General features: G+C 40.3%; 1 protein-coding gene and 1 long non-coding RNA gene across 2 annotated transcripts; one reads left to right on the forward strand and one right to left on the reverse strand.

Moving 5' to 3' along the window:
* The first annotated feature begins 47,429 nt into the window (after positions 1-47,429).
* Positions 47,430-48,487, forward strand: LOC139702434 (uncharacterized). The gene is made up of 3 exons (XR_011705047.1): positions 47,430-47,464; positions 47,777-47,896; positions 48,389-48,487. It is a non-coding gene; the product is annotated as an uncharacterized lncRNA (long non-coding RNA).
* A 1,332-nt stretch (positions 48,488-49,819) lies between these two features.
* Abca8 (ATP binding cassette subfamily A member 8) lies at positions 49,820-108,748 on the reverse strand. The gene is given in 39 exon segments (XM_071604038.1): positions 49,820-51,006; positions 51,134-51,189; positions 52,482-52,561; positions 56,544-56,684; positions 56,892-57,011; positions 57,784-57,878; positions 57,952-58,027; positions 58,449-58,609; positions 60,510-60,601; positions 61,243-61,360; positions 61,999-62,119; positions 63,430-63,521; positions 63,975-64,040; positions 64,787-64,906; positions 66,784-66,897; positions 67,090-67,263; positions 71,880-71,987; positions 74,461-74,598; positions 75,352-75,485; positions 76,583-76,749; positions 77,958-78,156; positions 83,032-83,151; positions 84,653-84,792; positions 87,948-88,035; positions 89,375-89,516; positions 89,918-90,037; positions 90,408-90,583; positions 91,380-91,490; positions 92,172-92,230; positions 93,154-93,322; positions 94,221-94,368; positions 95,484-95,669; positions 95,985-96,126; positions 97,664-97,890; positions 98,519-98,622; positions 102,817-102,981; positions 103,602-103,806; positions 104,860-104,961; positions 108,677-108,748. Coding segments are annotated over 39 exon segments (4,893 nt in total). The 5' UTR covers positions 108,695-108,748; the 3' UTR covers positions 49,820-50,907.
* Positions 108,749-127,772: the final 19,024 nt, after the last annotated feature.

Below are 127,772 nucleotides of genomic sequence, written 5' to 3' on the forward strand. Positions count from 1 at the left end.
TAGAAACCCATCTGTCTGCAAACCTCGGCCTGGTGACAGTGCGTTCCTGAGTCTTTCCTGGTAGCCTCTGGCGCACAGGTGAGGCTGCTGTCTTAGTTGTTCTGCTGCCACAACGGCTTCCCCTAAGGCTGCGTCCTGAGCACTTGTTATTTCACTTCGTAGGGCTGTACTTCAAGCGTTGGGCAATTTCCCAAAGAGATAACACACCTCACCTTACTGAATTCTACAACCAGCCGACCTGACCTTGCACAGATGGGCAGATGAGGAAGTCAGGGCTCAGAAAGACCAAGTGACTTGTCTTAGGGAACCCTGTTGGTAGGACGGGGTGGTGGCAGGGACTTCTGTGGATCATGCCTCTAACCCAGAGCTCACACCTTGAGCTACGCTATGACGTCTCCTGAAGTGTGTGTGGGTGGCCTGTAGGATCCCACCTGACCGTTGCCATCTGAACCTGGCCAGATGCGTCTGCCATCTGGGGCACTGGGATCTCTCCTCTGCTCATCACCCCCACAGTCTGAGCTCTATTTTTTTCCCCACCCAACATCCCTTCAAATATTTAAGGGCTATCATCATGTCCTGACCCGATTTCCATTTTTTTTTTAATTAGCCTAAACTGACCCAGTTTTCTAACTGCCCCTGAAAGACAGGGCTCTCAAGCAGCAGTCATATGACCCCCTGCAGGTCACTGACCCTCTTTGGGATTCTGTGTCCTTATGTGCAGGCCTGGTTGTCTCTGTGGTCACCTGCCAAGACTTGCAGTCACTCTTGGACATCTGCCTGGCCCATTAATCTCCATGAGGTCAGGGCGGCTCCGTTCACTAGGGACTCCCTGGAGCCCTGACGAGTTCCCGGCATGCTGCAGCTGTTTCATTAATAAAATAACAAATCACCTTCTCTTCTTCCTACACAGGATCATGGTGAGAAACAAACAAAGCATAGAAGGCCAAAGTACTCATGGTGTTAAAAAAATCATGCTGCTATCATGACCAAGATACCCAATTGCATATATATATATGTATGTATATTTAAAGGTCATACTGTTGATTTGCTGATTTTCATGGAGTGTAAAACTCCCAGCCATCCATTTATTAATTTGTCAGTTATTTATTCATTTATTATTAATTAATAGTCCACTATGGGCTCAGAGGGTGTGTTTTAGTTTAAAGTACTTCTTACGAGTCCAGCAAATTCTTTTCCTCTGCTCTAGTTGGGCTCTCTCCCTCGTTCCTAATTCTGGCGTGTTACCCATGGTTGTGTCTGCAATGTCCCGTGCTTCGAGCACTCTCACCCCCACTCTCACCCCGTTGCTTTACTACACAGCACGCAATCCCTCAGGGGGGTGCCTTTCATTGGTTAGACACATGATCCATGTGTTTGTCTTTTTGCTTGTTTTCTAGATAAATCATGTGGGTGGAATAGGCGACAGAGCCAGTTTCAAATATGGGAAGGGGTTGGCGTATTTTAATCTGCCTCTGCTGGTGGAAGAAGCAGAAGAAAGCGTGGTGTCATGTGACTGAATTGCCCCAGGAAAACACGTTACTGTGGTTTAAAGCAATCGGTCCCCAGCTTGTGCCTCTGAGGCTAAAAGGAATCTGAAAACTCAAGGCCTTCAGAGAAACTGATGCTGGGGACGATGTGCATTTTTCTTTTCTACTAGAAATCTTTTGAAGTCGGTGAAGTGCCCTTTTGGTCTGTAATGATTTCTACCATCGTATTCTATCAAACTTTACCTGATTAGATTCTCCACAAAAGCCTGATGGAGCTCCTCTGGGAAATAAATTACAGGGGAAAAAACAAAAAAACAAACCAAACCAAACCAAGTCAAAACAAATGAACAAAAACCTCCAAACAAAACACTCACCACCTTCACCACCACCAGTGCAGCTTTGCTTAACCCATTGTTTTCCAACTGTACTTATTTTAGAATGTCTTAATCACTGAACCCTTGGACTGCGCTGGGAAAGGCAGGCGTGGGAGGAGTTCAGACAGTTCCTGCTAGAAGCCAAGGGATCCCACTCAGACCTAAGTGGTCTCTCTCTCTAGGCAGCTGTCTTCCTCCTTTCACATAAGCTGGTACAGAAGTCTCCAGGCTGAAAAGAAGACTGTCTTTCCTGTAACTTGAGTTTGAGATGAAAACATTAGATGAGACCTCAGAAACGGACAATGACCTGTGCCAGGATTCTGGTGCTTCAGTCATCCAAATCGTGTTTCCTGGAGTCCTTGCCCAGCCCAGCGGTTCCACCCGTCAAGGGTGGCTCACGTGGTGGGGGCAGCTGCCTCCTTGCTGAAGGAGGCCTTTGTTCCAGACCACACATTTGGCTACGGTTGCTCTCCAGAGAGTGAGGCTGGGGCTGTGGCCACCCAAACTGCAAGCTCTAGGGATCCTGGTGACATTTTTAACTAATGCACCCGGCTCAGAATCATGCCAGAGAAGAAGTGGAATTCCCATTGCAGACTGCGCCATCTTGGAGAGCTCTCGGTTGTCCTGCACTGCTGCTCCAGGCAGGGGCTTGGGGCCCTTCTGTCTATCTTAGAGGAAGAAGAGGTTGCTGGAGCAGTGTGTGATTTTGAAGACTGACCGCTCAGGGGAGTCGCTCTGTTTCCCAGGTTTTAATCCCTTCTGCTCTGTGGTGGTTCTAGGTCCACAGACTCCCTCCCTTCTAGGATCAGAGCCTGATTCTGCACAGCAGCTGAAAGCAAAGGAGAACTCCTACTTCTTGAGCATTTGCACCCCTTGGGCCCTGGGTCACCGTGCTCCTGAACCATGGCTGGGGGAGCTATGCCAGCACCCCGTGGGGCTCAGCACAACCGCACCCTGGCTGCTTTTCCTAGTGGAGAGGTGGTCCCACGGGATTTTAATACTTAGTCCCTCCATAATGGCCTAGAGGGCAGCCTGGGCCAGTTCTCTCTGATTCATGATGATCAATAGCAATCACGATCTATCTCTTTTTTTTTTAAAGAGAGAGAGAGAGAGAGAGAGAGGGAGAATTTTAATATTTATTTTTTAGTTATCGGCAGATACAACATCTTTGTTTTGTATGTGGTGCTGAGGATCGAACCCGGGCCGCATGCATGCCAGGCGAGCGCGCTACCACTTGAGCCACATCCCCAGCCCACGATCTATCTCTTATCCTTGAGGTTGGGGACATGAAGTTGGACCCATGGCATAGACTCAGGGTCTCATGAGATAGTGAAGCAGAAAGATTTGGTACATAGATTCTGCACCAAAGTCAGTCTGGGCTCACACTGACTTTAGTTCTGTTCTTACCTCTCCTGGTCAGTACTTGGTGACCTCTGGTAAATTACCTTAAGTTTCCTCATCATGAAAAAAAAAACAATGAGCGCGTCAGAGGTGCTGGGTAGAATAGGGCAACAGTGAAGATTAAACTTAAGATGGGGTTACACCCATTATAAGTTGAAAATATCCTAAGTCACAAGTGCACCAGATACTACCCTACCCAGTGTCAGATGGTTAGCCGGGCATACCTTAAACCTGCTCAGAACCCTTAGGTTAATCCACAGGTTGAGCAGAATCATCGAATGCAAGCTTTTTTTTGGTAGTGAAGTGTTAAATATCTCATGCCATTTACCGACCACTAGGCTGAAAGTGAAGAACAGGTGGCTGTATGGATCACACTCGCTGCATGGTGGAGTTGGCAAGATCACGTCACACATAGTCCCTGCTGTAAAATAAGTTCTCAACAAATAAAAACCAAGGAGAAGAGGTGCTAGAGAGCTTGTCTTTCACCACCTCAAACTTCCATGTCGGGAGTTTCCATGACTCCCAGGAGTCAGACTTCTTGCCAAGAAGGTCCACCAGAGCAGGGCTTCTCCACAGTGCCATTATTGATTCTCTGAGCTGGATGATTTCTTTGTGCTGGCTAGCCACCCCCCCCCCCCCTCAGGCATTGCTGTTCCCTATAAGCCAGATGTCAGCAGTACCACCCTCTGTGCTCTCCAGATGTGACAATCAAAAATACCTCCAGACATTACCAAGTGATCGCTGGGAACAGCCCTTCCCAGTTGGGAACCAGTGTATTAGACCAGAAAATGACTGCTGAAACACACACAGCTTTGAACATATTATGGTATATCCTGCTGACCAGTTGCTTCTAGATCAATGATACAGTTTTTTTCTTTCATTTTTTGTTTGTCCCTTAAACTGCCATAATACTGAAAAACACATCAACATAAGAACTGTGTTGTTAAGAGAGAGAAATAGCTATATAATAATAATAAGATATATATTGAATAAGGATTTGTAGCATCTGTGATATTGTGAATTAAACCTATTGTTATAAAATTGATGCAGTCAGTCACTCATGGAATATTATCTGTTTTTAGCATTTTTGTTGTTTATGCTGAAATCTTGAATGCAATTTATTTTGGGGTAAGGGTGCGAGGTATGTATTAGCCTTATTTCTTTTCCAGATGGAGGAACTTTGTCTCAATACCATTTGTTGAACAAATCTATGTTTTCCTGGCAGATGTCAAATGGCATCATTTCCTAGTAAAATTTTTCCTAGTTCCCTGGTCTGTTTTTGCACTTTCTGGTTCATTCCATTGATATCTATTTATGGACCATTTCAGTTGGTGACCCCTGATTTGAAGTTTTATGGAACACTTACTCTTCTCTCTGTGTGTGGTTTTGTTTTGTTGCAATTTAAAAACTGAGATGTAATTCTGATAAATAAAATTTGCCATTTGAAAGTGCACAATTTGGTGGGATTTTTTTTTTTTTTGTATATTCATCTTGACATACAATCATCGCTAGTAACTAATTCCAAGAACATTTCCTAGGTAATTGCCTGAGAGTGGAATTGTTGGAACACGTGCTTCTGGGTCACATTTTGAGTAACCACCGGGCCATTTTCCACAGTACTGAACATTTGGACCAGGAATGTACTGGGGTTCCAATAGGTTCCCATCCTTACCGCACTTGTTTTCTGGCTGGCTTTTGGTTGTTGTAGTTGCTGCTGATCTTTTAATTGTAGCCACCCTGTGAGTTGGAAGGAGTATCTCAGTTTGGTTTTGATCTGTGTTGCCCTAATGTCTAATAATGTTGAATATCTTTTCATGCTTATTGGGCGTGTGTTTATCTTGTTTGGAGCAGAGCCCAATAAAATCTTCTGTTTAAAGATTGGGTTATTTATCTTTTTATGTTGAGTTGCAAACTTAAAAAATAAAAAAAGTTCTATCCTGGAGGCTAGACCTTGTCACCTCTGTTTGATGTACAAATATTTTCTCACATGCTGTGGGTTATCTTTTCTTACCCTTGATAGTGTTCTTTGATACCTATAATTTTTAATTTTGATCAAGTTAGTCGTATCAGTTTTTCCTTGTGTGTGCTCTCATATCTAAGACACTATTGCCCAATCCAAAGCCCTTGTGATTTACACTATGTTCCCTTGTAAGAGTTTTATAGTTTTAGCTCTTCAGTGTAGGTTTTGGATCCCATCTGGACTCACTTTTGTATAGGGGTGAGGTAAGGGTCCAATTTAATTCTTTTTACATTTAAAATGTACTTTTGTGTTGGGCCAAGGATTAGCCAAGTCTTGGCAATTATGCAGTTTACAAATCAGGAGCCTTGTTTACTTCATTCCAAGATCATGCCACGGGTGGCTGGAGCCATGGCCCACATTCTCCCTCTAACCAAAGCAAAGGGGACCTTAAACGACCTTGACCGCCTTTCTGTACAGACTTCCAAATCTTTCCATTATGCACCAGGGCAAGGCCTGCTGGCCAGGGGAGTCCTATCTTTCGGGAAGATGGAGATTTTGTCTGTAATCATGGTGGGGTCATGGAATTTGGCTCTCACAGACCTTTCAACATGGAGTCAAGGGACTGTGGGTGGATGATGTAATGACAAGGTCAGCTCATGGCCCACTTTCAGAGAGGATGTCCGGCTTTCCTTTGGGAAGTATCTTTCATTTTTTCCCCAGTGCCAGAGGCACTTAAAAATATGAGATATACCAGATCCAGAAAAATGTTAACCATTCTGCCCTTTTCACAATGGGGCTGTGGGTTTTAAATTAAGTGGCATCAAGAATTTTTATTATTACTCGCCAGCAGAGAAGTTCTATTTCCTATTTCTCCTCTTGTTGAAAAGTCAGGCTTTGGGGAGTTTGGGTGGGGTGTCGACTTTTAGAACCATCGTTCCATTCTTAGGTTTAATTGACATTAATTGTCCAAACATTTAATTATGATTGGTACTTGTTGCAAACCTGTTCTCTCTCTCCCTGACACACACACACACACACACACACACACACACACACACACACACAAATGTCACTAGAGAGTAATTACAAGCATGAGGTCCTCTTTCCCCTGGGATTCAACCAGAAATGTCTTGCACAGAAAGATCGTTCGAATTGGTTAAAGATCATTTGTTCCCGTGTTGCTCATGAAATAACTGTGAATCGTCCTGGCTCACACCGAGAGTCTGGCAGGGACTGTGCCACCCCTCAGGACGACAGGAGCTCGGTTTTGTGAGATGCGTGTGATGAAGACGACCTGTTTGCCACCAACTGCCACTCTGGAGGTAAGCTCCCCAGAGAAGAGGCCACTTGTTCCCGTGGCATGAACAAAGTGAGGCCGCATTTGTGTGGCTTCGTGTGCCAGCTTTTAGCAGCACTGAGGGACTTTGGCATGCCATGGTGGCCCAGTACCCAATGCCTTTGTTCTCTGACCATTCTGTGACTACAACGACTTTAAATCCTGGGAAGAAAGGGCACAGGAGAATGAGGAGCCAGTGATTTTTTTCTTTTTTGGTCCTCATATAAACCAAAGGAAGTTTCTGTCACTCTGAGAACCTGTCCCTTTGGCTCTGAGACTTCTTTCCATTCTATTGACCCTGCTCCTTTAATTTATTCATTGCAAACAGTTTAATGACAATAAACCTCTGAGTGGAATTGATTCTGATTGCAGCTTTGAATTCCCAGTCAAAAACACAGATTTACGGCTTCCATAAGCTTGTGCTGTGGAGTAACCCTTCATGATCCTCACTCAAGGGAGGTGAAGATGCGTGTCCTGGCATGTGAAGGCAGGAGCTGGCCCTGCCACCTGAAGTTTACAGCCCTGGGGACAACACTCTTTCTTCTCCAACTGAGGACAGCATGGTGACAGTGTGGCTTGAGAGATGCATTTTTACCCTTGCAACTGAGTCCAGCACATTATTTTGGAAGTGAAATTCTTATTTATACAGTGTAAGCAACGGCCAGCCGACCCTGTGGCTCAGACGGAAGGAACCTTCATTGTACCCACCCTCATCTCTTTGCCCTGGTAATATTTGCAGTACCATAATCTCCCAGCCTGTTGGGAAAACTGAGCCCACGATGTATCTCTGCTCATTATCTTAGATCTTTAATCCTGACTACCATTAATTTTTGGCGCATGAAATGGAGGTACTCATAATCTTCATGAGTCTTTTTTTTTCTTTCAATATTCCTTTGCTAGAATTCATTGCTATAAAGCCACATGAGCTAGGTTTGATGTTTATAATCTGTCAACCTTATTACATAAGGCTTGGCATGCTTGCCTTCCTTTTCAAAATTCCATTTTCCTCTGTTTAACTCAAATGAATTTATTAAATTAAATACATCTAATAGTACCTGGAAATAGAAAAAAATATATTTGAGACAAATGACAAGCAGTCACATCTATGACTGTGTCAGTCATAATGCAATTTTCATAGCAGAAGTTTAAGTATCCATGGATTGCCATGAATTATTCTGCGGGTTTCGGGGGATGATGATGTGATGGTGGTGACGTTTTTGCTGATGCTTATTGAATGATGATCAGGAGCCAAATAGATCCTAACAGAAGGCTTTTTGTTCCTTATCTGATTGAACCACTGTGAACAATTATAAGAACTAGAACTCTTCTCAGCCATATAGTACACACGAGGAAACTAAGGCTGGAGAGATTTGGGAACCTGTTCCAAATTGCTCAGGGAGTGAATCACTGGACCAAGCAACTTGATATCAGGAACTGTTTTCTTAATCTAATTCTTATGTATTTACCAGACTGCACAGCTTATAAAATGCTCTTGAGTCTTTTATCTTATGATACATCTTGCAAAGGATGATATTTGGCATTTTGTAAACAAACATTGGTGGCTAGAGACCACAGAAGCATTTACTGTCCAAACAATCACAGACAGGAAGGATTCCAATAAGCCATCAACATCCCCTAGAGGAGGTTCATCTGTGAGAGACTGTGGGTGAGGCTAGAAGCCCACTCTCCCTGAAACACATTGGTAAAGTATGTCAAGGTCCAGGCCAACAGTCTGTGGCTGCCTGAGCCTGGGTGTCAGGAAGTCAAAGCTATATGGAAGCTGCAGAATGTGAAAGTCATATTGATTCTTTAGCAATGTTTGTAGGATCTAATGCCATCCCACGACATTTGCATGTGAGGGACTTGGTGGTGAGAACGAGTCAAGCTTTGGCTCGCTGCTTAGAAGGAGGTCTAGGTATTTAGGAAGGACGCTGGTGCCGTTCTCAAGGTGTTCATCCATTTGGGGGTAATACACGTGAGCAAGTGGGGAAGATGCTGCCCTAGCCCTGAAGATGGAGGTTTGCAACCTCTCCTGCCCATCTCCAATGTGACAGTCAAGTGGTCCTGTTTCCTAGTCCACACTCTTTTTGGTATTCTTATCTCAACCAAACCAGGATGAGTAGCTTTAATGCACAGGCTGTGCTGGGTGGTGGTTCTTTTTTCTGCCCCCCCTTCCTTCCTTCTTTTTTTCATTTATGCTTTTTTAATGTCAAAGTAGAAAGATCCCAGACTTTGGAGTCAGATAGCCTTCTCTTCGTATCAGCCTCAGACATTTAGGAACTATCTACCTTGCATTTTCAAGTCTGTTTTCTTATTTGCAAACCAGAATTTCTGGACCATCTCATCAAGCCACCAAAGAATGGAAGGACAGGGCAGTTGGTTTCTGTGGCACACGGAGTAACTTGATTGGTGATGTTCCTTATCTCTGCTTTTCCGAGAAAAAGGACTTTATTGATGAGGAACCTAAAGTAAATCATAAACCATTTCTTTCAAATGAAGACCATTTCACTAGATATTTACTGGGTGTCCACTGAGCATCAGATGCTGGAGTCTCAGAGATTCAGATAGTTGACTGAGACAGGCACCATCATGGAGCAGCTCAGATTGTCTCCCTGGTGTATATGAAGTGCATTGAGAACTCAGAGGATGGGACTGAATCCTGCTTGAGGGAGTAGGGATACTTCCCTCAGTGTGGATCATGGAGATTGAGCCAAATTTGGCAGGATAATGAGAAGAGGATAAAGAGAAGAGAGGAGAGGAGCCAGCCAGGGTATGTCACGTGCAGGGAACTGTTAGACATGAGCATTATTGCCATGGGAAGGTTGGGAGGGTAAGATAGAAATATGAGAAACAGGAGATGGTACAACATTTTTTTTTATGACTCCATGCTCATCTACACCCCATGATTGTCTACATATAAGAGCACCTGCACAGAGCACAAGAGAACTTTGCCCCACTTTGAGGAGCCTTGGTGAGACCGCTTTGCCTGTAGAATATGTAGTTGAAGCTCTATCCAATAGTCACATGCTTACACCACCATAAAAACTGATCCACCTATAGCAAAATAATGATAAAAGATTATTATACGGTGCATAACAGTGAGTAGGCAGCACCCAGTTATGGATCTTCAGGCAGATGGAAGGATGCACAGGATAAAGAGAGGACTCATCAGAGAGAAACAATCAGAGGACATATGAAGCTAAATATTGGGTTTGGGACATACATATTTGTAGGCAATGGGACCTGGCATGAATATCAGAGTGCCCGATGGTGGGTGCAGTAGTGCCCAGTGAATCAGGTTTCATTACCTCAAGTTGCATGTCTAGTCTGTAAAGTAATGTTCCAGCATGGTAATCAGCCTTCTTGGTGGTACCATGTCAGCTGTGGAGACTTATCATAAGTAAACAGGTTAAGAGTAGACCCCCCAAAATTCTAAAGTCCAAGGAGTGGGATGGCAGTGTTTTTGAAAACCTACATATTATCCTTCATAATGGCTTATACTAATTTACTTTCCCACCAACATTCTGAGAATTCCCTTTTTTTTCTCACCCTTGCCACCATTTGTTATTTTTTATCTTTTGGATGACAGCCATTCTAACTGGCATGCAATGATATCTCATGTAGTTCTGATTTGCTCTCCCCTGATAGCCAATGATGTTGAGCAATTTTTCATAAATTTGTTGACCATTTGAATTTAGTTCATAATAACTTATTATATATTTCATGTATAACTAAGAGGAATATAAAGTCTCTCTATGAAACACAAAATCATGATAAGGATATGGAAATGTTAATCATCCTGATTTAATTAGCATACTTTGTATTCATGTATTGAATTATCCAATGCACCGCATAAATAAAATAATAAAAAGATCCCCAATTCCTGTCCCAATAAGTCCAAAGATACAGCAAAACTGGCTTTATCACTTAATCTTATAGCTTTTTTTTTTTTTGACGTTATATGGCTAAACCTAGTAATTTGGTTCTTCCTGACAAACTCATACGTGCAGAGAAATTGATTTCAGTTCATGATACCCTTTTTCTCTCCCATCCTCCCCATCCTGCCTTCCTCTTCCTCTATCTACTAGAATTCCTTTCACTTGTCTTTTAATTAGTATTTGATTGGTTCCTTATGTAATCTTATCCCCCTGCCTTTCCTTTATTTTATTTCGGGTTTGACATATGAGAGGACATTTACCTTTGAGTTTCTAAGTTTGGCTAATTTCATAATATTCTCCATTTCCATCCATTTGCCAGTAAATACCATTATTTCATTCTTTTTAATGGCTGAGTAGAATGCCATTGCGCATATATATATATATATATATATATATATATATATATATTACAATTCCTTAATCCTTTCATCTGTTGATGGGCATCTGTAATCCTATGTTCTTGAGAAGAGAGGTAAGGACCTGTCATTGGCCACGTGGGAGTTCAGGATCTGTAGGGGAGTTTCCCCTTTCCCCTCCTCTCACTAACACCAAGAATGTTAGAGGGCTCCCTAGAGAATCTTCAGTAGGGATGGTGGGGTGGGTGGAGGTGCCTGCCAGAAGGCAGCAGCTGCATTTCATGACCTAGCTGAATTTCCACCTACACAGTGCATTTGCTGACCTGTTCCTGGGGTGAAGAGAATTAGGAAGGCCTGGCAGGGCTAGAAGAGGCATGGGAAGGGGGCATCTCCACGTCCATCATTCTGTGTGGAAGATGTACCATGTTCCTGTAGGTTGTGTGGCAGGCCATCAAGGAAGGTAACTGGGCTTGCCCCTTCTTGACTCTGCAAAGGAAATGTCCTCAGGATGAGGGGTCACTGCCAGCAAAGGGCTGTGGGATGGACCACTAGTAGCAGAAACTGGCCTGGAAGATATATCTCCTATGGGGACTGGGAGAGGGCTCTACGGAAATTCATATAGGTTTCAAAGTGAGTCAGCCTTTGAAAACCTGCCTCTCAGACAGTAATGAGGGCAACTCAATCTTGTTAAAGAGATTTTTCCACAGTCAACTGAGTGAATTCTATAGCAGCAGAGACTCACCCATCCATCTCAGTCCAGCCCTCCCCACGGAGTTAGGCTTTTAGTTGTAGGTGGAGAAAGCATTGTATAGTCCACCTCACTTTGAGCAGCAAAATCCTACTTCAATTCTGTGTTTGGGTTGAGGATTTGAAAACTTGTAAGAGGAAAGGACAAATTAACAGAGAGTTTGTATTCAAATGTGGAAAAAATTAACAAGGGGTGAGAGACTTGAAATGGGACTGTTGTGTCAGACCCAGGGCACCTCCGTACGGTACAGACAGGGTCACTGTGGGCTGAGACAGAAAGGACCTATGATAGTTTCCTTGGGACATTTTCAGTTTTAAAACCAAGTCCTTTGTCCTGGGAACCGCCTCATTTTTAGACAACTCTGGAGATCTTCTCACCTACTCTGCCAGCTGTCCTAGAATGATCCCTGTCAGAGATGGCTTATCAGTCCAAATCTGACTGATCAACAGCTCAAAATGAGCCAGAGACATCAACTTCTGCCATGTTCACAGGTGGGCCACTAGATGTCCCACTGAAAAGTGAGTAATTAAGAGAGCAGAGAACACAAGCTTTGGCTATTTCTCACTAAAGTCTAAATGAGAATAAACAGCTGTGGGAAGTTGGCAGCCAGTACCAAACATGGCATCCACAGAAAATTCCAGGAGTAGAATTGACCAAAATACTAAATTCCAAGTTCAACTGAGACATCCTGGTAACCAGATAAAAAGACAGTGGACTCCTTTTCAGTTGCTGTGACATTTCTTGAACAGGTTCTCATATCATAAAGCATTTCATTTTTTTATTCTTGGTGAGTATTTCTGAGATTCAAATGAAACACTGAACAATACCAAATGTTCTACAGAGAAATAAGGAAGCCAATGGTTTCTGGCTTCTTTTCTTTCTTTCATTTCAAAACAAATATGTTAATATATTTTAATATCCTCCAAGCTTGTTGAGTAACATTAGGGAGTGGGAAGAAAGAAAATGATCATGGGGGAAAAAAACCCCAAAAAACCAAGGATCAGCACCTGCCATATAATCAGAGGCACAGGAAATGAAGAAGGAAAAAACAGTGGGCTTTATAAACAAAAAAATATTATTATATGTCTCTCATTCAGAGTTAGAAGGAGAAGGGGTGAAAAAGAGAACAAGGGAAAGAATAAGAGAAAAAGAGAATCTGAAACACCTAGTGGCTGATCTGGCTGAAATTTGAATATGTGGCAGTTGGGACAATCAGAACACAGACAGAAATAGGACTCAAGCAAGAAATGCTCTTCTCATATTCCATGTTGTTGAAAGAATCATAGTGACTGATTTGTGTTGTTTCCATGAACATGGTATACAGAAGGCTTTTGTTCTTAAATGGAATCCTTTAAAACATTTTTATTATAGTTAAGCATAACATTGGAGTTTATTTTGACATACAATTTCCCTTTTGTGTTCATTGATCACTGGACAATTTTATTCACATGGTAAATCTTGAAGGAAGACCAAAATTTTAGCCATACTCCTTACCATCTTCTTTCCTCTAATAAATCAGAGTTGATAAAGAGAAGCGGCAGGATAAACGTTACTTTTCCTGCATACCAATTCTCAGCCTAGAAGTACATTTTGTAACATGACCTTGGATAGTTTATACTCTTTTTGGTGACAGTTTGTTCTGTTTCATCTGTCTGTTTTTCTCAGATTTTATTGGATCTGGCCACACACACACAACCAGGATAAACCAAAGTTTCAAAGAACTGCTATACCATGGACCTAATCCCAATGGTAGTTAGACCATGCTTTCTGGTAAATCCACAGTTTGGAATCTTTACCATAATCCCCAAAACCATAATCATCAGGAGTTAACCTGAGGACCCCAGTAAGTGACCATGTTGCAGGAGGGCATCTTCACAAAATTTGGCTTCCCTACAGCTTTTTCTGAATGTCTATTGTTCTTTGCTACAGTGAGGCACCAATGCCAGTTTTCAAGGTGGAATTCATGGTCCACTTTCAGATTCCATGCCATCTGGAAAAACACTTAATTCTGGGGTTTATTCTGGAAGTAAAGCTTCATTGTGACTTCTCTCAGGGCTTCTGACAATCATATCTGGAGTGAAAAGAATATCAATATAGTATAATTAAACTTGAGAATAAGTGATTGGATTAAATGCTTATTTGTTTTTATCTGAAACTTAAAAAAAGGAAGGAAATTAGTAAATTCCACACTTTCACATTTTTTTTTATCCATTCATCTATTGAAGGGCATCTAGGTTGGTTCCACAGTCTTGCTATTGTGAATTGTGCTGCTATGAACATCGATGTAGCAGTATCCCTGTAGCATGCTCTTTTTAGGTCTTTAGGGAATAGACCAAGAAGGGGAATAGCTGGGTCAAATGGTGGCTCCATTCCCAGCTTTCCAAGAAATCTCCATACTGCTTTCCAAATTGGCTGCACCAATTTGCAGTCCCACCAGCAATGTACAAGTGTACCCTTTTCCCCACATCCTCGCCAGCACTTGTTGTTTGACTTCATAATGGCTGCCAATCTAACTGGAGTGAGATGGTATCTTAGGGTGGTTTTGATTTGCATTTCTCTGACTGCTAGAGATGGTGAGCATTTTTTCATGTACTTGTTGATTGATTGTATGTCCTCCTCTGAGAAGTGTCTGTTCAGGTCCTTGGCCCATTTGTTGATTGGGTTGTTTGTTCTCTTATTGTCTAATTTTTTGAGTTCTTTGTATACTCTGGATATTAGGGCTCTATCTGAAGTGTGAGGAGTAAAGATTTGTTCCCAGGATGTAGGCTCTCTATTTACCTCTCTTATTGTTTCTTTTGCTGAGAAAAAACTTTTTAGTTTGAGTAAGTCCCATTTGTTGATTCTAGTTATTAACTTTTGTGCTATGGGTGTCCTATTGAGGAATTTGGAGCCCGACCCCACAGTATGTAGATCGTAGCCAACTTTTTCTTCTATCAGACGGCGTGTCTCTGATTTGATATCAAGCTCCTTGATCCACTTTGAATTAACTTTTGTGCATGGCGAGAGAAAGGGATTCAGTTTCATTTTGTTGCATATGGATTTCCAGTTTTCCTAGCACCATTTGTTGAAGATGCTATCCTTCCTCCATTGCATGCTTTTAGCCCCTTTATCAAATATAAGGTAGTTGTAGTTTTGTGGATTGGTTTCTGTGTCCTCTATTCTGTACCATTGGTCCACCCGCCTGTTTTGGTACCAGTACCATGCTGTTTTTGTTACTATTGCTCTGTAGTATAGTTTGAAGTCTGGTATCGCTATACCGCCTGATTCACACTTCCTGCTTAGCATTGTTTTTGCTATTCTGGGTCTTTTATTTTCCCATATGAATTTCATGATTGCTTTCTCTATTTCTACAAGAAATGCCATTGGGATTTTGATTGGCATTGCATTAAACCTATAGAGAACTTTTGGTAATATCGCCATTTTGATGATGTTAGTTCTGCCTATCGATGAACAGGGTATATTTTTCCATCTTCTAAGATCTTCTTCTATTTCTCTCTTTAGGGTTCTGTAGTTTTCATTGTATAAGTCTTTCACCTCTTTTGTTAGGTTGATTCCCAAGTATTTTATTTTTTTTGAAGATATTGTGAATGGAGTGGTTGTCCTCATTTCCATTTCAGAGGATTTGTCGCTGATATACAGGAATGCCTTTGATTTATGCGTGTTGATTTTATATCCTGCCACTTTGCTGAATTCATTTATTAGCTCTAATAGTTTCTTTGTAGACCCTTTTGGGTCTGCTAGGTATATAATCATGTCACCTGCAAATAGTGATAATTTAAGTTCTTCTTTCCCTATTTTTATGCCTTTAATTTCTTTCGTCTGTCTAATTGCTCTGGCCAGTGTTTCGAGAACTATGTTGAACAGAAGTGGAGAGAGAGGGCATCCCTGTCTTGTTCCAGATTTTAGAGGGAATGCCTTCAATTTTTCTCCATTCAGAATGATGCTAGCCTGAGGCTTAGCATAAATTGCTTTTACAATATTGAGGTATGTTCCTGTTATCCCTAGTTTTTCTTGAGTTTTGAACATAAAGGGATGCTGTACTTTGTCGAATGCTTTTTCCGCCTCTATCGAGATGATCATATGGTTCTTATTTTTAAGTCTATTGATGTGGTGAATAATATTTATTGATTTCCGTATATTGAACCAGCCTTGCATCCCAGGGATGAATCCTACTTGATCATGGTGCACAATTTTTTTGATATGTTTTTGTATCCGATTCGCCAGAATTTTATTGAGGATTTTTCCATCTAGGTTCATTAGAGATATTGGTCTGTAGTTTTCTTTCTTTGAAGTGTCTTTGTCTGGTTTAGGTATCAGGGTGATGTTGGCCTCGTAGAATGAATTTGGAAGTTCTCCCTCTTTTTCTATTTCCTGAAGTAGCTTGAAAAATATTGGTATTAGTTCCTCTTTAAAGGTTTTGTAAAACTCTGCTGTATACCCATCCGGTCCTGGGCTTTTCTTAGTTGGTAGTCTTTTGATGGTTTCTTCTATTTCCTCAATTGATATTGGTCTGTTTAGGTTGTCTATATCCTCCTGACTCAATCTGGGCAGATCATATGACTTAAGAAATTTATCTATGCCTTCACTATCTTCTAATTTATTGGAGTATAAGGATTCAAAATAATTTTTGATTATCTTCTGTATTTCTGAAGTGTCTGTTGTGATATTGCCTTTTTCATCCCTTATGCTAGTAATTTGAGTTCTCTCTCTTCTTCTCTTCGCTAGCATGGCTAAGGGTCTGTCGATTTTGTTTATTTTTTCAAAGAACCAACTTTTAGTTTTGTCAATTTTTTCAATTGTTTCTTTTGTTTTGATTTCATTAATTTCAGCTCTGATTTTAATTATTTCTTGCCTTTTACTTCTTTTGCTGTTGTTTTGCTCTTCTTTTTCTAGGATTTTGAGATGAAGTATGAGATCATTTATTTGTTGGTTTTTTTTCTTTTTTTAAGGAATGAACTCCAAGCAATGAATTTTCCTCTTAGAACTGCTTTCAATGTGTCCCATAGATTCCGATATGTTGTGTGTGTGTTTTCATTTATCTCTAAGAATTTTTTAATTTCCTCCTTGATGTCTTCTATAACCCATTGATCATTCAGTAACCTATTGTTCATTCTCCAAGTGATGTATGCTTTTTCCTTCCTTCTTTTATCATTGATTTTCAGTTTCATTCCATTATGATCAGATAAGATGCATGGTATTATCTCTACTCCTTTATATTGTCTAAGAGTTTCCCTGTGACATAATATATGATCTATTTTTGAGAAGGATCCATGTGCTGCTGAGAAAAAAGTGTAACTGCTTGATGTTGGGTGGTATATTCTATATATGTCAATTAAGTCTAGGTTATTAATTGTGTTATTGAGTTCTATAGTTTCCTTATTCAACTTTTGTTTGGAAGATCTGTCCAGTGGCGAGAGAGGTGTGTTGAAGTCTCCCATGATTATTGTATGATGGTCTATTAGACTCTTGAACTTGAGAAGAGTTTGTTTGATGAACATAGCTGCACCATTGTTTGGGGCATATATATTTAAGATTGTTATGTCTTGTTGGTGTATGGTTCCCTTAAGCAGTATGTAGTGTCCCTCTTTATCCCTTTTGATTAACTTTGGCTTGAAATCTATTTTATTTGATATGAGTATGGACACTCCTGCTTGTTTCCGAAGTCCATATGAGTGATATGATTTTTCCCAACCTTTCACCTTCAGCCTATGTATGTCTTTTCCTATCAAATGCGTCTCCTGTAGGCAGCATATTGTTGGGTCTTGTTTTGTGATCCATTCTTCTAGCCTGTGTCTCTTAATTGGTGAGTTTAAGCCATTAACATTTAAGGTTATTCTTGAGATATGGGTTGTTCTTCCAGCCATATTTGTTTATTTCTGTTACTAAACATGGTTTGTTTTCCTCTTTGATTATTTTCGCCCCCTTTACTGTCCTACTTCCCACTGTTGGTTTTCATTGTTATTTTCCATTTCCTCTTCCTGTAATGTTTTGCCGAGGATTTTTGAAGAGATGGTTTTCTAGCTGCAAATTCTTTTAACTTTTGTTTATCGTGGAAGGTTTTAATTTCATCTTCCATCCTGAAGCTTAATTTCACTGGATACACAATTCTTGGTTGGAACCCATTTTCTTTCAGTGTTTCAAATATGTTATTCCAGGATCTTCTAGCTTTCAGAGTCTGTGTTGAAAGATCAGCTGTTATCCTGATTGGCTTACCCCTAAATGTAATCTGTTTCCTTTCTCTTGTAGGTTTTAAAATTCTCTCCTTATTCTGTATGTTGGACATCTTCATTATAATGTGTTTAGGTGTGGATCTCTTATGATTTTGCACATTCGGCGTCCTGTAGGCTTCTAGGATTTGGGATTCTGTCTCATTCTTCAAGTCTGGGAAGTTTTCTCATATTATTTCATTGAATAGATTGCTCATTCCTTTGGTTTGGCGTTCTGTAACCTTCCTGTATCCCAATGACTCTTAAGTTTGGTCTCTTAATGTTATCCCATATTTCTTGGATGTTCTGCTCATGGTTTCTTAACAGTCTTGCTGAGCTGTCTATGTTCTTTTCCAGTTGAAAAACTTTGTCTTCATTGTCTGATGTTCTATCTTCTAAGTGTTCTACTCTGCTGGTAGTATTCTCCATTGAGTTTTTAAGTTGGTTTATTGCTTCCTGCATTTCTAGGATTTCTGTTTGTTTGTTTTTTATAACCTCTATCTCCCTGTATAGTTGATCCTTTGCTTTCTGGATTTGTTTGTGTAATTCATTGTCAAAGTGATCTTTCATTGTCTGATTTTGCTGTCAAATGTCTTCCTTGATACTCCAGATCATCTGAAGCATGTATATCCTGAATTCTTTATCTGACATTCCGTCTGCTGCAGCTGTTACCTCTTCTAAAGTTGAGTTGACCTGCATTGCTTGTGGTCCTTTCTTTCCTTGTCTTTTCATACTGCTTGCGTTTCTTTCTGCTTGGTGAAACTGTTGTGTTTTTGAAATGTTTTTTTCCCCTATATATTTATATTGCTCTTGTATAGTTGAAAAGTCTCCCTTGCAGGGTCGGGCGGCGGTCTGCCTACCTTGCATGCGTGGGCGGCGGCTCTGCTCTCTCCTTACTCCAATTGGAGTGTCGTGACTACCACGCCGGCAGGTCACTGGGCCTGTTCCGGGCGCAGGCGGCGGCTCTGTTCTGCCCCTACTCCAATTGGGGTGACGAGTGTACCACGCCGGCAGGCCACTGGGCCTGATCCGCCGGTCGGTTGCAGGTCTGCCTACCCTGCAGGCGCAGACGGCGGCTCTGTTCTGCCCCCCCTCCAATTGGTGTGACTTGTCTACCACACCCGCAGACCGCTGAGCCTGTTCCGGGCGCGGGCGAAGGCTCTGTTCTGTTCCTACTCCAATTGGGGTGACGTGCCTACCACCCCTGCCGGCCGCTGGGTCTGTTCCACCGGTCGGTCGCAGGTCTGCCTACCTTGCGGGCACTGGCGGCGGCTCTGCTCTGCCCCTACTCCAAATGGGGTGACGTGTCTGTCGCACCGGCAGGCCACTGGGCCTGTCCCGCTGGTGGGTCGCAGGTCTGCCCACCTTTTGGGCACGGGTGGTGGCTCTGCTCTGCCCCTACTCCAATTGGGGTGTCGTGACTACTACGCCGGCAGGTCGCTGGGCCAGTTCCTGGCACGGGCGGCGACTCTGCTCTGCCCCTACTCCAATTGGGGTGACATGTGTACCACGCCGGCAGGCTCCTGGGCCTGATCTGCCGGTCTGTCGCAGGTCTGCCTACCTTGCAGGCGCAGGCGGCGGCTCTGCCCTGCCCCTCCTACCACGCCTGCGGACCGCTGGGCCTGATCTGTAGGTTGGTTGCAGATCTGCTCACCCTGCGGGCAAGGGTGGCGGTTTCGCTCCGCCCCCACTCCAATTGGGGTCACATGACCACCACACCGGCGGGGCCTGATCCGGGCACGGGCGAAGGCTCTGCTCTGCCCCTACTCCAGTTGGGGTGATGTGTGTACCATGCTGGCAGTCCGCTGGGCCTGACCCGCCAGTCTGTCGCAGGTCTGCTTACCTTGCAGGCACGGGCGGCGGCTCTGCCCTGCCCTTCCTACCACGCCCGTGTACCACTGGGTCGCGGGTCTGCCCACCTTGCGGGCGCGGGTGGCGGCTCCGCTCCGCCCCCTCTCCAATTGGGGTCCCGCGACCACCACGCCGGAGAGCCGCTGGGCCTGCTCTGGGCGCGGGCGGCGGCCCGGCTCCTCCCCTCTGGCTCGACGACAAATTGAGAGAGACTCGGGTGTCTATGCCTCACCCTCCCTACCAGGAGACCAAGTGTTTCTGTCGCCGCTGGTATTGATGAAGTTCTCTCCTCCGCCGCTTTCTGATGACATCAGATCTCTGCCATGTTGGTATCCTATGCGAATGGCAGCATTTCGTTCCCTTTGCTGGGTAACCAAAGCAACGGGTGATTCCAGACCGGTCCTCAGCAGGATCTGGACCGAGAAGCAGTTTTCGCGGGCTCCTTAGCCCTGGGCCAGGGCAGCTCCGGGAGCCGGAATTCAGCTGCTCTGTGCTCGGTGTATGCTCTGATAAGAGCAGGCTCCAAGAAGCACTCAGGCACTGAGCCTGAGTAATCTGTCTGCAAGCCGCAGGCGAATGACAGCCTGAAATTACCTGTTCTATGGCTGAATGAGCTGCGGTCAGTCGAGATGATTTATTCTTTAAAGGACAACATATATTCATGCCTCAGAGTTGCTTTCTCCTGAGTATTTCTTGAGTGCAATGAGTTGTTAAAAATCTTTGACTACAAAAAGAGTATAGAGATTCCTTTTGTTAAAATGAAACAAAACAACAGCAACAACAACAAAAAACTAACTACTAATGCAACAGTTCCCTGTTCTTTGCTTCCATGTCTCAGAATGACCACAAAGATGGAACTGAGGGCCCCCCTTGCAAGTTATCTGATTTGTACACGGGGTCCTAAAGTTGAAAGTCTGCAGTGCCTTGCTCAGAAATGAAGACCCCACTGATGTGCTTGGAAAAGTCTTGGAAGTAAATGCTCTTTGGTCTCTCTCTTTTTTTTTTTTTCTTAAAGTTTCAAGTAAAATGTGGCAAAAAGCAAAAATGTGAATGACCACTTGTTTTGGGGTAGAATACGGTCAGGGTCAAGAAGCCAGCTTGCCGGAACTGGATTGTTTGAATAAGAAGCTTCACAACTTTGCAAACAAGATCATCATCAACCCATGATGGAATTCACAGTGAATTATTTGAAGTCTTAGATATAGAAACTAACCCCTAGGAAACCAGTGCATGTGACAATGATGTGACCGACCAGCCCCAGGTGAGAGATCACTGCTTCTATCAGTGCCGCGGGACATTCCCTTAGCACTGGGAGCACTGTCCGTGAATCAGCCCTGTGTTCTTGCATAATCCACACTTCCACAGATGAAGAGCCTTATTCTGTATCATTATTTTATTATTTGTCTTCTTTTTGGGGGGGATATGCAAAGTGGCACTGAGTGTGGACGGGAGGGGGAGCGCTTGCCACTTTGAAATAACAAACACCATGCTTTTCCCTTTATATAACAGGGCTTTGTCTGTTTTTAAAAGCCAGCTCTTTTTACAGCTGCATGTAGCACCAGATGTTCTCTCTGTGAGGTTTGGGCATAGAAAGTCCTTCGTTTCCAGAACGCCTTGCCCCCCTCCCCCCTCCCTTCCGTATTATTTACACAGAACAACCCATTAATTATTCTTACCACCCTGCAACTTGGAAGTCTGCGTCAGTCCCTCAGGGTGGAAAAAGATAAACACAAGCAAGCTAGAAAGAAGATGGTAGAAAGAAGTTAAAAAACTGGCAACCCCCCAAATTGAACAGGCGACCAGAAAAGACCCTGGAAAACAGAGCAGAAGAAATATTGGCACTTTGTGAGGAAAAGTGGCTGAAAAGCAGCAAAACAGAACAAAACAATAAATGCTCCCCCGATCCCTAACTATTCATGTCTTTTGTTTTCCATTACGTAAAACATGAAGTTTAATGAGCTTCGTTTTTTTCCAACAAAACAACTCATTTTCAGCTTACAGATGCCGGCAGAAATCGGAAAGCAGACAGAGGGTCCCAGGTCTCAGCTCTGAGCCTTGGCAGTTTGGTCAAATCGAATTTTTTTGTAAGCCCATAAACACAAGTGGTTTTAATATATTTTAAAAAAATTTATTTGTTCCTTTTAGATATACATGACAGTAGAGTATATTTTGACATATTATACATACATGGAGTATAACTTATTCTAGTTATTGTAAAAAATATAAAAAAAATAGAATATACAACTGAAACCATATACGGTCCTTGAAGCTTAAATATTTATTAACTGACATTTCACAGAAAAGGTCTGTGACCAATGGAAGCCTTGGGAACAATTGGATTGCTATTCTATTCATTTATTTATTTTTCTTTAGTAAACTTTCACCCTGGATATTCCTCTTAGGTTTAGCTAATTTCTAGAGATAATGAAATAGAATCTTTTTAGGAATATAATTAAGTTGTGGACCCTAACTCCCATGACAAGTATTCTTACTTTTTAATTTTCCCTTATTCTTGGTAAACGGTGGCTACTCCAGTTCTATCTTTCACGAAGAACTTGGAAAGAAGGAAAACCAGGCCACTACCCCAGGAATCAACTTTGTAATCAACGTGTAGTGAGTGGGTCAGAGCAAGAATATGCAAAGGTAGTGTGCATGACAGGGGCGCTCCCAGACCTACTTCATTGGATTGTAACTAAAGGGATGTGTTGATGCCCGAAAGTCTCTTTTAAAAAAAGATTTTATCAGTACATGATAGTTACACATAATAGTTGGCTCATTTTTGATGAAGCCATAAACACACGGAATATAATTTGTTCCATTTCAGTCCCTAGTACTTTCTTTTACAAAAGCCTCCTCTCCTCCCTCCCCCCTTCTTCCTCTTCCACTTGACTTCCTTCTGTTTATTTATTGCTTTTTACGTTGGTGCTTCATAAGTATACAAAAAGGGTGGAATTCACTGTGGTATATTCATACACAGCCTGATCCTCTGTGACCAGTCATCTCCTAAGAAGAGGGGAAGACAGGGACAGACACACCAGGGCAGGCCCCGTGCGGAGATGGAGGCAGAGGTTGGAGTGTCACAGTTGCAAGTCCAAAGACATAATGGCTGCTGGGACCTCAGAAGCTGGGAAGGGCCAAGAAGGTTCTTTCCTGGAGCCTCGGAAGGAGCACGGCTCTGCTGACGCCTGGGTTTCAGACATCTGGCCTCCAGAACTGCGAGAGAGTGAGTTCCTGTTGCTGTAAACTCCTCGGTTTGGGTGTTTTGTTGGGGGCAGCCCTAGGAAACGAATATATTGGGCAGGTTATTCAAACCTTTGCAAAGAAGGAGCAATTTGGCTGGAATGCTTCTCTGAAAAGGTTGTTGCAAGATTTTTAATGAGTGGAGCCACGTAAAGATCATGACCTTTTAAACATTAAATGACTTCTTAATACTTTAGTGTGAGAATTAATGTGTCAGTTCACCTTCCTGGGCTGATTGGGACTAGAAAAAATGGATTTTAACAGAGGATTAGGGAAGGGGAATGTATGCGATTGTGCCCCCCGCCCCCGCCCCCTAATATTTCCCTGTGCATCTGATGAGGAAGGCCACATACTCACCAGTTTATACCCGCTGACTTATTTGATCTTCATTAACAACCTTCCAAAGAAAAAGTTCTGTGTTGAGATGTAAAGAAGGTACTTGGAGCCTCGATGCAAACCCAGTCTCTCTGCAGAGCCCTGGGAAGTAAGTGCTGTGCTACAAGACGGGGGTTCATGCTGCTCTGGGAGTCCCTGGAAGCCACAGAATATTCTGGAAGCACCGAGCACTTGGGCAAGTGCTGGGAGATGAGAAATGGTGCTTGGTACCTGTGAAGAGAACTTAAAGGGAATCTGGAAAGGAGCCCCAATGTGTAAAATCTGCTTGACTAGAGGAAATCACGGGAGCTGCTTTACAAGGGGTCCAGGAGCTTGGCTCTGCATTTGCAACCACTTGATGTGTGGATTAGGAGAAGGATGTACGTCAGGATAAGCTTCTTTCCTGAAAAGTTGTCAGTCATCATTACAAAATCGCCTTTTTCTCTTCTTTCTTATAGGAATTTTTTATTCTTCTAGTAAAGAATTCTTAATGGAACTGGAGATTCATCCATCAAACCTCCTTGATAGAATGTCTCTCTCCTTCTTAGCAATTTCAATCCAACAGTAAAATCAAGAATTTCTATGTGTGGAATCTCTGCAGGGCATTAAACAGAACATGAAGACTGACCAAAATGCTATTCTCAGGTTATTTCCAAACCTGTTCTTGGGGAGAAAAAGTGTGACCCAACCAAACAGAAACTATACATCAAAATTGAAGAAAAATCGAAGGTTTTTGTGTGTGTATTAACAGATAGCTTTTTAGGTTATAATTATGATTCTCATATACACACAAGCAAGCATTCATGAGGGAATTGGTAAGACGTTGTAACGAGTTAAAAGGAGAACTCCAGGTGACTTACATATACAGGCAGATGAGAAAGGCTGAAATCAAGTTACAGAAGGAGGTTAAAGGGAGGTGTCCATAGGACGCTCATTCTTTCCTTTCCTTGGATATGACAGAAATTCAGGTTCATTTCTATAGAAAGGAATCATTTGTGTTAGTATCACTTTTCTCTATTTACAGAGTTGCAATAAAGCTCTGAGATTATTAAAAACAGAGATAATTCAGGGGCCTGTGCTGAACAGAACACTCAGCCATCTGTTCTGTTTTCTCCCCACTTCAGATGATTTCATAATTTCCCCTAATACTTCATTGCACATACTTTTCCTACATTGGGTAGCTTTTCCAAACTTCCACTTTAGTTGTCAGAATAGGATGCATGGAATTTGTTGGATGTTGTCATTAGGGTCTTATCTACATTATTTTATAATTTCATTTGCACAAAAATCTTAAAAATCTGTCTTATTTGCCAAAAAATCTGTCTTATTTGCTTAAAAATCTGTCTTATTTGCCAAAAAATCTGTCTTGTTTGCTTAAAAATCTGTCTTATTTTTTCATAATATTTCTATGAGAAGGTATCATACCTTATAAAAGGATATGGTATGATAACTTATAAGGAGCATGTTCTTTTGCTAATTAGTGGAAAACTAATCTATAAAACCCCAAAACTCAGAATCCTATATTTGCATTCTACAATATCATATATATATATATATACACACACACATATATCTGTATCTATATATATATCTGTATCTATATATGCACATATGATTATTGATGCAGTATCAACCTCCACTTCTCCCATCAACAAGGGAAAATATCACCTTATGTATTTTCTTAAAATAAATGAATAGACAGTAGAAGCGGAGGCGACTACAACAAGAGGATCAGGTGTGTTGGTGTGTTACTCAGCATCCTGCCACTATTAAAAAAGCACTTGGAGGGGACTGTGGCTGTGGCTCAGTGGCAGAGCACTTGCCTCTCACACGTGAGGCAATGGGTTCGATCCTCAGCACCACATAAAAATAAATAAACAAAGACATTGTGTCCATGTATAACTAAAAAAATTTTTTAAAAAAAGCACCTGGGGCTCTGGCTCAGTGGTAGAGCACTTGCCTAGCATGTGGAAGGCACTGGGTTGGATCCTCAGCACCACATGAAAATGAATAAATAAAGTAAAGATATTGTGTCCTTTTACAACTAAAATATATCAAAAAACAAATTAACAAAAAGCACTTGAGATATGCAACTTGCAGAGAGAAAAGGTTCATTTTGGCTCACAGTTTGGAGGTGCCAGTCCAAGGTGGTTGGCTGTTCCTCTGGGCCTGTGGACAGGCAGTACAGCATGGTGGGAGCCCGTGGTGGAGCCGAATCACTCACACTGCAGACCAGGAGCACAGAGAGAGGGGAAAGGTCGGGGTCCCACAGCTCCAGGCAGGGCATGCCCCCAGTGACCTGTGGGCTTCACCTAATAACAACGTCACCCTAGGGATCAAACCTGTAACATGTGGGTCTTTGGAGGACATTCAGACATCCAGACTCTATAATCAGTTATTATGATAAGAAAAGTATTATGACCAGGCCTGGTGAATTATGTGACCCCTGTGATTGGGTAAGAGAGACCAGGAAGTCGCCTTCCAGCTGCGAAAACCCCTGGGGCTTTCTAATGACAGTACTCTGTGAAACTTCCCCTACATCTTCCAACTACATCTTCCACTATTGCCCTGCTCCCCTCAATCGTACAATTTATAACAACCTTATTTCCCCTGTCCATTAAATCCTCATCTCCCACTTCTCTCTCATTCTGCCCAGAAGGCAGGTCAGCAGAGGCCTCAGGGAAGGATGGTGATAGGCTAGCAGTTTTGCAAGTGTCGCCAGAGACAAAAGGAGTGAAAGATGGCTCACTTTGTTATTTTCTGTAACAGGTGTTGGCAAACCTGTCCCGTAAAGCGCCGGAAGGTGAATATGTCAGGCTCTGTGGCCACTTGGTGTCTGGTGCAATTATTTGGGCATTGTGTGAAAATGGCCGCGGACAATGTGAATAAGGGTGTCTGTGTCCTAATCAAACTTTACTTACAAAACAGGTGGAGGGTCAGTGGCCATACAGGCTGCCAACCTCGGATCTAGAATTTTGTGATTTATAATCTAGCTGCTCTGGGGTCTGTCATTGTCCTCCTGGATACGCAGCTAAACTACAGTCTCCAACCTCCTTTGTGATTAAGTGGGTTGTGGAATCGGGTTCTGACTAAGGGAATAATGGGAGAAGGGGAGGCACATAACTTCTGGGGGTCCCTAAAACATCCCTGAAGATCATCCGTAGTTTGTCTCTTACCCTGTTTCTAATATAATGTGGAGCACCTAAGGAACCATCAGAGGAGCCCCGATTCAGGTAGGAGCCTGTGATGTTAATCACTGCTGGGAGGCCACCAGAAGAACACCCCAAAAGACTGTGACATGAATGCGTCTCCAGCTTTCATTTCGTCAAGCCCCTGACTTCTGCAGGTCCCCCCTTTAGCAGCCTTCCTTCTCCAAAGAGTACTCAGTACGCGCTCGTGTCAACTGGTAATTCTGACTTGGCCACAATGTAGTAAAAAGACGTGGCCGAGTCGGCTTCAGTTTCAATCGCGAGGAGCAGCAGCTTAGGCTTAAAGGAACACATTCCTCTCCCTGCACAAGCAATCTGGGAACAGGAAATCCTTCCTTGGTTGTGGCTCCATGGCCAGAGCTGGAAGCCCTCTCCTGCCCTCTGCCGGCTCCGCCACCCTCGGTGATGGCGGTGCCACCAACATCACCATGCCACTCCTGGTGGGAAAGAGACAGAGTAAGAGGGACAGCACCAACTGGGTTTGGGGAATGTTTCACTGGTTGGCACCGAGTCACGTGCCCAGTCCTACCTGCAGGGGACTCTTTAGCTTTCTAGTTTCCATAGGAGAAAAGAGCCAGTGAGACATGAGTTGTTGTCGGCATGGCTTGAATTGATTTTATAATACAAAAATTGTTTGGCAACTAAGTGTTCCAGCTGGTAGTTATAAGTTTGCAGAAATTATCATTGAGCACCTTTCCCCATGGAGACTTTAAAAAATAACCAATTAATTATCAAGAATATAAGTAACTATAAATGTTGGCAAGAATGCGGGGAAAAGGTCCACCCATGCCTTGTTAGTGGGACTGCAAATTGGGGCAACCACTCTGGAAAGCACTATGGAGATTCCTCAGAAAACCTGGAATGGAACCGCCATTTGACCCAGCTATCCCACTCCTGGGCATATGTCCCAAAGACTTTAAATCAGCAGACTATAGTGATGTAGCCACATCCGTGTTTATAACAGCTCAATTTGTAATAGCTAAGCCATGGAACCAACCTAGGTGCCCTTCAACAGATGAATAGATAAAGAAAATGTGGTACATATGTACGATGGAATATTACTCAGCCATAAAGAAGAATGAAATTATGGCATTTGTCAGTAAATGGATGAACTGAAGACTGTCATTCTAAGTGAAATAAGGCAATCCCCCCCCCAAAAAAAAAATAAATGTCAAATGTTCTCTCTAATATGCAGATGCTAACACACAATAAGGGGGAGGGAGGGATGAATAGAAGTTCACTGGATTAGACAAAGGGAAATGAAGGGGAGGGAGCAGAGATGGGATTAGGAAAGACAGAAGAATGAATCAGACATAACTTTCCTGTGTTCATATGTGATACACGATCAGTGAAACTCCTCATCATGTACAACCACACAAATGAGAAGTCATACTCTGTGGACGTATAATATGTCAAAATACAGTACTGTCATGCACAACTAAAAAGAATAAATAAAAAATAAGCAATTATTTAATTTCTAGCAGAATAAACCAAGAAATGATGGCTTATAAAGAAAAAAATTATATAATATAAATTTAGTTATAAATAGTTAAGACTTAAGGCAGAAAAACACATTAGGACTATTGTGGCTGTAATTTTTGTCTGTTCCATTATTGTGTTTTACAAATATCACTAAATATGAAGATAAAAATTTTAAATATTTAACTTACAGTGTATTTTTTCTTACTGAAAAAAATACTGTTGAGATAATATATCTATGTCATTAATTACTTTTGGGGGGAAAGCAAAAAATATACTTTCAAATCAGTTTTCAGCTTTCATACATTTGTTTTAAGAAATAGATATTGAGGTCACTGTGCCATTTTCCATGGGAGTGATCCTGGTTCCCATTACTGAGTACATTTTAGGCATTGCTGTTCTGGTTCCCTGTGACATTGAATATTGAGTGTCCCCTGCAGGAATATGTGCCATCCCTAGGGTCAAATCTGAGTCATCACTGTGAGTCAGAGCAACTCTGCCAGAGTTGCTCAAGCCTCCACACATGACCCATCAGGGCAGGACGGCATCCCTGACGGAGAAAAGACAGTTTGCTTTTAGCCCAAGACCAGGTGCAAGCAAGAGTGGTTTGCATCACTTTGTTACAACATATAAATCCTGTTTGTTCTGCCAAAAAGACCCTTGGAGCACAGAGACCGCCAGGAGACTACCTCAGGCTGAAGGTCAAAGTTCCTCTGCAGACTGGTAAGGACATGTTGCTGCTATGGAGATGGCGGTGGCACAAATCTCGTAGATTTGGCCAATGCCTTTTGCTCATTTTCCCTGTGGAAAGATCAAGATCAATTTTATATTCGGGGACACAGCTTGAATATATTTTATCTTTCTTCTCCCGGGGTACCTTAACGTCTCAGTCCTCTGTCATTGGTGGATGGGACTTGGCCACGACATCAAGTCTTGCCACCGGTCATGGCCATAGGTGACTAGGATGGCGTCTTGATGCAAGGTCCCTCAAGCTAATGGAGCCATGAGCTGTGTCATCAAAGACTAAAACAGTTAAAGAAGGGACACCAGGAAGGACTAATCGCAAGTTGCTATCTTTGCCTCACCAGGACTGTTGGGACGTCCATACTTCATGCTCCCGAAAGGAAACACCCTGCAAAGCATGTTGGGAAATTCTGAGCTCAGAGAGTGTGGAGGACCAGGAAGTGGCCTGAACAGGCACCATCTGAGGAACCCCAATGTCAGTGCACCCAACCACTCCTTGTCCTTATTCCTGGGGAACACTTTTCCTTGGAGAGGTTTGTGGTTCTGAAATGGCACAGCCTCGACTCTGAACCCCTAGAAGACACAGTGGGCCAAGGTCTGTGGCCGAGGTCTACTTCTGGTGGTTGACATTATTGTGACCTTAGCTGGCCTCCATGCAAAGGGATCCTCACTGGGACTGGTAGCGTGCAGACCTGGGGGCTAACTTTTTATAGTTCCCTTCTCTCTAGAATTAAGTTCAGGCCACTATTGAAGCCTTGAACTTTGACCTCTATCTCCTAAATTCAACAAGACTGTTATTTTCTGCTTAAACTCATTCTCAGCTTTGGGAAGTATCAGAAATTTCCCTGAGGGAGAAAGCTGGGCAAAGAATGGAACTTTCTAGTGCGTGGCTGTTCTTTCAAGGGTGAGATCCCATCCAGTTTTTGTCTGATTTAAGTTATTTATTGTTGATCTCCTCTGACTTTGAACACCCACCCGGCCACCAATTTTTATAATCATTAGTGTCCATCTGATATATTTTTTTTTTGCATGACTGGTTCTCACTGATGAGGAATCACGTTGTACATTATCTTTGGAGGAATAAAGCAGGATTTGAAACTTTAGTATTATCAGTTACTTATTGATTCATATAAACAAGGGACATTGAAGTGTTTTGTGTTTGAATAAGGTTCCGATTTCAGGGTTGCTGCTACTTGGAAGAAGCATGAAAATCTGAAAGGCGCATGACTGGGGGACTTCTGGTTCTTTTGGCAGAAAAGAATGCTTTGGGGGCAGCAACCTGTCCCTAGCGTGGAGACTGAAAGTATTTGTAAGACAAAATGTTGACGCTTGAAAGCTGCAGGGATTCTACTTTTGCCAAACTCATTCTTTAGGAATACATTTCTAGACCGGGTCTGCCAAGAAGGGTCAGATTCTCGGAAGTCTGAGACATTTGATACCACCCAGGTGGACGGAAATGGAAAGAAATATCTCATTATTAGAACAAGGCCACTGAGTATTGAACTTCTAGAGCCATTCTGGAATTGGAAGGCCATGGATGTTTTTAAACTCAGACCTAAATATGGCACCCTTTGAAAATTTAGCTTGGAAAAATAGAAATGGGTTTTTCATGTCAATTCTGGAAATGTCAATCAGTGCTGGGAAAAGAGCAGCTTTTGTGAGAAATTTTGGATGACATCTTCATAACCGCTTCAAGCTTCAAGGGGGTTTTGTTGTTGTTGGTAAATCGCTTTTGGTTTTTGAAAAACTGGCAAAGGAATCTCCCAGATCTTTTCTGGGAAAGTTGGAGATTTTTTACCATGTTCTAAAGGAGTTGCAAACAAAGCCTGTTTGTTGACATAAAGCAAACAATCAATTCTGTGAAGAGAGAGCCTACAGAATGGGAGAAACTCTTTATTTACCCCATGCACCTCAGATAGAGTATTGATTTCCAGAATAGATCAAGAACTCAGTTATGTCCACTTTACCATGGGTTGTTGTGAAGACAGGATTTGCTGAGTCAGAGGGTGGGAGAAATGTATCTCTTCTTTCCCGCGTGTATCCAGCAATTTTCGGAGTCTCTGGTTATTGTCTATTTTAAACCATGTTCACTAAGATAACAAGGGAATTCAGTCTTCCATCATGAGACTTACAGCTCATGGTCCACACTGCACCAAGAGTGAGCCTCTCAAAACATATGCCAGCAGTCACATAGGGCTCAAACTCCTCTGCGGCTGCCAGTGCTGGGCAGGAGGCAGAGGGCTCGCAGAGGGCCTGGGAGATCCTTCTGTGTGGCCAACTTCCTTACCACAGAAAAGAACTGGCTGTGGCTTCTGGATGGAGTCCCTCTAACAGCACACAAAGAGCTGAGTGAGCCCTGCCAATACCACTGAGTGAACTGCAAAGCAAACTCTCCCCAGTCAAGCCTCCAGACGAGACTGCAGACCCTGAGCACAACTTCCTGTGAGACCACGGAGCCTTAGAGAATCCAGCTAAGTCATTCCAAAATACCTTACTCACAGCAGTTGTGAATCAGTAAATGCATGTTGGTTTAATACACTGATTTTAGAATGATTTATTAATGCAGTAGTAGATAACTAATAAAATAGACATTGAATGTTGAAGAAAGACATGCTGGGCATTAGTGTTACACTTGGTGCCCAATTGTCAGGAATTCACAATGGCATGTGGGACTTTGCTACTGCTGGTTGGGAGGAGCTCATGAGATATCGGAAGACCCTGAGAAGAAATGGTCATTGGACAGGATTCACAAAGAATGCACCAAAATATTTCCTTCTACTTTTTTGGTGTGATAGTATTGGGAGAGAAGGGTGAGTAGAGAGAGGTTTGAGAATGATATTGTAGTAATGAAGCAGGCAGAGCCCCACAGGCTTTTGTGGAAAATTCACTATTTGAGTAGGGTTTGCCTTATTGAAGTGTCTGGTTTCATATTTGGTCAGGCAACATAAAGCTAATGAAGCCTGTCTACATTCTGAGAACTGGGATGTTTAGTTTTCACTTCTCTGGACTATCCAGGGTATCCAACTATTAATGGGCTGTGTCCCATCTGTGGTAAAACTTCCAGGTGCTTAGAAAATCATGCAATTCAGGAATGTCAAGAATAGAAGAGGCTCATAAAGCTAGTGAATTTTTTTTAAAAAATTATTGAATAGTACAAACTAGATTACTTCAGTAAAATATGTTTTATACCAGTATTAGCTTCTGAAATGAACATTAAACATGACATTGTAACACTCCTTGGATTTGCCAGAGCCAAATTCCCAAGTAGTCGTAGCTTTTACCTGAACCCCAAATTCTTCCCTTCCCATGAACAAGGCCCACCCAAGGTTCAAATGAAAAGGAGCATATGTAAAGCATAGAGGGTTGAATTCCAAGGTATGAAGGTCGAGAGTAGAAAAAAGTAGTTTTTGTGATCGTTATGAACACCAGGGCTTCAAACTTTGAGAAAGAGAAATGAAGCATGGGGTGGGCGGAGGTTTTTTTCACAGGACCCATGGGAAACCATGGTCAGATTGAGAACGTGTTGCTTGGCTTTGAGGCACTTGTACAAATATTGCATACATTGTGTTGACTGCAAACGTCTCTATAACAAAACTGTCAAGGATGAGATAAAGTAAAAATTAATCATAAATACCAGTAAATTGAAAGAGAGTCTCTGTAAATTAAATCATGGTAAGATTTTCTATTAGGATCATGGGATGGGGTGGGATGGGGACTCTAGGAAATTCCCGTTCATGCTTCCTGAATGGGAATTTCAAGTTGCATTCATTCAGAAGCAGAATGATTTCCAACGGGAGCCACAGGATTTTAAAATATGGTTCTTTGGCCTTTGGATGTAAATACTATAAGTTTCATTATAACTAAAAAGGATTTTTAAAAGTTAGTCTGAACTGTAAGGTGGTAATATTGTATCCTGACTGTAAAAAGAAGTAGTCACACAATTACTTTGCCTTCCCTCAGCATTTCATTTATGTAAATTTGATAGATTGTCTAGCAAGCAGTTTACCTACAGCATAGGACACTGGGAAGAAAGATAAATATTGACATATTTTTGATGATCATGTATCTTATCAAAATGAAGGCATAATGCCAATTGTTGTTTAGGTCTTGGGTTAAAAAATAAATAAATACTTTCCAGTCTTAGAGAAGCTTAGGGTTAACTAGATGTCTCACAAGAAGTGGCTTGTTGGTGTCATTTTATATTAATTTTAATTTGTTGTGTGCATAAATATGTTTGAGTTAACTGTTCATCAGGTGTCCTCAGTCATTCAGAATTATGTTATTATAAAGTGTCAAATTTGATGAGCTCCTTAAAATACTATTATAGATAGTAACATCAATATTTTATAATAACATAATTCAGAATGACCAAGGACACCTGATGAAGTAGGAATTTATTTACTGATTGTAGATAGTAACACTAGAGACCAGCTAACTCAGACTGAATAGGTTTGGAACTGCTGAACCCTACTGCAGGTAGAAAGATCCACAGTTTCTCATGGTTTTTGTCCTTGACCTAGTCCTCAATTTCTTCCTGGCACGGGGTTCTTACAGCATTCCCCTGGAATTGGTAAAATCATAACCTGCAAGTGCTTCTCCATCTATGGTATCTATTACCTCTCATGTTAATCTACTTCATTTACACCTGGTCCTTTTGGACTGTCACCTCAGGTGGGAGACGGCTGCCTGGCCTCTTTGCTCCCCAGCGAGACCATTACTAATCAGGGGCCCTCGGCATCCACCTCTGTCAGGCTTTCCCTTCCTGGAGGCTGCCTTGGTGTGACCGTGGATTCACGACCCATCCTCGTGATAGACACGGGTGTTTGTCGCATCACCTTCTGCTCCGTTCTAACCCCGACATCCTCCTGGGTATCTTCTATCCTCCAGCACCCACACAGACGACCCAGTGAACATCATGGCTTCCCAGTTTCCCGACTGCCTCTCTTCTAATTTCCTTCTGCCACATGGAGGCAGCAGGGGGGAGGAAGAGATTTTAGGATGTGTTTTGTCCATCATTTCCTTGACTTTTTTTTTTTTTTCACCAAAGCTTTTGCTCCATCTATAATTTATATTGGGCAGAGGGCCTTTCTCCATTAGGAGAGCAGCCCAAGGATCCTTGGCCACCAATTCCTCTGGACCCTGTGTCTCCTCCTACATCATAAGCTCTAAGCTCAATGGACCCCTCTCTCTGCACACCTCTACTGCGCTCCTGACACCATTGCTCTTTCACCTTCTGGTGGGTCCCTGGGGCTTCTGCCACCCTCCTCTAGCATGTCTTTGGGATGTCCATTAGGTGGCAGTGAAATCTTGAGCCAGCTGAGCCCATTAAGTGATTTGAAACTATTCAGTCCAGGTGAGCAGTCATCGACACTGTCAGCCGGCACTGTCTCCGGGCTCATGGACTAGTGCACTCAGCCCCTCCCCATCATCTCCACTTTGTTTTGTGGGAAATTTGGGGCCATCAGCCTAGTCCAAGCAAACTTCAATTTGCCAAGCCTAATCCTTGTTTCCAGCCCTTATTTTCTGTTTGAAGCCCTTCTAATATTTTAACAGAGAAACATGTTTCATTAACTCTTGGGGGAAGAAGTGGGGGGGGGCCTCTTTTCTTGGGCTGAATCATAGACTCTTAGAAGCATTTCAGTCAATTTGATTCCAAATGTTTTTGTTCTCCATTCGTTTCTAATTTGTCCTTTGGCACTCTTGTTTTTTAACAATGCTCCAGAGAGTTTCCTTATTTTTATATTCTCATACTTCTGAATGATGGAGATGGACAGGATACTAAACATTGTCTCAATTTGTCATCTTACAACTGAAAAGGCACCTTCTCAATGGGTTCTGTGAGGTTAGGAATGTGTCACTGGGATCTTGCGGTTGGAAAATTGTGATCTGAGTTAAATAGTCCAAACTAAAGCCATTTTTTCCAGTCTTTCCACAGAGCTTCAGGCTAGACAGGCTCCCCAACCCCACTAGCTGTGCATGTATCATGGAAATAACAGGCATAACTGCTGCATGGGTTTTTGCTCACAGTGAAAGAACCTGCATTTTAAAAAGCCCTTAGCATAGGGCCTGGGGGGCTGTGAGTGCCACCTGAAAGGAGGTTTTAATGACCAATTTGAACACAGTCATGCAGTGGGGAAGTTGACGGAATCATGTTCTCTGCTGCTCTGAACAGTTTGAAGTCCCTATGTCCTAGAGTGCTTCCTGGTCTAGGGTTGGCTCCTGTGGATGGCTCCTGCATCTATACACCTGGGGCATCTTCATCAGATCAAAGCTTAAATTTCTTTTTTCTTCTTTTCTCTTCTCTGCTCCTCCCCTCCATACCCTGTTCTCTCTCTCTCTCTCCTTTTTCTTCTTCTTTCTCTCTCTCTCTTTTTTTTCTGGCTGCCATAATCTCAAGTTCACATTTTCCTTCTATTTAGTAGAATCAGTACAAATAAAATCTCTCATCAACCCTCAAATTTCCCATGCCCAGAGACATAGAACTAAGTGCCATTCATAAAAGGATCCATGTGTCTAGGATGAATGGAGCATACTGAAGGGCAGGCTGGGTCACCTAGAACTGGGACACAAGAGGTAGTCCTACATGCATCCCCTGAAGCGTTATTACAACAGGTGGTTTTTCTAAGGAAAATTGGAGTTTTGAGCAGTAGAAACAATAGGTCTCCACTACTCGCACACACTTATTTTGGGGTGGCCCCATGAAGTCGGGTGGAACACAGATCCCTTCTTTAGCAGCTTCGGGTGTCCTTACTATAAGAACGCGAGGCCAATCATGCATGTGGAAGCTGAGGTCAGATACGGTGGACAGGACCTTGCAGGCAGTGCCTGATGCAGCCGTCCTTCCTTTGGTTTATTCCAATCCTACAGTTTCCATTATTCCCTGTTCCCTGCTGACATTCTCCGAGGCTGTCTTTCATAACCCTTCCGATGGAAGATAATAGCAGCCAGTAAGTCTCCACACTTCAGTGTGAACTGATTCCTACATGAAGCAATGCAATGTCAACCAGCTGACTCGGCCATTCCCTGGTGCCAACATATCTCAAAGCAACATGTCGTACATGATAGATATGCAAAATTTTGTCAATTAAAAATAAATTTAAAGACTAGGGAGAAAAGAAACCCCACACAATTAATTTTGTGAACTGATCTACAATAGTGGTGTAGATTTGCCAGGTGTCCTTTTTTTTTTTTTTTTTTTTTTTTGAGATTTGATATATTTTGTAAAGAATTATTTTTCCTTAAAGCAAGATCACGACTTCAGTTGTTTTTGAGGTTACTGAGGACTTGGAAGAGCAAAACGATGTAACTGGCAGAGAAAATAATGCTTATCTTTGTGTTTGTTAGGGCGGAATTCATGCTTTACAAATTGCAACATCTGTTCAACATCTGTGAGTCCCAGGGAGCTCTGAAAGGATTTGAAATTAAACTATAAACAAGAGTGGCTCTGTCCCTTAGTTTATGACATTGAGAAAGCTTCAGTGAACGCTTGATGAGCCTCATCTTTAAAGGCAAAATGTCAATCTTGCTTATTGGCTGATGAAGTCATATGGAGTCTCTGCAGTAAAACTAAAATAATTTCAATATCAATTGATAGAAATAAGATCTAAGTAAGATTCGTGTAGTGAGAAAGACTAAAAAAAAAGTGTTTGGTAGTTTCTTAGACCTTTATAAGATTTGTGTATCTCTCCGAGGCCACGCTGTCCCTTGATGAAGCTTTTGCTGTTTAGAAGGTTTAATGAGCTAGATTTTGGACTCTGAGCCAATAGTTTATTCTGAGCTATTTCATCATTTTGATTTTCTCAGTATTCCCTCAAAATTTTAGAAGTGAATATAAAATATATTTTTAGGTGAAGAATTAAGATCTAATATCTTTAGAAAGTGATTTGATCCTTCATTCAAGTTGGGTCTCACAGAATCTCAGCCGTATCAGAAGAATGCTGCATCACAAGGGAGGAAAAGAGGCAGCCAGTAGCTATATTAGACCCAGCACCTACTATGTGCATCACAGTTATTTTACGTGCACACTAAAATTTTTAATTGTGGTAAAACATGTGACAGAAAAATTGAATGTTTAACAGTTTCCACATGCATAATTCAGTGTCAAACCGAGCAAATTCGCATTCTTGAGCACTCCATTTCCAGAATATTTTCCATCTTGCAGAACTGAAATTCTGTGGCCATTGAATCCTAAGTCCCCATTTCCCCTTCCCCCATCCTGAAGTGGAGGAGATCTGAAACCCAAGGCCATCGGACACTGGTTTCTTCCTAGCTTTTTCTTCTGGGTAAATCTCACAACCCTGCCAAGCCTTGGCTTCCTCTCGAATCCTGCTCACTTACGGGGTTGTTGTGAGACTCAAATAAAACATTGCAGGTAGGAGCTCTTGTGAATCGTAACATTCTTTTTTAAAAAATTTATTTTTTATTAGTGCATTATACTTATTCATAATACTGAGATGCATTGTTATACAGTCATATAACATGCACGTTACATAACTATACTATTCTTTACACTATAGAAGCAGAAAGCCAGATGTTGCTGGTGCAATGTTTGAAGTGGACCAAACAATGGGCCTGTTTAATACAGTCAAAATGTTTCACTGTCAGACAGATCCTAGTCTGCAAAGTGTCTGCTCTATTCTCTGCTGAAGCACAGATTCTAGGTAATGCTTAATTTTTTTATAGGAGAGTGAAGCAATGTGATTAGGGTTGGGATCTAAACCTGTCCCCCAAAGAGCTCATGTGTTTGGCAATACGGGAATGTCCAGAGGTGAAATTATTAGATCATGAGAGCTGTAATCTCATGATAGGTTAATCATTGGTGTGGAGTACTGGGTGGTAACAGTGGGCAGGTGGCGGGTAGCTGGAGGAAGGAAGTCACTGGGGTTGTGGCCTGGACTATATCTGTCCATGGCCCCTTCCTCTGTCTGTCTGCTTCCTGGATGCCATGAGCTGATAGCTTTCTTCGGCCATGATGTTCTTGCTCTCCTTGGGCCCAGAGCAATGGAGTTGGCTGGCCATGGACTGAACCTCTGAAATCGTGGACCCTAAATCAACTTTTCCTCCTCTAGGTTGTTCTTGTCAGGTATTTTGGTCATAGTGATGCAAAGATGACTAACACAAATGAATTCCATTTCCCCCTTCCCATCCTTTCCCATCTTATCTTTTCTGTGATGCTGGGAAAAAAACCCAGGCCCTCACCCATGCCAGGCAAAGTGCTCTATAATCAAGCGACATTCTAGTTCCCAAGTCCACATCTCAACTGTCTCCTTCTCACAAAAGGCAGTTTTTGTTTTTAAAGATAACTTTTTTTTTTAAAGATACCTAATATAAACTGTGACAACGACATGTTTGAATGAGACTTGAGCATGGACTAGAGGAGTTTCAGTGATGTCCCATCTCCCCTGACATCTGCAACGGTCTTGGGCAGGCTTGGGGTTGGACTCCTCATCCCTAAAGCTGCGGTTGTGCCACATGCTAAAGTGAGCCTCTAAATCACAGGGGCTAGGGGACAATGACTGACGCTGGAGCTGCACAAGTTTACAGAGTCAGTGATTGAAGATCACAACTGAATAATTCATGATTGGTGCATCAGGAAGAGCTCTCAGCTGTCAAGGGTGAGTGGCAGTAAACTCAGAGGATGTCGACACTGGGCATGTCCTTCCCTATGATGTGGAATGAAAAGTCACTGCAAATAATAGACATTTTTCCTTAAGGATGTTCCAGTGAACCCTGATCACAAGACCCAGGTGCCAGTTCAGACCTGATTATATTACCTCCTGCAGCATCTTTCAGCTTCACTTTCATATTCTCTGATAGTAGAATGTGTAGAACATATTTTCTCATTCTCAAAGCAAAACTTTCTTGAAGTTAATTTTGAAGAAAAGGTGAGATGATCATTTTGTTCAGCTGTGCTGCTTGGGACAGTGACATACACTTTGAATTTTCTTTTCCTTTTTTTTTTTTGGTGCTAGGTGTTGAACCCAGGGCCTTGTGCATGCAAGGCAAGCACTCTCCCGACTGAGCTACATCCACTTGCCAAACTGGCTAGAGATGTGGGTTTATTTCTCACTCTAGAAGCAAGGGGTTCAACTCCTCCAGTATCTCCAGCCGATGTTTGAGATTTTTCAATAGTAGGAAGTCAACAAATAAGAAATATCACAAATGCCTAATTTGTTGAGGATGACCACGACTCTAACTTCCCACCTTACAGAGAGGTGAACAAAATACTGATTCAAACAACATGAATTAAAACACATGCTAAGCCTCCTCTTTTCAAATTGAGTCAGCAATTTAAGGCTCAGTCCCAAGACGTGACGACTTTTCATTGCATATCGTTAGTCAGGTATCAGAGGCCTACTACCTCATTAATTTCTTGCAAGATGGACATAATATTTAACCATAATTAATTTTTGAATCCAATAAGTAAATTGGATTCAGAAACCATAGGCCCAGATCATCAAAACCAAAAGAACGAGTGTAACATTTGATCATGCTAATGTGATCACTCAGTACTCCAGAACCCCCATTACTCCAAGATAAATGGGAAGGCCAAATTCTTGATGAAGCTAATAACATACTTCACATGTTGGTGTGGACACAGATCAAAGGTTTAGTGGGAAATAAAAAGAAGAAGAAGAAGAGATTCAACATTTACCTCAGGAGGCTCAAAGTCAGTCCCATTTTGTTTAGGTTAATGTTCCTGCTTTCAGAACAATTATTAAAATTATTCCTTGCCAAATTACATAATGGTATGAATTACATTTATTATGGACTCTATGCCATTTTAATTCAAATCTACTTTTAATATCAAACTTGAGACAAGTACTAACCAAAGTGCCTGTACTGGATCAGGGCACCATGTTTGTAGGGAAGAGAGGGCTGAACAGGAAGAGTACAGAGGACTTTTAGGCCAGTGAAACTGCCCTTTATGGTACTGTTAATAAAAATTTGTCCTAACTCATGGGATGTACAACACCACATGATGTATCAGCATAAGTTTATCGTTGTAACAAAAGCACCCCCCACGTGGGGAACATGGGTCACGGAGGCGCTGTGCATGTGTGAGAGGGGAGGCTGTGTGAGAAATCTCTACCTTTCTACTCAGATCTGCAAACCTAAAACTGCATCATGTAGAGCACACTGCTCAGCTCTGAGTTACCCCGTGAGGTATAGAACAGACGTTTTCAGGCTTTGACTTTTGATACTCCATTTTTCTGAGAGCAGTAATCTGCCATAAGCGGCTCCATTCTGAGCTGAAGTGTTGAGGTGGAATGACTCCACACCTCGTTTACGCAAGCAAACAACCACCATCAGGCAGAAACTGATTAATAAATCCACTGTGCTAGGACAAGGGACCACCTGTGCACTAGCTGAAATAATTAGAAGCACATGGGTAGGAGCTGTAGCAAACTCATATTGGAAAAACCAGACCCGTGAGTTCATCAAACACACCAGACCACCAAATGAAGTAACCCCTCCACTCGAGACCCATAAAAGGAAGAACACCCTGACACAGCGCATCACGGCACCTTGATCCTGTCACCTGATCACTTGTCAGGAACCTTGCCCAGGAAAATCGCCACAGCAACAAACTTCTAAACCTGCCCTTGGGCTTTAGCAGAGTGTGGCTTCTCCTGCTTCTGATAACCACACAAGTCCTTCTCCAAGCTGACATCTCCAAGTTGACACTGTGAAACTGCTGTCCATCTGGATCTTGACCTAGAAGAAATGAAGATTGGAATTAAAAAACCCTGGGATTGCCCATCTATGACTACCAGGTGACCCACAAGTATTCAGTGAGTGGTACTGATGAAAGTGGTGTAATCTGGATTTATTTAATAATTCTGACGTGGTGGAGAGACCCAAATGTGTTTGGTCTATGTTAATGACATATTGCTGATGACATGCACTGAAAATTGAAGTCTATTAGAACAAAATAAAACAAAGAAAAACAACCATGACAACTCCCACTTTAGATCCTGCTCCACTGCTAGTTTAGAGGTCGTCCTCTACTGGGCCTCCTGAGCACAGTTCTGTCTCTTCTGTATATTCTGGTGGGCGCCATGTTTAAATATGTGCCCAGTGTATTGCTTGAGTCCTTTAGGCATGAAGAGTTCCAATAATGGGAAATTCACTGGGATTTGCACTCTTCTTAGAAGGCAGAGGTGGACATACCACAGATGTGGGGAACCACTGGGGATTGCAGAGCCAGAGGTGTTGGCAGACATAGATGGGTAACACACCAGATCAACAGGCCCAGGCAAGAAGCAATGGCACATAGACTGCCTCTTCAGAGAAGTCAGGGCTGGATCACTCCTGAGCAGCCCTTGATAAGTCCCAACTTAGCGAAAAGGACAGAGAATCAGGCTGGGGAAATAATAAATGACAAAGCTGAATGACTTCAGGGGGGAAGAATGTCCCACTAATGGAGCTTAAGCAACCCACTAATGTGGACCACAGATGTTGGGTAGTTTCTAATTGGTCCCAAGGAGGCAAAAGGCTTGCAGGCTGACATGCTCAGGATTAGCCTATTAGATACACAGCTGCAGAGTCAATACCCCCATCCCCCTTTGCCTCAATCTTGTCTGACTACCACTGTCCTCTTGAACACTCCATAACCCTGTGTGCGTGAGCACCTCTGGTTCAAGGAAGGTATTGAGGGGGGTCAGCTTTCCAAAAATAAAGTCCTGTTACTTGGCTCTCTCCCCTGGGCTGCCACCCTGCTGCATGTGGTGGGTGCCCTATCCCACTCCCACCTCTCCTGTGGTCTCCTCCAGTCTGCATCTGGGGGCAAGTTTCCCTTCTCCATGTGCTTGTGCTAAGTTTTTTTATTCCTTAGGAATGCCTCAAAGTTTCTGGTCTACCTATCATCTCCTTTTTTCTCCTTTCTTCAGACGTTTATTTTCCCATCTTGAACATAATCTTTGAGGACTTGGAGTGGGAGGGAAGGAGGTATTGTTCTTGAAACAGAAATCTCCCAATTAAGCCTGAGATCCAAGCTCCAAGCAACCTAAGCATCAGCATCTCTGTCTTGCTCCCTCCCCCCTCCTTCGGGACTCACCGCCTTCTCGAGTGCTTGACCATCACATAATTGGTCACTCTAGTGACACCCACTGGAGTCCTCATGCAGACTGTTCTCTTCCCTTCTGCATCAGACATTGTGAGCCACCCCAGACTCTTTGCACAGGATTAAGAATGCCATCCTCCGCATTGTGGCTTTCTCCCGATTGGCTCCATGGGAGAGGACCTAAGTTGGGGGGCAGGCCACACGTTTCTCATTTCCCCCCTTTAAATGGCCCCGGAGAAAGACTTCACTGAACAATTGGGATAAACAAGGGAGATAGTCCAAGGCTCCCTTGATCTCCTGAGTGTGTGTGAGAGGCCACCTTCAAGTGACCACAGATTTTCTACCTGCCGAAGTTTCAAGAACAGAAAGAGGATAGAACTCTCTTCATTTCAATTGCTTTTTCAAATGATAATTGATGTAGGACCCAAGTGGTTTGTTTTGCTCTCAGCATTTTTCAAAGATTTTTCGTAGTTCACATCTGAGTCTTTTTATCCTGATTTACAAAATTAGGCATATGTGGTCCTTAGTGACTTTAAGACTGAGTTTCCAGCAAGAATAAGTTAAAAACAAATAGCATTTTGAAGATTTTTCTTTTGTTCATCTCTAATACTGATTTGAATTTTTGGGATTCCCCTCTTCACATTAAATAACTTCACTTGGCAAAGTTTCTGAGATACAGAACATTCCTGTTGAAGGAAGTGTTTGAAGTTCACTTAAAAAAAATTATGGACATTGCAATCTTGGACTTGAAAAAAGAAGAGAGAAAAGTCCCAGAGTACAGCTTGCTAGAAACTTGGGATTGAAAAGAGTTTTTGGCGATTCTGGAGAGTCCCAACTCTGTACCACTGCTGTCAGTAAGGAGGTGGCCAGGTCCAGAGCAGGTGGCCATCAATTTTGTCAACATGTAGGAAGTTACTTGAAATTTTTGCACATGATTAGGAATTCAAAAGCCATTCCAAAAGCAACCAGCGAGGTGGGTTACAACTGTAATGAGGTGGACAGAGCCAGCCACTCACTGAGATCCCTCGGTTCTCATGTCAGGAGCTGTCAGTTCACCTGTGGAACCCACCATCAATAGAGTCCATCATAAAAAATAAAGGTATTAAAGGTACAAGCTTTCTGAGCTAAAGAGCGTGTGTCGAGGGATTTTGTTTTGGTCTAGCATGCTTTATTTGGGTATGAAGAAAAAGTCTTATGTGGCGTTGAAATATTTAAGATCTCTAGTAATTGATGAGTATCAAGAAGAGCAGGAGAATTCGGCAGTAGACACACACACACACACACACACACACAACACAAGGAGCAGTACAAAAATCCTGCCATGAATCTGATTCTCCCTGTTTGTCACTGGGAGCTTTTCTTCTGTCACAAACACTTCCTTAGCTGCGAATCTACCAGATGTTTCCTCCTGTGGGGTCACATCTTTGAAGGGTTGTGTTCCCCCGCTATGAGTCATCCTTCTGCATTCCCTGAAGTATTACTTGCTCAAAACAAGCCATTATTATTCTAATCCTCCTGCAACCTTTCTTCAATTAAGCAAGATTGGGCAATATATAAAGTTTGAAGCCTCCATGCAATGCAGAGTCAGGCTGTCCCCATGGAAGCCAAATGGACCAATCCTCCTTCTTGCCCTCACTGGCAACTGGGCACAGCAGCCCTAACCTGGAAGAGTCCAGATTGAGAGACTCCTGTTGAGTCTCAGACTGTGGGAGGGGAGGCCAGGGTCAGAGGATAGTAGAGACAATTTCCATAGTGGCAGTGTTGAGTGTTCTGTGTCAGTGGCAGCATTGAGAATTCAGTGCCAACGCTGCTGGGGTCAACAATCCTGCACTCGTGGGGCTGGCCCTGCAAACCTGATTGTCCCCGAGGTGTGGCATTAGCTGTATTATCCTGCCATCTAACTTTTTCTGGTTACTGACCATAGTCTGAGACTAGTTCTTTAGCTTTTCCAGATTTTCTGTGAACTCCTCAATATTTTTAAAGGAAACCCTTTAACAATGACCAGATTTGATTCCTGCTACTTCAATCCAGATGGTGAGGTTGTCTACAAAACAATTTCTTGTAGCTTTGGCTTGGGACTGAGACCCTTCTCAAGTTTCTGGTGGTGATACAAAAGTATGTATGTATGCATTATTCATGGGTTGTTATATAGATAGAGCTGGTTTATCTCCCCAGAAACCTGGCAGAGAGAAAAGGAGATCAAATACAGCACAATAAATGATCTTGATCCAGGTCCTTTTTCAACTCATTATTTGATTAAAGGTCATTCAGGAAGGCACAGAGGATGTGTGCCCATAGACCATTGCAGGTGGCCATCTCTGACTGGGAAGTCTTCTGGTTTAAACACTCCTGTACATTTCTCTTCTCCGTGGGCATGTTTCCACACCACAGTGAGTCCCAGTTTCCTCTAAGCAGAGTTAGATCTGTGTGTTGTCTTGTTCCATGAGTCTGTATTGGCATGTGTTTCATGGTGTGTGCCCAACACTTTCCTACCCATAGCTCCTGCTGCTTATGTAGCCATGTTTTAGAATAAGTGGTTCTGCTGTCCCTTGTCCCCAGGTGCCCTGAACCACACGAAAACCAAGGTTGTGATCTGACCCTTTCCCACTTTTCCCCTTGTTTTACTCTAGCTTCTGCATATGAGACAAAACTTATGACCCTTGACTTTCTGGGTCTGTCTTATTTCACTTAGCATGACGGTCTCCAGTTCCATCTCTTTATCAGCAAATGTCATAATTTAATTCTTCTTTATGGCTGAGTAAAACTCTATTGTGTACATATATCACACTTTCTTTGTTCATTCATCTGTTGATGAGTAACTGATCATTGAGGTTGTACTGGAGTGGAGAGAGCTTTTGGCAGTGGTCACTGGATAGGGCAGAGCAGACATAGATTAGCACTGTTTCCCTAGGGTCTCTCGAGCATCCTTTTACTTTGGAGGTCAGACAACAATCCAGGCAGAGAGGTTGCTACAGACACTGGGATCCTGGAAGGTCCCCGCTTGGCAGCCTGCACAGTGTGAATGGAGGAATACATTCAGGGTCCCTGCAGGGTTCCAGGCCTTTCTTGACTTTCACCTTTGCCTGTTAACTTGTGCACAGGCTGGTCAACAGTGAGGTTATTTTCTTGGCCTTTCTGTGGCTCGTCAACTTCTAGGACCTCTCCGGTTTCTGGCTGGTCTGCTTACTGCCTTGAGTAGAGTTCCCATCTCCAGTGTGGAGCTGCAGGTCTCTGCTGCCAGCCTAGGAACTCCCACTTCCCACATGGAACTCTCCCTGCAGCTTCTGCAGGCTGAGCACGGGGCAGGGCCGAAGCCTCAGGCAGGTGTCCCATGCTCCACGGCTTCAGCCAGATGCAGTGGCTCTTTGCTAAGAGGGACAACTTCTCATTTTGTATATATATATATATATATATATATATATATATATATATATTTTTTTTTTTTTTCTTTTTTAGTACCTTGAAATGATTGCTTTTGTCCAGTTTTCTATTTGCTCTCTATTAAAGGGACCTCATGCTGCTTTTTCTGGAAGTTGTCTTCCAATGCATCTGGGAAAACCAGACAAATGAATTTAAGTTCTTATATATGAGTGCTTATTGTTTTTACAAAAAAAAAAAAAAAAACCTTAGTTTTTCTTAGTAGTGTGTCACTATTGCACAGTTATTTTCTTGACTATCTACAAGGACTAGTAGTGTTCATTTCCCCTTTGTTTTGTGGAATGTTCCTGACTGATACATCTCTGTCTCCCCCAGAGGTTTTTTTTTTGTTTGTTTTTCTTTTAGCAGCTGTGGCATTTTAAAGTGTTTGTTTGTTGTGAAATCGTGCTGGCCAGATTAGGTTGATGCCTTTGAGATAATCTGCAGATGAAAAATTACACTGTGCTCTTTTAAAGTCAATTGTAGAAATGGAGTATTGCTTTCCATGTGCCTGGTTTCTTACCCATCCTTTCCCTCAGCTCATAGGTTTTCTAGGTATTTTGCGTTCTTTTGTTTTTATCCTAACAGTGTGGCTGCATTTTTCTAAATTCTAAGCTATCTTAACTCCATTTTTCAATATGATTGGGAATATATAAAAATTGAGAATTCCATATGCAACAGTTCTGTCATTTTCTTCTAAAATCCTTGCATATTTAAGTTAAAAAGCACATTTATTGTACGGGACAATTGAAAGTTATTGAATAACCTGCATTATGCTTTCTACAGCTGATACAAAAATCTCAAGGGAATAAATAGTTAAAAAGGACCAAATTAAAAACAAACAAACAAAAACCTTTAAACTTGTGTTTCTCAGTCTTTTAAAATTTAAGGTCCCTTTAAAATGCTCTGTGTGTTAATGTTAAAAATGTATTAAAAACCTTGCCTTGAGAATGCCTTAGTTCTTCTGTTTAATGTCTTTGAACCCCAGTGGAGGTAAAGGTTAGAGTTTCAATATCCACTAGAACACACTCTGCTTGTATTTTAATTTAAAATTGTAATTAGATGCTCTGAGGGAAAAGATAGCTAATATGACTTAGGAGCATCAAAATCCCAAATGCAACATGGATATGTTATGGAAGGGGGCTAAGAATCCATCTCCTTCCTTGCATAAGAGAACTGTCAGATGATTAATTCTATAGTCATTTGTTACCACAGCCCTGGTCAATTTGTCATCTGGAAACTTTAAGAGCATACAATTAGTTTGCCTGGTTTAACAGAAGTAAAAATAGAATAAGCATTATTATTGAAGTTCTGGTCTTCAGAAGTAACTTGTAGTGTGGTTTTGAGGGAAGAAATAAGGCTATCATAGTTCTACCTTGACTAGGGATATTTGTGCTAATTGCTAAGTAGTCTTCTTTATTTTTAAGGATGTATTTTGACATATTATATATACATGGAGTGCAACCCATTCCCATTAGGATCACATTCTTGTGGTTGCACATATGTGGAGTTGCATGGGTCACGTATTCATACATATGCCCAATTCATTCTATAGTCTTAAAGGATCCAATCACTTATCAGACGTTCTTTGCTTCCTTTTATCCAAACTTCTTACATTGTTGTCCTTCTGGAGCTCCAGCAAGTTTTCATTATGATACAAAATGGTGGCGGGTCCACCCCTTCCCTCTCTAGCAGGGCACCCCTTGGCTCCACCCCACTCCTCCCAGTGCTCACTTTTCCCTGTCTCTGAATTCTTCACCAATTCTCTTTTCCTGTCCTGTTGGGATTTCTTAAAGGAGCCAGGCTCTTGAACTTTTGGACCAACAACAACAACAACAATGAAATCTTCCTTCCTATTTTTGAATAGTGGATGTGCAGCATAGAATTTCAGAAGTTCGTGTCCACACAGACATAGCGTTCTCCCAGTGTTGTTTTTAAACATCTCAGCTATTCAAAAACTCTCTTGAGAAAAAGCAGAGGAAATAGCCCTCCACACAGGAATCCATAGAGTTTTCAACAAGCACGACTTGGATGTGTCCTTGCTTAGACAGCTGCAACTGAAGAGCTCAGCAGCTGTTGTTCACATTTTGCAAAAAGAATCCAGTCAAATCTGATACTGGATGGCCACTAGTCATGGATCTGGCTATTGTGCAAACATTGGCCAAGAGACCTTTGGTTCAGGGCACAGGTCTGAAAATAAGTAGCTCTGGGAACTTTTTGGTTTCCCCCTCTCTCTTCCTCTGGCCCAGTTCTCTAGGTTGAGACAATCATCTCATGGTGAGTTGGTCTTGCCCGTCTCCAAGTCAGAATGGGGACTGGATGAAGTGGTTTCCTGCCCTCTGTCACTCCACCTCTTTCCCACTCTGCCTTGCCCCTCTTGTTGGCCTCTGCAGCCACTTGCCATATCGTAACCCACCTTTTACAACTCAGGTTCAAGGAAACTTTCCCTTGAACTTTTCTCTGCTTTGAGCTTTATATTAACAACCAGGAAGAGTTAAGAGCCCAACGTCTGCTTTGCTCTCACTTCGGTCTTGTGAGATTGTGTTGGCAATGCGTTTACCATATTCTGTTTTCATTCTGTATGCACAGGAATTATCAAGAAGCTTTGGAGTCAGGCAAACTTAGATTCAAATTCCAGCTCTGCCAACTATGTGATCCTAGACGAAGTACTCGAACTCTTTATGACACAGATTCTGCACCTGTAAAGTGGTAATAATCATCTTTTTGATTTAAGAATGCCCATGAAAGATCCTTCACTAAAGAGTTCTCTTTCCTAGCCTTCTGTACAACATCATTCTTGAAACTCTAGCTTCTGGATAATGTCTTATTTTCACATTCTTGTGGCTGTGTCAATACTTGACACGTAAGGGGGTCATAGTATACATCTATTGAAAAAAATCATTAAGTCCCATCCATGGTACATCACATGGTCCATCTCTTGAGAAAAGTGAACTGCTCATGTCAACTTTGTTCTATCATCTGATTTGCTGAATTTTCTACTTGAAATTGAATTCTCCTGTTTTTTTTTTTTTTTTTTTTCTGGAGCTCGGAAACTTACAGATTCTAACTAGAAGGATCAGTCGCCATGGTTCAATTATCCATAGACCTTGGGTCACACAACATTCAGGTCATTTTTAGCCATGTAGCTTATTTTAAAGTAAGGACGGTTTCACTGTGTTTGTCTCTCACTTGCCCTTTCAGTTTTTCTGCACTGTATTGGATACTGACTTGACCATTTACTGAGCATCCGTCATGCCCTGGCAACTGAGACCACGAAGACAAACATGGTGCCTACCCTGAAAAGCGACAGTACAGTGGAGGAGACATTTTAGCCACCAATGATTACATTTTGAAAAATCAAATGAATAAATGACTGAAGCTTATGTCTATCATGATTTTGATATCACATAAAATATTATTGCCTTTTAATTTTTATTGACACCTAAAGATAGATACATGGCTCTCATTTTTAATAATTGTTTATAGGTCTTTCTAATGATATGGTAGGTGGGATTCAACCTTCTCAGTGCACCTGAGCCATTCTTTGTTCTTAACAAATTGAAGACAGTTGTACTAATCAAAACATACTGCATTTTTACTTGTTAGTCCTAAAAGGGTTGGGGAGGGGGACAAAGAATCTAGTGGTTCTCAAATATCACACGAATCAGAATTATATGGAAGGCTTGTTGAAGGCAGATGGCTGGGTTTTACCTCCAGAGTTACTAGCTCAAGAGGATTGAAATGAACCTCTAGAATTGGCATTTCCAGCAAGTTTTCCTATATGGTGATGACATTGGTACATAGATTACACTTGGAGAACCACTGCTTTGAGGAGAAGTGTAGAGAGTAGAAGGCATCATAAATTTTTCAGGTGAGTTCAAGAGCAATTTGAACCCACACATGGGGGAGGGGGAGGAAATAAATCACAGAGGAGTTTTTAATTCCCAGGGTCCCCTGAGTCACCCATCTTATCAAGAGACTTACTCCAAAATATATTGCTGCCTTAAGTACTTAATTAAGTACCTTTTCCAAGAATATTCTAACAAAGAAATGTATGGTTTATTCAAGAAAAAAAATGAATTATGACATAAATTTTTTCATACTCTTGATGAAAGCCCCATTGGTGTAAAAACCACGTCCTCTCTAGCATGGTAATATATGCAGAGTAAGCAATCCTCAGTACTAACAATGAATCACTCCATGGAGTGAGGTGGAATTGACTCCTAAACATGTCTCCAAAGAGGGATTCCAAGCTACATCTTTCTGTGTAACAGAAAATAAACCAGAGAGGTAAACTTAAGCCCCCAAAATAGAAATATGAAACCTCTCTGTTAATTGTCTGTTTTATACATGAATTGGGGGTAGTCACAGAGGGTAATTAGAATTGGTTTGTAATCAATATATTTGAAAGATGAGGGATAATAATGAGGCCAATAGCCAAAGCACTAGTCTAAGTTCCGGTATAGCAGAATACTCTAAAGTGATTACATCCAGTATCTACCCCGTTACCAGTTCATCATCAGCATTAGAAATTATTTTAATAGGATTTCAATGAAATTTGTAAATAGCAGACCACTGAGTCAAGAGAGAAAAATCACATGAAGTACACAAAATAATAAATACATTTCAAAATATATATATGATATTTATTTTTCATTTTAACCTACTTGATCACTTGCTCTGTTATTACATTTATCAGCTTTCTGAAATTGAATGACAAATATTCATGGAAGATCAATTATAATCCAGGTACCTCTGAGGCCTATTGCCACAGTCTGGCTGGGCACAAAATCATGAGCCACTCAAGTAGGAACAAACTTTATTTCCAAAACTCCCGTGAATGCCACGCATGTGGCCTTCTCCCGGGACACACTACACCAACAGGAAATCCCTCCTCCGGAATTCCCTCCTAAGGCACTTCCCCAATCCAGGAGAGCTCCAAAGTAGCAGGCCAGCAGACAGCAGGGGTCTAATCTCCAATTGAATGCACTTCTTAACATAATCATTATCATCTCAATGGCTTGCTGGCATCACCTTTCAACCAAAAATGCCATGTGTCATTCCTACTTGGCTATGGCTCTCAGCAGCCTATATGTGAAAATACCATGAAAATGGGACTTGGTTGGTTTACAGAAATAAAAAGTGCCATCTATTCCTAATGGCAGGTGTTTGGTTTGGCAGAGTGTGTCTGGGTCGTAGTGCTGCCAATGGGTGTATTAAGTACATTGATATCAGATACTATGATGAATGATGCTGTGTGACTTTAAGCCATAACAAACATACTGAAATCTACTTCAAAAAGTAAATTTTTATGATGATATCAGTTTTTTAAAGTGTCATAAATATTCAGAGAGTAAATATATGGAATACTTACTCTGAGTTAGAAAAGTGTGTTTTAAGATTTTTGACTCAAATATATGAAAGGAAGTCTGTTTATCATACTTAGAAACTTAGTTGTATAAAAGTAACCGTATTTATTTAGCATTCTACAGAAAAATGGAGCCAGAGCAGCCTTCGGGGGTGCAGAGGCTGGGGCAGGAGGCGGCTCAGACAGGCCATCCACCATGTCCCTGCAGCTAAGCTGGCCGCTCCTCTCTCTACACGAAGAGCCATCTCAGTGTTTATAATGTGGTTTCTATGAATATGACATTGATGCTACCAAAATAAATGTCTTTAAAAAGCAACCACAGGCTTCCACGGGAACACAGAGTACTCGTGGCCTAAGGTTCTTCCTGTGGGAGAAGCTTCCAGTTCACTGAAGGATCAAGTTCATCATCAAAAACATCCAGCTCCTGCTCCTTGGAGAGCTCCAGGAAAACCTGAAAGGGAGGGGCGAGCCCAGAGAGGCACCTGTCACTCTGCCTCCTGCGGCTCTGAGGAGGCAGAGCAGGCACATCTCACACACTCAGGTTCCACAGATGGTGCAAATCCCGGAATGGGACCCACCTGCTCCAGGGTGGACTGGGAGAGGCTGTACTCCTCCAGGTGGAAGCTCTGTTTGACTGTGGGAGGATGGACAAACATTAGCGGATCATGTATCTTTATATCCAGATGGTCTCGTAAGTCAACGTGTAGTACATATAATACGTTTTTTTTTTTTTTTGACAATTTCAATTTTTGGTGAAGATAATATTTATTCATGACTTAAACACATCATCCAGTTAAAAACAAACTGAGAAGTTTACTTATATTTTGGGGGAAATAATGGCTCTTGTTAGGCTTATAGGCTGTGCAGTTTTTGAAATCTGGATTTAAGGGAGCACATGAGGCTGATAAGGCTTTCTTCCCGGCATGGGAGCCGGTGTTTTTGCTCATCCAACACAGGAAGATGCGGAAAGAAGACACATTTTGAAAAAGGTCGCCTCTGATTATACAGAATATCTGAGGTTTCCTAGGGAGTGGCTGTGTACAGGGGGCTCTTTCTAAAAGCCACTGCAGCGACCTCTTAGTTAGATTGAAAACCCTTCTTGTTGACCAAAATAGATGGTGAAGGGCAGTTAGAGTTTGGATAGGAGCCCAGCAGAATGAAAATATGCTGGTTCAAGTTTGAGAGGTGTACTGGGATTGGTGCCAATCTAGGGAGTGCAGGAAATGACTACATGGCTTGGAAGGTTGGGTGCTCAGCTCAGAGAATGGAAAGAGGATTGTCAGCATGAATGCAGGCAGATGCTATCAACAGGAGTCACAGGGGATCGAATTCTCTTCCTTAGGGCAGGTGACAACTGTGTGAAGATATCACAGAGCAGTGACAATTAAAACAGTACAGAGTGGAGTTCTAACCAGCACCACTCCAGGTTGCAGAGTGCAAGGGCTAAAATGGCAAGGAGAACCTGACCCTCTAATAACACATGGGGTGTGGTCAGATGAAGTGCAATAGACCCAAGAAGATTGTTTCAGTGGCCAGACGGAGCCAGTTTCTTCATATACTGCCCAAGGCAATAAAACAATATGCCAACTGATAGAAAATTGAATTTTGAGTATATAGGCATGTTCCAATAGAAAGCATTTTCTTTAAATGTACAAATAATTAAGTTTGGACTTAGGTTGTGCCAGTATATATGCAAAACCACATGGAAAGAAAGCCCCTCAAAGCAAAGATAAAAATCACTTCCAACATTCTCTGCCACACACAGACTCAAAATGCCTATGATTCTGGTGCTCCTAAAATTCAATTTGAGATTTCAATTTTTAAATTTAATGCATTAGGTCACATTTCATTTTTCACAGGGATAGATTGTATGTAATTCAGAGATATCTTCTTTTCAGGGTCTTATTTCAAAGTCACGGTACTTACGCTTCTCTAATTTGAAGAAAGCCTGGGCTAAGGGTTGCACGTCCTCCACTGGTAACTTATAAACCATCAAAGAAGAGTACCTGAGAAGAGAGGAGAGACCACCCAAGGCGAGTGTCAACTACCTGTCAACATTGCTCTGGTCTTTCTACCTTTTATAAACATGGTTAAGAATGCTTAATGTTGAGACCCTGCCTTAAAATAAAACAAAACAAAAAGAATTTGGGAGGTAGCTCAGTGGTAAAGTATCTCTGGTTTCAATCCCTAGTGCCAAAAAAAAAAAAATGTTTAATGTCATATCAGATGGTATCAGGTTGAACAGCTGATCTTTAGAGTTTCTTCATCTTATTTAACTGAAAATTTATTTCTGTAACTAGCAGCTCCTCATTCCCCTACCAGCTCTGTCCCTGGAAACAACCCTTCTACTTTGGGATTTTATAAACTTGACTATTTTAGCTATCTCATAAGTGGAATCATGCAGTATTTGTCTTTATGTGACTGGCTTATTTCATTTAGCAGAAAGTCCTCAAGGTTCATCCATGTTGTTATATATTGCAGAATTTCCTTCTTTTTAAAAGTGGAATAGTATTCCATTGTAGGTATAAAATATAACAGTTTTTTTAAGAATCCGTTCATCTGTTAGTGGACATATATGTTGTTCTCATGTCTTAGCTATTCAAAAACAGTGCTGCTTCAGTGCAACCACTCTGGAAAAAGTATGGAGATTCCTCAGAAAACTTGGAATGGAACCACCATTTGACCCAGTTATCTCACTCCTCAGCATATCCCCAATGGACTTAAAGTTAGCATATTCGAGTGTAGGAGGCCATCTTCACACGTGATTCAAGTTATCTCCCTGGCTGGGCGAGAGGCACTTAGACACATCTGTGTCCAGAGCTTTCCCCACATTTCTGGGTTCCGAGGGCTTGTCCATGTGGAGGCGTGCCTGGCTACAACCCCTGAAGAACCAATCATCTCACCTGACCTTGGGACACTGCCCCCCCTTATTCTTCATTGGATGAGATTTTCCCCAGAATTTTTTGTTCCCCAATAGAAGTCCACTCCTTGGCGTGTTCTCTCTTTCTCACTGGCCTCTTCAGTAAATCTCCCTACTCTAATAGGTAGCTTGAGGCTGGGGGTACAGGAAACCATCCTGGAGCTGGTTTAAAGATAATTAGAGTCTGTCTCTTTAATTCAAACTCCCTTTTGGATTTCTCAGGAAGTCAAACCTTCACTTATGAAGCCTATGCTGGCCTCGGGCTAAATTAGAGTGATGCAGCCACATCAATATTGATAGCAGCTCAATTCACAATAGCTAAGCTATGGAACTAACCCAGGTGCTCTTCAATAGATGAATGGATAAAGAAAATGTGATATGTATATACAATGGAACATTTCTCAGCCATAAAGAAGAATGAAATTGTGGATTTTGCTGGTAAATGGATGGAACTGGATACTATCATGCTAAGTGAAATAAGCCAATCCCCCCAAATAAGCCATCTCTGATATGTGGATGCTAACATACAATCAGGAGGAGGGGAGAATAGAAGGTCTTAGATTAGACAAAGGGGAATGAAGGGAAGGGAGCAGAGATGGGATTAGGAAAGACAGAGAATGAATTGGACATAACTTTCCTATGTTCATATATGGATACACAACCAGTGAAACTCCACATCATGCACAACCACAAGAATGGGGAGTTGCACTCCATATATGTGTAATATGTCAAAATACATTCTACTGTCACATATAACTAAAAAGAATAAATAAACAAATTTAAAAATAAACAGCGCTACTTCAATGAACATGGGAGTTCAGATCTTTTTTTGAGATCTTGATTTTATTTTTTGTGTATATATACCTCAAAGTGAGATTGTTGGGTTATATGATTATGGTAGCTCTCTCTCTCTCTCTCTCTCTCTCTCTCTCTCTCCTTCCTTCCTTCTTTCTTTCCTCCCTCCTCCCCCACTTCCCCTCTCTCTCTCACTCCCCCTGCCTTTCTTTCTTTTTGGAAGAACCTCCATACTGTTTTTCATAGTGGCTGTTCCATTTTGCATTTGCACCAACAGTGTGCAAGTGTTCCAATTTTTCCACATCTTTGCCAATAGTTGCCTTTTTTTTTGTTTCAATAGTAAGTATTCCAACAGGTGTGAGGTGACCTCTCATTGTGATTTTGATTAGCATTTCCCAAATTATAAGTGACACTGAATGCTTTTTTCATATACATGTTGTGCGTCGTCTTTGGAGAAAGGTCCGTTTGAGTCATTAAAATCAGATTGTTATTATTTTGTTATTCCAGTATAGGACTTTCTTATAGATTTTGGATGCTAACCCCTTATCAATCAGATACATAGTTTGCAAATAGTCCTCCGCCCTGCGGGCTGCCTTTTCACGGTGGATTATTTCCTTGGATGTACAGGATCTTTTTAGTTCGTGGAAACCCCACTTGTTTATTTTTGCTTTCGTTGCCAACACTTCTGGTGTCCTATCCATGAACACATCCCCAAGACCAATATCACAGGGTTTTCACTTACATTTTTTTTCTAGGAATTTTATAGTTTTATGTCTTAGGCTTAAGTCTTTAATCCACTTTTAATTGATTTTCATGTATGGTGCAAAATGGGGTCCAATTCTATTCTTCTGCACGTGAATATCTAGTTTCCCCAAAACTATTTGATGAAGAGACTGTCCTTTTCCCACTGTGTATTTCTGGCCCCTTTGTTGAGGCCCAACTGACCATATTGGCATGGATCTCTTTCTGGGCTCTCTGTTCTCTCCCATTGGTCTGTACTTCTGTCTTTATATTCGTATCACAGTGTTTTGATTACTGTCGTTTGATATCTGGGTCTTTATTTCAGTAGAGTGTGCTTGGTGTGAATGAAAAGTCTAGGGTGAATCTCTAACCAGAAGTGGGGTGGTTCCCCAAGAGGAATAGCTGCAGGGAGGGAGAGTAAGGCAGATCTGTGTCCTTGGCGTCTTGCACGGAAGTGAGCATGTACGGAGCAGATGTTCTTCCAAGACTGTGCAGAATCTCCTCCCACCTAACTTTCTAAGCTGAACACCTGATCCTTGGCTTCCTCCTTAAATTACATTCTGAAACTGTCAACTCTTCAAGTTCCCCAACAAGGGTAAAATCTAGGTGTATCTTGCAGGACCTCCACACCTCTTCTCCCCCACCAGGCTCACACTGTCCTCCTACTGTACAGTAATATCATTGAGCTTCTGATTGGGAGATCAGGATTTCTGTAAATAATGCCAGCAATAGTAATTTTAAATACTCTATTTTTCAGATAAATGTTTGTCTCTCTAGCATTTGAAAATCTTATATTTAGATTTTATTTGGTAGGATAGCATTTCATATGGTTATAGGGTATCTATCCTCATCTTTTTGATTCATTCCCTGAACCTGTGTGATAGAGTTCCACGCAGTCACAGGCACACATTGAGTTATAGCATTACTTTTATATTTATACTCCACTGTAGAAACATATTTTTCTGCCTTGTCATTATGACTTACTCCTTTTCATTTTCCTTTTTCTCTCCTAACTCCTAGATAATTTCTCCTCTTCAGGAAATTTGAAGTGTGAAAAACGACCCTAAAGTTAATCCTTGACTTTGGCTATATTAATTTTCATCAGAATGGTACCATTATGCAAATCCATATAAAATTCAAAGTATTAATAGCTTTGAAACAAAACGATTAGATTGACATCCTGGTTGTGTCACTTATTAGCTTAGTCATGGCACCTAATCTGTCTCCCCATCAATTTTTTCCCTCTTTATACAGATAATAATTCATCTATGAAACACCAGACTCTCACAAAACTTTTGAAATTATCTCCTTTTCTTTGGAATAACAGTATCTACTTTGAAAATCTCTGCAAGGATTCAAGAAGATGACCAGAGACGTGGATAGTACCTGGCACACGTGGCCGAGGCTTTTACACCACCTCTCCCTTCTCTGACTTACTTCCTACAGTGTCCAGTGAATAATCTTTCTTTGACATTTCCTTTACAAATCGATGTAACTAACAGGGCAAAGAGGACATTTGGAACCATCTTTACCTTTCCTGCCGAGCAGCCTGGGGGAAAAGCCTCAGGATTTCTGCATGGAGGGCCTCCACCTGTGTGAGGGTCTTCACCTTCATCTCCAACAGGTAATCTTTGCCAAATTTGCTTTTTAGGTGTTGGATGGAGCCAATACACCTAGAGGTCAGAGGAGCATGAAGTCATAAGAGGAAGGAAGAAAAGGCGTATGGTGCAATGTTTAAGACCCTTGGTTTGCTGCTGGCCAATCCCAAGGTCCTCATGTTAAGCCTAGGTGCAGCCGCATAGTGATCTCTCCCAGTCCACAGGAAAAACCTCCAGACATGCACCTCGTGGGTCACCTGTGGCCTCATGACAGGCTCTCACCTCAGCCTTCCAGACACCATGATGGCCACGCGATCACACACTGCCTCTGCCTCCGCCATGTAATGGGTGGTCAAGATGGCGCCCCTCTCTGTGTTCCTAATGATGGCCTGGATTGCCTGCCTGTATTGTCAGGAGAGTATTTGTAATTTAGCAAATCTTTTTTTTATTAGTCATAAATAGATAGAAAAAAAAAAAAGAAATCTTCACTGGGCCTGAATGGGAATAGTTAGCACAAGAGATTAAGCAAGGGAGGACTCAAGAAGACAGGGAGGATGGGCAAGGGCGAGCCAGGTGAGAGCTGCTGAGCCGGAAGGTGCAGAAGGTGCGTTGGAGAGGGGCGTTTACAGAGAGCGTTGTTATGACAAGGCTGCATTGAGAGAGAAATGCTCAGGAAGAAAGGCTGCGTGGAGAACAGAAGGACACAATCATCAACAGTGTGGTCCCGACCTGGTGGGAAGAAAATACACGCACAGTAAATAGACACAACAAGATGAACAGTCCCAATGTAAGGAGGACTACTGTTCTCACACAAGTTCTGGGTACCACCACGGGAGTGGTACAGAAACGTCCATACTAACCTAAGCCAGGTACTGAGCCACGGTAGTACCCAGAGTGAGCTCCTTCAAGCCCTATTGATGCTTATTCTTCCTTCAATGAAAAATGATTGTGAAATGTTATCAGGGAAACTTTTTTTTGTCAAATATTGGTTTTACTAAGGAAATTGATATGTGTGTGTGTGTGTGTGTGTGTGTGCGTGTAGATAGATCTACAGATATAGATATAGATATTTACATTGAACAATTTAAGAGACAATTTGTAAAGGAGAAAAACAGTTCACACACTCCCTGCCAGGTGGTCTGTACCAGCCCCCATGGGGGGTAATGCTCCTCACCACATCTGCTGCTGCCCCTCTGGGTCCATTCCGGTGGATGGCTCATCCAGAAGTATCACTGACGGGCTCCCCAGGATGCTCAGCATGAAGCACAGCTGGAACGAGAGGGGCAGTCTGTCCTGCACCTGTCTGCAGGGCGCACAGAGCCACCTGAGCCCTGTCCCATACCTTTCTCTTTATTCCGGCTGACAAGGTCTTCACGGCAACCTTCAGCTGATCCTGCAGCTTGAACGCATCCACCAACCTGAAGGAACCCAGCAGAGCCTCAGTCTGCTCCCCAAGGCCAGCTGAGGGGAGGGGAAGCTGGGAGGGCCAGGGTGGGGAGCAGAGCTCAGAGGCCAAGTGGTGGGGGAGGGGAGTGCATATCACCCTCTGGTCGGATCCCCACCCACAAAGACAGTGCTTTTTTGAAAGATATCCAAATTATTGTTCCATCGTTTAAACTGCAGTCTTTTTGATAAAGTTTACTAATGAATTTTCTCTCCTTGTTTAATAAGAGAGAGAAAAAACAATGTTTATCAATCTGAGTAAACCAGTTTCCAGATGGGCATCCACCCAGCACGACCTGGGTGGGTGTTTACACCCCCGGTGCTGAGTTTCCCGTGGATGCTGTCACTCCAGTCTTCTCCCCTCCCTGACACAGAAGCTGCAGGCGCCTCGTGTACCGTGCAATGGCGAGCTCAGCATCACCTCTGCTCAGCCCCTTCACGGTGGCAAACACCTCCAGGTGCTCCCTCACGGTCAGGTTGGGCCACAGCACATTCTCCTGAGGACAGTACCCCAGGAACCCAGGGGCATCCCCTCCACTGCTCCCTTGGAGTAGCACCTGTGCATAAAGGGTCTGACTCAGAGCCTACATTCGGCGGTACTTCTCGGAGTCCCTCCAGCGCAGCCTTCTCTTCACCAACTTAGGTAGGCTGCAGGGCCACCTGGAGTTTGATGATCTGTGATCATGTGCATGGGAGAAAGCTTGTCAGGGTCAGTGCCTGTAAATCAACGTGTGCAGCCAGCGTTGTAATCCGAGTTGAACACCAAGGATCCCACAAGTGTGGTCGCCCTGCCATCGTGGTCCCCAGTGATGGCCAATGTTTTCAACACTGACTGAATAAGGCCCCTTAATTTAATGACCCACTCTTTAGCTTTGCTCATGGATGAAATGTCTCTCGGTGCCTCCTACATGATGAATGCTGTGCTGCCCACCAGGACAATGGACGGCGGGGTAATCAGTGCCATGTGGTTTGGAGTTTTCAGTCTATCGAGTGGATCAGGGAATGGAGAAATGAGTGGACAGAGCCAAGATGGGCCAGAAGGGGTGCTGGGGTGGACATTTATAAGCCTGGGTGGAGAAGAACAGGGGAAGGGATTTTGGTGTGGATGTTCAGGGAACCTGTCTGCTGAAGGGGTCATTTCAGCAGAAGAGAAGGTGCCAGTCACGGACGAGGCTGGGGCCAGGGGATCTGAAGCAGAGCAAAGGCTGAGAGCAAAGTCCCATGAAGGCATGAAGTTTTTCTTGGACCCGAGGCAGAGGCAGCAGTCTTGCAGCAGAGCGAGCAAGGGGAGAGGGACAGAGGTGTAGCAGAAGGACATGGCAGTCCACTCCTGCCACCACCCATAAGACAAGGGGGAGGTGACTTGCCAGTCCCAGAGCAAGGTTAGCAAGAGAATGACATGGCCGAGAACATCCCGCTGGTTGATCCCATTCAGCTCATTTCTGGACGTGCCAATGGCTGACTGTTTTTCAGACCTTACTTGGGTTTTAAAACATTTTGTCCCAATATAATCAAGGAGCAGTTATGTCTCCTTTTTTCGCATGCTTAATAAGAAATTAAATGTTGACTTAGGGTCCAGGTGGTGACTGAGGTGAAGGGCCGTCACTACAGAAGCAGGGAGTCCAGTTAGGGTTTGCTGACTCACCAACGTTTACTCAAAGGTCCCCTTGGTGAACACCTGCTCTCACTAGGCAGTGGCGGTGGCATCTGAGGCTGGCGAACACCTGTGCTCTCTCCTCTTAGTAGGCTACTTGTCAGTAGTACTCCTGGCTGTGCGTTCCCTCTGGGCTTGACCACCCACCCCTTTCCATGGAGCAATTCCACAGACCTCCTCCTTTATATTTGGTCCTGTGCTCCCCCTGGACATACTTTCTCAAAGGAGTTTTCAAGATTCTGCCAGAGAATCTCAGAGAAGAGTTTTATTTCTATCCCATGATGTCTCTCCCTTTGATAAACCTGAGCTTGCCTGGCCACTTCAGTAAATGAAATTGAAGTACCAGTCCACTTCTCATCCCTGTGGCTTATTTGTCACCATTCACTAAAAACATTCCAAGAAATAGTATATTTTCATTAAAAAAACATATTTCAGGAACAAAGTGCTTTGTGAAGGACAATGATGATAACCAATAAATATTTTTGGGGTTTCTTAAAGCAATTTAACTCAAGATCAAAATATTACATATTGGAAAGATGATGATGCTCATGGATTTTTGATTTCTGATCTGATGCAGAAAATTCTTACTGCCTTTGACATCATGGATAATTACTCCCTTTCAGGGCTTCAGTTTTGAGTGTAGCTCTGTGCCAATGTTTAAAATATTCTTCTATGTACTACATTCTACATATTGGTCTATCATGTAATGACTGAGTGGCATCTTGCTGTTTATAAAATTGTCACAGCTTACAAACTTATTCTGAGCACCACTCGATGACATATGTCCCATATAATTCACCTACCTGTCCAGCAGTTGATTTAGTGTCTCCAGTTATCACCTTAATGGATGTACTTTTACCAGCTCCGTTGTGTCCTAACAACCCTAAAACTTCACCTGGAAAAAAAAAATGGTGACAATGTGATTTAATTGTAATGGTAAAATTAAGAATAATAATCTAAAGTCTCACTATGTGACTAATATTTGCCGTGTGTTTTGTAGGTAGTATCTCATTTCAATGTTACAACCATCCTGAGAAATTATCATAATCTCTTCTTATGTATTTGGGGACAAAAACTCTCAAAAATGAGGTTATGTACCCAACGTCACATTGATGGGGAGTGGCAGAGCCACTCTTGGAAGCCAGGAGTGTCAGAGTCTGCCTCCTGTGATCCTAACCACTGTGAGACAATGACACAAATTGAGGCCATCGACCACCTCTTGGTTGAGATTACAGAAGATGCTGGAGCCTCCCCAGCCCGTTCTCTTGTGAAAAATAATGACCATGAGGAAGCCAACTGTGTTTATTCAAGAACAACATCCTGGCTCCAGTGGGTCCCTTGAACAGGCTCAACATAGACGTGACTGTGCCCCTAATCATGGGGCAAGCGAATTAATTTAACTTAGGAGTGAGACATGTGAAAAGAGCTGTCGAGGCCACCCTCCACGACCTGCAAGTGAATTCAGACATGGTGCCTAAGCACTTCTCCCCAGGAACCTCGGAGCTCTAAGGAGCCACCCCTGGGGAAGTGTCCAACCTTTCCTGACACAGAATGAGACATTCCTGGTGGCTACTTTGCTCTTCCTCTTAGAGAAGCAATGCTTCTTCTTTCCCGCGTACTCCTTGCGTAGACAGCTGGCGACAATGACTGGCTTCTGTGAAGGTCAAGTGAATCGTGTCAGACCTCTGTTCTCTCCACTAACAGCATCAGCTCTCTCCCCGTTGCTTTGACCCTCTGCCGCCCAGGCCTGGCATCAGAGATGTCTTTCTGCTAGTAGGGGATGTGCGTATTGGTCGTTCTCCTAGACTCGCACTTACTTTTGGAGAGGAGACAGTGTCATTTTCCTCTCCTACAAAAGTTGCTACTCCGGAGCACATTATTTCATACAGCCTGCCCGACGCCTTGGAGCAGGAGCAAAGGGAACTGGAAAAGCACTTGATTGTCTCAGCCTCAAAGGACAACACTGCGTGCCCTGGCTGGGATCTGACTCTGAATTTTGTACTGTGCACTTTCTCCAACAGGTAGGGACATGCATTGCTTCTTCGGGTTTCTGAAAGCCTCTCCTGGCTTTCCTCATTTCAATTGCACTTGGCTTCATATATACTCTAAGAAACACACAGAAGGCTAACTTGACTTTCCATCTGCCCATTAGATGGGAAAATGGCGACAACCTATTAAAGAAGCCATCCTCATGTAAGGCTGAAAGAAAATCAAGTGGTTTGAGAACTGGTGGATGCATACATCACCAAACGTACATATAATGTGATGAAAGAGCCACTTTACATGTTTTACCTCATTAAAGTCTGTGGAATTCAAGGCATCAGCCGTTCTCAGTCTTTCCATCTGAACATCTTCATCCTCCTCTTGGGGTTCTTCTGGATTTTGACACACATCACCACTTTTTGGAGAAATTCTAGAGTTGAACACATCCATTAACAATTGACTTCTGGCCTCCCTCCTGGTATTTAGAACACTGCATTCTTTCAAACTTATGCTTGAGGAGGCTGCACAGTTAACAAACCACCATCACCTCCCTTCGGTGCAGTAAGCTCTTTCTTACTCCTTTGTAAGCTCCCTGCTTCTGTTAACAGCAGGACTGCCCTGAGCAACCCTCTCATCTCAGGTAGCTTGCATTCTGCATACCTAGAGAAATAATATGTTTTTTCTATTTCAGAGGGGTAACTGAAGCCCATTAACTGACAAAGAATTTTTATATCATAGCTCCATGAAGCAATTTTTCTGAGAATTTTAGCTCAGACCCCAACACGTTGGTATTATGTTCTTATGGGGAAAATGAGCCAGATTCTTTGGAATCAGGACTGGTTCAGAAAATATAAAATAGATGCTTGGTCCATCATGAAGCCTGGCCATTTCTTTGGAATCCATGCATGTTTATTCTTTCTTGCCATCCTAAGTCTGGCCTGTCACATTCAGAACTCGCCTGTTTCTGGTCTCTTTCTCTTCCCTTGATTTCCCTGTTGGCAGTCACTCTCTGACTCTCTGTACTAGTGAAAGATGAGACCTAAATGGTACAGGAGACACAGAGGGTCACGGTAGCATCGCTGAATGGTTCACAGAAGTCACTGCCACTAAGTCCCATCTATACCTGAACCAGTCTGTGGTCCACCATCTGACTGCTCACTAACTCATGTCGTTGGCCTGTTGGCCACACTATTTCCTCTCCCTGGATGCATAGCATTCCTCCAACCACCAATCTATTCAGATCAATTGTTCCTTAAATGGAACCAGCCAGATTTACCTTTTTGCGGGTGCTCCACAGGACAGTGTTGGATAGAGCCTTCCACCCACCCTCAGTACTGGAGATTAAACCCAGGTGTGCTCTACCACTGAGCTATATCCATGGACCTTTTTATTTATTTGCTTTTAAATTTTGAGACAGTCACGGTCTTGCTAAATTACGCAAGCTGGCCTCAAACTGACAAGCCTGTGGCCTTGGCATCCCCAGTAGCTGGGATTCCCCATGTGGGCCCCCAGTCCCAGCCTGGAGATTTTTGTATCTAATATTTCAGGTCTGTTTCCTGCCCTAGATTGCAATCTTTGGATTAGGTATCTGAAGTCTCTTTATTTGTACTGGTACGTTGTTCCTACCCCATCCCAGCCTAGCACAAGGCATGTCTTTGTGAATGGATTACTTCACATACAAGAGAAATATCTTAAAACATTGATCAATGAAAGAAAAGAATCCATTTGATTTCTTCCAACCTAAAGAAGGGATCCTTTCCCATGGGTTTCTTTTCAAATTTCCATTCCAGACATCGGAGAATAAAAAGAAAAATGATAACATGAAGGAAGGGCTGGAAATAAAGAGAGAAAAGAACAATTAGAAACACAAAAAGATCATGGTTTAAGTATCAGCGATGAACTAGGAGTTAGTGGACTTTACACAAATGTATTTAGGGAAAGCATTACAAATTTCCAATAGCTAGTAGGTAAATCAGGATGCTATCATATTAATCTTCAATCTTATTTACAAAACCACCAGAAACAATTACAATTATGTGATATTGCTACATCATTTCAATCGAGGTGTTCTCAAAATTTAGAAGTACATTATCTTCTCAGTTCATCCTTGTAAAATAACTTTCCCAGATTTTATAAACATTAAATCTCCATAGACCACAGATATTGTATCTCTGCTTTAATTAAAAAACAAACAAACAAACGAACACTTCAGAATGTGTTTAAGAACTGAGATTGTTGTGTACAGTAAAAAGCACAATAATTACAAAGGAAGAGTGTGCTCTTACAATTAGGAAGACCAGAAATAGTTCTCCAGTATGTTGTTCATCATCGAAGACAGTAAACGTGAAAAGCTGCAAGAGGAAATAAAACCGTTAAAAAGGAAGTTTTTCATTGCATGCATCTTATCCTCATCAATTTGAATCACCCCCAAACAGCCCTGCTAGCATTTTCTCGGATTTTCCAAGGAGTGTCAGGCAAGTGTCCATCCCAAATGGCCTAGTGAGGCCTGACCTCCTTCCTCCTAGGGTCCCTGAGCTTTTGTTTGAAGCAATAGAATGTATCCATCCCTGATGGCCTGGTGAGGGAATCCGGGGGATCTGAGCCAGCCTCCCAGGACCGAGGCCACACTGTGCCTTTCTATGCCCACTGTTTCTCTCATAGCATCCCTTCCCTTCTGTTCCCTTCCCACTGAACCTCTTCACTCTTGCACCTTCCTCTCTCCTTTTTTTGTAGCAGCTGGCCAGAGGAAAAGGGACTGTATTCATATTGGATGCTTCTCTAGAATCCTGAAGGCTCAAGGGTTAGGGGCACTTGACTCACTTGCTTCTAAAGCTGAGCATGCCTGAGAGAATGACCGTGAAGGCTGCTCTCTTTCCAACACTCATCCCCTTCCTCCTGGCCTCTTAACCAGGGCCACATTTTCTATTACAGGTCAGTTGGAACACATTGTCCCATAAAGAGAAAATCACTGGAATCCACGAGGTGGAAAATTTTAAGCTTCCTGCATGATCTGCATGTTGCAGAACCCCAACACAGACTCAGCCTTCATAGCTGGTCATGTGTTTCTCACACTGGGTCAGACAGGGGCATTACTCACATGAAAATATAAGAACAGACAGCCAATCAGTGTGGCTTGTGGTACTAAAAAAGTGATGAAAAATAGTGGAACACTTTCAGAGTTTTCCAACACACATATAAGCACAGAGGATACAGTGACCTGGGGAAAACACAAATATGCTTGTTAATCTCTCTGAATCTCAATGTATGTTCCAAATCGAGGAGCAGCTCATCTTAAAGATATTGCATTCTGAATTTTAACTCCAACCTCATGACCCAAACTGAAATCAACACACATCTCCATTAACATTTTCTTGAGTGACATAAATAAATTCCTTGGGCCTAGAGCATCATGAATAAGATATGACTGGATAAACTTAGAACCCAATGCGCAGAATATTTTCATTACAGAAAAGCAATAAAAAGTTGGCATATAGTGCTTCTTTGGGATAAAACTCAGAACAGTCAATGAGCAATAAACATAGGGAAAAATTGAAATTGATATTTTTACAGGAACAACACCATCAACAATGGAAGGAGACTTCTGGCGACTCTCTCAGTTCGGAAAGGTAAGCATTCACCAACCCGGAGTGGCTTAGGCAAACGTGTAAAACACAAAATTCAGGGACAAGAGAAAGTCACAGGAACATCCCAAGCCCTGGATCTGTCTCCTCCAAAACCTTGCAAGGGCTTCTCAAACCTTTAGCGCTTCTGATTTCTTTGTCTCACAGATCATCATTTTTTGTGGCTGTGAGAATATTTTTCTTTTTCTTTGTGTTAAAGGCACCCATGGCTTCTCACAGCCTAGAGAATAAATTCCTGAGCACATTCTTTAAGGCTAGCCATGTGCAAATTGATACACCATGATGAGGACCCCCTGTCCTCCAACTTGATTCCATGCACAGCCTCACAGATGGTGAGCCATTCCTAGGACAAGCTTGGCTTCTCTCCTGCAGGCCTGCTCACCCATTATCCACTACAGGCATCTCTGTGCTTCCCTCTATGTGTTGAAATCTTGCTCTTCTTGAGGTTTCACTTTCTTATTTGGGGGGTGGGGAGGACTGAGAATTTGATCTCAGGGTCACTTAACCACTGAGCCACATCCCCAGACCTTTTTATTTATTTATTTATTTTATTTTGAGATGGCATCTTGCTAAGTTGCTTAGGGCCTCACTAAGTTGCTGAGGCTGGCCTCAAACTTGTGATCCTCCTGCCTCAGCCTCTTGAGCCACTGGGATTACAGAGGTGTGCTAACATGCCCAGCTAGGTTTCACTTTCTAAAGAAAATCTCTGCTTTCATTTTCATAGGTAACACCCTTCTCTGGTTTCTACAAGCATCTTATCACTCCATTGTGTAACAGACTTTTAAGATAGAATATAACTCTGCAGGCAATCTTTTCTTACCACCCAGTTTTAATAAGTGGCTATTTATTATCTGCCTTTCCTCTGAGAACTCTTTCAGGATGAAACTTATATATTTAATATCTCTTTTTTTCCCTATTATTAGTCTTCATTTGTGACACACTTTGGTGGAAGTCAGTAGGTACTTATTGAAGTAATAAGTTACTTTTTGTATCCTGAAGTCACAGAAAATTATATTACTCACATGTTACACAAAGTTTCCCTCCTAATTTAGACAAAAGAAGTGTGGTTTTGTGGAATTAATTTTTTCTTAGGCAGTTTGGAGAAAGTACATTCTAGTTTTAACTATGCTAGTAGTGGAATGTGTAATTGCTTAAGTTTGTGAAGGGCTTTGGATTTTCTTGTTTTGCAGTAAAACAAAGATGTAGATAGTCTCCAGACTTCCTTTTAGCTCAAAACTTATAATTCTAGAAACAATTTGGTCACCTTTAAAGAAAGACAAGAATGGAAATGGGATGGGGGAAAGATGCAGATTTTGAAAAGAATCCACATGTGAGGAAAATGTCAACTATTTTAGACTGCGATATTAATTTATTATTCTACTGAGGGTAAAATTTAAAATATTGATTCAAATCATAGGCTAAATATATAAGTGTTCACAAGAAACATACTTACAACATAGAAGCAAAATGACCAAATACCACTATTTTTTTTCCCCTTGCGAAAGGTGAATGAAATCACATATGTCAAGAAGATAAGGGATATGGCATACCCAACAGCACACAGGATCTGAAATCAACAGGAATGTGAAATCAAACACAAATGCAATCTCGGAGGACATTTCGTCTCCACAACATTGTTATGGCACAGGATTTGACAGTCACTGAATTTATGACAACATGCTACCAATAAAAGAGTTTGAATATTCAAATCCCCTAATTAAATAAAAATGCCATTTGCTTTATGGATATCGTCACTTACTTGAATGAAATAATTCACAAGCGTAAATACAGTCTCTTGGGAGTTCAAGACGTAATCCATTAAATACATAAAAAGGAAAAACAGGCAGTACAGCGGCCAGTCCACCAGCGCCTGCCCGAGCCAGTAGGCGGAAGGAAAGAGGCCCGAAATCCGCAGCAGCGACCTCACGCTGTTCTGGTTACGAGAGAGCAAAGACACAAGAGGACCTTTCAGCCTGAGTCTTCAGATAATGCGGGCCAAGTTAGAGACTGTTGAAACAAAACCCTTATTTGTGGTAGCTCTGGATCATGGCTCGTGCAGATTATTTGTGGACACGAATGTCCATCTGCTGCTTTAATGAAGGACACTAATAAGGAATACGACAAAGACCTCAGAATAACCGAGGCTAGAGGGCTGCGTGGACGATGGGTGACCTCGTGGCTCAGAGGGCAGGGGGAGGCGGAGTCCATCTGTCTCAGTCGCTTGCTTCCCACCAGGGACTCCTGTTCTGTCCCTCTGTGAAGTTCTGCATAGGTAATACTAGGTAGGATGCAGTATTAAACTACCACAGTTTTCAAACACCCCAGAAAACATTCATAATTAAATGTGACTTGATTAATTACATATACCATATAAGACATTCCCATGTAATATATAATAGTATTAGTATGTTAATTATACATTATACCTAGTAGTATATAATACATATATAATTATAACATATAATGTATACAGCAATATATAATTTCAATATAAATATATAATTACTGTGGACACTATTAATTATAAATTTTATAAAATTCATATATCATATATTGGGTGTAAGTTATGTAATTAATATTATTAAGCTATCACCATGTTAATTATCACATATTATTAGTATTGTTACATATCATGCATAATTAAATATATTTTAATTATACATTGTGTATAGTATGCATGCTATACACCATTAAATATAGTATTGTATTTTATATACTTTATATATTTCATATAGAAGTATATAATCACACAAGTCACATGTAATCATGGGTATATAATTGCTTTATGCTTTCATCTGAATAAAATAAGTGAGGGTGGTTCTGTCATAGTCCACATTCATATACTCACTACCCATCCAAATACGTATGTATATGTACATAAAAGAGAATCATAAATATAAATATGATTTGTATTTCTTGTTATTCTCTGAAAAAACACATTAAATTATGTATTTTCAAACTACATGACAATTGATGTGATTTTAGCACACTTATACATTGAACTATTCTAGTAATGTGGAATCATTTTTTTTCATTTTAAAAAACATCTAAATTCAGGTGTTGGTGGGCTCTGATTAGTTAGGTGATGCTCCTAACTAATTTGTAATGTGACCTGAAAATTCATATCAAAGTCTCCCAACATCACACAGGTCCATTCAGGTGGGAGAATGGATCAGGACTTGGTGATGACTAGATACACTGGGACGAGAGGAAGGAAGGATCAACTTGGGTTGCTGGGAGGGTGACAGAGCACCTGGTACTTCTGTTGAAGAACACAGAAAATAGGAAGGGGTGATGTGTTTAAGAAAATCCCAAATTCAGTTTTGCAAGCATGAAATTTGATACTTCTCTGATACTTACAAAGGAAATGCTGAGAGGGAATCTAGAGTCACATTGAAGGTCAAAATAGAGGTCAAATTAGAGATGGTTCATGGAGTCCAATCTGTGAGTGAGCAGCAGAGAGGGAGGATCCGAAACCCTAATGGTAGATGAGCTTAGCTGGGAGACAATAGCATTGATCATGAGAAGGATGCCCCAAGCTGAGAGCTGAGGATTTCCCAACTTATACAGAGGGGTAAAAACCTCCGAAGAAACAGAGAAATGACAGACAAGGTCTTAGGATAAAGACGGTGAAATTGTGGTACAGCCAAAGAAAGTTCGTTCTGGCGGTTTCCTTAGGAGAAGTCTTAAAGTCTGGACAATATTAACTCCAGAGTGACTGACTATCAGTGACTATCAGTATCTATCACATCTGGGAACAGCATCTCTTAGGATTCCTGCAGATTCTGCCCTTGAAAGGGAACAGTACGTGGGGCATGTTCTCTTTTCCTGGGCAACGGAACTAGTTTGGGAGAGGCAGGAAGTGAAGCAGAGGAAGGTGAGGAAACAGGGATACTTCTGCAAGGTCTCATGGATTTTATATAATAGAGTAACAAAAATGGAATGTTAAAATATATTCTATTGCAATCTGTGACTAAACTAATGAGCGTAGCCTGAGATGGTCATATAAACGTGCCACCCTATGACTGCCCTTCAAGACTTGACTACTGAATCAGAATCTTCATTTTAGCAGGATGCTCGGGTGATTTGTAGACACATAAACTATTCATTTGGGTGAATGAAAAACTGTGAATCAGAATTTACAAATTGTCAGCTCAACACTGGAGTTTAACTTTTTAAAGTCTGAGTTTTCCAACATGTCATTTCCTTCTACTTCAACATTGACTTTCCAGTTAACTTTTTTGAAGTATAGTTTTCAAACAAGAATAAGTACCCATAATAAATATGCAGCTGCATGAGGCTTGATGAATGCATATATTCATTCACCACAACCATCAAGGCCTGGAGCATTTCCACTATTCTCCCAAATTTCTTGTGCTCCTTTCAAAAGCCTTTACTACTGGTTACAAAAAGATCCCCAAACAAAGCAAAAAACAAACAAACAAAAAACCCACAAACATGCCTTTAGTCACTATAGGTTAGTTTTACCTAAGAATTTCACTTAAATGAAATCCTTTAGTATTTTTTCTTTTGCGTCTGTCTTCATTCTTGGTTCTGAGATTCCTCCACACCAATGGATTTATTATTTTCTATTCTTTTACATTGCTGAGTAATATTCTATCATATGGCCATACCAGAATTTACCAGTTCACATCTTGATGGAACAGTGGTGTTTTTTAAAGTTGTTGACTAGTATGAATAAAGCTTCTGTTCAAGTCAATGTGACTTTCTTTTTTTTTTTTTCTTTTTTCTTTTTTTCCAGTACTGGGAGATTGAACCCAGGAGCTCTTAGCCACTGAGCCACATCCTCCTAGCCCCTTTGATATTTTATTTTGAGACAGGATCTCACTAAGTTGCTGAGTCTGGCTTTGAACTTGTGATTCTGCTGCCTCAGTCTCCCATGCTGCTGGGATTACAGGTGTGCACCAACACACCTGGCTTTTATTTCTTGAATACTCAGGAGAAGAGTTGCGGAGTTGCAGCAGGAGGTGTATTTTTAACTTTACAAGAAACAGTCAAATTGCTTTGCAAAGTGATGGTCACCAGCTGTGCATGAGAGGTACTAGTTTCACCACTCCTCAAAAACTTGATTTCTCCAGTCATTTCAACAATATTCATGTTATGTAGAAGTATCTTGTTGGGGTAACTTTCTTATTACTCATGGTTTTAGCTATCATTTCATGGCAGTATTTTCCATCTGTCTGTCTTTGGTGAAGTATCTGTTTAAATATTTTGCCCATTTTTAAAATTGACTTATGTTCACTACTGAGGTATCAGTTCATTACGTATTTTTGATAAAATCTTTTGTCAGATACATAAGTAGTATGGACATTTTTCTATCAACCTGTGACTTGACTTTTTTTTTTTCTTTATTGGTGTTTATACAAGGAGAAGAAGCTACTTTTACTTTGATGAAGTTCAAGATTATCTCTTTTTTTCCCCTTTTATAGTCTATAGTACCTCTTTCTCATCTAAGAAATATTTGCCTACCCCAAGGTCTATGATTCATTGCAAATTAATTTTGTGTCTGGTGTGAGGTTTGTGCTAAGATCACTTTTTTTTTCCTCATAATGGTATCAAGCTGTCCCATCCCAATTTGCTAAAAAGTCTAGCCTTAACCCCGAGGGAGATAGGGACCGGCTTAAGCAGCCAGGACAAGAAGATGAGTAAGGAGGTCTGGGCCAGGGCCAGAAAAAAGGAACATGGAGAGGGTCTTCCAAGGAGGCCAACTTCCTGCTTGACAAAAGTGCGTGTGGACATAAGCGGGGGACCCAATCAGACAGACACTTCTATACTTGTGTCCCTAAGCATGGGATCCAATAGAAAAACTAAAACAGACACATAAACAGAGGGGGCACCAATGAATGACAGCGAGGGGCATGTGGACAGGGGAGGAGACAAGGAGGAAATTCCAGAGACCATGAAAAGAACAACCCAAATCTCCTCCACTGGACTCCTGGCTCAGGGGCCCCTTCTCCTTGAAGAAGTCTGTCTCTGTAGCTTTTGCAATAAACCTGCCGCTTGCTTGCTATCTCTGTGTCCTGTTCTTCAATTCTTTGCTGAACGGAGACAATAAACCCAACACCCCTAGAGGGTAACAGCCTCAGGTGAGCTTCTGGGCAGTTTTACTGAAATCAGCGGATGATATTATATGTGTGCATTTATTTTTGAAATGATTATTCCATTTCAGATACCTGTGAGATTATTCTTAATTAACACAACCTGTTCTTAATGACTGTAACTTTGTAATGAGACTTAAAAGTCAGAAGCTCAAATGTTCTAACTTTTGTTTTTTCTTTTCCAAAGTTATTTTGTCTATTCAAGGTTCTTTGTATATCTTTCGAAATTTTAGAATCATTCTCTATTATCCATTTATTTATATATACTTATATTTCCACTTATGAAACTTCCTATTATTTTAATTCAGTAGAATTTATGCCTGAATTGAATGCTCAATTATATATGCATAAGTATCTTCATGGAAAATCTTATATTACCATTATCTGCTAATTAAACAATTTAGTGGGAAATTTCATTACTCATTGTTACCTTGTAATCATCAATGCTGCTCATGGCAATGTAAGGAGGGCAGCTGGATGCCAAAACCAGCCAGAATAAGGTGTATCCCAGGATTTCAAATGGATTATCCCATATTCTCTGGAAAAGCAAAGAGCACAATGAACTGAAGTAGGGATTTCTAAGTTCATTTTCTGCAATAAAATTTCAAACATTAATCAATGTTAATGTTTTTATGGAATCCTGCTGCAGGTTCCTATTGAGATTCTCAGTCCTTTCATTATTATTATTATAGCTTTGAAGCTTCACTTTTAATCTTTTGACTTTATACTCAAATTTATAGGTAAGGAAATCAATTCAAAGAACATGCACACGTTAATCATATCCCACAGTTGGAAAGTAGTACCAGCAAACCTCTCCTTAACCCTCTCCTTACCTTAGCATTCTAAACTTTATTCTGATGCTAAGTAATAAGTGATAATTCAGAGTCAACACTTGGAATTTTCTAATAGGTCTTATTTAGAATGTGATAGCCTACCTAAATCAAATACCATATTTCTCAGCCAGTGAGAAGTCATCCCAGTTAACATCGAGAGACCAGATCAATCTTGGTTGAGGATTCACAAGTAGAGGTGAAGTACGAGAAAGGAGAATGAAAGCATGGGAGAAAATTTATTGCTGTTCCTGATCGTGACCCTCTTTAAGGATGGAATAATTGCGAATTGTCTTGGAAGTCAATGCAGGGGTAATAACCACATCCCGGTTATCTTCAGCTGGAGCCTCAGAATGACTCTTGCTAACCACAAAATCAATCATGACAGTGACATTTACTGTCATGCTCCTGGTGCACACAGAGTGTGGGCCCCTTCAGGCTTCAGTGTGAAACCATTGACTCTGGGTGGGACAGGGGCATGGCAGTCTGAAACTCCAGGTAGCTCCTACTTTGGGGACAACGAGAAGGTAAATTTGAACAACCAATAAAACGAGTTGCTGGAGATAGAGTTTAAAGTAAATCTGTGGGTTACATAAATACAAGATGAACTAGCCGGCTGGTATTAGACTCAGTCTAGTTAAAATAGGATTCCCCTAGAGAGGGAATTTACTAAATTAGGTATCCTGCTTTAAGAAAGTTGAGAAGACCTTCGCAGTTATTAATGGTTAAATGAACTGTTAGGTGCAGGACAGGCTGAGTAAGCTGTCTGCAGGGCATGCCAAACAAAGTTAGCTGCAGGATGACCTGGCCACTCAAACCCTCTGTCTGGTTCTTTATCAACTATTTGCTTCAAGTCCAAACGCCCAAGCCCCCGCTCAAGGCTGAACACTCAACCCCCTGCTCAAAGCCGAACACTTAACCCCCCTTGTGCCAACAAGGCAGCTTGCAGACCCAAAGACCTCATTAGATTTGGGCTATAAAAACTCCCTCCTGCCGGGCCCCTCTCTCTCTGGTTCTCTCTCTTGCTTTCTCTATCTCTCTCTTGCACGCGCTTCCTCTCTCTCTCTCTCTCTTTCTTTCTTTCCTCCTCTGTTGCACTGCTGCAATAAAGATCTCTTGGTCGCTCCGAGTGTTGCGGTCACTTTTCTTTCATGAACCATCACAGCACACATTCTAAGATTAATTAATGCTCAATGTGTGACTAAAACCTTTGGCTTTAATTATTAAATTCCTTAAGCACCCTTAATGAAAGACATCTTTATTTCCTGAGCATATAATGAGATGGTATGAGAAGGTGACACAAAATTTTTTGTTGAGCATATGAAAATAATGATGGATATGTGGTTCATTCTGTATAAAAATGTGTAAAGGATCAATGTCCATCTATATTATCATAGAACTCTAGAGTTGTGTGAGATGGAAACAATTTGAGGACCACTTGCATCCATTTGTGTCTTTAACAAATAAGTTATTTAGTGCTTATTATGTTCTACACCTTTTCCTAAGTACAAGATATTGATACACATGTGTTTAAGAAATACACGATCCCTGTATCTCCAAAGGGGTGAAATTATTTATGAAGTAAACAAATCATTATAAGCTATCATAGTTACTCTGTTTTCCCAACTTAATGGGCTGTGTGCATTCCAGTCTCCTGGGCCTTTGTTTAGAAACAGGAATTTTTTCATCCCGTATTTGGGAAAGCTCACCTAGTAGGTCTAAGGAAGGCCAAAAGAATGAATACTTTGGACAAGAACCTGGCCTACTTCTAACGTCAACAGTGTGCAATTCCAGGCTTAACTTTGTCCTGAATTTTCTTCTTTTGTAGCATTTCTTAAAGTTGTGAAAATGTCACCCTTCTTCCTTCCTGCCTGCCATCCTGTCTGCTTTCCTCTAGTACCTCCTCGTTTTTCTGGTTCATTAATTTTTTTTGCTAGTCACAGTGCCACACAATTTCACTTTTTTGTGGTTTCATCTTTTTCTTTGGAAAATGTCTTGTTAGTTCTACTTTGCATTTTAAAAACATTTGAAACTCTAAAAAAGTAGATTGAATTTTCCAGAGCTGCAGAAACAGCATGAATCCAAATGTTAATGTATACCAGTGTGGTTCACTCACCAAGAATTAGATGCCAGCTCTGAAAAGCACGATCTGGGAGGAGAGTCCGTAAGAGTTATACTCACCCTCAAAAATGTGCTCCACTCAGTTTGAATATGTGCTGATGGTGTAACCATTCCAAGTAGCCCGTTACTAACAACATCCATGAGAACTGGGAAGCAATTCAGTCTTTTGGTATTGCATGCTAATAAAAAGTCGTATTTCTAAAACACAGACAAGTTTACGAATTAGCAAAGATCTTTGTGGTTTTTTTTTTTTCCCCATAGAAGCCAAAATTTAATACTTTCATTTGAGATCACTTTTCAAAATTTTGGATTTTTTTTGTTGTTTGTTTGTTTCTGTTTTTTTTTTTTTTTTTTTCTCAGTGCTGGGATACAGCCCCGGGCTTCACACATGCTAGACAAACGCTCTACCACTCAGTCACATTTTCAGCCCCAAGATTATGTTTTTAATGTGGTGCCAAATAATTTTTTAAAATTCACAAACACTTTGTAAGCAAAAAATACTGTGGAAATAAAAACAAATACTAGTATAAAAGAAAACATGTATATAGTAAACAAACAAACAAACAAACCATGCATTTGATTTTCAGGACACTAGTGTCTTGCTTAGGGATAGAATCAGGTTTTGGGTGTTTATTGTTTAGAATGAATCAGAAGTTCCAGATATATGTATTAGAAAGCTCCTTGAGAGAAACTACAGATTCTTTCACATAAATGTACACTTGACAAGGGGTATTTTTACACTATGAATGTTGCTAATATACACAGTTTGTATTGGTAAATAGTGATAGATATATAAATTTATCATGTATTATACCAAGGAATGCAATTTGCCAAGTAAATGAAACAGTACTTGTTTTTCATTTTTGCTTTTTAAATTGGAGGCTGGAGTACATTCATATTATGTTATCTTCCCACACCTTTGGTAAAATTACTAAATGTAGACCAGCATACCTTTTCATTATGAAATACTATAATGGCTCCATTATAAGAAGAGTCATCTATACCATTTCTAGTTCCAGCTGCATCTACTTCCACAGCTATGCTCTGGTGCTCCACGGCATGGACAAACTCATCAATGCTCGCCCCTGAGATGTAATTTAACAGATATTTACAAACTTAAAAAAATTAATCTCAATTTGTGTAGTTATGTTACAATGTCTTTTAATGTCACTTACTATAACATGGACCGTGAGGATATTTTCCACCTGGTAACATGCCTGCTTCTGTGAATTAAGAATCTATGCATTTCTCAAGGAGTTCACTTTGTATGAGTATTTGCTTGTGCTTAGATAATGCACAAATCTTTAAAAATACCACATGGTTTTTGAAATTGTTTTTGTTTTCTCCTAGAATCTTGGAATGGAGGTTTTAGTGACAGATAATTCCTACTAACTAATTAACCATCAAATTTACTAAAGCTCACTTTACTACTGAGTAAGATAGATAGATTAATTAATTAATTAATTATTTGAAATCCAATAAGATTATTAATTGGATTTCAAAATGCCTCTTGATAACAGGAAAGCAACCTGTTGAATGGTGATTATATGAAAGACTCCACAGCCCTCTCCTGCAGAAGAATGACTAATAACTATAAAAATTACTAAAAAGAAAAACCCAACTAGTAAAAATCTCTGGAAACTGTCCCAAGGGTATATAGAAAATGAAGAAATATTTATTCAAGCAAATCTGCTAAAATTTGGTAAGAACTCTTTCTGAACAGGTCAGTAAGCACACGAAGAGATGTTCAACACCAGGAGCCTTAGCAAAACACCGATACAACCCACAGGGTATCGCTAGACACTCTGTGATGGGTGGAATAAAAAGACAGGAAACAATGAATGTCGGCAAGCCTATGCAGAAATTAGAACCCTGGTGTGAATATAAAGTTTTTCACTTTGAAAAATAGTTTGGACATCCTTAAAGTTACATCATCTTGTAACCCAACAATTGTATTCCTAGGATGATCCCCCCCCAAAATGAATACTTATGTTCACACAAAGAATGTACAGATTAACATTTTTAAAAGCAATATTTATATAACTAATTAATGGGGGAAATTATCCATCTGTGATGGGTGACTAATAAAATGTGGAGTCTCCCTCCTACAGAATATTATTTAACAATTTAAGACTAAAGTATTAATCCATGGATCCATACTACATTTGAAACACATCATTACCTGTGTTATTGATGATCAATAATCGAGTGAGAGGGTCCCGTGGCTGTTGTCCAGGAGCCAGGAAGTACAGATGAGGAGACAGTTCCAAAGTGTAACTATTTTGATGAACTTTCACCAAGATATACTCCAAAAAAAGAGGGGAAAATCCAACCACCAGAATCAACAACCTGTATGGGATAAAACTGCCAATGTGAATCAATGCACCATCATTTCCTAATTTTTAGAAGGGTCTGAGCAGATTGCAATGTACTGAGGTCAAGAAATTGAAAATTAAACACAGCTCTCTGCTCATTTCTTGAGTATTTTGTCCTTTTTCCTCCTAAATTGGAGGGGAGAAACTGTAGATTTATCCTTCCCTTCCCTTGCTCTGGCCTTTGGGCAGCCCATACCCCTCCGTGGGATGTGTCCTGTCCCTCATGCTCAGGTCCTGCCTGCCTCCCATGCTCCAGAGCGATGCTCTGCCCTCTACCAGCCATTCCTCAACACCTTGCCCATGACTTTCTTCATGTCCACTCCTCTTCTTATACTTGGGAGTGATGTGATTTCTTTAGTTTCCAGGCTCAAATCTTTAATTATATTTTAGTCTTTATTTTCCTACATTCTCCATTCAGATAAATCGAAATATCTTCTTATACGGCCATTATGTTTCTTCAAAACCTTTCCCCATCCTTAATTTATAATAACATTTTGTCTGAAGTCAGCAAAATGACGGGCATCTCTTTATACTTCACTCTCTCTAGACTGGTATGTAGTGTTTCCAGTTTAATAGGGAAGGTTTATTCTTAAATCTTGCTCAAATTCTCATTACTTATTTCTTTAGCAAATATTTACTGAGATTCAATTGTGTGGCAGGCTACCGACCTCCTTATTCCTAAAGCAAAATACAGTGTTCAGAGACACGGCATTGATTGACAGCCAAGGTACGATGGGTGTTAAGGTACAAAAGGAGATGATGTGAGTTTGGGAGCAGGGACCGTGTCTTCTGTGCACAGAGTCGGGAAGGAGAGTGAACTGCTTATACCGACTGGAGGGGAATCTTGACATCTAGGGAAGAATGAGTAGGATAACCACTAAGATAGATCCTGGGAAAGAGGACCACTTCCTAACACGTCTGCCACCTGTCATAGTGCAGAATTTGAGTGAGAAGAAATATTACAGGGAAGTTCACAGCATTCCAACTTTTCCTCTAGAATTGTCTCTGGACCTGTTAGTCCCCTAATAGAAAACCACTAGACCACTGACTAAATAAATATTATACTTTTTCTAGTTTTGTAGACACAGGAAATTAAAAAAAAAATTTCCCTCTTATTTTTACCCCTTAGTTATTTTCCACACATCAGCTAAAGGGAAAACTCTGCGGCACTCTGCTACTCACAGTGATAGAAGAGCTTTTCTTTCGTGCTTCAACTTTAGCAAACGAACCTTTGCAATTGCACAGATCTGTCAACCCCAGAGAGCCACGCCCCCTACTGTCTTTCTCATCTCCATAAGTGAGGAGAGAATTTGTTCCATCTCAACAAGTCTTTCTGTGTCCCCACCTCTTTCCCCTTGTGCTTCTCCTAGAATGTTGACACCTGCAAACCACAAAAGAAACAATTTATTAAATCCCACTTCAGATGTGTAATATTGAGCCTACGGCATGAGCTTGTTTGACGGTAATTCGAGTCTTTTCCTGTAGACATGGCCTTCCTGGCTGCTGCCTTGAGCTAGGGAAATATTTACAAGATTTGTTTTTTGAACAAAAAGAGGAGTGGAAAGAAGCTCCTAGATAATTCGAATATGCACTGTACATTAGAGAGATGAGATTAAAAATGCAAGGTCATTTTAGTGCCTCGTGTAATTTGCAAATTTAGTAAAGAAAGCAATCTTCTGTGTGTTCACTTAGAGAAGCAAGCTACAGATTGACATGCTACACACAGGGGGTGAACTATGAATGATAAGTTATCCACCTGGAGGTCAATTATAAATCGTCATTACTGGAGAGATTTAAAATGTGCACAGTGTTTGAGGCTGCACTCTTCTACCCTTTGCACATTCTCTGCTATCTCTAGGTCCCCAGGAGGCTGCCCACTGTACAATGCTAAAATAAACCCGACTCAAAGCCCCAGAAATGCACAGAAAAATTCACACTCTGACATAAAGATCTTGAACAAGATAGCGGTGAGAAGCACATTAAAAGAATCGTTTTAAATAATAGATATTTGTCATTTTTAATCCATTAGAAAGATGAGGGCATCATGAAAACTAAAAAGATTAACTTTCATTAAAAGAGAAGCTATTTCATTCATAGGGGAGAAGATTCCTATGTCTGCATTCATCCTTAGGGACAGGGCAGAAGGAGAGCCCACCAAAGGCATGGACAAAGGGCCAACAGCAGGATGAAACAAACCCTTATGGTCACATTTGGGCTACCGTACCCATCTAGAATCACGTGGTGCCAAAGTCACAAAATGAGTCCACGCTCTCTACCAATTCTTTCCCAAGGGGGCCCTTCACCAAGTGCATGCGAACAGTGCACCAGAGGTTGGGGCAGAAGGAAAAACAGAGAGGGCCACATGGAGGTGCCCAGGGTCTCCTGCAAGACATGAAGGCAAGTGGGGCTCTCTGTGTGAATTACAGCGTCCACCAATAGCCAGCCCACAGAAGGGGTAACTGAGGACACATGGGCCTCTGCTGGGTATAGCGCTGGCCACTTCAGTGACCATGCTGAAGTCTGCGTAGAGGATGGTAAGGTGGAGGGAGAGCTGGGGCAAAGTTTGATTTAAGTGGAGAGTAGGGCTCAGTACCCAGTGGTCAAATAAACCAATAAATTTTTAAAATGCAATAAAATAGGGTGGCAGGCACAAAGTCAAGGAAATTTCTGCTGCTGGAGGATTTGGTGGAGGGGGTGGTGCCGAGAACAGTCAGGACCCCTGTTCTGAAAAAGGGCAGATGCACTCTTGGAGCTTCGTAGCCTAACAGCCTTTAAAAAGAGGATGTGTGCTTTTCCCTACTTCCCTACCCTAACTTGGAGGTTGTCAGATTCCAAAAGCTTGGTATATGCCTTGCTCACTCACCCTTAAACATTTTCAGCTTCAAAAACCAGGTGCATCAGTAAAGCCAGTGATAAACAAACCAAAGGACAAAACCGTTGAGGAGACACCAAAGTAGGAAGTTCCCGGGCCCTGAACCTGTTATTTGCATGATTTGTCTTCTCTTAAAAGCTACAGGGACTCATCCTTACCACAGGCAAACGCAGCATCATTAGGAGAGAGGTGATTTTGACTCTAGGACAAGGAAAAACACCTTTAGAAGGCACCCAAAGGCAATTAATATGGCTAAACTCTAGCCCACCCCTGCAAGCAACCCTTTCCCATGAATAACACTCAGCTTCTCCCTTTGTCAAGAGCCAGCCCCACAATCCAGATTTCCACACTGCTCTCTGGCTCTGCCTCCTTTCTCCGAATTCCCAGCAAAAGCATCACCTGTGTGTTTGCATCCATGTGATTCGATTTCACTCTCACCCACACTAACTCAGAGATTCCTGTAGGTCTGAAGAGTTTAGCATTAATGCTGTAACTCAAGGTCATTCCGAAGGGAAAGATTTGATTTGACCTTCAAATCATGTGGAAGTGGGAAAGGAGGAAAAGCTGTCCAAAAGTACACATACTTGCCAAATACAGATCAGGTCAATCTAGTGATCTGTATCAGCATCCTGACAGAAAAAAGAGTCAACTCATTTTTCTGGGCATTGCTTTCTTCAGTCTTTACTGTTTTGTTGTGTTTATTATTATTTTTTTAATATGTCGATGATATAAGAAAAAATATAAGATATGAGAAGAAGCAGGAAATGTGACCGAGAGAGAAAAGAAGAATAGTCAAAATCATTACTGATGTGGGTCATCAGTGATTGTGGTCCAAATGTTGGGTTTAACACACATGGGTTTAAAAATATTTATGATTTATTCCAAGATCCACTGGAAAATATGAAGGATATCAGTGAGCCAATAAGTAAGTTCAGTAGAGAATCTGAAACTGTTAAAATATGAACAAATGGAAACATTCTGTTAAAAGATACAGTATCAGGAATAGAGAGTTTAATAGTTGGGCTTCAGAACAGTCTGAACAGAAGACAGCTGTGATTTTGAAGACAGGCAAACCTACATTGTCCAATTACTTTCCTTTTTATTTTTTAGACATTGTCCAATTTCTAACACAAAGAAAAACAAAGATTGGAAAACCTAACTGAGGAATCTAATGCCTGTGGGGCAGCACCAGATGTCTAAGATTTTTTTTTTTTTTTGCTCAGTATAAATTGCACCCACAGATCCAAAGAATTCAAAAGTCCCAAATAAGAACTGATAGAAGGTGCTGTTTAAGCTGATCATAAATTATACTAGATAAAATATCAGGCGGGAAGAGTTAGGAGCCCAATAGAGACATAACGTATGGGCAAATAAAAGAGAACATTAAAATCGGTTATATTCTCTCTCTCTCTCTCTCTCTCTCTCTCTCTCTCTCTCTCTCTCTCTCTCTGACTCATTTCTATCAATCAATCATCTGTCTGTAGCTCTTCAGATAAAGATACTGATTTACAGATATATAAGTGTATGTGACTTGGGTGAGAGTTTAATAATAATAACTGAGAAGCACATATAATTACAACGCATGATAGGAAATATCAAAAAGGAAAAGGGAGGAGATAAGTGTGTTCATTTAAAGGTAGTTGTATTTTGTGTGAACCAGTATAGCAATGCTGGAGTATAGTATACAAATAAATTTTTCTAGTGACCATGAAAAATAACACACCAAAAAAACCACAGCTAAAAAGGAAATAAGGAAGCAAGTTATTTACTACTAATAAAAAATCATGGCAGGAAGGAATAAAAAAGCAAAGACTAGAAGGGACCAATATGATAGATATAAACATAACCATAGCAATAATCACATTAAAAGAAATAAGAAATAAAAGAAAGATCAGGGATGTAGAAGAAGGGGATGGGGGGAGGGAGGAGGGACAGGATAAAGGTAAAACAGTGGAATGAATTTGACTTGACTTTCCAAGGTACATATGTGAGGATACTACAGTGAATCTCACATTATGTGTATCTACAAGACACTAATTTTATAAAAAGCATAAACAGGAAGATCAGTAAAATAGAGGAAAGGGAATAGGTGCAAGGGCTTTTTAAAGTGACCATGTATGACAACCTTGTCTCATCAAATTGAACACATCATTAAAGATGCAAACATTATAAAAGAGAGCCCAATAAAATTTTTAGAGTTGAAAATTGTACCAACTGAAAGTGAAAAATTTACCGGCAGAACTTAACATATTTCAGCAAATAGAACAATCGGTGAACATGACAGAAGTAAAATTGAGATTAGTCAGGGTAAGGAACATAAAGTAAAAGGAACAAAGAAAATGAAGAGTCCCAGAGAAATGTAGGATGTTACCAAGTCACCAATAAACAATGGCAGTGTCCGAAGGAAAGGAGAGGAAGGAAAGAAATGAGGCTAAAAACTTCCCCAATTGGATGAAAAACACTAATTTCCATATCCAAGTGTTTGGGTTTAGATGTGAGGAGTCCCCCAAAAGCTTACGTGTGAGACAATGCAAGGTTTGGAGGTGAAATGATTGTGTTATAGCCTTAACCTAATCAGTAGATTGATCCCTGATGGGATTCACTGAGTGGTGACTGGAGGCAGGTGAGGTGTGGCTGGAGGAAGAGGTTCACTGGGTGTGTGGAAGAGGTTCACTGGGTGTGTGGTTATAATGTATATATTTGTGTCTGGCAAGTGGAGGCCTCTCTCTCTCTGCTTTCTGGTTATTATGTGAACTGGTTCCCTCTGCCATACCTTGAGTCCTGAAGAATGGAGCCAGCCACTGATGCACTGAGACCTCTGAAACTGTGAGCCCCTAAATAAATCTTTCTCCTCTACAGTTGTTCTGGTTGGGTCTTTTAGTCACAAAAGCAAAAAAAAAAAAGCTGACTAAAACACCAAGATGCCCAACCTACCCCATGTAGGATAAATGTAAAGCTCTAAAGACATGAACAAGCTGTCCAAAGCTAGTCAGAAAAGAGAATATTGAAAGCAGCAAGAGAAAATGGCTCATCATAACAAGACATCCTCAATAAGTTTAAGAGCTGACTTCTCAGAAACCCTGGAGGGCAGCACACAGCAGAATGATGCAGAGTGTGCAGAAAGGAAGATAAGAAGGTTCTATCTGAAATTGATCTTGGGATGTGAGGAGGGCAATGACCCTTGGATGCAGGAAATCGAGCTATGCAATCAGTCAAGGCAATATTGACAGAGGACACAGCTCATCTTTGCATAAGCCTATCTGAGAAATGCGTTAGTCATGGAAACCAACGTTTCGCAATCACATCTTTGGAACAGGGTCTTCTCGAGCTATGAACTGCACTGCATGAGTATTTTCACACAAAATTTTCATGCATTTTATTTACCTGATTCATCGAGCGCTGATTTTCCTTCTAGCTTCAGGAACACTTCATTCAAAGTTGTCATGGAAACACCATAATTCTCAATTCCTAGGCCAGGATTGCTATCAACATCAGTGTAAAGTTCTAAAGAAAACAATCAGAGCAGTGAATCAAAACAGCAAAAGCCATGAGCAAACTAAGGACATCTTTCCAAATTAAATAAATAAATTATATGAAGTTATGCTTAAGATTTGTCTAAGATTTTTAAAATTAACATTTCATAATAAATAATCTTATTCTTCAATCCATGTATTTTCTATTTCACCCAAATATTACTCTCATGGTCAAATATTAGTTTATATTCATTTATGTTTCTATTATAACGTCATTCTAGATTTTTCTGATTTAGTTAATTATGAAATTTTGGACTTCTCAATGCTAAACTTTTTTACTTAAAGATTATTTTTTCCCCCAGATAACAGATACAAATGGGAAACATTCATGCTGTTACCAACAGAAGAGAAAGAACATATTTTTTGAGAATTAGGTAGATGGTTCAAAATCTTCTTCAGTTCTCAAAGCACCTGTCAAAGGACAGACGGAGGAACTAAGTCATTTTAAAATTAGTTTCTGTTTCTGAAAAATAATTCCCGAGTTCTAATAGAGAATGAAGAATCGACTTAGAATTTCTTGGGCTAGTAGGAAAGTATGATAGCAGAGATTCCCTCTAGCAATTTTTGTATCCGTTCCTTCTTTAGTTCATTTACCTAAAAATACTATGGCATCAATCATTGTTCATAAAACCAAGAGCAATGTCCCTGCCTGCATGGATTTGAATTATAGTGGGTAATTAAGCTTAAGCAAAAACACGATTCTAAGACTAGAGTGATTATAGAAGACCCGAGGCTTCATTCTGGAGAGTCCAGTGACAGAAGGATGTTAGAAGCGTCCAGTCTCAGCTGGAATATCTTACATGGAAAGGTAGAAAGGAAATTTGAACTGCTAACAAGTACCATGTGTTATTCTTCATTCTACCTAAAACTATTACAAACTTTCCCTATATTTTAATTACTCTTACAATACACTACAAACACTTTGCTGAATGCTTCTAAGGAATATTTATGTTATAAAATGTATATTTGAGTGACTTTATAGAATAATTATGTGTCTTTGTTAACCACACATATGGCAAGGCTAATTGATCCAGCCACTCAATGTCAGCCTTCATGGTCATGGAACAGAAGGATAAACAGAATTAGTAAACGTCTGTCCATTAGCCTGGAAAGCTCAAAGTTATCACAACGGCCTGGCCAAGAGAAATAGTTATATCATGGGGCTAATTAACATAGTTAAGCTAGAGGTTTCAACCATTTGTGTTCATGTACAGTTATGATTACTAGAATGTTCTGCTATATACCACCAGGGGAACAGAATTAAAAGAAGCTCTCTAAAAATGCACAAGCATTACTATCACAATATAATAATATTTCCCACTATAGGCAGTTGTTATTTGACTATTGATCTGATTACATTTAAATATCTGAACAACATCATAAGTTCTCAATGAGTGTTAGTTATAAAAGTTACCATTATTTTTATTATGGATATTATTTATATACTAATTTCATGTTTCTATAAACATTACCTGGAAAACTATGGGTTGTTTCTAAGGGTAGTGTATAGACAAGCTTTCCTTCACTTTCTGCTGATAATTTGGCATCAGGGATGTGCTGTTTAACAAGGGATGTTATCTTTTCCCGAGCACATAGTTCATTCAACTGCAAACTGGCGTTAAAAAAAAAAAAAAGGTATGTTTTTTGACATAGTCTCCAATAGCATGAAAATCAAGTCTAATCTCTATAGGACAAAGAAAACCAGCTAATATCTAATGCAAAAAAACGGGACATGAAAACATTAAATAAGAGGACAAAGATCCCAATCATATAAATGTAATGTGGGGAAGCAAAGATGAAGCTAAACAGAATTACTGGTCATATTACTGAGGGATGGTGCCCGGAGAAGATCAATAGTGATTCAGGTCCTTAAGTGGAGAATAACTACATGGTAGAAATACTAGGAATGCAACAAAGATCAGGAATAAGCAAGATGGATAATGTTGACAATTATGTCTAACCGAGGAAGTTTAAGTTAGCTAAATAGGATTATCATACTGGTTTGAAAGAACAAGAGACTTTTGATAGTCATAGATGCCAAACAGGTACTGTTATTGAGTTAATCATTCAATGCAAATTTCTTAGTATGTGATAAACATCACCCTACTAAGTGCTCAGGGTATAAGGTGAATAAGACAACATTAGCCAGCACTTATGAAATTATCTAGTCAGGGAGACAGGAAGAAAACAAACAGATAAGTAAACTAATTATCAATAGTAGTAAATGCTATGAAGGAAACTGGGTTATAGATAGAAACTAATTATGGATGAATGTGGGCTTGGGGAGCTGGGATCCCCAATTTTAGCTTTCTTTCTAGTGTCAACCCCAAAACTTTGAATAAGAACAAAATATCATTGAGAAGTCTAGCCATTCAAACACACCATACTATTTTCCCATTATAGGAAATAAAAATTGAACAATCAAGGTTAGTAAGTATATAGTAGATAACAATATGTCATGATTTTACTTTGAATCTTAGTTTTTGCCATTTGAAAAATCTAATTTAACCTATCTCAGCAGTTTCCTCATTAGTAAAATAGAATAATGATTTCTAACATTTAAGGTTGCTAAGAACTGAAAAATAGGGATGCTAACACTTAGCCCTTAAAAATGGTTGCTGTTTTATTGAGCTAAATGCTTCAGTCAGAATTATTCCATTTACTCATAAGGCATGCGTGAACTTATAAGAATATGTATTATTCCTAGAAGTAGTGAAACCCACTGAGGGAATCTGTCATGAAATAGAACAAGCTATAAACATTTCCTGGCCCCTTACAAGAACTTGAGCTGGGTGTTCTGGAGGACTTTGTAAGTGGTACACAGTGTCTTTCCTCAGGAGCTTATCCGTCGGAAGGCAGGCTTGGCAAACTTTTTCTGTAAATGGCTGGGTAGCAAATAGTTTAGACATTGCCTGAAAAGTCTAGTCATGTGTTTCAACTCTCTGTTGTGTCTCAGAAGCTCTGTAGGCAATATGTAAGAGAATTGCAAGCCTGGGCTCAATCAAAACTTCATTTACAAAAACAGGAAGGGGGCTGAATTTGGCTCACAAGGCCATAATTTGTTAACCTCAGGCTTTGAAGAAGAACATGAAGCAATTATGCAAATTACTGTCCAGAGGCCCATGGAAAGAGTCATGGGCAGGGAATCTTGACTAGCACCTTTATTTTGAGAGCATAGGTATGTCCTCAATATTACACAAGATTCTAAGCAACATCTCATTTATTTTTCTATAACCTTTACTTATAATCTGGGAGTTATTACTCCCAGTTTATAAGTGAGAAAACTGAGTTTCAAAAAGTCTAAATAACTTCTAAGAAAAAGTGCAAACTAAATGCTTCAGGGAATTAAAAACAAAATTGGGACATCACACAAAACAGGAAGATTATCAAAGTGTGCATGAGATATTATCCATTTAACTCTTTAGGACTTAAACAGGTGGAAATGGGTTCAACAGCTAGCCTCAAAAAAAAAAAAAGTGTAGATCATGGTAGGACATGCATAAGGAGCAATGACTATTTCACTTTAACTAAAGGGTATTGAATTGGGTCAGGGTACATGGTATGGGAGTCATGACAGACGGGTCACACCAGCATTATTTGGCTACATGGTTTGGATTCTGGTAGGTAAAATTTCTGAAGTTTGTTTGTTATGTTTTGTCATTTTATCTTTATTTTCTTTTTTAAGTATAAATGATATAAATCAGAACTAACCAATTAATTTAAAAATTAAAACATGGTCTTGGACACTAGATTTGAAGCTAAACATATTGAGAATCAATTCGTGGCTCTACCACACAACAACGTAGTGTTATGGTTTGAACGTGTCTCTCAAAGTTCACGGGCTGGAAATAATCCCAGTGCAATGGTGTTGAGATGTGGAAGCTTTGAGAGGTGATTAGGTCATGAGGCTCTCTCTTCATGAATGGATTCATGCCATTATCATAGAGGTGAGTTAGTTATTGTGGGAATGGATTCCTGATAAAATGATGAGTTTACCCCCTACCCTGCCCTGTGTGTGATCTCTTGCCCTTTCTCCTTTTACCATGGGATGATGCAGCGAGAAGACCCGTGCCAAGTGTGGTCCCTCAACCTTGGACTTCCCAGCCTCCAGAACTGTAGGAAATAAATGTTTATTCTTTATAAATTACCCAGTCTCAGGTACTTTGTTCTAGCAGCACAAAATAGTCAGTCTAAGACACATAGGGAGTATATAATTTTATCTGTAAAGTAAAAGTAATGATGATTCCCATCTCAAAAATAAAAGATTGAAATAAAATAATGTTAAGTATCATCCAAATAAATAACAGCTCTCACATGCTACTATTCAAAACACTAATAATTGAGAAGAATGGAAAGGAGAAGGTCAAGAAAAAGGAGGAAGCACCGAAGGAATTGGAAGCAAGTAGGAAATTATATTAACACCCTGGGTGAGAGATGATTAGGGTATGAAAGAATATATCAGTGAAAAAGTTCCCTTAATACATGTTTCCATAGACCATGCATTCTGAATATATTTCCTAACACACATTTATCTAAACTTCTGTTGCCATCTTATATTCTCAATCTCAGGCGTCTCCAAAGTCGTCAACTCTCACATATACATGATTTCTGTATCAATAGCTCAGTACCTGTTTGGCATCTATGACAGATATGTGCATGTGGGTGTGCAAGCACTTGGATATAATGAACACAGATCTTCTTGGCATGTTTGTTTCCATCTCCATCAAGCCTCTCTTTTACCAAAAGAACCTTCCCTGGGGGCCCTACCTTAGGTGATAACCAATCCCCCACTTTTTCTTCAGAAACAATGAAGAACCCGCACACTTCAGTTTCCCTTTGGAGAGAAACACTTTCCTATCTGAAAAGGAAGAATCAAAGAAGAGAGTTTGATAGGCAGTTTTTTTTAATTGATTTTATTTTTTAAATACACGACAGTGGAATGTATTACAATTCTTATTACGCATATGGAGCACAATTTTTCATATCTCTGTTTGTATATAAAGTATGTTCATACCAATTCATGTCTTCATAGATGTACTTTGGATAATGATGTCCATCACATTCCACCATCATTGCTAACCCCCTGCCCCCTCTCTTCCCCTCCCACCCCTCTGCCCTACCTAGAGTTTATCATCTCACTCCAGTCAAATGGCAGCTATTATGAAGACAAACAACAATAAGTGTTGGCGAGGATGTAGGGAGAAAGGTACACTCGTACATTGCTGGTGGGACTGCAAATTGGTGCAGTCAAAAGCAGTATGGAGATTCCTTGGAAAACTGGGAATGGAACCACCATTTGACCCAGCTATCCCTCTCCTTGGTCTATACCCAAAGGACTTAAAAACAGCATACTACAGGGACACAGCCACATTAATGTTTAAAGCAGCACAATTCACAATAGATAAACTGTGGAACCCCTAGATGCCCTTCAATAGATGAATAGATTAAAAAAATGTGGCATAAATACACAATGGAATATTACTCAGCAATAAAAGAGAATAAAATCATGGCATTTGCAGATAAATGGATGGAGTTGGAGAAGATAATGCTAAGTGAAGTTAGCCCATCCCCAAAAGACAAATACTGAATGTTTTCTCTGATATAAAGTGACTGACTCATAGTGGGGTAGGGAGGGGGAGCATGGAAGGAATAGATGAATTCCATTTGCTTTTTGAGAAAACACAGTATGATCTAACTCCAGTTAAGGAGTGTCTATAGTCTGCACAGAGACAGAGCTAGTAAGGACTCCATAAAGTCCTTACTTTATTTTAATCTAATTTATGTATTTTAGGTCATCTTTGCACCAACTCATCAGGGAGATTCAACTATGTGAATATACTGTCTATCATAGAGAATCATCACATAACACATTTTGATGGATCAAACATTAAAATTCTTTGGATATTTCAAGTTGATATGTCTCTATTCTGAGAGAATTAATCTCTTAGAATACTGACTCTACTTACTTCCCTGGAACAGCCCACTCCTACATCATCAAATAATACAAATTTTACAAGATACATAGAAATGGCTGGAGGCGAGAAGATTTGGGCCCAATTGCATCTCGTCCCCAGTGGTACAGATTACCATGGATGGCTAGATTGCCAGTATTAAATAGAGCTGTCCAGAATACCAATCCACATCTCTCAAATACCCTGAAGTCCTCATGAGGATATTCAATGAAAACCAGCAATTATCTGCCAGGAGGTCAGCCTCATCCATGAACTGAGTAGTAAAAAGTATCACACGGTCTCTTCTACGCCCTTTCAGGAGGTTCCAAATTCTGTGTCTTGAGAAGGGATCCATTCCAGCACTGGGTTCATCTAATAGGAAAACCTGCAGAGGAGGGAGGTATGAAGGAGAAGTGTGTGTGTGTATGTGAGTGTGTGTGTGTGTGTGTGTGTGTGTGTATGTGTGTTTCTCCTAAGGTGAAGTTTTTCCAGAAAACAATGTAAAGACCATATTATTTATATGCATTTATTTACTTACTTTTTTGCAGTACTGAGGGTCAAACCCAGAGCCTCGTGTATGCCAGGCAAGCACTCTACCACTGGGCTACATCCCCCATCCTTTATTTGTATTTAAAAGGTATTGTGATTAGGATTTTGTTCTTATTTTGAATATTTTATTACAAATATTTTATCAAACACGTCCTTTTTCAATTACAAGGTTTGAATTCTCATCAAAAGTTTCACTTTCTAAAACTTGAAAACACCCATAAATTTAGCTGAACTCACCTGAGGATCTCCTAAAATGGCAATCCCAAAGGTTAGTTTTCTTTTCTGTCCACCACTTAAGTTTTGAGCCAGGATATTCTGAATATTTTGTATTTCCAATTCCAGCAAAACTCTTTGTATCTAATCAAAAGACAACATTGTATGTCATATACCAAGATTCATTTCTTTTTTCAGCTGCTGTGTGATCTCAGTCAAGTTACTTTCTCTCTGAACCTCAGTTTCTACATGCATAAAATGGGAATAATAACAGCTTTATCTCATAGTGTTGTTCTAAGGAATAAATGAGTTCTACATTTACAGTAAAGGATATGCTCGGCACATTGTAAATTATCTAAATGTTCACTATTGCTTAAATTGGATTTTCCTCTTCAACATTTACCAACGACTTACACACAGATAATTAATAAAAGAGAAAAACAAAACTAAACTGAGCAAATAGGATTAGCAATCTCACTTTGACCAATACATGAGTTTTAATGTATTTATATACCTCTTGCTCCACTTCTTGTGGCAGAATCCCTCTTATTTTAGCAAATAGCCTGAGGTTTTCTTCCACAGTCAGGAAGTCAAACTTCACATTGGATTGTGGACAAATTCCAGTGATCTTGATGATGTTTTCTAGGTCATCCATTTCTGAAAGTTTATTATTGTAGATGGTGACAGAACCTGTTACAAAGATTCTACATTAATATCTGGATAATGAGTAAAACAGAGTATTTCTAAATAAAAAATCATAATCAATGCACTAATCAATAAACTATTTTATCTTCAAGCTTTATACAATTTAGGCATTATGAATTTTCATTTCAGTTGTAAATTGTAAAAGGAGTTCCCATCTGGGATTTTATTCCTAATGATGTAGTGCAGTCTCTTACCATTTATAATTAGGTTTGGCTAGATGCCCACTGGGGCCTTAGCAACAGTGATACAAATAGAGCTGATGAATAGCTACACACTGTGACTTGTCCTCTTTTGTTGCTGGGATCATGAAGAACATTGGGTAAAAATCCCAATCTAGCCTCTTGCAACATGAAAGTCCATGCCAAAACAGAGGTGCAGCTGTCCTATCTGAAGCCTCATATATGTGAGGGGGCACATGTTAAATTACCAAGTGTCAATCACTTGGTTCAGAACAGAGAAAAACCACTCTGTTAACCCACAGAGTCATGAAAAAAAAAATAAAAAATTTTTATTTTAAGCCATTCAGTTTGGGAGTATTTGTCATGCAGCAAAAGCTGACAGATACATATGGGAATGCCAAACTGATGACCATGAAAATAATCATCACAAAATACTTACATTCTATATGTAGTAATTAAACATCACAAACATTTATGGAATAATATTACAAATAGATTTCCATTTTTTCTTTGGTATCTGTGTTTATCATTAATAACCAGGAGGATTTTATATTATCAGCTTACTTCTTTGTCAACCTGACTTTGGAAAAAAGAACTCTCACCTTTGGTGGGAACAGACAACCCACTAAGAATATTTAACAGTGTTGATTTTCCAGCTCCACTGTGACCAAGGATTGCAGTGATTTGGCCTTCATAAATGTCCAATACCAGGTCTAGGAGGAATGGAAGGTAAGATAAGGAAGGAGGGAGAGGAAATGGGAGGAAGGAAGGAAAATAATAAAAATCACAAATAACATTCTGTTACAGAACCAATAAATTAATACTTGATTTCCTGGAATGATTGTATTTTCTAGTGTGAAAACATTGTAAGTTCAAAATAAAAATACCCTTAAAAACTAATTTTTATAAAATCCTTTCTAGAATTTTTTAAGTTATTTGATTAAAATGAATGAAACATGCCTTATACCCTTAAATTCATTGAAATTGCCTGGCATGGTAGGTGGATGTTAGTATTTATTGAATGGGAGAATAGATTAATAATAAAGTATCACATAGCTAAAACTCCCAAGTGGTAAGTAGGTAAGTGCCCCCCCCCCTTCAGAAAAGGAAAAAAAGTAGAGTATCTACCAATAGCTTTTGGATTATAGAAGAAAAATTGAGGGTGTAGGAAAAAATATCTGTAGGTTACATCACTATAGACTTTAAATACATGTAATTCTATAACACCCACTTTTTCTTAACTTTTATAAAGTAAAAGTGATGTGTTAGAGGGGAAAATTTATAATAGGGTTCAAATAACTTTTCAAATCTGAGATATTATCATTAACTGCTCAATAAAAGCAAAACAATGTGAATTTAAATCATGAAATTGACTTCAATATATATTTTTTTACCTTTCAAAGCTTCTATTTTATCAGGTTTTCCTTTATATTCTTTTGTAATATTTCTGATTCTGAAAAAAAAAGAAAGAAAAAAGAAAAGCTACTTCAAGGTGACAGTTCTCTCTGGTCTGTAATTCCAGTTTGGCTGCCAGAATCAGATGAAACTGATCTTTAGGATGGAGAGAGAGGTAGCAGTCACTCTCTTGCAGTCCTGGTTGTGGGACAGAATTCTTCAAGAATCCTGCAGAATACTGTGGTCCTGGCTGGACATTGGCATCACCTGATGAGTTTTAAAAATTTGTGCTTGGGTCTTACCAGTTGAGACTCTTTCCCTGGACTGGGCCATGGTCTAACATCAATTAATAGAGAACAGGGCCATCTCTGGACTGCAAAGTTAAGGAAGTCAGAGCAAGAGAGGACATGGGCACCCAACACTAAAAGGGTCAGCGTGAACTACTAGCACAGGTTGGTGATCTCTTTTCTTTTCTTTTTTTTTTCTGCTACAACAAAAGAAACTTTATTTAAAAATACTTCTTTTACAGACATGGGTGCTTGAAAAGCTCTTTAGTTAACTGTGTATGGAAATGAAAAAAAAATAATAAATAACTATGTAATTAGGTTTTCTCATTTCTATTTTGATTCCATTTTACTGTCAAAAAAATGAGAAGTATCATAAATGCAATGTGTATAAAGTGTGAATAAATGTTGCCAAAGAAAGTAGGGAGGCTAAGGATGGAGAAAGAAAGAAACGAACAAAAAGACCAAGAATCCAAGCAAGAGTTTTGTTGACATGTCTTCACTGGTGAAATCTAAGTTTTTATTTAATGTAGATGTCAACCCTGCAGGGGGCTAGTAAGGGAATTCTTTAAAATGAGAAGTGATGCAAGTGTTGTGGCATGGTCACTTCTCCAGAGCCCAGGGAGAACTCTGCTTGTCTCAGGACCAATTCTTAGCTCCCCAACCTTGGCCTGGACTCCATTCACATCCTTGTTACCTGATGGCTTCTTTCCCATGGAATTCTGGAGACACTGGTTCAAAAGAGTCATTAGATGAAGGACTGGAATCTATTTTATCTTCAAGGATCACATGATCAGCCTTTTGTTGTCATGACCAAAATGAGGACTTCAGGAAAAACAAGGGTGAATGTTGATGTCCAAATTCATCTGCATGACCCAGTGACAAATATAAGGTCAATAAGCAATTTTAGGGAAGAGTGACACTAACCTAGCCTGGCAATACAACCCCTTTGCTGCTAAGCCTTGTTGGTCAACACAAGGCAATACATTTTTTGTGTTTTTGTTTCTACTTTTGATGCTGGGTATTAAACCCAGGTAATCATTCATGCTAAAGAAAGTGCTCAACTATTAAGCTAGGCCTGAGTCCCAATGAGCATGTTTTAACATGTGCAACTACATAAGAAAAAAAAAATCACCAAGCTATCTCTATTATAATAGTTATTCCTATAGGAAGCAATGAAACTGAGATTAAAAAGTTTTCAGGAGGAATTTTAATAAACGTTCAATTAACCCTAATAAAGCCAGATATTAGAATCAAAATGCAAATGATTTGGGGCCTGTTGAATTCTGTGTCATTTTATTAACAAGCGAAGAAGACATTGGGAAATGCCTACTGGAAAAATAAAATGAATATTTTAAGAGAAGATAGAATGGGACTTAACAAAACAACACATTTGTGGGAAAGGGGAAGAATGGGGCAAAAAAATTATTCAGACTCAACAGTGGAACTTTAGAAAGCAACTTTATATTCCTGTTTTATCTCATTCCTAGACAATAACTTTCCTCTGAAGCAAATTTATAATTTGCTGGGGGTGCAGTTCATTAGCAAATGCTTGCCTAGTATACATGAGGCTCAGGTTCCATCTCTAGAGCTACAATTAAAAAAAAAAAAATCTACATTTGTGTGTTTCTGAACTGCCATGCTAACTAGCTATACAAAAGCAGCAAAGTGGTTTGTAACATATAAATCGTACATGTATTAAGAAATCTGTTCTAGGAAAGAATGTTACTCAAATGATGTTTGATTTTAATCATAACCACTCACTTGGAAACATTTTTTCAAAGTACATCATGAGTGCCAGATAGAGGAAAGTGTCAAAGGCCAACATGAAATGTGTTGCTATAATTAGATTGGAGCTGACTGGTGCATCAAGAAATGCATTAGAATTTACGTCATAATCCAAGTGTAAAAGCTGAAAATTAAAAAAAAAAAGATAAGTTACATTTGTGATACATTTTAAATAATTTAAATAACAAGAATAAGATGGCTACTTATTGTCTCCTCCTGGGAATAGAAATTTAAACAAGGAGATGGCCTACTTGATGGTTGTCAAATGTATCAGAAGGCATGGACAGTTGAGAAACTGTAATAGGTGTTAACAACTGTGGTGAGGAAAGTGTGTTCTAAATGAAATTGGAGCATTAGGAGGAGGTAGGGAAACATGGCAAATGATGGCACTAGAGCTAAATTTAGACTTTTACCAAATAAGACACAGTCAAAAGAAGGGTGAGTTCTGAACATGGCTGCATAACAAATAATTTTTATTCTGGAAAAAAATAGTAGTATGTTAAAAACAAACAAACAAACAACAACCCAGTAGGGTCTATGATATTCTAATGAAGAATTGCTTTATTATTAACCATTCTTTTCTTAAGCACTAAAACCAGATATTTCATGATTGGCATCACCATTTATTTGGAAGGAAGGCAACGTGAGTTCAATAAAATAAAAGAAAAAATTTTATGAAAAGAAACAGTTTGCTAGTTAGTTAATATGTTTTCAAGGTATTTTTAGCTTGATGGTGTATGTTGTCTTAAATTACTAAATCAAAATATGAACAGAAGCTGAAGCCACAGAAATAGAGAGCAGAAGATTGGTCACCAGAAGCCGGGGAGGGTCCAGGGGGGAGGGGATGGGGAGATGTGGATCCATGGGCACAAAGTGACCTTAGAGGGGAGGAAGCAGCTTTGGGGCCCTACTGTATGTAATGTGACTAGAGCTCACAACATGGTGTTCATAACATCAAATATGTATTTAATAGCCAAAGAAAATGCTTTATATGGTCTCCAAGGGATTTTGTATTGATCATTCACCCCCTGCCTTTGGTTTAGGCTTATTTTGCTGGGCTAAGTACTTTCAAAGCTTTTAAAAGTTCAGCTTTGCAAAATCAAAAAGTCTACAGGAGGGTTTTAAATTTCACCATGCTGAAGTATGAAAACTATTACAGATTCTTTTTTTTTTTTTTTTGATTACAGATTCTTCCAGAGAAGAAAGATGCTTTTCACCGATCATTAGATGGCTTCTTACCTGGGACATTCCAAGGGTGAAAGCAAACGGGCTAAGAAAACTGAAAATCCACTCCAAAGACACTGGGAGATATCTGTACAACGCTGTGAATCCAAGGCTCCCCCAGAAGACAGTAAGGAGGAACACCACTAGGCTAGTGAGGAAAGACTTCTTCACCAAGACGCTCATCAGGAAAGCCAGAGCAATCTAAACAAGAGAAGACCCGACTGGGTAAGGTCCCTCCAGGAATTATTAGTAGCATGATAACAGGAGGGATTTTACAAATAACATTTTAGTTCTATTATTAGTTTGCATGTAACGAGTGAAACTATTATTTTGCCAATTGTATTAATAATTGACATCACAAAGCATTACTAATCCAATTGTATCCACCTATAGATTTTTGCATGCAACTAGAGCAGGCAGAAAACAGATGTGTAGACAAAATAAGATAATCTGAAACCAACAGTTTGATTTTTAAGGCAAGAGATAGACAGGGAAAAATTTAATTCATCAACTCACCAGTGACAATCCATAAAGGAGAAAGAGGGTAAAAACTACCATGAAGTTGGTCAGAATAAAAAACTGGGTAGATTTTATAATAAGTGCCAAGAAAAGGGCCATAATGAAGATGAAGCCGGCATAGAGCAAACCCCAGGAGAGCCTGGTGCAAAAACAGAGCTTTGTTTTAGTACTGAGTGTTCAGTTGAAAAGAAGGACCCACCATGGATTGTACTGTAATTTTTCATTGTTCATTTGCCCACTCATTCATTCATACACCCATGCTGTTGTGCAGCAGGTATTTATTGCCTATTCTAGGATATGCTATTGCAAACTAGAACTTTTTAAACAGAATTCATAAGGGATTAAGAATATTCTTTTTCTGAAAAATAATTTCAGAAACACACATGCACACACATCATTATAAACAAAAAAAGAAATAATTAGGTTTCAAGTCTGATGAATTTGGGTTGTAACATTTCATTTTGGACTTTCTTACCCTGTGACTGTGGGAAAACTCTGTAACCAATTTTTCTCCCCTTTATTCCTCTGAAAATAGAAAACTATACTATGGTGAGAACTTGGTGAGGTGAGGTTATATGGGTCATCGTCTTAGTTCATGGTAGCACCTTTGTGAATCCCTGATATCTTTTTCTCTAGAGGCTTAAAGAGTGAGAAGCCTCATAAATTTCCTTGGAGATAAGAAATTACTCCTCATGTGAAATTCTGTCACTTCTCTTACCAAAAGCTCTTTTCACCTTTCTCTGCATGAATACATCAAGAAGTCTACATACTTGCCCTTAATTCCACTCATTTTCCAGTGAGATAGAGTGCTAAAATTCATACCATTTACTTTGTCTCAGAATAGTCCACTATGCTTTTCTTATCAATTTCTTTATCTTGTTTTACAGTCTTCTTTAGAGAGTATAATGAAATAAAGATACTTTAAAAAAAATTAAAAAATAGCTGCAAGACCAATACAATAATAGCTAGCACATAGAGCAATTATTATGTATTGGGCAGTGTTTAAAAAACTTAGCAAATAGTAAATCATCTGCTTCTCACCATAGCTGAATGCAGAAATGACATTTCTATGTTTTACTCATGTTATTGACAGAGAAGCCATTGAACAAAGATGTTAACAGTCTCAAATCCAAGTGTTTGGCTCTAGAATCTCCAGATTTCACTGCTCTACTATAATTTCCTCTAATATTAATTCAGTAAATAGGTCAATACTGATTTTCAGGATTTTAGCACAGAAGGAACTCTAACTCCTAATTGATTACAATATGCCCAACCCGCCCATCTCCCTCCCTTCACGGTTACTTTCGTCCTTCTCCATGCCCTGTCAATTAATTACTCTCGAGGTCTCACACAGAACCTTGTCCATTCTTGGAATTACTCAAGCTTTGACTTCTGCCCTTGCAGTCCCATTCTAGCTGGAATTCCACTTCCTCTGGCAAAGATGCTGACCTCTGTCTTTCCCATTCCATTATCACAACTGCCCAGCAAACTAAACCCGAGAGAATCACAGTCACATTCGGTCTTGTCCTGGCAAACATTATACCAAGGGTGACTTATTGCATTCGGAGGGTAAAGGGAAAAGTTAGAAAACCATTAGGTTTTAATAAAGATACACTGCAGACACCCACTTTTCCAGAGATTCTCCATTGAGAACACTGTGCTACAGCCCAGCTCACCAGAACGCTGAATCCTGCAGGCCCATCATGGTCATCAAGGCCTTCATCGTTTTCCTCTCCCTCGTGACATTGATGGATGCATAGTAAATGAATGGGGAAAAGGAGATGATGCAGAAGAAAATGAAAAAATCAGTTGCGATTCCTCCTTGACTAATAAAGGGCTGTATCTTCATGTATCTTCCGGTAACCGACATAAGTTCCTCCATGACTGAATGATTTGTTGTGGTCTGAAGAAAGATAATAATAAATAAAATTTCCACACCGAATGACGTGCTGGGGTTTCGTGTCTCTGTTTTTATCATCTCTTTTCCTAGAAATGTGCAATCCTTCTAGGATCTGATGCTGGCCTACATTTCCACATCCGTGTACTGCACTGGTCCACCTGGATTTTGGATTCCAGGCTTTCCAGAATTCTTAGCATTACTGTGTTTGACTATCTCCCCACCCAATGTCACTTCATGATTTCTTTGCAGTGCCTTTTCTGATCTTAGATTTGACAAACCCCTCACCTCAAGCTTCTAGTTTAACTGCCATTTTAATGAGACTCTTTCCACAGCTTTATAGGCTGGAAACTTGCTTGTTTGTTTAAAAGGACTTTTTGATATGCCCATGATCACCTACTTCTGTTCTATTGATGTCCTTATTATATCCCTGGTTTCCTGACAACATTTCTTCTCTGTATGCCTTATTTCCTAACGACATACAGCAAATTTAGTGGTCTTTGTTGTAAATATACAAATGAGTAAATGAAAGAACAGGGCTAGCCATTTATATTTCCTTCCATGAGACTTCTAGTACCTCTGGTATAATTAATTTGTATGGAAAATTAGTTTTCATTGAACATTTTGTACTCACTTCTATAATAGCAGCATTAATGGCAGCTTGAAGAGCCACAAAACCTTCCTTCCAGAATATTGAGATGTAACAGTCAACATCTTCATCTTCTTCAAAACAATGAGCTTTGTGATTAAAAAAGACAAGAAATCATCACTAGAATTATATCAATTCTGATCACAGGAAATGGGCTTTTCAGTGGCCCATAATTCAAATGGACTTATTTTGGCTCTAAAACATGAAAACATAGGTTATAGTAATGATTCTCCAAACGAGTCAGGCGGAGCTGTCTTGGGGAACGTTCTGCCTGTAGTCATCTTTCTCATACCACCTTTTGTGCTTCTCTGCCAGTCAAGAATTTTGTGGAACTCTTCTATTTCTGCATTGTGAAAACAATATCTTTTTGATATTAGTTTTAGTCAGCTTTTTCACCACTGTGACCAAAAGACCTCACAAGAATGAAGTTTGATGTTCATGGTTTCAGAGCTCTGACAGCTGACTCTGTAGCCTGGGGCCTCAGATGAGAAAGAACATGATGGCAGAAGGGCAGGGTGGAGGAAAGCAGCCTAGGACATGGTAATCAGGAAACAGAGAGAGTTCTACTCACCTCGGACAAAATGTATACCCCAAAGGCTGCCAGTGATCTACTTCCTCCAGCTACACCCTACCTGCCTACAAACACCATCAAGTTCATCCATTCAAGTGGAGCAATGCATTGATTAGGTTAAGGCTCTCATAACCCCATTATTTCACCTCTAAATTTTTTTTTTGCATTGTCTTCCATGTAAACTTCTGGGGCACACCTCATATCTAAACCATAACAATGTTCTTCAAAACAGCAGGATTTCTAGTATGCATTGAGAAACACTGAAATACAGCTTGTTCTAACATGGGGTACAACACAGCATAAAGGGCCAAATGGAAGTTTGAATAAGGAAACTCACTGTGCTTAAATCATGTCAATCAGAATGTCTTTTGAAGAAAGAAGTTTATTTATTAAAAAAAAGATCTACCAGTCCATTGATATTAATATATTTAATGTAGCTATTTTATATATGAACTATGTATAATATGTTGAATATATTTATAATATTTAATGAAATTATATTACGGTGATAGTCTTTAATAAGATTAATTAAAGTTAAATATAGGAATCAAATGCATACTGCATTAAGATTTTCAATATTTAAAAATTATTTTGAAATATTTCAGATCTACAAATAATATAAAAATAGACACACATGTACTTATCACCAAATTTTTAAAATAAATCATTACAAATACAGTTGAACTCCTTTACATACTGTCTAAATGTTCTTTCCTAAGCACCAATCCTTGAAATAGCTAATGATGTTTCTGAACTTCACGTTTACATATGTCTTTAGGCTTTTACTGTGTAACCCTAAACTATATAAGTAATTTTTAAACATAAACTCTATTTAATCCATAGATCTCATTATATTCATTATTCTGCACCTTACTTCAGTTGTTATGTTTAATAACTTTGAAATCTGTCTAAATAGCCCTATTTATTTCTTCTTATGATTATGGAATCCCATTGTAGAAATGTGAGCCAATCAATTTATTTATCTACTCTCCTGATATTTGGGTTAGTTCTTTTTTTCTTTTTACTGTTGTCACCAGCCTCCATTAAAAAAAAATCTAAAATTTGCTTTTTAAAAGGCAAATTTAAATATCAACATAAAAGTATCTAAGCTACTTGTTTCTACTCTTGTCCCCAGCCCCGATTAAAAAATCTAAAATTGTTTTTCACCCAGAAGAAGGAGACTGAAAGCTATAATTTTTTGAAGAATTCTTTTATATTTTATCATGCATGTGTGTGTATCAGTCAGGATAGTCTATGATATGCTATAGTAACAAATTACCTTTAAACCTCAACTTATCACCACAAAAGCTTATTTCTTACTCAGGCTACAAGTTCAGCAAGGTTCTTTGGTCAGAGGTTGGGGGATATTCTATTCCACATTAAACTAAGGATTTCCAAATGAAATGAATTTTCTGCACTATTATATGTGACTCATTCTGCTTGTAGAAGCAGGTGAAGAAAGATGAGAAATCCACTCTTGCTTTTAAAGTGCCTTGAGTCTGGCTCTTCATTGAGAGCTTCCGAAGCACTCAGGAAGGACAGAACAGGCTACCAGTTTTTAATGTAGGGATGAGAGTTTTACTAAAAAGATTTTTATGATGATGGGTTATATATTATTCAATTTTTGCAGAATTTAGAAAATTATATGATACTGGATAGGCATTCTCTTTTCTACATATCCTAGTCAATACTTTGTATTATTTGTTAGTTTTTGCAAATCTAATGAATGTGAAATGATGTAACAAGTGGTTTCAAAATACAGTTCTCTGATTGCTAATGCAGGTAGAAATCTCTCCACGTGCTTAATCTTGATCTGTGTTTCATGTTTTATGAAATACCTGCTATGTCTTTCAATAATGTCCTATTTTGAGGTCTTTTTCTTATTTATTCAAAGAAAATCTTTATGTATTCTGAAATCATCTTTTGCTAGTTTTATTTGTTATCAATATCTTTTTTCAATTCTACCTCAAATTCTCACTATCTATACAGTATCTTTGGATAATAAGAATTCCTTGATTTTTATCTAGCTGAATATATCTATCTTTTATTTTGTAGTTTATATATTTTTCATTTTGCAAGAAAGTCCTCCTATCCAATAGTTATAAAAGTATGTTCTTATACTGACTTCCAAAAGTTTTGCAGGACTTTTTAAATTTTTTTTTACCTAAAATTGGTTGTTCTGTACAAGATAATTTTATTTTGTTCTTTATGGAGAGACAATTTTTCCTGCAGTTCTCAGCATTAATTGGTAATGTCCTCTCAGTCATATATGAGTGTCCATGTTTATGTGAGAATTTTCCAAGATTCTCTCTTCTCTGTCATTGGCCTATTCATCTGTGGCAGTAACATACTGTCTTAATTTCTTATTTAATTTTTAAAAATGAGTAGCTTGGATACTTTGATTTTGATATTTAAATTTGCCTTTTAAAAAGCAAATTTTAGAATGAATATGTCAACTTCTCTGAAAAAGTCTATTATTCCTTAGATTACTTGCTTATTTTATATTCTCAGTTTTATAATTCCACTGGGAAATATATATATATATATATATATATATTCAAATATATATATATATATATTCAAATATATATATATATTCAAATATATATATATTCAAATATATATATATATTCAAATATATATATATTCAAATATATATTCAAATATATATATTCAAATATATATATATATATTCAAATATATATATTCAAATATATATATATATATTCAAATATATATATATATATATATTCAAATATATATATATATATATATTCAGCTTGGGCAATTCTCTTGACTCTCGTGGTGCCTTGTTTTTACATATTGGAGAGTAAATTTACATTTAGAGATATTTTGTCTTTGCTGTCTTAGTTGAGGTCGTATTTTTCTAGAGAAAATTTATAATATCATCTGTCAGGCACCCCAGAATCTGACTAGCCTAGGAGCACTTTATATTTTTTAGTTGAGATTTTTCAGATTAGCTTCTCAAGTTAAGGAAGAATTCTAGACTCAGGAGAAGGTGACTGAAAGCTATGATTTTCTTAAGAATTCTCTTTGTATTATTTCAGAGCCCAAAGGGAGAACAACAAACTTCATTTTATTCTTTCTTTATCAACAGGTGTCTCTTTTTTTGTGAACTCTTGCTGAGTACACAGCCCTCCAGATTCCAAATTAATTCAGGAAACTTCATCTTACACAAACCCAAGATCTTCTCCTCTGTTCCCACATAGCTACTAAAACCCAAATCTCTTGGTTGCTGAGCTTCGCAAAGTCATATAGCACCAATAATAACCAATTAACACTGAGTTTGGTGCCCTCTCCATTTTAGACCTTCAAGAATTGCTCTTACTTTCATATGGATTTACTTAAGCATTTAAACGGAAGTTTGTTCTATTTTATCCATAAATTTTATTTTACCTTAACAACCATATATTACAGCTATATATCACAGATAATGTATGTTTATATGTATATGTGTACATATGTATACACATAAGTCATGTCTGGATATATGTATATGGCTATATATAGTGATCATATATTGAATATGTTAGTTTACTCAAAGATGAAAGCACATTTTTTGAATGTGTAGAATGACATGGACATCACCATGATAGAGATGATCTAACTTGACATATTAACATCTGTTTCTATGAATGGCTCAAACATAAATGAAATAGTGATCAGTGTGATCATATGGCTGGAAAGTTACCTGTATGGTCCCTGTGTTCCTTACTGATCGGGATTCTTCGTCCCAACAAGAATTTCAGATGATATGAATATGTGTTTGTAAAGATGACTCTTACTATTTCCTCATGATAATCTGCTTTCAATTCTTTAATGCTTTCTTCATCTGATAGTCCCATGACTTCTTTACCTGCCATTACAAGAAAGTGATGTTATTAGTAAATTACCGGGAGACTCGCCTTCAAGATGTCATGTTCAATAGCTTTTACTAGAGTTCTTTATGAAAATAAAATGAAATCATGTATTGACTTTGGCAGAGTCATGAAATCTAAAATGTTGGGGGAAGATGTTTCTAAAGTTTCATTTAGATACCATCAGAAGAAACACATAAAATTTAGTTATTTTTTCCCCACATGTTGTGATTATTGAGCCAATTTCATCAACATAACATATACTATACCAATTACACTATTTGTAGAATAATTAGTATTCTAATAAATCTAAAATTGTATATAGGTATACAATTAGGCACTTGTTGATACTGGAAATAAATATAGTTATTTTCCTGTACAAATCCTGACAGTAAGGTGAAGAAATTCAAAAAAAGAGGGAATTTTTCAAAATATGTGGAGTGCCTATGTTGACATAACTTAAACGAATCCTTTATTTCCAACAAAGAAGTATGTTCAGTTTCCCATTTTAGCAATTTTGATAATTGACACAATTTTATCAGCTGAAATGTAAATTAAATGCCTGCATCTGCATGGATTCTGATGTCACATATTCCTTGTGGATTGCTAGACAACTCACCTGTCATGAAGGAGGTAGTAGCTACTTTGCTCATTATCTGTTGGGTTACATTGGTGACAGGTGTGTATTCAATTGTAAATTTGGATTCATTAAATGAATCTACCCTTCCGAGGTTCACAGGAGGCCTTAAAGAAAAGTCTTCAACTTGATGACCAATAGGATAGAAGTACAAACAAAGTAGGAGGAGCAACGCGTTCATCCATTCCTACGCAGCCCGAGAATGAGGAGAGAAAATTGTGATTTCAAATTATTCATCCATAGTCATTTGTCATACAATTCGTCCCTCTGTTCCTTTTTAAAATTTCAACACATCTTGCAATATGAACCATTTAAAAAATGTATAAAACAAACTGAGTAATTTCAATGAACTATTAATAGTAATTCAAATGGATTGAGCTAAATTCAAATGGATCAGTGCTAAAGGACTGATCATGAGAAATGAAACGCAACAGGACACGCCATTTTAAATTATTGTCAGCTGGTGTTACTTTGGTAACGCACTCATTGATGTATTTGATTCTGTTGAAAGTCCCTGTGTTGAAGAGACCCAGAGCATGCTATAGGGATGATACGCCAAGTTCCAGCCATTGGAAATTCAACAGAGTGATAACGAGGAACACTGTTTCAGTAATTAGTTATAAATCCTGGTCACTTGCAAATTCCCATTAAGAATCACCATATTTCCCAAATGCATAATTTTAAAAAGATTTCACTATGTACATACAGTATAATTCCCATTTAATTCAATATGCTACCTTGCTCTATGAAACTGATTTTAAAAGATACCAAAGTTCAACCAGGCTTTTCATTACATGGTACCATTAAAAAGTAATTTTCTTCTTGGCACTTATACATTCCCAAACTTTGTACTACTTTTGAAGAAAATGTTTGTTTTTTTTTTTAAAGAAAGAAATTCCACAGTTACCTGTGGGTTGATTTGTTTGCTGTGTCTTTAGAATATCACTACTTATGAATGAGTGGGGAACACTAGTAAGAAGAATAATTATTGGCTTTTAAAACATTTATTGAATTCTCAGTTTCTGGCCAGCCTCTGTGCTTTTAGGCCTCAATTTATAGGTTTTTGCCAATTTAAATGTCTTCAAGTAGATTTAGAGTCTTAAAAACGGATTCTTCTGCTTTATAAAGGTTTTTCATTTTATTTTTGGTAGGGGAAATATAAAACAAAAGCATAAATGCCTCTCAGGTAATATACATCTTCCCATCTTAAATACAAAGTGGCACAGATAACGAATCATACCATTAGTGGCTCTCTTTTCATTCTCCACTTTTTAAGAATGTTCTTATGTAATAAAGCCCAAGTTTGTTGACACACGCTTATCTTTCTCTTACCCATGTTGCCCTGTTCAATGAGAAAGAAGGGGAGAAAATGAGTAAATGTGAGTTCATAACAGGAACAAATAACCTGCAAACAGAAAGGGAGCAGCCTGGTAACTCCAGTATCCCATACGAGCGCTACAGTCTGGGTGTTCCTGAGTTAGCATGTTATTACTCCCATGCCACCTTCTCCCTGCTTCCAGGCTCTGCTCCATCATGGATTTGTGAGGCACTTGGCCAGTTACTGACTTATGACTTCTTAGCTCCAAATTCGCCTTTCATAGTTTTCCCTGTGAAGATGGATATGGCCCCTTGAAATTACCAATTTTGCTAGCTGGCATGATGTTCAGTTTTGTCCCTAGAGGACTTTCCTTAGTCTGTTTTCTGTTGCTATAACAAAATACTCAAGGCTGGGTATTTTATAAAGAGGTTTATTTGGCTCACAATTCTGAGGGCCAGAGGAACCAAACAGCATGGTACTGGTGTCCTGGAAATGTTCCCTTGGTGGCATCACAGCATGGGGTAAGAATGGAAAGAGAATCAACTGCGTGCAGAAGGGGTCAAGCTCATGAGGTGGTCTTGATTTACAACCTGCTTTCCTGAGAACCAACTTACTCTGCAAGACCAGCATTAATCCCTTCCCCAAACAATGTCCCCAATAGCCTAATTACCTCCCCCTAGACCCCCTATTTTTAGGGTCCACCATTTAAACACCACCACATGGGAGACTTACTCTTTTGTGCATGAACCTGTCCTGAACAGATCACTTCCTGGAAACTCCCTGTCCTCATTCCCAAGCAAAGATATGTTGCTGCAGAGGTTTGCTGTGTGGACCCCACAGGGATTTAAAGCCCAGTTAGGCAACCACTGAAGGAGGTACCAGACCTTCATGTAAATACAGGTGGGAGTGAGCTGGTAAATAGGGAAAGAGAAATGCTGAGAAAGCCCCACCCACGTGTGAGTCCTTTGTACTGGGTTCAATACAGAGGCTGGAGCAAGAAGTCTACAATCCCTCAACCTATATTTGCACTGAACTGAGCAAAACCCACAGTGGCTTATTGATGGGGTTGGGGTGAAAGAATGGAGAGAGATCCCCTTTGTGGCTCAGGTGGACAGGGCCAGAGAAAGTTGAGGGTAGAACAGCAACAGAAAACAAAAATCTATAACTTCCAGACCCATTCTAAGCAAAAACATATGTTTGCCAATCTGAAGAGTGTGTAGGGTGTCTCATTATTTGAATTTGTATTATTTTGTTTTTCATAGAAATTTTTCATGTTGAATGACTATTTAGATTTCTTCTGTAAATAGCTTTTTCTGTATTCTGTTTAGCTTTTATTTTTTAGTTCATTATTATTCCAGATGCTTATTTGTTGCTAGTTCATTAGCTTTGCCAATCCAAAATCAGTGTATATTTTATCATAAGCAAATTTTAATTTTGTTTTAGTCAAATTTAACAACTTTTCCCTCTGATTCTGTATTTCCTGTGTATATCCGGTTTAGAAAGTATTTCCTTTTGGGAAATTACAAATATATATTCCTAATAGTTTCAAAGATTTTTTCGTTATAGTTACCTTTTTAATCCAAGTTTATTTGTGTATAAGATGTGAGACAATGACCTACCATGTTGTTGTTCTTCTTTTCTTCTGTAATTGTCAGGCAAGTTGTCCAGACACCAGTTACTTGATGGTTTCTCCTTTCTTAATTGTTGTGTCTATTCTCTCAAATACCAGATGTATATGTATATGTGTATTTATACACATACATGCATATGCATTTTGAAGTAGTCTACTCTTTCAATTAATCTCTACGTGTATGTCTTACGTACAGTCTAGTAACTAGAGCTCCATAATAAGCCTTCTGAAGTACAAGGAAAGGTCTTTCTCCTTGTTCTCTTCAAAATTGTCTCGACAAGTCTAGGGCCATATCCTTTGTGTAGATTTACTTGGTCGATGACTTCATGATTGAGTTTTATTTTAATTCCTCACTTTAGTAATAGGTTTGGCATTCTTATTATACCTTTGCTGATTTTTAGCATGTGACTTTAAAGGCTAAGTGGTTGGGTGTATAAAAGATGGCTCTACAGCTCATGTTTCAATGGAAGGTTCTTTCTATTTCTGGTAACATGGAGTCACTAGTTTCTTGAGATTAATATTTGTCTAATAAATCATTAACAATTTCTTAACCCTGGGGTGAATTTCTAAATATTCAACCAAGTATGAAAATTTTATAACTGCTTCAATGTTTAGAAATCTAAACTGGTAGCTATATTTTATGAAGTGAATTATGTTATGCATGCATTTTTTTTGTTTGGGATGATCGTGCATTGTGTTTTATTTTCCTATTAAACCTATGCTGTCTTTGCTTTTAGTTCTATCTTCATACCTTATAAATTCTTTTTAAATTGGTAAAAATTTCTTCTTTTCTCTCCTGTACCAAAGATATGAGAGGTATTTACAGTTCTTTAATAGTCACTCTTAAATTTTGGAGTTTCCCAGGGAACTATGACTTATTTTATGAAAGCTTAACATCTTTTACTATCTCTGTCTTCTTACAAATATTGTCTAGATATTTTAATTTGCTGCTGAGTTCCAACCCGATCATTCTAGTCGTTCTTACTTAGAAATGTGTTCAATTTTTAACTTAAAGTACATAGTGAAATAATTTTTCCAACAATAGAGAGTGATATGTTTGGGACTGTGTTCGAGGTAGAGGGTAAGCATTTCCCCTCAATTGGGATTGGGTTGGCCTCTGCTGGATTAAGAATTCACCAACCTTTGTCCTCTGTAGGGTTAGTTCTCTATGAAACACCCTATATACTTTACCTAAAATTGCCTGCAAGGAGCAAGCATTTTTCTTCTATGGATACTGCCTTCTCCTCTAAGGATTACAACAGCAGTAGACCAGAACTTTCCTCTAATAAAGAAGCAAATCAGTTTTATGATATTTGACATTGAGTAAAGAACATGTAGAGGAGTGTGTGTGTGTGTGTGTGTGTGTGTGTGTGTGAATTAGTAGAGGAATATATATCTACATTTTATTGTAGCAGGGATACAAAATTCCTCAGAGGCTAATACTATTGAAGCCAGATTTAAAGTTAGGTAGTCAGTGTAGTTAGATAAATCGGGTCTAATGCCGAGTGAAATCTAAAATGGAGGCCATGCTGGCAATGATTCCGGGAAACGCAGGACAACTCATGGAATGTTAATGAAGTCCCAAAAAGGCCCTAGGCCAAAGTCCACCTCAAAGAAATGTTAATGAACAGCCCCCAGCAAAAAGGTGCTGACTCAGAAGTCCTTCCTGACCAGATTACTTCTTTGGCCCACCTGTGTCCCACCCCTCGGGCCTTCCCACCTACATTCCATCACTGAAAGAACTATAAAAAGGGGAGACAACATCCCTTCCACGGATTCCACCTCTTGGGTCCCCTTCTTCCTCCGGGAGAAGTCTTTTCTGCTGTCCTTTAATATAAAACTTCTAATTTCTACTTTGACCTTGCCTGGGCGTGCTTCTTTGGTGTTATTCTTCAACACTGGGGAAGCAAGAACTCCTCACCAGTCAACAGCGGTAACACTATTACCACTTCTCTCCATAGCCCCAGTTAACCAACACTATACAAATACGATTTGCTGGGCCTCCCCTGAAAACTGTGGAACACAAGTGCTTTTGTAAGGTCTTTCCTGTGGGAGGAATGAGGAGTCTAAGCTACATTATAGAAAATAAAGAGATTCTGGAATGCTTACCAGTTTTCTGGGAAGCATGCCAGGAATATGACTTGGAAGGCTGGGTCAGGACTTCTACCACAGAGCCAGCAGCTCCATGGCAAAGACTGGCAGCCGGCTCTTAAGTCCTGACTTCTGAAGTAAGTGGTCTCCTCCCTCTCTGCAGACCCCATGGACACACAGGGCTGCTGTGAACTGGTCCATAGTGATGAGGAGTGGGTATGAGCCCACCTGAAGCCCCTGTCCCAGCCATGGGACAGGATCACACACGGGGTGCTGCTGTTTCCTAATCAAAGCTGGGGTGAGGAGTCCAGGGGCCAGTTCCAAAGGCCATCCCGTTGGCCAAGGCAGGCTCAGAGGATATTGCCAGAGAGGAAAACTACACAGGCTGTTCACTGAGGCTGGAAGCAAGTCTATCGGATGAAGAAAAGAGGTCAGGAAGCCCGTGGAAAGAGAGAAGGAGGGAAAGGAAATTTCAAGAATGAAATAGCAGTAGGTCAGGTTGCTCCATGAGAGGGTGCTGAGGCTCCCCATGGGCATTCTTAGTGCAGAGAATTATGAATGGGCACTTAGAAGGGGGTCATGCAGGGCTGTAGGGGACAGTGAGATGGCTCAGAGTGAGATCTTCTGGCTGTGGAATCAGCCATAGCCCTGGGTGGCATGGAGCCATCAATCCCTCCCCCACCCCTTCCATCTTCCACTGTAAGTTAGTATTACAACTTTATTTCTCCCCAACTGGTGTATGTTCTTCAGTTGGTAAAAAGACTGATAACATGAATTCCTTGATACGCATATGGCAAATGGTTTCCAACTGGAATGACTTGACTTTTATCTTTTGATGCTGTTTTTAAATTCAAAACAAAATGTTTATACTACAGAAACATGTATCATCTGTCTACCACAAACCATGCACATTCAAAGCAGTACTGTGAGAAGGAAAAGCTACATATTTCACATTCTGATTCAACTCATGATATTCAAAGAGGAAAAGATTCTGGAAAGCTTCTCAGGTTTCTAAAATTCTTAGAGCCTGAGAATGAGAGAAAGGGATAATAAAAAAGATTTCTGTAAATGTTCTTGGTAAACAGTCTCAAAGTCAGAAAAACACAATTACTGTGCAATAAAAGTGAAAAACTATAACTTCAAATACAACTCAGGCTTCCAAGTCAGTTCTTAAGATTTTTAAGTTCTTCATAATCAACTTGTTAGCCAATCTCTGCTTATTCTTACTCTCAGTTTCTGGTTTAGAATAATACCATATGTGCATACTTGTTAAAACCTCACATTTTAATTCAATTGTTTTACCTATCTAATATTAAGCTCCAGATATCAAAGCACTTCAAAATAGCCCATTAATTTTCAAACTAATTTCTCTACAGATATTTAACCTTCAGTTCACAAAACCTTATTATTCTGTGACAAGATAAAAAGAAGGAAAAAAAGAAAATCCCCAAGGCCAAAAAAAAAAAAAAACAAGAAACCACAAAACAAAACAAAAAAATCAAAAACAAGACGAACTTACTTTTGGGAAATATGAAGCAAGGGATCTAGAGACACAGTTTATCCGCTGGTGACCACAACTGAAAGTAAACAACGTACTTTTTTTTTTATCCCGGTCCCTAGCACATCTCTAGAATTTGCTTTATCTGTTTGACTTTATAAAAAGGTCCCGGACTGCTTTCAGAAGACAGGCTATGATGTCAGAGTCAGCCCAGCCAAACAGCAGGCCCACGTGATCACTCTTGTCTTCTCATTGATATTCAGCCAGTTCCTGCAGAGCAGTGGCATTTATGCGTGGCTGCCTGAAGTATCCCATGAAGTGCGTTTGTAAGCAGCAGACCCAATATTCCTAAACTTCTAATGTTCATAAACTTCTCTGTTACGCCCAAGATGATTGGGGCTAACATGGAGGTTTAAAACACTCTCTTTAAACCAGGAGAAAATAAAGAGAAAAGCTCTTGCTCCACCCAGACCTCAGGACTCTTGGGCAGCCTCTCTCAGATAATCATCGAGATCTGTATTCCCCAGAATCCCAGTTTTATTTTCCTTCAGTTCAGACTCTTTTCTTGTTTCCCTTGAGACTTATTCTTTGGCCCCTGGATTATTTGATTGTTGAATTTTGAAATATTTGGGGGTTTTCCTTGCTTTCTTTTGGTTTTTGATTTCTAGTTTGATTCTGTTTTGATCAGAAAACATTTTGCATGCAAATTTTTTAAGGCTTATTTTCTTAACCAGCACAGGATCTCTCTGAATGAATATTCTGTATGCACTTGAAAAAAATGTGTATTTTGCTATTGTTTCATTTGGCAGATAGCATAACCATCAGGCCAACATCCAACAGTGGTGGGAATGAGAGTTGTGATGATTTTCAAGTCTAAAGCCTGTACATTTATCAGTTCAATCTGTCAAAATGATATTGATAGTGAAAGACCCCAGCCCAATAACTTTAGGCCCAGTAATAAATCACCAGGGCTTGCTTCCACACCTGCACAGACGTCAGATGTATTTTTCAGAAAATCAGTTAAGTGTAACCGATTAAGAAAGGACAGGATGGTTGGGAAAGGAACCAGCACGATTGGGCAAACAGGATCATACAATGAAAAAACCATACAATGAATAACAAATGTTTTTTATGTGGTTTTTCCAGGAACCTATAGTGAAAAACAAGTTTACCCTTTAAGTGACCTATATGCTGGATTCAAAAGAGCCAATGAGATACCTGTTACTGTGCTAGGAGGGAAACTGACCACTGTACCCTATAAAAGATCTGTACCCCAAAGCCCGGTGTGCCAGTTCACCGAAGCTCCGGCTGAGGTTTCGCTGGGCACCCGCAGGCGCCTGTGTATCAATAAATCGCCTCTTGCGTTTGCAGCCAGTGCCTCGTGTGTCTTTCTTGGACAGGGAATCGGTGGGTCTTTCAATAGCAGAAAGTATGATCAACTACATTTGTTTTTGAATTAGGTCAGCTACTTATTTAAGAAAAATGATATAAATATATAAAATCTGTAACATATTTTAAGATTATGTTAAAGAAATTTACCTTCAATCTCCCCTACCTGGTTCTCTGAGGTGAAACTATATTTATCAACTCTCTTATACAAAGTAGCAAATGCCCACAACATATTTGGAAATGCAATATTAAAAGGAGTCATAAGAAGGATAGTAGAATGAAATAGACATTATTACCTTATGTACATATATGACTCATGACGGATGTGATTCTACAACATAAACAATCAGAAATTATACCCTATTTATGTATATCAAAGTGCATAAATGCATTCTACTGTCATATATAACTAAGTAAAACAAATAAAAAATATCTATATAAAAAAGGAGTCAGCGAATGTATAAAAATCAAAAAAACAACCCCTCCTCAGTAGACATTAGTTTTCTTTATCATTTTTTTTTTTACATCAGCTATAATACATAATCAAGTTTTGGTGTTTTCCAAATCAATTGAACATACCTCATAAGAAAACACACTGAAAACTATTTTAAAATTTAGTGTTTATCTAAAATGTTCACATAATTTGGTCATTTGAGTTATTAGTTATACAAAATAATACATATTTATTTTAAAATTTAATTACCTAACAACTTAAATTGCTATTTTCAGAATAGCAAAAATTCATATTTCTCAATTTGGATTAAAAAATAAACAACCCCTGGCCTTGGCATGTGGCTGGCTAGTGCTAGAGTGCTCGCTTGGCATGTGTGAGGTTCTGGGTTCCATCCCCAACACTGCAAAGAAAAATGAAAAAAAAATTAAAAAAATAAAAACAGAAAGAAAGAAAGAAACCAACCAAAAAAGCAAGTAAGTTAACAATTTTTTTTTTTTAAAATTCAAGGTGAGTCACAAAAGCAAACACTGTGCTTCTTCTGTGACTTACTTTTCTCACCGTAATTCTTGTGTTTTAACTTTATTTAGGCTCATAAAAATAATAAAATAATTGGTGGAAAGTTTGGAGAAAAATTGAAAAAAATTTTGTTATACTTAGTATTTTAAATATCCTATCAAGGTAATTTTTAAAAAGTTAAGTGATATACAATTAAAATGGAATTTAATCTCCCTTTCATCCATAATCTGTCAATTATCTATCATCTTCTATTATTTACCCATTATCTATCTATTTATTTATATATTTAGTATCTTTTTTATATTTAGTATCTATTAATCTAGCATCTGACTATAATTTGTTTTCTATCTACCTATCTTCATTATGTATGAATTATCTGTCATCCTATCATCTACATATAATTCATTATCTACCTATCACTAATATCTATGTTTGTATCCATCTCTGTCTCATGATCAGTGTACCATCTATTCATCATCTGTGTATGCTTTCAATTCCTTTCTCTCTCTCCACCCCACTCCCCACCTTGCCTGTGACTGACTGATCTTGGTCAGTACTGTCACTACTCTAGTACTTGCTCTTTTCCTTCTGGCATGAAGATACATTTTAGTATTTCTGTTGTAGCATGGGTTTCACAAGAGCTTATGCCAAAGGTCAGGTATTATAATCAAATATTAGGGCATAACTTTGAGGCTACAAAAATAATTGCCTTACCCAACAGCAAAGGCTTATCCAGAATCATGGCCCACATAGGCTTTAAGACTCTTCCTAAAGAGAGGAGCTTCCACTTCAGTGAGGGATAACCTTCCTCATCAAAATCATCCAATTCCATACCTGGAGTCCTCCTGGAAAACCTGAGTTGGGGGGAAGAGAAAAGAAAGGAGAAAAATGTCTCTCTGCTTCCTATAGCTCCAAGTATGGGGAAAGTAGATGACTTATTCATCTATGGCTTTTCACATGCAGATGTAAGGTCCCTAAGCCGAGATCCAGCTGCACCAGGGTGGCCTGGGAGATGCTGCACCTTAGGTCAAAGTTGTAACTGTCAAAAGATAATCTTATTTTAAGGGTTCCTATGTCATACATGGATATTTACATATGTATATGAACACCTATCACCTTTCTGTAATTTAGCAATCATCATTAATACAGATGTTCCTATTGGGGGGGTGGGGACCAAATCAAAGTTTTATGCATGCTAGAAAAGCACTCTGCCACAGAGTTCCATCCCCAGCTCAAGGATTCATGTATTTGTACATTAAGGTGGTCTGAAAAATACAATACACACACAAAAAAAAATACAAAAGTATCTTGACAAGGTAATAAACGTTCATGAACTGAGCTTGTCATAATGGTAAAACATACCAATGCATTTGCTTGTACTTAAGAAAATGCTTCTATGCTGATGCTGCAGTTAGGACATCTGAATTTACAGGGAAGGAAGCCTGCCCTCTTCTTCCCTGTATGTGCATCCATGTTTTGCACATTCAGAACAGTGGCAGGAAGCTGTGGGAAGAAGACATTGAAAATAGAAGCAGTAGAAAGTCATAGAGCAAGATGTCAATGGTTTTCTAGGAAGAAGACAGCCTTGTGGCCTCTTTCCAGAAGCCACAGCAACTTGACCCTAACCAGGTTGAAACCTCTTCTGATTGACCAAAGTAGACTGAGAAAGACAGTTAGGGCTGAAATAGGCGTTCAGAAAATTGAAATCATACCACCGATAGTCCTAGGCCGGGACCAACGACAGTGGCAATCCAAAGAGAGTGACAAGTGACCATATGATTTAGAAGTCTGGGGTGCTCAGCTTAGAGAATGGATAGAAGCAAGTTGTTGTGACTGTAGATGCTGTCAACGGGAGTCATATGGATCTCTAGAACCAGGACATCTGAATCTCTCCCTTAGAGCAGGCGGCAGGAAAAACAGTAGAAGGAGAGAGTTTCCATGAGCAGAGCTCATGGGCTAATAAGGAAAATTAGCAAGGAAAGGGACCCAAGGCTGTGCTGGACCTGTGAATGCAGGACGCTCAGTGGCAGAGTGTCACTAACTGAGGGAGAACAAGTTCTTCATGCTTGGATGAGAGGCCCGGTTCCCAATCTGTGGCATAAACCAATAAAATCCTATGCAGGTGCAAAGAATGCATTGTAAATACAGTGTGCTTAATGTGTGCGGCATTGAACACTAACAAAGTGCAATCTCCTTGTCTTGCCATGTTTACCACGTACACCACAAAGCAAACTCAAAGAGACAACCAGTCCTCAGCAATATACACACAGAGAAGCGGAGTGCCTTAGCCTCTTGGTTTTGCACTCTTGGATTGCAATATGAGGTCGTGACACTTGACCACCTTGTATTCCAATGTAATATGTCATGTAGATTATGCCAATGTATGAAATTGTGTGCTTCCTGGAGTCCAGTTTCAAAACTGTATTTCTTTTCTGTTTTTAATTTGAAAGAAATCTGGCCTGTTACATATTTTCTACAGGCAATTTGGGGAAGAACAGCTGAGAAATTAGATTGAGGCTTGTTCCTGGTTTTTAGGTCACAACCTAAGACTGAAGCACATCTTTATAAAACATCATTACAGTCTTAATTTGATAAATATATTTGATAAATATCAGTCTGGTAATTGAAGGAATCTGGTTACAAGAAGGATCAGGGGCAGAGGGTAAAAACAGTCAGTTAACATTCTAGATGTGTGGAAGGAAGAGAGTAAGACCAGTCCAAATGGCGATCCAAGTCTTAATTTTGACAACTCTTACCTTATTTTTAAAGGTGCATGCTTGACTGTGAACAATTATATCCCAGAAAAGAACCTAGTGTTCTGGAAACAACCTAACAGTTGGCAGCTATCATGGAAATCTAGGTTTATTTCCCATAGAACTATTTCTCCCTTCCCTCTGTTCACACCAAAGTGAATTCCTAAGTATAGGTGAGTGTGAATGATTCTTTCATTAGAAGATTGAAACTGTGCAGGTACTTAGCCTCAAATTCTGTTCAGGAATGCTCAATATCCGTAATTCATTACTTAGCTAAATATCGGTTTACATCACATTTGAAAATCAGAAAGAATTAGATGCAAATTCATAAAATTTGATTTCGAGGATTTGTGGGGCAACAGTGCTTATCCACAGCACTGAGTTTTCTTGCCTTTGTGATGTGCTCATATTAAATCATGAGTCATAAACTGACTGACTGGCAAGGTCTTTGTGTTGCTGTGGCAAACAGGGAGCTGCTGCCCTAATTCTCCATTCAGGAAAGGGACTGCCACTCAGCTTCAGGGAGTATGGCCAGAAGACAGCCTCCAGATGTCCACACCTTCAGAATCATCCTCAGGAGCTGTGTTAGTTATCTTTTCATCACAGTGACCAACACAGCTGACGAGAACAACTTAGAGGAGGAAAGATTTATTCTTGACTCCTGGTTTAAGAGGACTCAGTCCATGGTGAGCTCATTGTAAGACAGAACCATCGTGGTGGAAGGACATGGTGGAAGCTGCCCAGTTCTTGGCAGCCAGAAAGCACAGAGGTGGGGGGAAAGGGGCTGGTGAGAAGATTTCAGTCCTTCTGGGGCATGCCCCCAGTGAGGTACTTCCTCCAGCTAGGACACATCTCCCATCCAGCTCCCAGTGGACTCGTCTATCAAATGGATGAGGTCAGACCCCTCCTGATCCAATCATTGCCTGAACGCCTGACCTCTGAAACCTGCTTCTTTGGGGACCATGCTTTCAACACATGAAATTTTTGTGGGACATTCCAGATCCAAATTATAACAGCTGCTGAGAACTGGCTGGCATGAGGTCCTGTTCTTCCTAGGGTAATTTGTATCCAGTGACCAAGGGAGGCCATGTGTTATCTAAGACTTTCTCGCTCTGGCTTCACAACACAATTTCATTTCTCATTCTTTCCTATCCTCCTTCCTCATCTTTCTTTTAATACATTTTAATCCCTATTAATTATCTTACTTTCAAAATTCCAACTTAGTGTCCTATGCTAGAGAATTCAATATTTGATGTCAGAAATGGTTCAAGAAAGCAGATGCTGAGATGGTATTTTGAAACTAGATTACTTCCTGACTGGGAATGAGAACCCCATCAGGATTGCTGATCATGGAGGTGGTGGTAATCCAATTGCTGAAACTTGTACTGTTGAAGAATTAGGAAATGTATTGATGGGAAAGTATATGCTAGCAGACAAAAATGTATCAATCTTTGGAGGAAAAGTTTAATATTAGAGTAAAGATATTTGATGCTTTTTAATAGATATTTGATGATTTTTAAAAGATATTTGATGCTTAATACTTATGGAAGGAATACTTAATATAAGAGTAAAGATTTTTTGATGCTTTTGTCAAACAGTATTGATGGACTATATCTGTGGTAGCCACTAAAATTGTATTGGAAAACTGAAAGAGATCTGACAGTCTAGATGTTCCACCAGCACTGTACTATAAAATGATGATGATAAGTTTGCTTAATTTATGTTGGCAGTGATAAAGGATGGGATTACTGTCCTGCATGAGATCCAGATACATGATCACATTTGGCACAAGGACAAAAATTTTGTTGGGAAGGCTGAGAAAATATAGCTGTAATTCTAATTGATTTATTTTGTAACAATTTTAACACAATTTTTGATATAATCACTATCTGGTATATTCAAGTTTCATTAGTAATATTAATTTGATTGATTTTAACAAAATCTATGGTATGGGGAGATCCACTTAGAACCTGCTGAAAATGCTCTTCTGATGGGAGATAACTAGCTGGAGGAGGAACCAGAATTAGCTAGTCATCAGTTCACACATGGAGTTGATCTGTCCTTTCCTTCCATAAACTTCAGATTTTATTAGTGGAAGGAGACAAAAGATGTCAAGCTTGTGAACAATCACAAGCAAGGCTTTATTTTTTTTAAATGAAATACTTATTAAATTGAAATACCTCTTCAAACCAGGAATTCACAACATTTTTCTATAAAGGACCAGTTAATAATATTTTAGGCTTTGTGAGCCACATAGCCTCTGGTGCACATACTTCTCAGTTGTGTTATTGTCATCTGTTCACCACCCTTTAAAAAGGTGAAAATCAATCTTAGCTTGTCAGTCATACATACTAAACTGTGACCTGTACTTGCCTACACCACTTAAAGGCGATACCTCCTGTTCCTGAAATGACATGAATATTAAAACTTTGGAGTTTGTCCCTTTACTTCTTTTGTTTTATAAATGCTGCAAACTATGCAGGAAAATTCACGAAGATAAGAACTTATAATCAAGCAGGCTTGGCCAAGGGCAGATGGCTGGATGGTATAAAGAATCTTTCACCCAGACTGGGACTGCTCTGTCCTTTACCGTTGGGGGGGTTTGGGAGTCTGATACTGACTGTAGACCAAAATAACAAGAAGATGAGCTGACTAGTGTCTTGTAATGTGCATTTTAAGTACATACACTTCTCTGATGGGATCCAGGGGTGGCTTGACTGTATTTTACAAGGATTATTATACCTGGTTTAAGGGTTGCCACAGCCTGACATGGCTGTGTGAGTAGTGGGGTATAGAAGATCTTGCTGGAAACTTTGACCCACACTTTCTTGATGTCAAGAAAGTCATTCTTGATACTTTTCTTGCATATAACTTGGCAGTACATCCTGCAAACAGAAACACATTCTGTGTGGCCTAGAAAGAATTCTCAGAGCCACTCTCAGGGCCCCAGTGCACTCTTTTTTTCTGTTCTAGCACATACTTTAACTTCAATAAAGCTCTGCGAGGGTCCTTTCAAATATCTGGCTTTGTGTTGCTGTGGCAAACAGGAGAGTCCTTTCAAATATCTGACGCTATGCAATCCACACAACTTCCCAACTTGTCTTATGAGGCCAGCCCTACTTTAACACCATAGTAGGGAGATCACAAGGCATTAAAAATAAGGGATCATTCTTGATGGAATGTTGAATGTTTTAAGTCTATGATTTGGAAGAAAGATTTCCACAATCAGCACTGGTATTCAAAATTGTATTGAAGGTCCTAGCAGTGTGAAAATGAAGAAAAATAAGGTGAATTATGTAATTACCAGAAAGGAGCAATATCATCAAAGCAGTATTTCCACAACTTTGGGATAGACAAACTATTTTTTTAGACAAGACACAACAGAATTAATCATAAATTAAGAAATTCTGTTCATTAAAAGAATAATGAAAAGAATAAACCTACCATGAAATCAAAGGAATATTGTGTATCATCCTTATAGCAAAGGAGGACAATAAGAGCAGTCCCAGCCTGAAAGCCTGGTGATTTCTTAGAGGCCACTGACATTCTCTCATGGATGCTGGGAGCTAAGTTAACTTTATCTTTAGAAAGCTGCTGCTTTGCATCTGTGCCATGATAGCTGCTTCCTGGGCTGCTGGTCATACAAAGCAACCTGAACAAGCTAGTTCTGCCAATGTTTCTGCTGCCTAACATATAAAACCCCTCTCCCTGTGAACACTGGCACAGAACTGAGGGCACTGTGGAAAGGACATGTATCCCTTGTCCAGCCAGCCGTCACTGGACCAAACTCTGTGAGGGAGAAGAGGTGCTACTAGGCGAAGCATGGTAAGGGAAGAGGTGTTCCTGTCCTGCTGTTGACACTGCACATCTGTCACCAGTCTGTCACCGCTGGACCTTCCCCATAAGTATTTCCCAACAAACCTTACCTCTCACCCCATGCCATCTCCAGGTGTCTTGGCCTCTTGGCAACCCATCCCACTAGCACAACTGGGCTCTGGTTGTTACATATTGGCAGCATATATCCACTACAGGTCTACCCAACAAAGGGACTCATGTTCACAGTATACCTGAAATTCTGTAAGTCAATAAGCAAAAAGGCATTGAACTTTATTTTTAAAAGTGATCAAAATAACTCATTTGCTACTTAATGCAAAAAGTATCCAAATGATGAATGACATTGTGAATAGATGTTTAATACTGATATTCATCTGTGAAATATAAATTAAAATAATGAGAGACTCCCCCCCATTCCCACTAGTATCTGATAGTGAAGAGGTAAATAACAACATGGAAGCCTGAGAATCGTCATGTACTATTGATATAATAGTAAATTTGCATGATTACTTTGCAAAAATATTTGACAGTATCTACTATGAGCAATTACCTCTTCTAATACCTAGCAGCTGGTCTCCTGTGCATAGATAGAACAGAAGCGAATACTTTGTCTCCTCTGGGCTGGTTAATTTTCTGTGTCAGTGTGACTGGGGTAAGCGATCCTCCTTCTCCTGCCCTTGCATTTCATATTCTTGGGCCTTTGGACTTGAACAGCATTGGCCTCCCTTTTTTCAGGCCTTTGGGTGTGAACAGGTACTGCACCAGATTGATAATGGCAGATTGCAGGACTTTCCATACTCCATAATTGCTTGAGCCAATCCTTAATAAATCTCTATCTCTATATATCTTAAGACTATGTATCTATGTATCTCTCTCTCTATTCCACTGGCTGTGTTTCTTTGGAGAATGATGATGAATATATTTGCCAAAAATGTATAAGAGGATACTTATAGCAGCTCTAGTCACAGTAGCTAGGTTGGCTAAATAAACTGCATTATATTTATACAGGATTAAATTACACATCAACGAATAAAAGCAATCTGTTGCTGCGGATGTATTTCATATTTAACAAGCTGAGCACAGAATAGATATGATGTGCAGAGACACAGAGACTGGAATGGGGAGGTGCTCAGATAGGTGGCTCTGACCATACTGTTTGGACAGCTACTCGCCCTGCCTACCGCCCCCCCCCCCCCCCCCCCGCCTTCCCCACAAGAAGAACCATCTCAGTATTCACAATGTGGTTTCTATGAATATGACATTTGATGCTACAAAAATAGAGGTCTTTAAAAAGCAACCACAGGCTTCCACAGGAACACGGAGTACTCATGGCCTAAGGCTCTTCCGGCGGGAGGAGCTTCCACTTCACTGGGGTTCATTATCCAAATCATTCAGCTCCTGCTCCTTGGAGAGCTTCAGGAAAACCTGAAAGGGAGGGGTGAGCCCAGAGAGGCAGCTGTTACCCTGCCTCCTGCAGCGCTGAGGGAGGGACATCTCACACACTCATATTTGATGGGAAAATCACTAAAACTGACCCACCTGCTCCAGGGTGGACTGGGAGAAGCTGTTCTCCTCTGTTTTACTGCATAAGGATGAATATAAACTAGGGGTTCACACATTTTTAAATCTAGTTGGCTACTAAATCTTCATAGGGAACAAATGCAAATTCAGGCAAGCAGTAAATGAAGTGATAATCAAACATTCCTGGACAGGACACGTCTGCTTAGGTTTGGAGGCCAAGGAGTCAGTGCTATGTTCCCAAGTTGCTTAGCAGTTTTTCAAATCTGTCTTTAAGGCATGAGGCAATGCCGAGGCCTCTTCCTTCCCCGCACATGGGTCCGTGATTGAGCTGCCGTGTCTGAGAAGCAGGTGGCGGAAGGAAGAGATGTTCTGAACAGGGAATCATCAGGAGATAGCTGAGATGGGTGTCAGTGGATTCCTAGGCACCTATATAATATAATTCTAGCTTTTTTCCTAGAAATCACTGCAGATTGACCCTCATCAGATTGAAAACTCTTCTGGTTGACAAAAATAGATAGGGAAGAACAGTTACAAGAAGAGCCCAGTAGACTGGTTTTGGGTGGAAACATGCCACTAAAAGTCCCAAGCCAATAATGACAGCAATGCCAATCTGGAATATGCTGTGACAAATGGCATGGCCTGCAGAGCTGGGGTGGCCTCTTCAGAGAATGGACAGTCGGTGTATCACGAAGGCATCAGGTGTTATCAACAGGGTCAGAAGATATTTCTGTAACGCCAGATTTGTGGGACCCCAATGGACCTCTAGGAGCCAAATCCGATGCAATCACACAAGAGTCTTTATTGCAAGCTCGAGCCTGGACTCACAACCGTTACTACGCAGCGGTCCTGAGGAGTGAGTCCTGGCCCTTAGTTCAGTGAGGAGTTATAGGTTTTGGGGGATACTCTATGTGTCACAACATCACGCAGCAAATCATTTCACACGGGGGGAAAATCAAACAACAACTCTTAACATTGATTAGCACATTGACTGGCAGAAACAAGTTGGGTAGGGGTGATTGGTGAGTTCAAGAGGGGGATACATTTGAATTGACTGGTTTAAGCCATGAGGGGTATACGAGTTAAACTAGAAGGTTGCCTAATGATGTTATCAATCACCTGGTATTTCAGGTATCTTCCCTGTCTCACTCTGATTGGTTGTTGTTATGGTCCGAAATTAGGTATCTGGCTCCACAGGCCTTTCCTGTTATCACTCAGCAGGGTTCATGTTATGTGCCTAGGAACCTGTTTTCCAAGGACAAGGGTAACCAACCCCCTCATCCCCCACGCCACCACTCCTCCACCTCCCCTCCTCCCCTCCCCACTTCGGACAGGCCCTGCTCTGAGGTAGAGGCTGGTTTCTCAAAAATGGAGTCACATCAGTTTCTCATTCCCCCTTTGTCTGGAAACTTGGGGACCAATCATGGTTCCCTCAGTTGGGGGTCTATTGGGGCAGGCCCTACATCTTGGTGGGATTCTCCTTCTGGGTCTAGGGCTGATGTGGGTTCTGATTCTGTGTTAAAGCCCCACCACAGAGCATTTCTCTTACAAAAAAAAAAAAAAATGATCATCATTTCTAAAAAGGATAACATGGTGACAAAAACCTACAGCTAACAGCACCTACTGGAAATCAAGCAGTTAGGATCAGAAGAAAGTAAAATACGGCAACCTAACCTATTTTTCTCTATGTTCAAGCTTAAGCTTAAAGGGATTGTCCTTATTTTTGACGACTTGCCACTCCGGTTGATCTGAAATGAAATCCTTCACCATAGTATGGGGGTCCATAGTCCTGGCATGGATGTAATGGATCCAAGTGGCAATCCCGTGGACCTTGAGGACAGTGGGAGTAGTCAGCACCACTATGTAGGGTCCTTTCCAGTGTGGTTTCAGGTTTCCTTGATGATGCCTCTTGACGAACACTCACTCTCCTGGCCTGAAGTGGTGAGGTTCCCGAGGTGGTCCAGTCTCATAGAGGGCCTTCAGTCATGACCAAACATCTTGCTGGGCCCTCTGTAGGACCCTGAGGGATTGTAAAAGCTGGTAATCAAACTCAGTTAGCAAATCAGACTGTAAACTGGGAATCAAAGGGGGCGCTTTTCCAAACATAATCTCAAAAGGGGTAAGTCCTATTTTGTATGGAGAGTTCCATACTCTATACAAGGCATAGGGAAGGAGAACCACCCAGTCACCACCAGTCTCCATGGACAATTTAGTTAGGGTCTCTTTTAGAGTTCTATTCATTCTCTCTACCTGTCCTGAACTTTGGGGTCTATATATGCAATGCAGTTTCCAATTGGTGCCCAATACATTAGCCAAGCTCTGAATTACCTTGGAAACAAAAGCTGGTCCATTGTCCAACCCTATCGTTACTGGGAGGCCATACTTGGGCAGATGTCTTCTAGCAGCTTCTTTGCCACCACTGGTGCTGTCTCATGCTTTGTGGGAAATGCTTCAGCCCATCCTGAAAAAGTATCTATAAAAACTAATATTTTTATAGATACTAATATATCAGATATTTATAACCATATTTTTCCTGGTTTTACCTCAGTGAAATCCACTTCCCAATAAGCTCCAGGCTTATCACCTCTCTGTTGCAATCCTGGGTTGTCCTTACACAGGGTTGCATTTGTCAGCTGGCAGGCTTTGCAACTAGCTACAATCTGATCAATCTTAGAATTTGCATCTTTAATCTTTATTTTGGCGTGTCTTACCAGGTCTTGCATCTTTTTAGTGCCCATGTGAGAGGTCCGGTGCATTTTTAGCAACAGCTGTTCTCCCCTTGTTTCAGGCAGTATGATTTTGTCTTCTGCTGCCCGTTACCACTCCTGCCCCAAGGGGCAGTGGGACATGGGTAATTTATGAATCCAGTCCAGGTCTTCTTTAGTATATTGGGGATGGTCTGGTAGCTGTCTGGGTCCTGGGTCTGGAAGGTTGGTTATTAAGACAGGATCTCCTCGAAGGGCAACTTCCCGAGCCGTCTTGTCAGCCAGGTTATTACCTCTGGCTATAGGGTCTTTGGACTTCTGATGTCCTGGACAGTGGACAATGGCTAATTTCTTTGGCAGCCGCAGGGCAGTAATTAGGGCTAATATTTCTTCTTTGGTTCTAATAGCCTTCCCTTCTGCTGTCAGGAGCCTCCTTTCCTTATAGATGGCTCCATGTATGTGGGCCGTGGCAAATGCATAGCAGCTGTCAGTATACACAGTTTATTGTCTATACCCAGCATTAATGCTTGGGTCTGTGCCACTAACTCGGCTCTCTGGGCAGAAGTCCCAGCTGGTAGAGGCTCAGCCCAGATTACCTCAGTCTCAGTCACTTCCACCGCAACCGTACACCTTGACCATCTCGGATGAAGCTGCTTCCATCTGTGAACCACAAGAGGTCAGCATCTGGTAAAGGCTGATCCTTAAGGTCCTCTTGAATGCCCTGAGCCTAAGCCAAAATTCCTGAACAATCATGCAGAGGTGCCTCCAAGTCTGGGTCCCGTAGCAGAGTCTCGGGGTTAAGTGCTGAGGGTGTCTGGAAGTTGATTCTAAGAGGGTTAAGTAGCAAACCCTGGTAGTGAGTAAGTCTGGCGTTGCTTAGCCATCTGGTGGTTGCTTCAGCACCCCTTCAACTGTGTGTGGTGTGGTGATGTACAGCTCTTGTCCCACGGTCAGCTTATCTGCTTCTTTCACCATCAGGGCGGTGGCTGCAATCATTCTCAGGCAAGGTGGCCATCCAGCTGCCACAAGATCTAGCCTCTTTGACAGGTATGACACTGGCCTCTTCCATGGGCTCAGATACTGGGTAGGGACTCCCTTGGCGACTCCCTTGCACTCGTCAGTGTATAGGTGAAAGGGCTTAGTGACATCAGGGAGTCCAAGGGCAGGGGCTGACAGCAAAGCAGTCTTAATTAGGTTAAAAGACTGATCCATTTTCTCAGTCCAATGAAGCTGTAGCCCTTCCCTAGTGGCTTCCTAGAGGGGCTTGGCAAGCTCAGCAAAGCTAGGGACCCACAATCTACAGAAACCTGCTGACCCCAGAAATTCCCTCACCTGACACGGGGTCTGGGGCCTGGGAATTTTTAGTATAGTCTCTTTTCTAGCTTGTGTGAGCCACCATTGTCCCTCCTTTAGCAAGTAGCTCAGGTAAATTACCTCTGTCTTACAGATTTGGGCCTTTTTAGCAGAAACACGATAGCCCATGTCTCCCAGGGCTCTGAGTAAGGCCTTAGTCCCCTGTATGCATTTCTCTCTGGTCTTGGCGGCAATCAGCAAGTTATCAACATACCGCAAAAGGATTAAGTCAGGGTGTTCTGTCCTGAACTCACCCAAGTCCTCATGCAGGGCCTCATCAAAGATGGTTGGAGAGTTCTTGAATACTTGGGGGAGTCTGGTCCAGGTTAATTGTCTGCTGATGCCTTTCTCAACGTCCATCCACTCAAAGGCAAACAATTTCTGGCTTTTGGGTGTCAGGGGCAGGCTGAAGAAAGCATCCTTCAAGTCCAGGACTGTATACCACTGCCAGTCTGGTGGAAGTGCACTCAGGAGGGTTGGGGACAGTTGGGTGGATGTCCATCACCCTCTTGTTTGTTTCCCTCAGGTCTTGTACTGGCTGATAGTCATCTGATTGGGCTTGCGGACTGGAAGCAAAGGAATGTTCCAGGCCGACTGGCAGGGTCTCAGTACCCCTAATTCCAACAGACACCGGATGTGCAGTGTTATCCCCACTCTGGCTTCCATCAGAATCTCTTCTTCAGGACATGTGATAAGCAATCCAAGATAGCATTGAGCAGTGAAAAAGAAAACAGTTTAGGAAAGAAGTTGTAACTAGCAGAGCTCATGGGCTAGACCTGCAAGTTGGACGGAATGAAACAGCCCAGTGGGACTGATGCAGTAGCTCAATTTTTTAAAGTGGAGCCCACCAATGGAGAGGGGCTATTATATAGGAAGTCTGTTTCTTATGCCATAGCTCAAGCCAATAAAATAACACACACTATAAGGAAATACATCTTAAATACAGTGTCTGAGGTGAGTGTATATCTACAGTCTAAAATAAAGTGATCTCCTTCAATGTATAGTGATTTCTGTCTTATCTGACATTATTACATGTGCCGAAAAAGTAAAAATACTCAAGAGTGAAAAACAATCTGTCATCACTTGCCACACACACACACACACACACACACACACACAGAGAGAGAGAGAGAGAGAGAGAGAGAGAGAGACTCTTTTCTTGGTTTTCTGCTTTTAGAATTCAAAATGAACTTTTAAAGCTGAGAGGTGGCTTGGAATGTCCCAATTCATAATTTCTAATGGATATCTTTGAATTTTGGAATTATCTATTTCCCAGAGTCCCTTCTCAAACTTTTTTTTTTAACGTGTCTTTAATTTGAAGATGGTCTGTGATAAAGGTCATCCATCCAACACTGGCAATTGATAGACCATCAGGGAGGAGTACCTGGGAGGAGAGAGTGAGGCTGGTCTCTGGTATGCAGAGTGTAAGGTCCTTGCTTAGCATCTGGATGGCTATCTTAAGTGACAGCTGACATCTTACGAAAAAAATTTTGCTTTCCCACCCAAAAGTCTTTCTGAGAAAGGCTCCCCACTCCCTCATACCAACCCCATCCTTAACTGCCCACATTAGGACCCACCTGGCTGCTCTAATCCTTGAACCTCCCCCATAAAAGTCTCGAACCCCAAGCCTGTGTTACCTCTCCCCATCTATGTTACCTCTCCCCAGCTCTGACAAATAAACTCTCATGTGTGTCTCTGCCTGGTCTCTGTGTTCTCAATCACTCTTCTCCCAGTTCCTTGCTTTCCTTTCATGGGGCACCACAGAAAACATCTTCATGGGGCACCACAGAAAACATCTTCCACGTCTGTTTTCACATACGAGAGTATTTGGCACAGCAAAACCTTCTAGAGTGAATCCACGATAATTAAAGGAAGGCAGTTGGCCAGCCCAGTGGCACACATCTGTAATCTCAGTGGCTTAGGAGGCTGAGGCAGGAGGATCTCGAGTTCAAAGCCAGCTTCCTCAAAAGCGAGGCACTACGCAACTTAATGAGACCCTGTCTCTAAATAAAATACAGAATAGGGCTGGGAATGTGGTTCAGTGGCCAAGTGCCCCTGAGTTCAATCCCTGGTTCCCACCTTTGCTTGCCAAAAAAAAGGAAGAAAGTTGACAAGAAGGAGGGTTGGGAGAGGAGATAAGAATCATTTTAGTGTCTCAGGCTCCCAGGAATGAAACCAGAAGGGCAGCCTAGGTAACATTTGAAGACCTGCCTTTACCATCCATGCTTAACTAGGAACTCAGGCTTCTTAGACTAGGCAGCAGCTTCTTAAAATTTCTATCTGGATCCATCCATTCAGAGCCTCCAATTCCCCAGCCCCTCCTCTTGCTCAGGTCAAGATGCTTTCCTCATGGGGATAAAGCAGATGGGTCCCCAAGGGCAAAGTGAACATCCTGAGGAAATAGGCACCTCATTTTGTTGAGGAGCACCCACTGTACATCAGCACTAACGGGTACATATTTATCACAAATAATCAAAACAAGTTAGAGTCCACTTCAAAGAATCTGTTTTCTTCTACTGATGGGGTAGTCAATCCCACCCATCACACTTTTTTATTAACGTGTGCTTGTGAAGCATTTGAATTTAGCAGTATACTGCACAAGTTACCTTTGTGTGATGCATGAAAAAAGTAGCTCTTGCTATTCTGAATTATTTCTCTCACTGATTGGCCTTTCCCCCTTTGTGAATACTAGTTCTTCTGTCATATGCAGCAAATTCTAAGGGAAAATATCTATATAATTTTTTAACATTAAAAAATTTTTTTTCTAACTAGTTACACATGACAGCAGAATACATTTCGATCCATTGTACACAAATGGAGCACAACTTTTCATTTCTCTGGTTGTACACAATATAGATTCTCACCGTTTGTGCAATCATATATGTACTGAGGGTACTGATGTCCTTCTCATTCCCCCATCTTTCCTACCCCGATGCCTTCTCCTCCTCCTTTGCCCAATCCAAAGTAAAACATCTCTATAATTTTCCTAGGGATGGTGTCATCCATGAGACGAACTGGGATACTTGTGCATTTAGAGTAAAAATAAGGACTATATTCTAGTTCTGCCATCAATCAACTCTTTCATATGACATCT

Source organism: Marmota flaviventris, chromosome 17 (genome assembly GCF_047511675.1).
Source record: "Marmota flaviventris isolate mMarFla1 chromosome 17, mMarFla1.hap1, whole genome shotgun sequence".
Classification (NCBI taxonomy): Eukaryota; Metazoa; Chordata; class Mammalia; order Rodentia; family Sciuridae; genus Marmota; species Marmota flaviventris.